This window comes from Parus major, chromosome 14 (assembly GCF_001522545.3).
Source record: "Parus major isolate Abel chromosome 14, Parus_major1.1, whole genome shotgun sequence".
Classification (NCBI taxonomy): Eukaryota; Metazoa; Chordata; class Aves; order Passeriformes; family Paridae; genus Parus; species Parus major.
The window spans coordinates 13,327,586-13,456,895 of NC_031783.1; the positions used below are offsets into that span (position 1 = coordinate 13,327,586).

General features: G+C 43.0%; 3 protein-coding genes and 1 long non-coding RNA gene across 11 annotated transcripts in view; 2 read left to right on the plus strand and 2 right to left on the minus strand.

Moving 5' to 3' along the window:
* The window catches only part of DHRS7B (dehydrogenase/reductase 7B), a 13,591-nt gene extending 9,900 nt beyond the window's left edge, over window positions 1–3,691 (minus strand). Inside the window, exons 1-2 of one of the 5 annotated variants that reach the window (XM_015642802.3) lie at window positions 3,620–3,691; window positions 2,908–3,014 (exon numbers count right to left, since the gene is read on the minus strand). Coding sequence is in view for 1 of the 5 variants with exons in the window: in XM_015642801.2 (XP_015498287.1) it covers window positions 3,620–3,639 (20 nt within the window). In the remaining 4 variants the exon portion in view is untranslated. Of the gene's footprint in view, window positions 2,524–2,554; window positions 2,859–2,907; window positions 3,521–3,619 lie in introns of those variants that run through there. The other 4 variants (XM_015642801.2, XM_015642803.3, XM_015642804.3 and 1 more) reach the window with 4 other exon arrangements.
* On the plus strand, window positions 126–4,585 carry LOC117245145. Its single transcript, XR_004499448.1, has 2 exons — window positions 126–1,288; window positions 1,406–4,585. It is a non-coding gene; the product is annotated as an uncharacterized LOC117245145 (long non-coding RNA).
* A 14,215-nt stretch (window positions 4,586–18,800) lies between these two features.
* USP22 (ubiquitin specific peptidase 22) lies at window positions 18,801–110,832 on the plus strand. Of its 4 annotated transcripts, none has more exons than XM_015642754.3 (14): window positions 18,801–19,420; window positions 50,849–50,981; window positions 62,246–62,359; window positions 62,910–62,954; window positions 67,587–67,688; window positions 86,147–86,316; window positions 92,926–93,073; window positions 99,006–99,111; window positions 100,884–101,042; window positions 103,106–103,232; window positions 104,312–104,403; window positions 105,849–105,911; window positions 107,758–107,907; window positions 109,827–110,832. In XM_015642754.3, the coding sequence occupies exons 1-14, from the start codon at window positions 19,295–19,297 to the stop codon at window positions 109,867–109,869; spliced, it is 1,578 nt and encodes a 525-aa protein (XP_015498240.1). In that variant the 5' UTR covers window positions 18,801–19,294; the 3' UTR covers window positions 109,870–110,832. The 4 variants fall into 4 exon arrangements, with proteins under 4 accessions (XP_015498240.1, XP_015498241.1, XP_015498242.1 ...); XM_015642756.3 differs by lacking the exon at window positions 18,801–19,420 and adding an exon at window positions 23,980–24,197; XM_015642757.3 differs by lacking the exon at window positions 18,801–19,420 and adding an exon at window positions 54,559–54,650 and having other exon boundaries at window positions 50,894–50,981.
* A 4,685-nt stretch (window positions 110,833–115,517) lies between these two features.
* Window positions 115,518–121,305, minus strand: TNFRSF13B (TNF receptor superfamily member 13B). Its single transcript, XM_015642415.2, has 5 exons — window positions 121,201–121,305; window positions 119,034–119,174; window positions 118,028–118,144; window positions 117,345–117,554; window positions 115,518–116,527 (listed from the first exon to the last, which is right to left on the minus strand). Exons 2-5 carry the CDS (start codon window positions 119,170–119,172, stop codon window positions 116,253–116,255), a joined length of 741 nt encoding a protein of 246 aa, XP_015497901.1. The 5' UTR covers window positions 119,173–119,174; window positions 121,201–121,305; the 3' UTR covers window positions 115,518–116,252.
* Between the last annotated feature and the right edge of the window lie 8,005 nt (window positions 121,306–129,310).

The window sequence follows — 129,310 nt, forward strand, 5'->3', positions numbered from 1 at the left end:
CTTCTGTGAAAAGGCCACCGATTTTCCCTCTGTATATCCCTTAGCTTTTATCATAGCTTGGTGTAAGAGCAAAGTTAATTACAACCCCTTCCTGAAATCTTCTGTGTCACACATGAAGTCAAAAACAAACATCAGGGAAATATTTTCCCTTCCCTTCTTCTTTCTCATGCAGGCAGAGTTTGAACTCTTACAGTCTGAACTGCAAGACAGGCAATCTTCTATCTGGAAAGATACTGGGACATTCTGGGCACACAACTTGTGCTCCTTCAAACAAAAGGACAGCACAAGAAGCAGAAAATAAGAGGTCACTACAATGCCAAGGCAGAATTCAGTGTCATTGAGTAGGACTGAGCTTGTGTGGAACTGAGGGGATGGCAGAGGTTCTGCATGCCATGGAACAGAGCTAATGTGGAAAATGTCAGGCTCTTCCAGATATCCATCAGGGGCTTGGAGAGAATTCCTCAAATAGCTGCTCAGTGAACAGCTTGCTGAAATAGTAGTGAACTGATTAAAATAAGTATTTCTGGGGGTACAGCTGGAACACAATAAAATAATACATAAAGACAGCTCTAAATAAACTTGGCAGGGTCTAGAAACAAAGCCATCAAGTCAGAACACAAATCTTCTTGTACTCCTTTGGAGCTTCCCATTCCCAAACTGACTCATGTGTGTCTGCAGTCCTTCCTGGTGTGGTCTCCTGTGGATAATGCAGGGAGACATGGGAACAGCAGCTCCCCTGGGCACAGGGAGTGTGCCCAGAGTGGGAAAGCAGAAACTCAAAAGGAGGATTCAGCTCAGGCCACTGCAAAGCATCTTATTCCTCCAGCCCTGAGCTGAGGGAGTGCACACAGTGTATTTTGTACTGGTTTGCAGCCAGGGACTGCTACAGTTCATTTGACATAAGAGAATGGATCTTCCCTAAAATAATTTCTGGGAAAGAGATGTTTTGACATAAAGCCACTGGATTTTCAGACTGCATGAGAAGGTTCTCCTGACTGGTTCATGCTCAGCTGGTCATTGAAAGCAGCTGCCTTCTTTATGATTCCCCTTTTTTTGTTCTCTCAAAGATCTCTCAAGATTCACAACACGAGGTGTGGGCAGGGACAGCAGGTGCTGTGCTGACATTGGGCTTACAGAACATTCTGGAATTAAAAAAAAACCCTTCAGCCCACGTTTAGGCTCTTTCATTATTTCCAAAGTGGGAGCTGGCAGGTGCAGTGGCACTTCCTTCATGAGGCACTGGAAAAATCTGGCCCTGCTCTGGTACCAGTGAAATGCAAGTGAAAAGGTAACTGGGAAGAGGGGGCTTTCCTGACACCTCTCCTAACTAAAGCATAGTAAGATGTGAAAAATATTTCCAAGTCTTTTATTGTTTTTCTTTCCTTTTTCTCCATGTTATACACAGGAACTGGGCAGATTGTCCATCTCTGCCTGAGGGCTGCAGCAAACCAAGAACCCAGGCAGGAGCAACAACCTGCTCTGGCAGATTCCTGGCTGGAGTCTGAACCAACAGGTAACAGCTCTGGGGAGGGGAAGCAGGGGATGGGGAAGAGAAGGGAGAGGAGCAAGAGAGAATGATTTGCCAATCAGAGATGTAAATCCCTTTATACTGGGGAATGCAGATGCAGTGCCTTCTTCCAAGGTGCTCAAATGGCCTCTTAAAAAAAAACCCAAAACAAAATATCGGTTCAGTCAGATTTGAAAGAGAGAACAACCCAGCTGAATAAATTATTTGGGACAGAAGAACTTCTGTAGTACTTCAGACCTACAGCAATAAAATTTGCTTTGATTTTGACTTCCTTCTATCACAAACTTTAGGTAACACTGAAGTAGCCAAAGACATTAAAAACGGGGGTGAGGAACACGTGGGTTCCACACATAATTGGAGATAAACTGACTATCTCAGGCCTCCTGCTCAAAGGTCTGAGACCCCACTATCACCTCTGTTCAATAATTTGGGCATTCACACTGAAAAAAATTCCCTGTTATTAGCAGGTAATGTTTATAACACCAGGGTTTCAGAATGGGAGAAGCCACTGCTCATTAAGTGGTGCAAACCAAGTCCTGTAATTCCCAATTCTCCATCCCAAAAGGCAGGATTGGAACATGCAGGTTATTAGAGAGCAGAAATAAGAACACTGATAATGTGAGGAAATAGGAAACTTTTAGAATAAATCACATTTATCCAATTAAAAATAAACCCAGAACTTTCCCCTTAAAACAAAACTGGATGTTCTCCTATGAAAGCCAGGACAGTGGTTTCTGAAGGAACATGGATATTGATTAATAAGGTCAAGGGTGCATTAGAGACAGCAAAGATGAGACCAAACCCCTGGAAGCTTCCCCAAACAACACTGATTCTGCAGCTGCAGGCTCCCAGAATCACATTGTCCTTTCCATGACGAGTAGCAGCAACTGGGAGGCTGCATTCCCAAATCCAAAGGTTTGGAGGGATAAAAGAAAGGGGAAAAAAATCTGGTTTTCCTAAGGAAAAAAGCACAGCCCCTCTAGGTTTGAGTGAGGACTTTAGTCTGAAGAAAGCACAATGTCCTACCTGAGAAAGGGGCTCACTTGCAGTGACTCTGAGCTGGAGCTCCCTCGGTCCTGGAGCAGGACAGCCCCGACTTAAATTTGGAAATGGCAGCGATTCAAGCAAGTGTCCAATGCCAGCTCAGCCAGGGCTGCCTCTAAAAACAAACCTTGGGAATACAGGCTCTGACCTTTCCAGTGGAGGGGGGGAATTTAACCCCCAGAATGAGAAGATAGAAGTGAATTCAAACTTCTGAAAGCAGTAAAAACTCCTAGGGAGGATTGCAGCAATTGAGACAGAGCTCCTCATTCCAAACAGGAGAAGGAGAACAACAACTCAACTGGAATTCTCAGAAGTTGCCAACACGCAGGCATTACCTGAAGCATCACCCAAGGAAACCCTCTGTTGTATCCCAGCAGTCATTCAGTGCATCCTGCCCAAGTTCTTCCGTAATTGTTATGCAAAACAACAACCTCAATCCATGCTGCAGCAAGAAGGGGAAAAATACGTTTCCATCACCCAAAAACCACCCTGGAATTGAGGAATTATCTGCTCCTCCACCTGGTGTAGTGGAAGGTGTCGCTGTCCTTGGCAGGGGTAGAATGAGATGGGATTTAAGGTCCTTTCAACCCAAACCAGCCTAGGATTCTATTAAATCGTCTTCTCATTAATCTTCCTGCCACTTTTACTCAGTTACAAATTGCAATTCCACCCTCCCACGCGGAATTCCTCTATTGGTGTTTGGGACAGAAACAAAGGTGGCCCGATTAGAAAACTGAAGCATTTATTGTTCCAAAGAAAGTATTTTGCATGTATTTACCAAATCAGGTACCACCTAAACCTCCGTGAGAACATGACCGCCGGCTGTCTCTCTGATTTATCTATAATTAGGTATTTAATGTCAGTACCAGCGGTGAACTCTGTCCCGGAGAGCGCAGCGTGTCCCTGCGCGCACCAGCGCCGCGTTCTCCCGACCTCTCCCGCATTTCCCAGCCCCCCGGCCCTCTCAGGGCCGAACCCGCAGCTCCCCGGCCCCTCCCGGGTGTCCCCCGGCCCCTCCTGTCCCTCCCTGTCCCCTCCTGTCCCCACCTGGCCGCCGCCGTCACCATGGCCACCGCCGGAAGTGGCGCCCGGGGCACTTCCGCCCGGACTCCGCTCCGCCGTGACACAACCGGAAGTTGTTCAGGAGAGCTGCTGCCCTCACCTGTCCGCCCGCCTATGCAGCCCGGCCGGGCAGCAGCGCTGCCAAACAGGGGTTCCGCCCTCTCGGGGTTCCTCTCCGGGTGGGCATTGCCCTCAGTCCCAGAATCCCAAAATCCCGAAGGGGTCAGGCTGGAAGGGACTGTGGGGGATGTGGTTCAGCCTCCCTGCTCAGCAGGGCCATCCCAGAGCACGGCACAGGATTGCACCCAGGCAGCTCTGGAATCTCCCCCGTGAGGGAGGCTCCACATCCTCTCTGCTCTCTGCTCAGAGCTCGGGCACCGCACGGGGAAATTTCTTCTCATCCAGGTGGAACCTCCTGGCCATCAGATTGTGTCCATTCCTCCTGTGCCATTGCTGGGCCCCACGGAGCAGATCCTGGTCCATCTCTGACCCCTCCCTGCACATCCTGAATTCCCAGCTGCAATGATCCCTGTTTTACGTGCTCATTGCTGATTGCGCCAACTTAAATTTCTGTTTTCTTTGATATCTCCACATGAAAACTGAAGATGAGAAAAAGCTCGGCTGGAAGGGAACCCCATGGGTCACCAACTCCTGGCCCTACACAGGACTTCCCCAAAATCCCACCCTGTGCCTGAGAGTGACATTGGCACAGGACAGGGCTGTGCAAGGCGTGACTGTGAGGATCAGTAAATTCCTGTAGGAGAAAAGTGGCATTTCTGCAGAGCCTCTTTCAAATCCATGATGGGGAAAACCACGATTTCTCTGCTCTTCCACAAGCTCTGTACAGAAATGGGGCCTGAATGTTCTGCAGTTGTGCAGCTGTAAATCCCCTGATATCCCTGGACAAATAATAAAGGACAGCAGTTCTTTGAAAGATGGTTTTATCATCAATTTTTATGGTAACTTTTTTCTGCTTCTCTCTTCTAATAGGGAAAACAATGAAATTAATTCAAAGCTTCAGTGCCGGTTCATCATTTGTAAGGGATCAATATTTCAGGGAAAACATGAGAAAATAATTCAAAATCTTCCTAAAAATTACAGTCTGAAAGGAAGGATGATAATGCACTTTTTTTGACTTCAGGGACAATATGTAATGAAATGGAAGAATCAATAATTTTATTTACACAAATGAAATAGAAAAATAAAGCCCAGTAAAAGATTTATGTCATGGCAGCCTTACTGAGAGCTGTAGTTGGTTCAGTCTTCTGAAAATCAGAGCTGGAAAAAGCCATTTCAGTCCTTCTTTCCCACCCAAGCAGGGCAGCAAGAGCTGAAGCTTAAAGCACAGGACAGCAGTTACCTGAGAGCCCTGCCCAAGCTGCTCTGGTCATTTACCTGGTGTTTATTTTAACAGGAATGATCTGTCCCCAGACAGGCAGGTGCTGGCAGAGTTGATTGAAACCAAGTGCCCAGCAAGTCACACAGCACAGTGTCAGACTGGAGCTGCAACTGGAGAGGGAAAGTCAGTGAATTAAAGCTTGACTTTGTTGCTTTGACCGGGATTCTATTTCCTTAGGTTAATCTAATGTAATTAACAACAAATTCACCTCTGATTTAAACCTGCTCATTGACACATCACACACTGGATGGGGATTAGATAATTTACTTATGTCAACATGTCTTTGTTCTCAGAATCGTTAGTGAAGGCTCTACCCCAAATCTAGGACTGGTTTGCAGACTGTGCAAGTCCCAACTGGTAAATGTTGGCATAATCCAAAACTATGCTTGTTTTTATTAGCACTCAAATCTCTCCTCTTTTCTTTCTCATTTTGTCAGGCCACAACTGCAAAGGGCTGGAATCCTTTTAGCATGTTAACACTTCCTTGACAAACATCCTGCTGTTCTATCGCTGCCCTCTTGTAGTGCAGGAACTCTTTTTTGAGGGGGAGAAAAGAAAAAGTCTCCAAACTCAAGGGTTTGAGTTTTCATTTGTGTTCTGCTTTACTGCAATCACTGAGTGCAGATCTGCAGCCTTTTAACCCTAATCTCTAGGGCAGCAATTTTGTGTCCTAGCTCCTCTGGGCTCTTATTTATCACTTTTTTTTTTCCCAAGGAGTATAAGATGTAGCTTCTTTCTGTAAGAAAAGCTTTGGTTGCTTATCCTAAGAGCAAAGATCTAGGCAGAAATCCCCACAGGGTAACAAAACCCTTCCCCAGGGAAAACATCCTTGAACTAGTTTGAACTGAGAGCTCCCAGTTTCACAGCCCCTGTGGCTGGAAGATGTAAATGTTCAAAAGGCTGTGGTAGAATTAAAGATTTCCTTGTCTCAGCCTCTCATACAAGGGTGCAGACTCTCATCCTCCTCTCCCTGCTCCCATAATTGGGTTTATAGGAGTCAAGGAAAACATTCTAGAGGGGTAGTGGAAACAAACAGACCTAGGATGGAAAACAGAAAAATAAGGGTTTCTCAGAGCTTTTCCAATTCTTTGCCCCTGCAGCTGTTTGCAGATTTGTCTGTGTCCCTTCGAGACAGTGACACAAGAAGATGGTTTTAACTTTTGTCTCAGTTATAGTTCTGGTTTGGAACTGGGCTCTGACTCAAGGACACCCAACTCCTTTCAGAGAACTCTGCCTGGATACTTGGTCACTATTTCTCTCAGCTCTTGTCTCTGGAAGAATTTTGCTGCAGGTTCAGTTCATTGCAGTTCAGTTTTTTTCCACCACCTGAGTATTATTTTTCTTTTCCAGCTATTTTCTATAAGGTTTGTTTGTAATTACTGTCTCCTCCAGAGCCTGCACTGCAGCATTTCCAAGCTCAGTGTGAGAACAGTGTAGACTTAGTGAAACTGCATTTTTGATGTGTGATCGTGCTGCAAATCCCCAATCCTTGCGGATAACCCAAAATCTGGGCAAGAGGGAGAGGCAGCAATATCCTCTCCTCCTGCAGCTCAAGATCCCCACACTCCACAATCATTTTAATGGAGCTGAATGCTTCCTGGGGAGAGAGTGATGTTTTGTCACTCACAGAAATGGCAAAGCTGAGGTACCATTTAAAGATAAGTAACCATAAAAAAAGATAAGACCATAAAAAGATGCTAATTGTGGTTGTTTTAACTGATGAGGGGACAGCTCAGGCCAACTGTACAGAAGTATTTCCTACCTGCAGCTTCACTGCTCTCAGGATATCCAACCCTATCCTTCCCTACTTCTTGGTTTGGAGGGGGAAAAGCAGGTACAGGCTGAGGGCTGGGCCCCCAAGAGCTGAAAAGCCGCAGGCACATCTGCAGAGGAGTGGAGAGCCCACCCCTCTCTGGGTTTTGGTGGGTCAGGAAGGAGTTAAATGACAACACAGGGAGAGGCTGTGCTATTGTTCAGGCATCCCTGGGTCCAGGGTGGCTGATCTCTATTCCCGGATCTGCCTCCGGCTTCCTGCACGACCTTGGACCGCTCACTTACCTTTTCTTTTCCTTAGCTCCCAAACTACAACATGGAAATCCTTCTCTTCCTGTGGTGCCTCGTTCCCTGCAGGTTTCAGGGGGGCTAAGGTTCTCTGGTGGGAGATGAGGAGAGGAATGCGTTTCCACTCACAAAGATTTAAGGAGAGGGCAGCAGTTTTGGGGCCATGTCCCTGTTCGTTCAGGTCCAGCACGGGCTGTGCATATTTGGGTGATATTTGGGGGTTTTTAGCAGCAAACCTTTGGTGAAAGGCAAATGTTGGTGCAGCTGCCCCGAGCGCTGCCAGCTGCAAGGAGCCTGTTCTTCACTAGATGGTGCTTTGATCAAAGATTTGGATAACCGCAGTTCTTTCTACACAGAATTTCCTAATTTTTCTTCCCCAGTCTCCATTCCTGCCCCTTTTTCTGAGCTTTAACACCACGGGGGACACTTAATGATGCTGGATATCGAACAAGGCTAATCTGCGGTACTGCAGGCTCCAAGCACCCACCAGCCCGCCGTGCTCCCGGGCTTTGGGGTTTGAAGTGCGGATCAGCGCTGCTGGGCTGTGGCAGAGAATTGAATTCTTTCCGTGTTTTCTATTCCCATAAGGAAAAGGCTTCAAAGAGCAGGTCCCCTCCCCCTCTCTGCTGGTGAAGGGCATTTAGGAAAGCTGGGAAAGAAATCCAGCCCTGACAGACGCATTTATTTAACAAACCACAGCCTTTCCCTACCTTAGCAGAAGACTGGCTGTTTTTTAAAAAGGGGATTGCTGCTTTTATATCCATTTTTGTATTCAGGAGATGGTTGCCTAGCCAAGGTCATTGCTGCTGCATGCCTGGATCCGAGCAGCGAGCCATCCTCTTCTTGAATGAGGACTGCTTTCAGTCCTAAGGAAAAAATAGGAATTAGGCTTGGATCTGGCCAGCGCAAGGTCCCGAGCTGCTGCCGGGCAGAGAGAGCCACAGGAACAGCGTCCCCTTTTCCAACAGCAGCAGAGGAGATGAATGAAGCTGTAATCAAACATTTCCTGTGCAGACATGCACGGGGCTGGGCCGGGCTGTGACAGCCTGTTCCCGGCACTCCAATCCGCCACGCACAGGGAGAACCAGGGGCTGGGCCCCCGCCACGTCTCCCTGAGGCTGTCGCCTCCCTGGGCATGGTCCCTGCAGCCTGGTGTTCCCGGTGCCTCGGGGCCAGGCTGCCGTGCCAGTGCCCGCCGGGTTCCACCGCGCACAGCTCCCTCCCGGTGAGGTTTGGGGAGCATCACTGAACGGGCTGGGGGCTGCTGTGACCCCGCAGCCACGCTCAGAGTGACAATCCGACACCTCGCTCCTGTCCCCGGCACCGCACCGGCCGCTGCTGCCAACGCCAGGCTGGGCCATTCACGCCTGAGTTGGGCTCGGTGATCCTTGTGGGTGTCTCCCAGTTCAGAATATCCTGGGATTTTGTGGCTGCACGTGTGTGCTGGCGAGGCCGGTGCCCGCAGCATGCCGCTCCTCACATGCAGGGTGGTGTGCTCGTGGCAGCGATGTCCCCAGAGCAGGGACACAGCGATGCCGGACTGCAGTGTGACACAAAACTCCTCTCGGGACCGGGAGCTGACACGGATTTCTGTCATTCCCCTGTTGTCAGCGTCCCGCTGCATATGCATTTGTTCATCATTATTAAGATACTGATTCCGACTAAACCCTGACCCTGCATCACACAGATGAGAGTGAGAAGTGGGGATAGGGCATTTCCTCACATCTATTCCATCTGGAGAGCAAACCCCTCTCCCAGTCCTTCCTGGCTGACAGGGAATTGCATCACTTGCGCGTGCAAAATTTTTTTTTTGTTTTCCCCCTGAAATGTGCTTGTTTTATTGTTTTCCTCCGATGGAATTTGCCAGCGTGTCCCAAATTTCGTGGTTCTGAAATTAAAAAGCAACATACCTGTGGGGGGGGAGAGAATGAGTGGCTTTCACTGTGCAAGCTGGCTCTTCCTTCCCTCCTCCCTTCTCCCCACATCCCCATGTGCTATGGAGCCAGCTGCTCCCGGAATAGTTTGGGAATGAAATGTCACCATTTGAAACTGGTGAGTCACACTTTTGGGAGGAGGGGAGGAGAGAATCTGAAATCTTGCCGTGTGGCAGAGCGTCTCCTGGTGAGTACAGAGAGATTTTTAAAACCACAGACTCCCTGATGATGGAGTTGAGGGGCTTTGAACAGAGGCTGTTGGGTGTGTCCACGCTGCTTCTTTTTGCAGGAGGATCTCAAAATCCTGCAAACTTGAATTTTCTTCCCCAACATGCCCACTGCAGCTGGATGCTGGTGCCTCCTCCAGCAGCACTGGGTTGTATCCGTCTGACAACACACCTACAGTGACTCTCTTAATTAAGTCTCCCGCACTGCTGCGAGGTGTGTAATTACAGCGAGACCTGACTTAAGCATCCACTCGAGGGACTAACAAAAGGAATTCTTTACCAGAGCAGGGAGGAACAGAACTTTACTGAATAAATTTTTTAAAATATATTTCAGGGGAAGTTTATTAAACAAAGGAGGGTAATTCCGGTTTTCCTTTCTCCCAAAATTACGATGATGCCTTTAATATACTGAGCATTAACATAATCAGCTATTTTTTTTCCTACCAAGAGGATACTTGAGAAATTCTGTCTTTTAACAGAGATAACTATAAAAAAGTGTCAATTAGTGCAAATGGTGGCAATGATCTTGCAAATTGAATTACCGTTTATCAGAAGCTCAGCAGTTTTCCTTCCCTGCCCAAGCCCATGACAGTTTTTTTAGTGAACGGGCAGCACTCAGGATTGCAGTTTTAGGGTGCTATAACCACGCATTTTCAGCACTCTACCTGGCAGCTTGGCCTGGCAGGTACCAAGAACGGTGTGTCTGGAGGTGATGGTGCCTCCCAAAGAGCTGCAGCAGTTCCAAGAGGATAGATTTTGGCTCTTGCTGCCCCAGCTCGCTGTCAGAGGTCTCAGTCCTTCCCCCGAGGTGGCAGCTGGTCTGTGCATCCCCACAGCCCAGGGTATTTATCCAACCCAGCAAATTATTTCAAGTTCCTTTGCTATTCCAAGCACTGCAGTGACAGAGAGGAGATGTGCCACCCATCCTGCAGCCCCAGTGATCTCCAGCTGAAGGACAGGGAGAAGCTGCAAATAGTAATATCAGAAATAACCCTCAGAGGGGCTGTCAACCCTCAAGTCCCACCTTCAGTGGTCCTCTGAGTTCATGCTGTGAGTAAAACTTCCAAATTGCTCACCAAGCTTGCAGCAAACTTGGTGGGGATTTTGCAAGCATAAGGCCCTGGAGGGTTTGATGCCATCTCTGTTTTATTTGGAAGACCGAGCTCAGAACAAGATTTTATGAAGTGTGCATTTCTATCTCAAATTCTAGATAGTTAACTAGAAACCCACATCCTCCATTGTCACTGGATTTGACAGAAATCATCCCTGGCTGCAGAAATTTGCTGCAGAGCCTCAGATTTTCTTTAATACAAAATAAAACAACCTCAGAGACAACCTTGAAAAGTCAAATCCGGGTGCTAGTCCACGTGCATTTTCTCAGCAGAAAAGCCTGTTTATTCTCTTAAGTGTATCACTGTTGCCCTTTTTTCTTAAGTCAGACTGTCACAGTGATTTTGCACCGTGGGGCTCCACAGAGTCCAACCAGCAACGCTGCAGGAGCTGAAAGTTGCAGCAGCAACGCAGGAGTGAGCCAAGGAGCCAGGTCAGAAAAGAGAATCCCCTCTGGGTACTGCTGCACCCTCAGGTGTGAACTTGGAGCTATTCCAAACCAGTAACTCCTAAGAGAAGGGAATGTCAGTGGATCATCAGTTCTGAGGCCTAATGACAGCATTTTAGTGCTTGATGTTGTCTTACCTCTGTTCTAGCATAGGTGTCTGCCTGGTAGCTTTAGCTCCCCAGATTCCTGATGGGATTCCTTTTAGCCTACAGCTTCCTGCAGATAACTCCCATGATAATGCTGGGAATAATCAGTGTAAATACTCCCTATGGAAAAGCAGCTTATTTCTCAGAATGAGGTTATTGTCCTTTCAAATAGAGTAACAAAAGACAAATTTACTGAGTATACAACTCACTGAAGTACTGCGTGTTTCAAAGATATGTGATGATTTCTTTAAAACTTGGTGGATTTTTGCCCAAATCAAAGGATTTTGTCTCATCACCTACAGTGGGATTTCCCAGAGGACCTGAGACAACACATCCTCAGTCTCTTGGACCTTGGCTAAACTGATACATAATGTGTAGACGTGCTCCCAGCAGGAACAAGCAACCCTGGCAGGCCAAGATTACCACTGATCTGGTTTTGGGGAGGGGGAAAAAAAAGAAAAATACAACTGAAATGACGTTGGACATTCATTAGCAAAGCATTGTCAGAACACAATAGAAGAACAGACAAAGCCAATCCAGATTCTGTGGTATTTCCTAAAGGGCTCCCTCTGGCACATGGCTATTCCCTGCCAATCCTTCTGTATTGTTTTTGATAATGAATAGAAGCTGAACAGATGATTGTTGTATTGTCCACTAAGTGATTCATTTACATTAAATAGTGCTCCAAAAGTAGGCTTTGGGTAGACTTTTTAGTCACTTCAGTTATTTATTTATACAGTTTAATTACTGTCTTTTAACTCTCCACTGTAATAATTATTTCCTTATTGCTTCAGCTAAATTACTCCTCTCAAGTCAGTGGCCCAACAAGCCCTGACATGAGAAGCAGCATCCACGCATTTTCAAAGGTGCTTAATTTTGAATGATCACCCCTAGGGAAGTGCTCCTGATTTGGGAAGGTGCTGAGATTCCTGAGCACCTGCAGGTCCCTGGTGTCCCTGGTGTCCCTGGTGTCCCTGGTGTCCCTGGTGTCCCTGGTGCCTGGCACTGAATGGAGCAGAAACTTTGCTGCATAAACCACCACAGTTCCATGAACTCAATTCCTGCTATATCTTCATTGAGGTTCTTGATTAACCCAAGGCTTCCATTGCAATTTCAGACTTTTCTTACAGAGGTCAAAAGTTTTGGTTTGGTTTGGTTTGCAGATGTGACAGATGTCATGTGTTCAAGGGCATATTGTTGGAGGAGAACTCCAGGACGAGAAGATATTTAGCCCCAAATCCACATCCAGCACTGCAAGACTGCTAATTTGGATGTACAAATGGGTGGAGGAGAATGACATGTACTGAAGGGCTCTTTGATGGCTGAAAAATTTTTGGAAATCAACTCTCCAGGCCTTTTCATCTCCAGTTCCCCAAGAAGCTGCATGACTTTGTTGAGTGGCTGAAGTTACATCTCAAATTCCCTGATTTTGTAATTATCCTCTCCTCCCTATTCCATGCACAAGGCAGGGAAGCAGTGATGCAGAGAGAAGAAGGGAACAGTCCCAAGAGTGTTGAGTTGTCCATGTAATGTGGCCTCAGTTTAAACCTCCCAGGGCAGAGCAAGGCAGCCTTTGCAGGCTGACATTTCCTCAGTCCCCTCTCCTTCCATTTGGGAAAAACAAACTTGCCAGCCCCGTGCCAAGATCCAAAAGAAAGAACAGAGGTTTGTTTTGAAGAGTTTAGATGCCTGTACCTGCCAAAATGAGGCAAGATTGACTTTTTGCAACCAGTTCCTACCAACTCCTCAGCCAATGAACACAGAGAACAGGAACATTCTGGTTCCAGCTCCTTGCCGTTCTCTACTGCTCTGGCTACAGGAACTGGGCAGAAGCTGCTGTGTGACTACCTAAGCTTTAGGTTTCTGTTGGTGTCACATTTTTATTACCCTGCTTCAGAAACTGCCTTTATGTCGACTGTGATTAAAGCAAACTACCCAGGATCTCCCTGAGCTTCAGCCTTCTGAATCTGGGTTATGTGGCATCATCATCAACCCAGATGAGACTCAGCAGACACAGAAATAAAACCATCCCTCCCTCTGCATAAACCCACAAAGCACTGCCAGGGTTTCCCCTGCTGGCTTCCACTTTAACCCTGCAGCGTTGCTCTCCCTGTGTTCCTGCTCTCCCAGGGGCCTGGATCGCTCTCTGCTCAGTGGCAGCATGGAATCAAACACTGCATTAGCAGCCCCATAATAGCTGTGCTCAGTGGAACCCAGCTCCCTTCATTAATCCAGAAAATGAGAGTTGTTTTCGTACATTTGAGAAGCTAATTATTTAAGTGCTGGGAATTAAGGCTCATCAGATGCTGGTGACTGAGTTTGGTTTTGCATCCCAAGGGATGGAAGGAAACCAAGGGAAGCTGGTTTTGCACAGGTGAGCAGTAATACAACTCACCAGTACAGAGCTGGTGACCTGGCTACCTGATGAATAAAAGCCCCTCTATTTGTACATCTCTGTTCTTCCAGACATATCCAATGACCCAGAGAAGTTGTGGATGCCCAGAGAAGTTTTGAATGCCCCATTTCTGGAAGTGTTCAGGGCCAGGTTGGATGGGCTTGAAGCAACCTGGTCTAGTGAAAAGTGCTCCTGCCCAAAGCCTGGGGCTGGAACTGGATAAACTTCAATATCTGTTCCAACCAAAACCATTCTATGATCCTGTGATTCTTCCTATTCAAATAGATTTTTTAATCACAACTAATCAAATATTTCTATATATAGGGTTTTATTTTTTCCTACCAGGAAAACATGTGCCCCACTTGAGGTTGACCTAACCTTTATATTTTGAAATAAATCAATATTGCCTTGTCTCAGATGGGTTTTTAGGCAGGGAAATGAGCTCACACCATTTGTTCTCCTATAATCAGTCATCCTTTAGCCTTACCTTTGACCACCATACTCAGAGAAGGGTTTAGATAGAAATGCTGCTCCCTGACCTAACAAGGGACCTTCCAGTGCCTTGGGAAACAGAAGATGAACTGGGTGAAAACCCCCCTCATCTGTGTGAGAAACCACAGATGAGGCCAGATCTGCTGTTCTAAACAAAGTTTTTACAACAGAATGACTTGCAACAGTAGATGGGTGCTTTTGACATCCTTCCCAAAAAGTGACAGAAAATCTGTTGGTGCTATTGCCAATAACTACAGGCTAAGGATCAGGGACTTAGTTCCTGGATGTCACTGGATGGATCCCCTCTTCATTACAAGCAGCTTGTCAAGAACAGATGTTTCATTTTTTTATGGAGATAGCCAATGTCCTGTGTTGTCTTCAGAGACTGAGGGAGTGAACTGCTCTGTGTGTTCACTTAAAGCCAGATGTTAAAGTATTGTCTGGATGTAATTGGCCTGACAAATAGCAGGAGTGACATTTTAGCTCCATTCAAGTCAGTGTCAAAATTCCTGTTGAGTTCAGCTGGAGCCAAGATTTCACCCTCTGACAGTGCTGACGGGAAATCTAACTAGTGATCTTCAGAAAAATAAGCACAGGCATTATGCTTTTCTAGGACTATTTTCAATCCATGGGCCATGAATCCTTAGAGTCTTGTGCACTGCTTTGAAGAGGTCTGCAAAAGATCTCAAAGACAACAAATTTTTGTGTCAGTACCTTTAAACTTGCTATACAGTGGGCCATGATTCCAAAGGAGAATGTCAAGAGTTGATTACCAAGTTCAAAGTCAGCTTGATCCACTGAAATCCACCTATCTGTGCAGTCCTTGGGCTGACACATCTTTCTGGCAGGATCCCCTCAGCTGAACCAATCCTTTGTCACAGAATGTTGTGAATTCAATAAACCACTTGTGTCCTATGCTAAAACTGAGCCACATGGAAACCTCTGCTCTGGAACCAACCAGGTGCCATTGCCAATGGACTGGGATGAAAACAAGGCTTTTTAGAGAAGCTGGTGTAGCTGGGAATTTACAACCCATTTGGTTTTGTAGCAAGGTCAGTACTCCATGCCCAAGATAAATAACAGGTACCTATGTTTCCCTACAGACCTTCAGGTGTCTGGGGTAACTCAGCTGAACTTGAAAAAAGGCTTGAGCTCAGGGGAAGAAAAAATTCCTGAAGATTAAAAATAAGGTCATTTTTAAGAGGTAAAAGTGTTCTTTTTAGGCTTTAAAATATTTTTCTCTGTGTGTTTTGGTAAGCAGAATTCTTTTGTAAGTTCTTTCCTTTCAGAATGTGGGAGAACTTGTATTTTTTAGAGTTCCTTAAAAAATGCAGGAGAGGTACTGAGGTATCTTCACATATTCTATATTGGTTATTAGCATGGAAAGCCCTTTTTTCTTGCAAGAGCAAAGCTCCTGAACATCCCCCTTCAAATCCACTTGTGGAGCCAGGGGCTTCTTGCAGGTCCAAACTGAAGCCACTCCACTTGTAATGCAGGGTTACAGGGGGAATCCTACCCAAATCCTCAATGCTGCTCACACAGCTGATTGAAGGGAAAGGTTCCTGCTTACCTGAGAACTAAACTGGACATTTTAACACATATCATGGTAAAGCATACCCAAGTCATGAGGTAACAGTTGATTTATGGCTATCCAGAGGAGCCTAGAAGTGCACCCTGGGATGGCATGGATAGAAGAGGCAGTTACTTTGCTTTCTCATGTGAAGAACGCTGCTCCTCCCCAGCTGAGCTATCATGGAACGCAGATGACTCTCTGGAGGAAGACTTTGCTGCACATTTGCAGTGTGTTTTAGCTACTATCAACATTTATATTCCACTGGCATTTGAGGGTAAGCACTAATTAGCATAATCATCAATGCTTTAAAATTAAAAAATTCTTCCAAGAGACACAGGAGGGATTGAAACTGTTTCATTCCCCCAGAGGCAAATCCTTTCCCAAGCTATCTGCTGCACCAAAAGGTTTTATTCTAGAAACATTCCCAAGCTATGCCCAAGAGTAAATGAAACTACAGCAAACTTGTAAACTTGTGTGTGTATGCAGCAAGCAGGCCCTGATTTGACAATTACTACCTGACAAAATGTTGTCACTATTTTCCACTCCTATTTTGTTTTGGCTGCTGCTCTGTGCTGTTGTGTCGCCTTTAGTGTGTGGGCTGCAACAATCAAGAAGTGTCTGTAGAGTTGGAATTTTTATACTTCATAGGAAAGATTCTTCTGTCTTCACAGGACAGAAAGCAAAGTGTTAATAACACATGCAGAGTTTTGCCTCAGCCCCCCCCAAATCAGGAGCTGGCCTCAAAAAATCTCAAAAGCCACTGTTTTCTACAGGGTTCCAAAGTGGATTTTTACTCTGGTTCCAACTTACCACCAGAACCCCAAGTTGAATTTCTAGTGTAAATAAACCCCTTTTATGGAGAATAAGGTGCCAAGGAAAGCTTGGGGGAACTTTAAGTTTGAAGGGTAACATCTATACTTTGGAAATGTCCCCTCAGAGTTGATTTTTAAATTTCTACATTGCTGCCTTTGGGAAATGATAGTGGGTCTTACCAGGTGTGGTCCAGGATGGGTATCCTCCATGTGGGTTCTTTGTGGCTCAGAGGATGCTCCTCAGAAGGGCCAGAAATCTCCAGGACAGTAATTAACTGTAATGATTGTTCTGGAAGTGGCCAGAGAGACAGATCGGTACTTTTTCCAAAGTACTCTTTGAGAGGGAACCGCTAAAAAATGTAGGTGTTTCTTAAAACAATTGCGTTTAAACTCACAATTCTTGTTATTTCTGCAAAAGACACCACACCCTACAGGGAGCAAGCACAGGGACTTTGCAAGGCACAGAAATCTCCATGAAAATTTCAGAGTCTGCAGGACATTGAACATATGTATTGTCTCTTTGGTATCCTGTTTTTTCAACAAGATGGACTTAAATTTCATTGGCAGAAATTCTCTCTTTTATCTTTATCTCCTGTTTTGATGTGGTAGCCATGGAGAAAAGCCTCAGATTAGTAACAGTAGGTTGGTGCAGAATAAGAATAACTTTCTGCTTGTATTTAGACTGTAGCAATATCGGGGGCTTTGTTTAATTGGAAATATTGACAGAATAATTATTAGATGCTGCTAGGACACTAATCACCCATCCCATTCCCTTCTATGCACCTTGAGCTGGCAATCCTTAACTTCCCTCTTTTCTGAGGGATGTTTAGGTGGTTTTTACAGGGGAGGGGCTGTCTCTCTCTGACTCCTCCTTTTGAAAACTGGTTAATTCTCCTGGAAGTTGGATTAACACGGGAAGGATGTGCAGCACCAATTCCTGTTCCCTTCCCAAGAGGTGTAGGCTGCACTGTGATGACTTAATAGGTCTAATAATTACATAGGGTCAAAGAGAGGGTACAGCCTCCCTCTAGACTCCACTCATAATCTTCTGAAACATTCAGTGCAATTTGTGTACACAGCAGGATAATCAGGCCCTCATGGCTCTTGGCATCTTTTTTTTCCACCTGTGGGGCAGTTCCAGGTTTATCATTTATCGCTGGAACATAATCCCCAGACTGCATGGAAGAGGGATTTTTGGGAGAGGCTAATAAGCAGTGTGAGCCAGGAGATGCAACAATTACAGGTGTCTCACACAGAAGGACAGCGTGTCCTGCTGCTGCCTCAGCCTGAGGGCACAAACCCAGCTCTTTTCTTAACCCTATTTTGCCACCAAACCCAGCTATACACAAATCATAAGCTAAGTTTCCTACTACCTACTTTGATTTCTTTTTTTGAACAGCAGCATCTCTGGAGGAAATGGAAAGCCCTCAGATGTTTGTCACAAATTTTTTTATTTATTTCTTGCAAGCTGCAGCAGCAGGTCAGGAAACTGTACACTGTATGAAAATCTGCAAGGTGAAGATTTCAAGGTTAAAGCTTCTGAGGAATGTGATTAGCACGGACTGAAAAATGGGATTGGTGAAATAATGTGGTAGCAATTCACCACTTATTACCTTGTTGCATAGTGCTTGCAGTGCTTGTCTGAGAAGCCTCTGCAAAGCCTCAGGTCTCTCTCTTCAGAAACCATTCCCTAATTCCCACACTTTGCATTTTGCCTCACTTCATTATGTAACCCTATAGTGTGTGTAGCATACAAGCTGAAAAACTATGCACAGATTCCAACATTTTTCACTGTCTTCCCATTTCCTTGTATAGGAAAAAGCTGAAATAACACCAGTGCTGGTTTTACACCGCTTTTGTTTCTTCCCTTATGGAAACAGCAGGATGCAGGCTGACGATATAGAGGGACCATATATGGTCCTGGGAGCCCATCGGAGCGTGGAGCGGAGCTTCTCCCGGGAGCCCGGCGATCCCTCTCCCCTCAGGAGATCTCTCTCCCCTCAGGAAACCACTGAGGGAACAGCGAGAGCGGCACCAGCGGATGTGACAGCAGCGCAGGCTGCTCGGGGGGGACCGCCCCCTCCCGGCCACCGCCAATCCGCTCTCCGCTTGCAACGTGACTGACGTCGATTCCAACCAGTCATATTGCCGCTCCCACCACATGGACCCCACCTCTTATCTCAGTTGGTCAGATAACTTGTCAATCGTCAGCGAAGTCCCGCCTCTTTCCGGCGGGGGAAATGCTAGGTAGGAAGGGTGGAGGGGGAGAGAAGAAAGGGAAAAGAACCAATGAGACATTAGAGACGGGTAGATTGACAGATGGACGGACCAATCATCGCGCTCCTTCCCCCCCGCCGCTCCTTCCCTCCCTCGCGGGCGGCGGGGCAGAGGGGGCGCTCCTCCCGCACCTTCCCCGTTGGTCTATCCCACTCCGGGCCGGGCGGGCTGGGTTGAGTGAGCGGCTCGGACCATTGCTCGCGGCGGGCGGGGGGGGCGCGGGCGAGGCGGAGGAGGAAGGAGCCGGCGAAGGAGGCGGGGGGGCGGTTTAAAGGGACAAGAGCCGTGCGGGCGCCGGCGGGGGAAGCCGGAGCGGCGGCGGGCGGGGACTCGCCTCCTTCCCCACACACGCCTGCTCGCACCGCGGCCGGGGTCGCCGCCGCCAGCGCCCCCATCCCCTCCCTTCCCCTCCGCCCGCCGCTTCCACAGCGGCCTCTATGAGGTAGAAGGGAGCGGCGGCCACTCCGGGGGCGGCAGCGGCCGCTACAGCCGCCGCCTCCTCCTCCTTCTCCTCGCCTCAGAGCGCCCCATCTTTGTGTGTGCGGGAGAAGGGCGGGAGGGAGTGCGCGCTGCCCGCCCGCCGCGCTTTGTTCGGAGCCGGGGGGCCGTGGCGGAGCCCCGGCTCTATGTGCCAGCGGCTCCCCGGCGGCGGCGGCGTGAGGGGCCGGAGCCCCTGAGGGCGGGGGGGCCCCGGCCCGTGTCGGTGCTGCGGGGCGGGGGAAGGGGCCGGCTCGCTGCCCGCCGGCCCGGCCCGTGTGCGGGCGGATTGATGTGGGGGGGTCTGACATGAGTCCGCCGGCGGCCGGGTGCTGCCATGTGACCGGCTTCAAGGTGGAGAACTGGAAGCAGAACCTGCGGGCGATTTACCAGTGCTTCGTGTGGAGCGGCTCGGCCGAGACCAGGAAGCGCAAGGTACCGGGGGCGGCTCGCATCCACCCCCCTTCCCTTCCCTCCCTCCTTCCCTCCCTCCCCGACCCACCCGCCGCCGCCTCGGGGAGGGGACGGGTCCGGTCCCCCTCTAGCCCTCCCTCCTTCCCTCCCCACGGGGCAGGTGGGCCCGAGCTCCCGCACGCGGTTCTTGGGGGAGGGAGGAGGAAGCGCTCGGTGCCTCCGGGATGGCGACGGGGGGCACCGGGGATGGAAGAGGGAACCAGCCCCGGCGGGGCCTCCCTCGCTTGCCACCTGCCCCGGCGGCTTTTCCGCAGCGGGGCTGTTCCGCAGCGCCGCCGCTTCCTCCTCCTCCTCCTTCTCCTCCTCCTCCCGGAGGTTTCCCGGAATACCGGGGGGAGGGGAGGCCCGGGACACCGGGCACGTCCGGCCTGTGGCGGAGCTTTGTGGAGCCCCGCGGGGCCGCGCCCGAGCTCGGGGGGCTGCGCGGAGCACAATGGCTGGGAGCGGGTCCCGACGCCGGGGGCTGCGGCTGGCTCGGTTCTATGCGTGTTTTTCCTTAAGGGAAAAAAAAAAAAAAAAAGCTGCTCGTGCTGATAATCCACTTGGAAAAGGGGATTCCTGCTCTGGTGGGGCGGGGGGAAGGAACTGGCTCAGCCTGGAGTACAGGGAAAGGCAGGAGGGGTTTGTTCAGGGAGCTGTTGGCGCCTGGGAAAAATCCCTGTAAACCAGGCAAAAAGCAGGAAGAGTGCTTTTCCCTACCTATCTCCTATAATAACATCCTTATACACATGCATGTTTCTAGGGGGCTTCTCTCTGCACTGTGCAACTAATTACTGTTTTTCCCTAGAATCAACCAGTTTTTACTTCAAAGTGACTTGGCAGATTTCTGTCAGTCGTCGCATTGGTGACTGAGAGGGGAAGGCAGCAGCTACACGGAGCAAAACTTGGGGTTTGGGACAGCATGGATTGTGTTTTTGTTGGAGCAACCCATTGAAAACTTTCTGATCCCCATGCTTAATGCTACTCAGCTTATTATTCGTAATAGAACTAGAGCATGAAGGATGGACTTAAAGGGTGAGGTGCCAAACCATTTTTCTGTGTTCAGTTCATATTCTCAAGATAATCCAATTTCCCAAATTTTACCTAAAGAGGAAAAAATGGAATCTGAGAAGAAATACGTTGTAAATTAATTTAATTATTTGATAGCCCTGCAAAATATGGCCAGACTTGTTCTTAAATATCTTATAATTCCCTACAGGTCAGTATTATTAAGTATATATTAGTCAAAATCTGGGTTTATTTAGCCTATAGCATGTTAAAATGCAAATTTGGATATAGTAGATGGTGCTTTCAACTTAAATGGAGAAAAAAATTGTATATGTGCTGCTGAAGTAAAAAATGGCAAGTGAGGTATGGAGGCGTCTCAGACAAATATAAAGCAAGTGCTGTGTGGAAGAATGAAAATAAAATTTCATTAGCAAAATTACCTTTTTCTAAATGTGGAGCATCCCGTGTAACCTGCATACCTCTTTTGTGCTGCAACAGCTTTTTCCTTCCGAAATCTAATGTAGGGATGTGTTCATCATTGCTTGAGAAAACAGCTGGAAATACAGAATATTCTATTGTAATCAATCTGTTCTCACTTCCTCTTTGCACAACCAGGCTCATAAAGCAGAACAGGATTATTTCAAATTGTATTGTCAGCCCAGGGAAAACATCAGTTTTCCTAATACACACTAAAAATGTTTTCCACCCACCCCCAATTTTTTTTTTAAGCAGGTTCCCAGTATGAAAACAGTTGGGTTTCTGAATCCAGTCTACCTGAATTATGTGGGTGTACATGATCAATATAGGGGAACATTTTGGATAGTTAAAATGGGATTCAATACCCTGTCTATGTTCGTAAGGATTGAAGAAAGTCTGTAAATTACAGTTATGGTACTTTATTCATCCCTCATGTATGTGCTCTTGAGACCTTCTTCCATGGAATTTTAATTCACTGAAATTCTCTGTTCATATGTATGCCTTACAGTTTTACATGAAAAATTAGAAAAATGGTGTTTTCTGTTTGGTGGCATATTTATAGTCTAATAACCAGAAATAAAATTACCTAGATAGTCCATATAACTGGAAAACAATCCTTTGTCCTTTAATAGTTTATATACACATATATCATGTATATGTGTGTGTGTATATATATATTCTAGGAGCAAGCTGCGACTCCTTAAGAATATCTATTTATTGGTGAAGATTCTTCTTAATCCTAATCATCAAAATTATGAGGCTAAATTAAAGGTTTATTAACAGGTGATATTCTTTTTATTGCATTATCAAGGACTGTCACATTATACGTTTATCACAGGAAACATTCCATACATATAATTGATCTTCATGGAAGGCACTGGGTAATTTAGCTGTTGTTCAGATGAAGGTAGGTGTAAAAATGCCTTGGCTGTTGGTGAGAGCCAGATGTAAATGGTTCTGGTTATAGAATTGTAACTACTATCCCTCCTAAGCCTGTCTTAAAAATCCAGGGAGCAGTGGGAACTGCAGGGGGCAGAAAGGGTCCATTCTCCTGCTGTACCTACACTGCGTTCTGCCTTGGCAGACCATTTTAGTGCTGTGCTATTTGGTTTTAATACGCACCTTTTCTGTGAATAAGCTTTTACGAGCTCCAGCTCGCGGTTCAGTTTGCTTTACAGCCAGTGCTTCGAGCAGAATGGCTCTAAAGCCTGGTTTATAGTGGGAAAGCTGTCTCCTGAATGTGTATTTCAATCTTCAGTCAGAAGCAAGAGGTAATTATGTATGTCTTTGTAGGCACTGGGATTCTGGTGAAGATTTTCGGAATGTGTTTGCTCCTGAAGCGTTGGCTATGCCAGGATTTGAGCTGTCATCACGGTGCATTGTTGTATCCACATGGAGGAGTGAGGCTGTGACTTGCCTCATCTCACTGCATCTTGGCCAAACTCAAGTGCAGCTCTCGTACAAGCTGTTCTAGGCACAGGGCTTGCTGTGGTGTAATTGTGTTGCTGGTGGTGAAGCCTAAGCAAGGACAAAACTGTCACGCTGGAGAGTGGAACAGGAGAAGAGGGAGAAATCCGAAGACTGACTCTTGAAATTGTGGTTATTGTGATTAAAAGTTGGAGCTAGGTTTTAGGCCTCCAGTTGTCTGCAAAGTGACCCAGAATTAGGGTGGACTGTCTCATTGTTGGGACTTTGACTTGTAACTCTTGATTTTTAATTTGCTGTAGTTAGAATCTGTTGAATAACCTGATGGCAAAGCTTGTGTTTCTGTAGGTCATGGACTTTACCTTGAATATTTTGATGGGAAAATTACCTCTCACTTAATTAAGTAGCACTCTAGAAGAGGTCCTTAAATTTGTCACCACTACTCCCCATTCAGGAATTACGGAGATGATGCTGAAAAGTCTTGTGCCAGACCTTTGTGTCAGCTTTTTTCATTTTTTCTGTAGGGTCACACTTGAAACACTTGGCTTATTCCTTTAGAATTACAGATGAGAAAAATCTGTTTTGCACTGCTGAATGTAGCTTTTGTCCCCATCAGAGAGCAATTACACATGTAGATGCATCTTTGTGTTCAGTTCTTGGTAAGTAATGGTTTCATTGCTGGAAGGGCAAATGAATTTATGATTAAATTCCCTCTTCCTGGACTATACACCTTGGAGGAGAACTGTCTCATTCTGAATGGTTCTTACTATCGCTGCTCTGAAAAGGCTGTTGATGATAAAAGTAAACTGGTCATTGTGACCATAGTTGTGATATGCACAAGGTTCTGTGTGGAATTTCAGAATGTTTGTTCAGTGTTTCAGCCAATAGATCAAAGAATAATTGCCTGTCAGGGGCTGTGCACTCTCACTGACAGCAGCTGCATTCTGGCATATTTCTGCCTGTTTGAGAGCTTCTCTTGTTTTTCCCATTGTTCTCTCTTTACATGGGTCCTGCAGACCAATTGATATCCTTTCAGATATGAAGAAACATTTGCTTTTATAGGTGATGACTTTTTGTCAGGTATCATTCTCCCCATGAACTTGTGAGTTCAGTGTGTGGCTCCTTGTAATATTTTGACAGATAATCAATTCTTAGACTTAAAAATGAAATGACTGGTTCATTTCCTAACTTTCAAAGTAGAAAAAGCTTAAAATAACTGCCGAGTCATGTTTTCAGTAGTAAGTATTGTGGTTCACAGTCTAAATCAGTGTGTCGTGTTCTTGCTAAAGTGACCTTGCAGTCTTCAGGGTAAGCTGTTGGTGGAACTTCTCATCTCGTGCCTGTTGAGGCAAGTTTTCTCCCCAAGGGCCTTGCCCCATGTACCTGTCCAGGAACAGGGAGGTGTTGCTTAGGTGATTTGCTTTGTACTGTAACAGATGGGTCAGGAACCTCACCAGGCTGTGCCACCTTCACAGGCTCGCTGTTTGGATTGCTTAAATGAATGAGGAAATCTTAGCTTGTTTTTCTTTAACGTTTTTAGCGTGTGCATCAAACTTCTGGATTGCAAATCCTGTGGAGCATTTGAAAGAGGAGTCCAGGATTCAAGAAGCATGTCTCTTTTTCAGCTGCATACTCTGCTTTGGCTGCCTCAGTGAACTGTCTGATTGACTCAGGAAGGATGTTCTTCTTTGCCATGTGCTGTGGGAACTGCCTTCTCCCTGAAAGCCCATGAGAAGTGTCAAAGTCAACTGCAAGCTTCATTGTTCAGGAGGTCTCCAGTTTCATACCTGAACAATCTTCCTTAGTTCTTAACCACTAAGGATTAAAAAGATCCTTAGACCTGCTGAAGGTAATGTTTTCTTTCCTCTCAGTGTGAAGACACAACCTTTGGTGTGAGAGACACCCAGAGATGAGATTTTAGCTCTGTACCCAGCGGCACATTGTGTACGTGGGACATGCCAGATTGAGAATGCTCCACTGAGTTAATGTCTCTGGTGTTGAAGAACATAATACGAGACCTTCCTCTTCCTAGTGGTGCTAATCCCTATTTTGTATCCTGTACTATGTTTTTTTAAAATTATTTATTTGTTTCTGGGCCAAGAATTAGGAATTAGTTTTGCACTGTGAACTTGAAGGTAGCAATTCTTAAGCTGTGGGATCTGAACCATCAGGACTTCTGTTTTTTAACGTGGATGGGAGAGATAGTAAATGGAGTTTTCTCCCTACTTGTGTTAGTTCCCTGTTTTAGGAAAGAAGATGGACTGCACAAGCTGATGAAGGCAAAAATAGGGATATATTGGGCAAGAGGGCTTATTTCTTTTCTTATGTAGTTTTATCAGCAGTCAAAGGTTTGCTCACAACCAACCAGTTTGTCAGAGTAGCTCTAGCATCTCTTTAATTTTGTGTGCAGTCAATGATTTTATTCGCTTAATGCTGAAAGCTTTTAAACTGAAATGACAGCAAGTAGTGTGAAGGTGAGCAGGGTGGAATGGCATTGTATGATTTGCTGGACTATCTGTTGAGCTTTATTTTAAGCCATCAAAGCTTTAAACCCCAAACAAATGGTAGGTGATAGCCTCATTTTTGTTTCAAGCCTTAATCTGTGTTCAGGTGAAACCAGAGCTGCAAATTGCTTGCAAACTCTCCTTTCATTTGAGGATTTTCAGTTTCAGTAACTAGTGAAACAAATTTAGAGGCAAATGTTACTTACAGACTGGTAGTGTAAGTTTTCTGCTCGTGAATTGCTGACTTCCCTTCTCCTGAATTACTGCTCTTTGAATTGAGAAAAAAAAAAGTTTTCCTTTGGGATGGGCTCTGGGGATCCTTCTTCCTAACAAATGCTCTTGCAGCTGTTAGTTTGATTCCCAGTGGTGGCTGATTTGTTTAAACCAGAGAAAGATTAACTCGGTTTAAAACCTTGTGTTTCTTGCATTAAGCCAAGCACATACAATTTTTCCTGTTCTTGTGCAGATCTATGAATTCTTATGAAGAAATTTGTTTCTTATTGTCTTTTTCCTGGTAGAAATAGGGCTTTTTTAATTTTTCCTTTTATCAGCCACACCTTTCTGTTTCACTTGACTGACAACTACTTTAAAACAATGGGTTTGGGTTTTTTATTACTCATATTTCCACGATTCTCCAAGTATTTGTAATGGGTCTGTAGCCCACAGCAGCATCCAAGGTGAGGAGATACATCTGTCTTCTTATTATACATCAGGTAGAGTGGCATCAGGAGAAAGGTAGTTGGAAGGTGACCCACATGCATTTCACTGTCCTGTTCAACACATAATTACATTTTTTCCCCCACCATGCAAAGAGCCACTGTTAGAACCTTTCTAGACTTGGACAGAAAGAGCTGCCTAGAGCCACTGTCTCCAGTCTCTTGTTAACCTATGGACAATGGAGCAAGTGAGTGAAATGTTATAATGACATTACAGTTTATTCTCTTATCCTGGACTGTGTTGTCAGCAAGCAGTGTTGGAGCGTAGGGAGAGCCATATGTTACCCGAGAGGCCTGAATTGGGAACCTTTCCTTAGCAGAAACAGTTCTAGAAGCTGATAGATCTGTTCTGACTGGATGAAAGCTCTGTCTTGGTAGTTGTATTCTCTTACATATTGATTTGGCAGTCCTTTATGTACACTCGGCTTAATTCAAGCTAAGAACTTTGCTGCATTAGCTGGTAATAGAATCAATGTTGTAATGAGTTACTCTTTGCAAAATTAACCTGCATTCTGTTTGTTTCAAACCACGTTTTTTTCCAAGGAGTGGGATCATATAATGCAACTGGCACAGCAGCTCAAGAACGATCTGTGGTTTCCTTTAGTGCTGGAGCAGCTGCCATGGTGCTGATCTTTCTTACTGAAGAGAAAGAATCATTTTATCTGTCTCGAGACCTATTTGAGGATCTGTAAAGTGAACTGTTACCAGACACCAGTTGACTCAAAGTAACCTGAGATTCACTTTATCAGTTGATAACTGATTAGCAGAAAGCACTCTGTCCTGTCACATTCTTTTGTGTGTGGGATACAGCAAATACCCTACTTTAGATTTTCCATTTCTCTACTTAACTAGAATGTTCTTTAGGGTTTGGTTTTATTTTTTCTAAAATCTTTCAGTGATACGTAACACTAATATAAAACCCATTATTTTTTTTTGCTTGTCTCTGCTACTTTTAAAGTTGGTAAAGAGAACTTTTTCCCCTCCTCTTATTCTTCCTTTCCTGTGTTTAATGGAGCTTGAAATTAACGTGGTTCTTCTTGTCTACCTCTTGCATAGTATCACTGGTGATGTCAGCATATCCTTGGTGGGAAGTATATCCGTGAAGATCTACAATGCACTAAATTTGTCATTGAATAAAAAAAATGGGTATTAGACAAGGTGAAACTCAAAAAAAAGAGGAAAAAAAGGGGATAGTGGTAACAATAGTTGATTTCAACACTACTTAAAATGTAGTGTCTTCTTAAGGTAACTATTGAGGCTAGTGCAAGTTTTCATATCCTGTCACGAATTCTGACATTAAACATGACAAATCCATTAAATATCCTCATATTCAAGGTAGTGGTGAGAGGCAGCTCAATAACTGACGCTGCTTAGTAGGAAGTCTGAAGACAGAACTGGGATTTGACTGAGCTTAAATGGTTTTGTCCTTGTACCATGCTGGTTTTGCCATGGTTGGTTTGAACACACAGCTGAGCTCTTCTGCACATACACATAAGATGTGAAAATATAACTATTCATACATTCAGTGAGTTGTGTTTATGTAGAATTAAGATGCAGATATTCTTAATCTGCATTTCATTCAAGAGAACATTGGAATATCTCCTCTTTGTCATTAGTGCCTTCATCTGGAGTTCTGTGTTGCAGCTCTTCCCTAGTATATTAAACCAAGCTTTCATCCATGTATTAATACATAGTTTAAAAAGTAGTATATTCAAAAATCACCTAGTTATTAGTCCCTTTCTTTTTCTTAAACACATAAAAAAGCCTGCAGTGTTTGAATGTAGTTTAGTGATGGAGATGATGGAGTATCAAACACCCATGTGGCACTGAGTTCCATTTGCCTCGCTTGTCACTCAGAAGTTCATGCATCCAAGTAGCCTCTTTTAAATAGGGTTTGGCTTTGGATTCATCTCACTGAATTGACTGCCAGGGCTTTTATATGTATGTTTTGCTTCTGTTTTTAAAGGGCTTTTGTTTTTGCATCAAGTACAGACTTGAATTACTTCAGTGTTTATCAGCACAAGAAGAGAAAGCAGCAATTTATAAGCTTTATTTTTGCCTACCTCCCCCTTGCCAACTTCTATTTAGAAAGTATCTTTCCCTCCTTGTGTCTTTGCACAACCTGATGTTATTTCACAAAGTTTGTCTAATTACAGTTTGTGCTTGTGTCCTCTGCAATCAGCCTCGTTATTGCATTGCAAGTCAGATTTGAAGGGACCTTGTCTACAATATACTTGGTAAATAAAGGTGAGATTTATTGCACAGCAGATGTATGACAGCTCAGTAAGTGCAGACAGCTGAGATAGCTGACTGATTTCAGTACCTCGTTTGTGTTAGGTGAGCCTTTGTGACCCTCTGCCCTCCAGGGACAAATGCAAAATTTGTCTTGAGCTTTTATGTTTTTCTTTGCTGTGCTTCGTTATTTTCATTTTACTGCTCAGTTTTGCTCTTAAATGGATCTCTGTCCTGTTGGCAGCTGGTGACCAGGGTAAAGCTCTATTCACATTGACTTCTGTGCATTGCTGACTTCTGCCATGCTCTCTCAGTGAGCATCCCCTCCTGACAGCTTATCATTGGATGTGTTTATCTGCATGATGAACACTCGGTTCTTTGGTCACTCATGACTACATTTTGTGTTCTTGGTTGTGGGATGATCTTGATGTGGAGAACAGGATGAGAAATGCCATGAAAATAGTTTCAAGAGTTCCTGGAGTTCTGTGCATAAAGAGGAACAAGACTCCACTGTCATGATGAGCCTGTTCCCTAAGGAAATTTATCTTATACCGTGTTCAGCATAATTTTATCTCACTGTCCTTCGTGATGTATTTCCTTGTTGCATAGTAGTTCTGCTACTTAGAACTTTCCTTGCTATGCAAATTCCTGAGTTACCCCAATAAATTAAATTTCTCTTCTGCATCTCTTTGTAATATTTAGGTCCTTAATGAGAAGTTTTGGGGAGTAGGAGATGTTTTCTTTGTCAGTCTTAGGCTGTGTACTGCAAAAATCTGACTGCAGAAAAACAGAATTCCAATTTTGCAGCAACCTGAAGAATTACTTTATTACAGTTCTTTGTAAATCAAGCAGTTCAACTCTAAGCACATTGTACCTGTACATTGAAACTGTCAGACAAGTTGTTTTATGCAGTGGTGAAAAGGATGTTAAGGAGACGTTAGCAAATCTGACAAGTTTTGAAATCTTGAATTGAAATTTGAAAACTAGTTAAAGATACGGGTTCCAGTGAGACACAAATACATGATGGTATTGGTAGACGGTTTGGGTGAGAAGAATGGTAGATTAAATATTGCCTGTCCTTTACCTCAGTGGCAGAGAAAAGCAAGAGATGTGAAATTTGGACCTTTCTGTGCATTATCATGGAGACTGTTGAGTGAGGAACATGAAATCCAGCTCTTCAGCTGTGGGTGAGCAAGTGTCTTTTCTTAACAGTGTAAGGAAATTCCAGCTCTGAGCTGCACGTTCCTGCTATTTTACCATTGCCATGTCATGTTTGTGTGGTTGTGCCATGAACCAGAAGAAGTGGGTAAAGATGAAAATTATTTTTTTCCTCCTCTTACTGATATTTCACCAACCTGAGTAGTGACACTGAGAGGCTGCATGTGACAGCCTGAATAATAACTGCTGCTGTGCTCTGGACTGTGCCAATGACAGACCATGTGTGCTGTGACCACCTAATGGTGGCTTCTTCTGTAAAGGTTTTCTAATTACTGACTCCATCCAAAGGAACCTCTGTTAGTGCTGCCAGTGGTGTGTTTGTACCTGCTGTTCTCACAGGTGATGCACTGGCGTGTGCTGAGCCTGATACATGAAACTTGTCTTATGTCTGCAATTGTCGGAACTTACTCCTGTATGCAAATGTTACCCCAGTTTCCTTGTGAAAAATAAATGAATCAGGGAGTGTAGAATGCCTGTAATCTGTGATCAGCTATTACAGCAAATCCACTTTTCATATTATGTTTAATTTAAGGAAATGAATAGTGTTTTTGTCACTCTTTAAATAGGCCCATCTCTAAGTTAACGTTTCTGTCTTTTATAATCAAACTCTAGTAAGCTAACCTAACTTTTTTTTTGTTGGTTTAAAGCATGTGGTCATGGAGCATGTGCCTAGATCATGCTCCCGTTGCATGTAGTTGAGGATGATGGGATAATGGGACTGTAAATTATCTCTTTATGGCGCTGGTTTTCCTCTGGCCTCCTCCCTTGTGCAGTGTAGAGCAGCCCCAAGGCTGTTCCGAGCGGTGCCAGCTGGCTGGAGCCCTGGGGGCCGCTGTGCCAGATGGAGACAGCAGCACTCCAGTGAAAGCCAAATGTGCTTCCCGGGGTCGTGGAGAGGTGCAGCCTCTGCAACCCCGCCAGGGATCCCTGGGCAAGAGCTGCCCTGGGACTCAGTTACTCCTGTACTGGTGCAGCCACAGAAAGGACTGGGCTGGGGCATATGTCAGGCCTTTTTTTTTTAGAGTAGATTCATAATACAATATTCAGCTATTAAACATTTTCATTGTGTTAGCATCTCCTTTTTCCTGGTTCATGCTTCTGTACTGTATCTGTGAAATGTTCAATTCTGTAGCATGTACAGATGCTCAGTACTGAGACAGATTTTTTCAATTTGGTTAAGTGTGGTGGTTCCTGATGGATTCTCCTGTTTTTTTCCAGACTAACGAAAAATGCAGTTATCCATAAGATACTCAGAGTAAAAAAAAGCTTATTAATGCTTTAGCTTTAGTTTTTATTTTTGTTTCATTTTTATTTTTTCATTAAAATGAAACAAAACCCCAATCCCTCCATTCCACTGTCTAAAATGACAACTTCAGATATGCTCAAAAATAAAAACAGAAGTTTTAATCCCTTCATTTGCCTAATGTTTGCTTTATAGTTTTTACTGAAAAAAATCTATTTCTTAGAGTACCGTTGAAATTGGTTATTGATGTTACTGCATTGTATTCAGCCCTGTTGCTTTTTGTGTAGTCCAGAACAACCTCAGTGTAGCATAACCTCATCTGTACAAGATGTACCCCACAAAACCCGTATGTTTGAATATTCCCATTTTGTGGAGATGAGGACAATAAATGGGTGAAACCCTTCGAAGAATCCAATTCCCTGGTGGCTGCTCAAACAGATTTGTTTTGTAGAGGAGCTGAGATAGACCAACCTACCCAGTGTTTCTTCACTCTCTTGACCCAGAGGGCTTTGTTCTTATTGACCCATTAATGCAGCTCACACTTCTAATCCAGCAGCCCAAAATAGCTGCCAAGCCTGGATTTTACTGTGGTGGCATTTGCTGCACAGGTAGTTTGTATAACCCACCATGCAGAATTGCAGCTGAAAACTCCCCTGAGCTGAGGCACATGAGACTATTTTGGGCAGATATTTCAACTGTCTGATTTAAATAAGGTAATAAACTCAACTTGGATTATTGGAAGAACAATATATTTTGAGTCAATTCTCCCTGGCAGTCTCCAGAACTGTTGGATATGAGTGGGAATAGGGAAGGAAGGATGTGCCTTGTAACTCCCTTGCCCTGATGATTCTAGAGGAGTGAACTACAAGGAGAATGGATCACAGAAAGTGGTAGTTACCATATTCCAGCCTAAATAGTATTTATCTCTGCTCTTGAAGACAGAACGATGGTGTTTCTGTTATCTCTTACACGGTTTGGGAGTGATTGTTCAGGCTGGTATTTGCAAGGCAAGTGATTTAAGGCTGAGTCTATCCTGAAGGACGCACCAGCTTGAAGTAATGAAGCAGTGGGAGGAAATGTATGGTGAGAAATAATTTAAAGGCTTTAGATGCATTTCCCTGATTTCTTTACAAAGTAGATTTTTTCAAAGTGACCTTCAGTTGCAGGAACTGTTTCTACTCAGTGTGTGCTCTTCATTGCTACACAATATTTTTGTTACCATTTTACTTGGTGAAACTTCAAATCAAGGGGATTTGGAGGTAATTTCCAAGCAAGGTTGTAAAGGACTTGTAATAGATAGCTTCCTTACAAAATTCTCAACATATACTGTTCTCTTAATTCTTTCTTTTGCAGGTGTGTTATATCTACCTAGAGGTATCTGAAATAAAGCTTTTCAAGAAAAATTGTGAAATTTTCCATTTCTCAAGCAGAAAGCTGTGTTCTATGTAAATCCTTGCCAAGTGTGATGCCTGCAAGACTGTTCCTATCAATTTAAATACTTTTATATACAGCTACTACTAATAGTGAATTAGTTTTCTTTCAAGACATTAAATCCTTTTGTCCTGCTTTTCCTCAGTGCTGAATCCCTTAACCTCACCAATTCATATGTTTCAACTTGCACTGCTTAACTTCTTAAAGTATTTCCTTCAAGTTAAGGTCTTGAAAGTAGAACACATAATATGTGAAATCAACCCTTAACAGCATTAATGTACTTTTCTTCTGGTTCATGAAGCAAAGTTCCATTAGAACTGAAATCAATGATGGTGGAATCTCCAAACTGTTTACTGAAAAAAATATAGCAAACCAAATCAAAGAGCAGAAGTCATGCTTTATAGTCCTATCAATTCTACAGAGCAGAAGGTCTGAGTGTGGTTAGTATTCAAGTAGGAAAGAGATTCCACTATGTTTTCTTCAGCTTTGTGTCCTTCATTACTTTTGCAGTTTCTGGTTTAAGAACTTGTGGTAAGGAGCTTTGGTCCCAGGTTTCTTCTCTCTGTGATCAGTTAGCTGGAAAAGTGGAGTGGATGACCAGGAGTTGTCTTCTTTGCAGAGATGGTTTTTGATGTAATTTCTTCTCCAACCTTCCAGTGAGGCCAAAGCTGGTTTTGAACCTGCCCTTAACTCACAAGTTACGGTGAGTTCTGCTGCAGAGCACACAAGACTGACCAACTTTGTAATGTCCTGAGTTTGACTCAGTCATCACACCAAGCTTTCAGAGCCACTTATTTCATATCAAATTGGTTTGATTGGATGTTTCAGTGGTTTTGTGTTAAGCAGGAGGAATCTGGTGCATTGTTTCCCAATTTTTATTCTGTGTCTCTTCTTTGGAGCACATCCTCTGTGACTGACAGTACCTTGTTTTCAATGGCTACTTTTTTCTTTTTTCTTCCATACCATGACTTTTCCTTCGTGTTCCTACTTCTCTGCCTTTTTCCCTAGAAATTATCTGTTTGTTTACAGTTTAGACAAATACCTACATTTCTGTGCTCCTAATTTTTTAACGTGAGCCCACCCTTTCAAGCCTAAGCATGGAGCACTACTCCTGACACAGAGTCTGAGCAGACTGTTCCTCATGCCAAGGTTGTAAGTGTTAATCTTGCTGCAGACTGGGGTGATAATTCATTGCTGTCACAGCAACACATGCTGAAAGTTGCTTCTTGCCAGATTTGTTGGCTATATGCTACACTAGAGAAAATTATTTCAAGAGTCTTATTGCATAGCCAGATGCTGCAGAACTCGTGCAATCAACCTCCCCTCCCCCCTTTTTATGGCTGTTCTGACTTCAGGGAGGAAAAACTATTATATACTGAAACACATTCCTGTGTAACACTAGTGAAGATGTGGATGAACTTCTGATTGTGGCTAATTTTTCTGTTTTTTCTTGTAGTGAAGTTCTGGTTTGTGTTCAGGATAAAAAGGATGGAAAGCTTTTAAGGTAGGATGAGGGGAATTTAAAAAGGAAATTATCAGTGTCTCCCTTGCTGTTTCAGTTGTGTTCTCTGCCGTAGTTGGCTGCTGTGGAAATTCTGTGTTTTCTTTAAGAGCTAGTGACTAGGTTGGCTCAATTCTGAAGAGCTGAAGCCTCTGCCATCTGTATCCTTAGGATCTTCCAAAAGGAGGAGAACCTTTGTGAACTCTGCATATCATTGTATATTGGCACTGGCCTAAAGATGATGTTTGGTTTAGTTATATCTGAGATGCAGAGCCCTGAAGAGGAAAATAAGTGGGTTTTTGGTACAGCATCTGAATTCCCCATAACAACTTAACATTTGTTCTTACATACATGCTGTAGAAAAATGCAAGTTGCATAGATTTTTTTTACAAGGTATCCATTACATTTTGGGCATGGTGGGGTCTGATTACTAGGGAGGTGAGATTTATGACTGTTTAGTTAGACAGAAATACACTTTTCCCAGTGTATTTCCAGCATAAATCTTATCCAGTGGCTGGGCATTATGTCACCAATAATTTTATCCTCTCTTGTATTTTAAGAGAAAGTGCCATAGAAGTTACATTATCATCAACACATTCCCATAGGACAAAATTCAGGTAAAAATGCAGTGTTAGAGTTTATTATTATCCACACATTGTGTGTCATGCAGCGCTCCCCTGCTTTTCATTCCTTGTGCCTCAATTCTTTGCACTTCCAGATCACAGGAAACACTGCCCTGAAAATCAGAACTAGGAAGGGTTTCTTTTAGACCTGAACAAATCACCTCTTTGCTTAGCAGGGAGAGCTTTTCAGCAATTTAAGGTACTCTAAGAAGGCCTGAGGCCTCAATGCTCTCAAATGCTTTTTTTAATCCTGCAGTAAAGCAAAAGGCCATGTATTTGTCCCCAAAACACCAACCATGTTTATAACTATGGAGACAAAGCAAGAGATCAGGACTAGAAATCTGTACTGGCTCTCATGGAATATTTTTGCTCTAATCTATGTGAGATTACTGGTGATTTGCAATTGTAATACTCTCCTGAAGAATCCCTTGGTTTTGCTTCAAGCTCTTTACTGGTTTTTCAAGTGCAATATACCAAGGAAGTTCTGGCTTTTGTTCAGATAAAAGACTTTATAATTCACTTTCTCCCTTATTCCCGTGTTTCCCCTTACCCCACCCTATCCCCAGTGTTGTGGTTTGTGTTTCAGCCTTTCATTTTGCCACGTACAGGGGCTTTAAGAGCCCTGACAGTTCCTGTTGCTGGGGTTGCCTGTGCAGCTCTGGGGAGCTGAGGGGAGAAGGGTTGAGTTCCCTGTTCTGTGGCTGGCCTCCACTGCCACATCCAAATGATGGATTGAGGCTCAATCTGTGCATTATGGATGTTGAATTTTTTCCTGGTACCATTTCCGTGCAGGAACAGGAATTTGTTTAGAACAAATTGACAGATGAATTCTCTGTTCTTACCAACATTCAGATTGCACTGTGGTTATTTTTAATAGCAAATACATTGTCTTCTTTTTTTTTTTTTTTTTTCTTTTTAGCAATGCCAAGCACACACAAATGTCTGCTGCTCTGTTATCTTTGGTGAGGGATTTGGAGCTTTGATGAGCTGCTGTGTATCAGCTAATGTTTTCCCTAAGTGTTGGTGAGTCTGTCTGAGTTTTGGAAGCTGGGATAGGCTAGATCCATGGAAGAATGTGCAAAAATGTGTCTAATCTGCCAAAGATGATTTGTTAGTATGATCAGGGCAATAAATAATTAAAAGTTTCTGAAAACTGTTAAGGTTTGTGTGATATGGAGAACGAGGAAAACAAATGATAAATACATTACTTCCCTCTTTCCCTGTGAGACTGCAGTATGAGATCTTCAAGTCCAGCTGTTCCCTCCTCTCAAATTCAGTTACTCAGTTGGGAGACAAGAAGTGCTAAGTTGATCTGTTTGCTTGAACTGATTGATTTCAGACTTCAGTCATTTACAGCTTTGGGGCAGAGCTTGTGGAGTCCTACCTTGTGATGATGTTTTCCTGTTGGAATGCAATGTGGTAACTCGTGAGATTGCATCAGATGGATTCCCTGTTTAGGGGGAAGCTGTGGATTCCAGCTGAGCGTTTCCACGTTCATTTGGGGAGAAAACTGAAATTGAGGAGGGAAGGCAGGACCCACAGAACCTTTGCTGCTGTCAGAACATTGGCTTATTTGGCTGCTCTGTAATTCTGTCTTCAGCTTGATAGAAATAATTACCTTCTAACAACAAAAAAGCTTTCAGTTTCTGTATAGAAAGTAACTACATGGGAAATAATGAGAGATGGAAACCTTGTACATCTCATACAAAGTGAGGGAAAGTGGAAGAGTTGGAGGCAAAGCCTCTTTGGTTTGGGTGGGGAGATGATGAGGGAAGAGTTTCTTTAATATGTTAAGTTATTGGGGAAACCCCTGAAAAGTGAGAACATAGCAGGGAATTCCCTAATAACTGCCTACTTGAGTGAGGTAGAACAACCCAGAGTTCTGTTCAAGTGTAATGATCCCTCCAGACCTTAAGGAAGAAATGGGATTTCAGGCTGATTCTGTCAAGGTGGTGTTTGGTGGTACAGCTGATTCTGCCCATCCCAGCAATGTGTTCTGAACACAATTGTTAACATGAGGACTTGGCACAGACACTGTTGGCCAAGTTTGATTTCCCTGAAGGACATTGTGAAGTCAGCAGAGATTACAGTGTAGACTCAGCTCAGAGGGAAGTTACAGCTCTTTCCTGTGGATGGACCTTCTTGCTTTTTTGTCCCTTCTTTTAATGCATATATTGAAATTCAAATTTAAAACCGCATAACAAAGAAACTTTCTATCAGTCTGAAACCCAAAACCCTTTCACTTGGTGCTGTAGCAGCATGTAAGATTTCTTGATTGTACCAATACTCCTTTTTCTTGGAGAGTCTTGAAGTAGCATATTGGCTGATGGGAAGCCAGTTGGAAATGAGAACTCTTTTCTTCAACTGAAGAACCAAATGAGTATATCTTTAAGTCCCTCAAAAGCACTGCTCATGGTATCTAATGTCTGTTAATCATATCTTAGGAGAAATTATGGAAATTTTACTCAATGCACTAATTCTCTACAGTGTTTCTAATTACTCTATTGATTTTTTTGAAGCGTAGATTTGTGTAAAGGAACACTGGGGTATATTTGAACAAATACAGAGCAATAAAACTGTAATTGTAATTCATGTATGTTCAACAAACAAAGCATTAATTTTATTAGTTTTTCCAGCAGTCTGTGTTTGAAGTCCGTGGTTTGTTCTTTCTTAAGCCTGTGGTTCATTAAACTTTCTGCACTGTTTTGTCTCACCTATCAGGCAGTCTCACATTGATTTGGTGTTTTATATGTAGGTATTTTGTAGGTAATTATTTTAAAAAGTCAAAAAATGCATGCAAAGGCTGGATTAGTAGTTACTTGTGGTAAAGTTTTCCCCTTCTCCATGGTATTGTCTTAATCATAAAAGAAGAAAAATGTTCCTCAGGTTGTTCCAATCAGTCTGCATTCAGTGACTGAGTTCTGGTGCACTGAACAGTCACTGCTCTGTTATATCAGAGTTAATAATACTATGACTTCATCTATTGTTTTACTAAAAAGGCAAATAATTTTTGTAAGTGGTTATAAAATTTTTCTTTCAATCCCTGTGTCTTATGACAGGCTTCTATTAAACTTCATCTCATATCATGAGAGACTAGAATGTATGATGAGAAAATGTGTTTTGGTATTTAGAATCTTGTAAGAGCACTCTACTTATTTCTTTTTTGTGATGTTGTTGTTGGGTGGAGCTCAGGGTTTGGTTTTGTTTTGTTTTTTTTTTCCTATATAAATGCATTTCCAGATGTTAACTTTTGAAAATCTCAGTTTGAATTTTGAGGTTTTGATCCTTCATCTCAATGCATGAAACCATTGCAGGGGATTTTTCCTTAAAAGTTTAATTAGGGTTTTTTGGTGTGTTTATATATGTTAAAAACCCACATGAATATAGTCACTGGTAATTTGCTTAACCTTGGGCAGGAAAAGTGGAGAATGGTAATAGGAGATGCTTCAAGGTGTGTGGTATCCATATAGAGCAGAATCTGTTCTTTCTCTGCAGTTTCAAGCCTTGGGGTCACTAATTTAACGATCAATTAAAGAGGCTTCAAGGTCTGCTGTGTTTTGTCAGAACAGCAGAGCTAGACCATATGCATGATGTTTTTTGCCTTTATCCTTTTTTGTAATTTCTTTGGATATGTTTGGCTGTTGGTGTTTGTTGTCTTATTCTCTGATTAGAAGATGAATTCAGTTTGTGATAGGAGTTAAAGAGCAATTTGTTTCACCTATGTGTGTTCCAGTTTTCATTAGTGTCTTTTTTTCTAGTTGGGACTCTTCAGATACATGATTTTTGTTTTCCAGAGAAGTTATTTAAATCACATGATTATTATATTTATACAACTGAAGTTTTCTGTGCTCTGCTTTGCACAAAAGTGCATGTGTGCCAAGTACCCTCATACTCTTCTGATAAAATAAGCTCTAAATGATATCTGAGTAATTCTTTTTCTGAAGCTGTCTGCAGCTTTGCTGTACAGATGCCCTTTTGCTAAATGAAACACTACTTATCTTAATTATTAGTGTTAATGGACGTGCTGTGGGCTCATTATTTGCTATAGTCAGGTAGAATCTAAGTTATGTCTTTTTTCTGCTTGACAAATGTGACAGAACTGTAGTTCTGACTGTCGTGTCTGAATGAATCAGTGCCACGTGCGTGAGGAGTTGCTGGCAATCACCTGGAATGCATAAACAGACTGAATTCTTTTAAGCATCTTTTGCAGGCACTGTTATTCCTGAAATGCCACGTGCTCCTAATTTGTCAGGTGCATGTGTTCCAATGATGGCTTACAATTTCTCCTTCTGCATTTTTCTCTTCTTAAAGGTCTCTTGTCTCTTACAGAATCTGCTTCTGTCCAAGGATGCAATCTGAACTATTGAATATCCATGGCATTAATATAAGTAGATGTAAATAGATGAAAGCTTCTACAAAAAACCCATGTATTTTCCCATTATACAGACAATTCTTGTGTTAAAAGTATTATTTTTAATTGAAATTGAAGTGTGTTCCTGGTGCTTGGAGTTTGCTGAATGTTAAGAGTATATAAATTGCATTCTGAAACCATTTTTGCAGGAAATTAAGACTCAAATTCTCTTTTCTTTCTTCCAAGTAGAATGGTTACACTTTTTAACGCATCATACGTACGTGTGTGTATATATGTACATAAATTGTATTTTCATTTGAGAAGGAAGATTAATTCTTTCCAAAATGCAGTTTCCCAAGAGCCAGTGAAGAAAAGGGAACTAAGTAGGCTGAAACAATTTTGATATAAGTTGTCACATTGACTGGAGTTCTATTTTCCCTCTTTCTTTATAGTATTCCTGACATGTCCACTATGTGGATTTTTTTCTCCTTGTTGGTTTTTAGTGTTGTCAGTTGACTTGTCTCTAGCAGAACTGCGGTGATGAATTTGCTGTGCAAACACTTGTTCAGAGGGTCATGTGGAATATTAATAGATCTGATAAGTCCTTTCTCCATGAGTTTTACCTGGGAATGGTGAACTGGAAAGTCCTAATGCAGATTTTGGGTTAAACGTGTAGATATCACTGTCCCCCTGTTTCCCCCATTAGTAACCATCACTTCATTATCTGAAATTGGATGTCAGGAAACCCTGCTCTCATTAAGTCTTTTGGCACGTTAATTTCAATTATTTCATTACTAAGGAAGAAATGCCAGGGAATGGATTTGCAGGACTGATGGAAACCACTTGAACTTGCCTGTAAAGTTTCTGAAAAATCTCCCCTCTCTTAGAGAATCTTTTCTCTGCATCTTTAATTTGTGTGATTAATGAAAGAATAACTGGTTTAATTTATCAACTTTGACAGGCAAATTGTCTTTTGCATCCAAGTACTGTTCTAGTTCTCTGGCAGTGGACAAAATTAAGTCTCTAACAGAAACCTTAATGTCCTCACAAAAAAAGAAGTGGGAAATGTTCTGTATTATGTAGCATGTTACTTTTTCTTGCTTACAGGACACAGACATAGGGGCTTGTAGAGCACCTGGAAGGTGAAAGGTTTGTACTTGAACACTTCATTGACCTGGCTCGTGTAAGGACAGGAGTTAAACCTGCTGAAGGTGAACCCATTCGTGTTTCTTTTTAAAATCCGGTCTTTGTCGCTAAGCTTTATAAGCATTTTTGGTTTGGATGTAGTTTCAAGATATTCTTTGACATCTTTAAACATTTTGCTTTGCTGTATTGTAACTTGAGTTTTCGTATTCTGGTTTAAAGAGCATTTTGTGAATGTGAGGCAATGTGCGTATTATGAGTTCTGAAGTACTGTCAGAAAAATGCACTGTGGAATGAAGAGGTGGCATCATGTCTAAAGTGTTCTGTCTTGACGGTTCCTGTTCTGCAGAACTCTGAACAGTTTCAGGAGCTCAAATAATTTTACAATTTTTTTAAAGTTCAGATTTTCAATTATTTAGGGTTAAAGCTGTGTCCCTTTTGAAAGATCACTAACAACTGCTTGGAGCTGGCTATCAGACACAGTTCTTGGAACTCCCCAGTTGCTCAGTAAGATGAGTCTTTTATGGGGTACAGCATTAAGGAGTTGTTCTAGTTTCTGGTTTATTTGGTTTGGGTTTTTTGGGTTTTTTTTTGTACTTTTCACATACTCCTGACTACACAGGATTTGATATATTTGGTAGCATAAAGGCAGATGGATTTTTATCTCACCAGGACTGGGTAGCACTTCAACTGAAATATCTTCCATTTCCATCTTTCATATTTTAATAGAAGCTTTAGAATTTCATGCAACCTAAAAGAAACTGGTATTTACACAGACAAGTTGTCTAATGCCCACATTGTTTTCATGCTTTACATCAAGGAAGGAAGGCTTGGTTTAGTTCCTGTACTTTTTAATTGTGTTTTGACCCTTTCTTCTGCAGCTCTTCCAACCCCTTCCTTCAGAGCAGCAGAGGGTAGGTGAGACAGGCTTCTTTGTAAAACATGGCAAGTCAAATGGCAAAAAGTAGAGGTACCTTGGGTTTGATTTATTCCATCCTTTAAAGAGAAAGGAAAATAGGGAGAAAGCTCTGCTGTTGATATTATGAAATAGACTTTCACTGTAATTAACAGCCTGGGAGTTTTTCTGCATGCTTTTCTTATCCTGGTGTTGCGAAAGCTTTCTGTCCTGCTGGGATTTCTTTTTGGAATGCAGAGGTGTGTTCTAGTTAAAAGCATGTGCTTTGCCTAATAAGCTTTCCTAGCCACTGAGCCCAGCTGGCTGCTGCAGTCTGCATTTGTTTTGTCTTAACTAATTTTTAAAGCCATGCTTTAAATGAAACTAACACTTTTTACATTAAATGACAAACCAAGCACAATGTCCATAAATGAAACTCAACACTATAATCTACTAATTTTTGCTTTCAATCGGCAGCATTATGTAACCAAGCAGCCTACTAAAAAGGAAGATGTGGAAATAATACTGGTGGGATGTGAATGGGGCTAAGCTGAAAGGGATCAGCCTTTGTTGGAGGGAATGTCTATGTTGAGTTAAGGGTTTAGCACTTCCTCTCATAAATACAGAAGATGAGTGAAGAGAGTGGGGCCTGGCTGGTCAGCACAAAATGTTCTTGTCAAATCTTGGTTTCTTTTGCTGTAGGTGATGATGAGTGTCATCAACATGTAGCACTTTGCTGGAGTCTCCTGATGGGTTAACTTTCAGGGTTGCTGCAGTCTTGCAGCTACCTTGAGTTGATAAAAAGTGTTCAAACACTCTGAAATTCAGCCAAATCTTTCCAATTTGATCCAAATTATGAATGAACAGAAGAAATGCTGGAAGGTGAAACATGAAATAGAAAGTCTGTTTCAAAATACTCGTGAATCATTGTTTACAAGTCTACAACAGTGACACTGGAATTGTTGTGCAAGTTTGTTCTTCATGAATTTGTGGAAAATAATGTTTTTGTTCTGACTTTGTGCTGAATATGAACATTTTTCATATAGTGCTAGTCAAATATACAAAGCTCTGGCCAATTCCTGCTTGGCTGTTAGTTTCAGTGGAGCTTTTTTAATATGATGCAGCAGCTGCTTGGAAATTAAATGAAAGAAAAACCAAACCCATAACAACAATAATAAAACCACCACCAACAAAATATCTCTGTAACCCCATTTGGATATTTATTCACAGAAATAAGGGCAGATTTTTTTCTTCTAGTGAATTCACATTGCTCAGAGCTGCTATGAGCAGGAACTTCTGTTGCTGTGAGGGTGAGTGGCATCTGACCTGCACACAAATATTCTCTTGGTCCTTGCAGGCAGCTGTGTGAGCTGGGTCCAAGGAAGGTTTGAATCTCTTTGCTGGTTCTTTTTGCTGCTTTTTGAAGAATTGCATCGCAGTGAAGCTCTAGACCTCTTTTTTTTTTCTTTACACAAATGTCAGTGGACAGATTTAGGGCCTGGATGTCAACTCCATTCACTTACAAGTTTGCCTCATGTTTATTAAACTGTGACTGATCAGAATCATAGTAAGTTTCTTGGAGTCAGATTTACTGAGGATGACACCTCAAAAAGACACAGGTAATTGCATTTGCACTATTAAAAAAAAGTAGAGTTTTTCATGTGATTTAAGAGAAAAACACACTTTTTTTTTTCCTTAGTAGCACTCCTTTTGGTAATTTACTGAAGAGACTAATCAAACTATCAGGATGAATTTCTGACTGCTCCATTTTAAAAATCTCAATTCAGAAATTTGTCAGTTTAGGTCGCCTGAACTAAGCAGTGGCACTAATGTATAACTAATCTATTAATGGCCTACAGGCAGCTGTGAGAAGAAAATATATGGATTTTTACTTAATACTCATGATTGGTACATTAAGAAAACAAACAAACAAAGTGTTGTTGAGTGTGTGGATATTGGTAGCTAAAAAAATCAGAGAAGATCTCTTCAGATGTAGTCAACAAACTGCAGTGAGGAAAGAACCCAGAACTTGCTTCTGTGAGGTTGTCATCCTACACTCTTCCTATAACTGAAACCTTGTTAAAATACATAATAACCAAGTGGTGTCTTAACAGTCCTGATACCAATGGGGCACACTGGATGACATTTTTGTTGCTTCTTGGTTCCATATATGTGATTCTGAACTTCCCTGTGTAGGAAGCACCCCTTCCCCAAGCCCTCCTTAACCACAGGATGTAGAATTCCCTGTGCCCTGATCTCGAGAGGCAGTCACAGTTTATCAGCACCTTCCTCCCAATGAATTCCTTTGGGAGGAGGGTAAAATGCACATATTTTGCAAAACAAGTTAATGTTCTAAATACATCACAAAGTGTTAGAACATAGTTGGCTGTACACTCTGTGGAAAAAGACAGAAGATCTTTGCTAAGAATCTATCGCCCACCTTCCTACATACCTTGTGATTAATGTTTATTATATTATTGTGGGACTGCAGCAATTTGCTAACTCTTTAAATGAATAAAGGAGTAAATCCCTGTCATGAGAATGCTGCTTTCCCAGCTGTTTTTTTCTGAAGATACTTTCATTCATCTTACCAGTTTTAATGTGAGAAATCTAAGCTCCTTTTCTCTTCCAGAACATATTTTATGCTCATATTGCTTTAATAATGTTTTTTCTATGCTGACCTGCTTGTCTGTAGAGTTCAGAATATCCATCTGTCTAAATCTTGTCTGCTAAAGGGTGAATTGCAATTCTGACTACCTCTGTCTTATCTCTGTAACTTTAGGCTTGCAAATTTGCATAAAAGTTTAGTAGTGAATGAAAGACCTCTTATTTAGCTCTAGTAACATGAATTATTGATTTGTTTTGTATTGAGGCGTGAGGAAACAGTAAGCTTCAGCTTACTGGATATCAAACATATTCTGTGCAAGCACATTGAGAATTTGCTTTCATTCTTTGGCTGTTCCTCAGCAGTAATGTGCAGATTGGTTTGAAGTATTCCTGAACATAAATACTCAGATGCTGACTGCTTTAAAATCATAAGTGGAACTAGACAAGCAGAATTTCTAATTTCATATATATGTCATATATTAGAACTCAAGTCTTGACAAATCAACAATGGATGTGCGCCATTCAGTGTGGCATTGGGGATTTTAAAATCAGAGCTGTTTGGGTTGGAAGGGATCTTTAAGGTCAGTCAGTCACTAATAAATGCTGTCTGTCATTCTACTGCTGCTCATTTTCTACTGTTCATTTTTTTTTTTTTGCTGTATTTGTCCCACAAATAAGTCACACCATGGAGAATCTGTGCTTTAGCATCATCCCATCCATCTTTCCTACCAGCAGAATTGCTTTGACTTTGATCTGGACTAATTAAGTGCCTATATTTTTATGGCAGTTTTATAATAGATAAAGAAAAGATAGCTAGAATATGTGTACTTTTCCAAATGAGCCTGTAGGAGTTTTTAAGGCTCTGATCCTATGTATCCTCAAGTTTCTTTTTTCTTTCCTTACTGAAAGGATGCTATCTAGAGTATTTCCATCCAAGTACTGTAGCAAACTTCCCAAGAGCCTTCCTGTTTTCACAGGAAGTATCCCATTTCTTAGTTTTACACAGGGCAAAATGTAATCTCTGCAGCCTGGGCAGGCTTTAATAAGACTCTGCATAGCATCAGGCAGGTTTGGCTGTTGAGCTTATTCCTTGAATTGCTTCCCCAGTCACGTGCCCACAGAAGAGATCGATACATTACCTAATAGGACATTTAAAAACATTTCCACGATTTGCTGACGTGGGGGAATGGTGAGGGAGAGGAATAGATTTTGCACTCCATCTGAGCACACACTGCTGCGGTCTTGGCGAGCCCCTTGTTCTCATGTGGAATTTGCTGCTGCAGTGGTGCATTGCAGGAAATAGATAAAAATCAACACACAGAATGTATCCATGCAATGTGTATTTCCAGGGAAAGAACCATGCATTTGAACCTGAAGAAGCTTATGTGTTTTCACAAGGCAAATAGATTTCCCACTGCTAAAAGAATCTTACTACAGAAGGACATGTGTTTTAATTTGAATAAGGTCCATTATTTAAATGGTTTAAAAACACAATAGGCTCTTAACTGCATCTTTTATGGAGTACTTGAGAAATCATTTAGGTTTGTAAATGCTGGTGGAGTGGATGAGCACCTACCAAAGGAGAAGCAAAGAAGCAATTTCAGCATAGTCATTTGAATTCCAGAGAATTGCTTTGTTCTTGTTGAAATAGAACTTTTTACTACTGTGACTATGTACAGGAAAAGCAGGATTACATTTTTAGAGCATCCTCCTATTTTTTTGTCTAGCTCATGCTGTCTTTTAAATCGCACAACTCCTCCCTTCCTCCCAAGTTTCATTTCAGCCTTGAACCTGTTGCAGAATTTTGTGTAAAATAAAAAATGGGAAAAGTTAAAAAAACTACAGAGATATTCAATATCCATCTCTTGAAACGACACATCATCCAGAATAAGGACAGCAGGAGAAAAATCTGTATGTAGAATTAATGATACCTACTCAGTTCTCTGTTGTGCCCCCAGACATAATTATTAATTTCATCTGAGTTACGTAGTTGTAGGTTGATTTGCAGTGTTCTCTTCATGAGAGCCTTTGAACCAAAGTCATGTTTTTGTAACTTGGATAGACTTTGGCTACAACATGGTTCTCTTTTAACAATGTGTCTTCATTTCAGGGTGAATTCGGAAATATGTCTTGTATTTTGAGTATTGTCCATGCATGTAATCCCTATCAGATGAAAGGGTAGAAAGTTTCTTCAAGTTACTTTCTAGCATGTTCAGTGCTTTCCTTTTTCTCTTCCACAGTTTTTTCAGTTACAGGCAGAAGTAGGACTCACTGGAATCAGCAGCAAGCTGCTCACATGGTCATAATGGTATATTTTTATTTACACTCCATTTGAGAACTGTGATGTTATTTAACAGCTTAGGCTATTTCATCTTTAATTATAAATTGTGATACTGTTGTCTTCAAACTTCAAGCAGATGGTCAGAGCCAAGTGTCCTGTTCAGTCTGGGAGAGCTGTGTAGACATCTCCTCTCTGCCTTTTTTTTTTTTTTTTTTGGTTCTGCTGCTATCTAAACAAATGTTTAGAATAACCTAATTTATGAAGTTACCTGTGATTTTCTGAGCACTTACAAAACTCAAAAATTCTGTAACTAGTACACAGTTTTACTTGTACAAATAAAACATTTATGGGTACCCCTCACCTCAGTGGGTTTGAAAATAAAATTTACAATATTGGTGGGATGTTCTTTTAAAGACAAAATTGACATTTCTAATTGGACAATATCATAATTAAGACTTGGTTGCAGGAAGTGAGTGAACAATACTTGGGTTTTTAATTATTTAAAGCTGATGTGTCAGAGCAGTGCACTGACTCAGAGTAACTGAATCATCCTATCAGCATGTGGAGGAGTGATTTATATGCCATATCATGGAGAACTGTAGAATCAATTCCCTCTTTTTGTCTCTTCAACTCTAAGAACATGGCTTTGAAGTTTTAATTACTTAAATTTCTGACATGTCCCAGCCCCTGTACTGGCGGCTGATGGATTTGTGACAGACTGGTGTCAGGAACACAGCACAGGGAGTCTGGGAGTAAATAAAGACTAAGGAGTGACAGAATTGTTGTAAGACAGATTTGACCCATTTTTGTTACTCTTGAGGTGCAGAGTACTCGAGAGTAATAAATGCTCTGGGCTGTGTTTTAATACTGGCTCTGTCCTCCCACAGGGCAGAAGAAACACCACTCTTGGAATAGCCATAGGGTCTCCATCTTCAGCAAGGAGAGAAGCAGTGGTTGGTTTCATGGCCTTTTGTTATTATCTGTCCTTATTTCCTTTCAAAAAATAGGCCAAGGGAAGCACACTGTTCATCACTCAACATGAGCTGCTGTGGTTGCTTTAGATCTGGAAGAGAATTGGTTGCAAGATGAATGAATAAGAATAAAAATAAAACTCTTGTGTCTAGGCTGTGATCTAAACATAGCGAGGGGAATAGAATAGGCAAAAATTCCCGGAGAGGATTGACTGTTCCTAAAATGTGAATATTAAGGCCTGGAACACTGAATATGTGAGGAAATGTTTAAATTTTGCTTCAGTGTCTTGATATGTGGCCCAGTGATGGTATTTGCACTTCATATAAAAAAAAAATGTAGTCTAAGGTCTCTGACTTTTTTGGTTTGGGTTTGTTTTTTCTTCTTTCCCCTGTTCTGCTGTTAAGGTAATGAACACTGCAAACCTTTAATCAGTCTCTTCACTTTTGTTCATATGTCTGCAAAGGATTAAGAATTCAAAAAAGCAGAGTTTTTTTGCAGGAACTGTCACAGATTCCTAAGGCTCTGCACAAGTGCTGCTTTCACCTTTTTTCAAATTCTCTGAAGCACAACCTTGTAAGGAATAGTTTGGCAGAGCTGAGGTAACACTTCTGGAGCACAAACACTGCTTCTGGGGAACAAAGCAGGTTATGGTGGTAAACTTAGGCATGGAGAATTTCCCACATGTATTCTCTAGGTAGGCATATGTAGACCTGCCCAGCAACTTAATCTGAGACTGTTCTCAGCAGACTGAGAATAAAGTTGTTTCTGAAGAAGGTTTGGACTGGAAAATTAAGTGTACCCACAAAAAACTTCCAGTAATGATCATAACATGTTAGAAATTTAAATACTTTCTCTTCCTTTCTGATGTGTCCAAACACTATATGTGTTTTACACAAAAGACTTACTTTAAAAGATGGGGAAATATATTTGGTTTGGGAAGCTTTTACTTTCCTAACGCTACAAATTTGTACCTGATCCAGCATTGCAGGCATCCATAAATGGTGTTTGCTTTAAGTTTGCCTTAAGAATATCCTTCTTTGAGTTACTTGTGTGTGACAACACCTTCCTTGTGATCTTTTAACCTCCCAAGCCTCCCACTGTCTTGTTAGTATTACCTCAATCATCTTTTCCCCTGTACCTTTGTGGTGGATATGTTTTGCAGACTGTGAAAGGTAGGAGGTCTTTGGCTTATAAGCTTCTAGTGAAAAACCTCTCTGTTCTGAAAGTGCTTTGATATATTTAGTGTGAGCATAAGAGGCAAGACTCCTAAGTACCTCAGTGGAAAACTTATAAAAAGATGTTTTCCTCTTATCAAATACAGTTAAATAGAAGTTGTACTTCTAAAGCTATTTCTGAAATAGCTGCAAATACAGAAGGAGAGTTTGTGATAGCTCTTGGATCCTTCTTGATTTTCCTGCACTATTGGCTTTGTAGGGATAGTTTATTTCCATTTCCATTGCCATGGGTTGATTTGAGGAGCCAGTATCACATGAAGTTGAAACAGGTTTGTGGGTCACACAGGGACTGATGCTCCTGCCCTGTGTGACCTTCTTGCTTTAGGTGGAGCCTGAGCTGGCCCAGGACAGCAGAGCCAGGAGCGGGAGCTGTCGGACTGAGAAGTGCAAGGGCAGAACCTCAGTGGATGTGTTCACTTTCTCCACTGCTGTTCTGATGGTTTGATGGTAAACTAGTAATAAGCTGTTCTGACAATTTGGGAAGATTTGGAGTGTCAGCACTCTAGGTTTTGACTTAGTGATGCCTGCTTCTTTCTTTTTAAACTCATTTTGTATCATGAGCATTGAGAGCAGTGTTTTAGAGGTGCACTCTTGACTTGTCTTACAGGTGATCACAGCCAGTTCTCCTGTGCGTGTGTCATGTACTGATGTTTGCACCTTCTTTTGCTGGCCTAAACCTCCTCTATAGAGGGTACAAAACCATCCTGGGGTCTGGACCTGTGAGTTACCCCAGCCCTGGCAGCAATACAGGACATCAGTAGAGGGTGAAACACTGCAGAGGGATTTGAGATGCTGTCAGAACTATCAGTAACTCTCTGTATGTGCATACACACATATTTATATTGTGCAGGACCATTCTTTTCTATCATTTAAAAAACTGATTATAATCTTCCAGAAGGAGATTCAAGGTCTCTTCTGGTTTCTTTGTGTGGTTTGTTGGAATATCTGAGCAAAAGGGGGACACACAGAGGTTTGGTATGGATTGAAGGAAGATTGGCTGTGGATGTGAGGACAAGGGATTTTGTATGGGGGTGAAAGAGAGTGGGGAACTTGAGGGTGAGGATAATACAGGAGAGAAGCAGGAAGGGAGCAGAATAAAATGAGGAGGGAGCAGCATAATACTGGGAGAGGGTGTGAAGGAAGGGGAAAACCCTTTGTCATTGATAAGGAAGGGATGTTCCTGTATTTTGGAGGAGAAGTAACAGGTTGGTTGATAGCTGAAATCCTTGTTGAGTTCTCTGAAGTATCCAGATCATAAGCAAGACCTAACTTGCTTTTTTAAAAAGTTGAATCCAGTTTTAAAACAAGCTGAAGACTGTATGGATCCAACTGATTCTCATTACTCATTTGCAGTATTCTGTTTCATCTTAGACTGTAGCCTCAAGAGATATGAGCAGGGGTGGGAGTATTATGAAACAAAGTAATTTGATTATTTGGGGTGGGGTAGGAGGGTGGCAGCTTTGTTTTAACTTAGCAAATTGTTTAAAAGCACAGACAGATGAAAAGGAGACAGCTAATCTGGTTTAGAATAGCCACTATGGTTTTTGATATTGATTTCTTTCCACATTCTGTCTCTTAACCTTGTTTTCTTACAACTTTTGAAAACCCATCTTGAGCTATACTGAGCAAATAGGAGGATGTGGATAAAATAGCTTCCATTCAAGGCATGATTGAACTTTTCTTTCAACTTACCACTAAATTTCTTATACATTCTTCATCTCTTAATCTCCACTGCAATAAAAACTCTTTAAGGTACGAATTTTCTCCCTTTCAGCCTAAAATGACCAGCTTTTACATGCTTGTTATGTCATGTGTTTACAATACATTTAATGCTAAAAGATTTATTTTTAGCTGGCTCAGTAAAATAGCTGGTTGCTGGAGTTGTTGTCATAGCAGCAATCTTAACAGATAGGCTGATCCTATTTAGCTTTTGCAGCCAACAAGCGGCCGTTAGGCAACAGTTTGACAGTTCTGCAGCATTTTTCTAAAGATGGAAATTGTGCTGGTGGTGGTGAATTTTTTTTGGCCCAACTTTAAAATATTTCTTTCTGTAGGTGTGTGGAGTTCGATTCAACATTTTCCCCTAACAACTTATGATAACTTTGAATACACAACATGTGAGATTCAGAATTTAAGTCTTAATTTGTAGGAGCTTGAAAATAAATTACATGGTGCAACATATTGCAAGCTGTTTTGATGATTTTTTTAAAAAGCCAAAAGTATTCTGAGAGAAAAATGCCAGACTAGAGAACAAGATTGTGCATCATTTATTCAACAGTAATTTTAAGTCATGGCAGACTGGGTAAATATTACTGAAGAATTTTGTGGGTTGTTTTTGATGAAATGCACTGCCTGGGTTAGATGGTATCTTACAATTTTAGTAATCCAAATTTTTATTTTTTTTTAGTATGAAGAGAAAAGGATCCTTCTACGTTGACAAGCAAAGAAATAGTATTTTCAGATTAGGCTGTAAAACCAGACATACCTCTAAGTGTTCTTTGTAGCTCTCAGCTGTTACAGAAATTCAGTTGCCCTTAGACATAGGTCTGAACACAGTTCTGAGATGAAAAGTGAATTTAATGCAAGGAATTTCTCCTGTCTGTAACTTCCAGTCAGAAGTCAAATTCCAAATTACTTTCGATGTGGTTGGGCAAAAGACTTACTCTCAAAACTCTCTTAAGTCTCTTATTAGACAGAGTAAATTAAAAAAAATTATTGAAGTTGTTTAGTTTAACACTAAGACGTGGGTTTGGATGCTGTTGGCTTAGGGTGCTTCAAATATGATTGAGTCAAAAAGTCTGTTTAACCTTCCAATGACTTTTTTTGGTCCTTAAGCCTCACTCATTAAAACGTATTGCTATCATAGACTGTCATATCAGGGGTGTGTATTTATTAATTTCCAATGAATTAAGGCAACTTTCCTCAGACCTGCCCATTCTGGGTAGTTTTAGGGAATAGTTCAGCCCATTGCTTTCAGCTCCTGGTTCAAAGCCAGTCTCAGGATTGCAAAGGCAACTTCTGTAACTCTGGCTGGTATGGATTTGATATTGCGCCACGGTTTTGTGGACTAATGTAGAAAAACCTAATGAGGGAATCTGGCAGAATCTTCCAGCAGAAAAATGAAATATCATACCCTCACACACTTTAATGTTCAAGTTATGTTACAGCATTTGAGTGCATCAATGAAGTTGGTGCTGTGAAAAAGCAGAGTTCTTGCTGTGGTCCCACCACCAAAACTCCTGCCTCTTCACCACTTAACCTCCCTGCTGGGCAGCTGCTTTCCCTGGGTTCTGGTGTTCATCTGAATCATGAGACCTGCTTCCTGATAGGACATGGAAATCTGTTGGACAAATGGAAAAGTTTTCTGTGTTGTGTCCAGCTGGTGTTTTTTTCACATGAGGACAGAACATTTTCCCTGCTGTTCTGTGCTGCAGAGCACCAGAGGCACCCAGAGAAAGGGAAGGGCGGCCGTGAGAGCTGCACCCGGTTATCTGGGCTTGGGGATGTGTTTCTGTCACTCACAATCTCTGTCTGTTTTGCTGTTTCAGGCAAAGTCGTGCATTTGTCATATGTGTGGTGCCCACCTGAACAGACTCCACTCTTGCCTCTACTGTGTCTTCTTTGGCTGTTTTACAAAGAAACATATTCACGAGCACGCGAAGACAAAGCGACACAATTTAGGTGAGTTCTCATCCCAATGGTCCTCATCATCCTCTGTGTTATCCCTGTTCATTCCAGGCCAGTAAAGTGATATTTTCTTGTAGTTACCTCATTGGGCAGAGAGATAATTTTATTTGTGGTTTGGGTTAGTTTAGTGGCATTATTCTAAACTTGGTGCTTAAACTTCCGTTGCATCACTGTTAAGTTTATCTTCACAACTTAAAATTTCCTTAGTATCTTGGTATTTATGAATTAATGTCATATATAAAAATGTGAGGAGGCAGAGTTTTGGGTTTTTTTTTCCAAAGTGTTAAAAATGGTGGGTTTGATGCCTGGAACTAGAACATTTATTTCAGTAAACATTTTTTTCAGGAGGTCATGTTCACTTCTTTTCTTGCTGAGGAAAACATGCATCATTTCTATCACAAAGAAGGCTAATCAAGTAGCAATCAGAATTATTTAAACTGCTGAAGTTTGGGGGTGGGAGAGGTTTCTTCATTTTTCTCTGTTGGCTTCTTGTTTCTATTGGGGTCAGTAACCTAAGTTATAAGAAAACAGTTTAATTATTTATATTATATTAATTAATATGGAGTACCTTTCCCTCAACGGTCTCAAATAATGCTGGTTTCAAGGCCAACAAATTCTTCTGTTCTGTCAGCTTTGGTGCTATTTCATGTTCAAAACCAAAAGCCTTTGGTTTTGTTTCAAATTACCTATTGCTCATAGTTCAGAACATATTTGAGTTATAATGCAAAATCCTGATCTATAGTCTATGTTAAAATTGTTTTAAAATGGACCAGTATAATTTTTCTCCAAATCAAAATACATTCTTCATGGAGTGATACAAGAAACAGGAAAAAAGGCATTTTTTCATCCCATAAATTTCCTCTTGGCCAACGTGGCCACCATTCCTAATTTTATTTATCCTAAGTGCTTATGAAACAAACTGTCTTTATTTTCCATGAAGACAGAGAAGCTCCAGAAGGCCAACAGTGCTGTGTACTCCTGTGCTTAAGAAACGGGTGTGTAAGCTGACTATTTATGGAAAAGATGATTTAAACCAGCAGATCGTTATAGTTTCTTCCTCCATATGTGTCAAAAAAGAAAAAGATGAGGCTCAGTAGTGGTATAGTTTAAGTTTGTAAATGTCTTGAAAAATAGAATACTGGAAAATAGTACTGAAAATTCCATCATGGTATGACTGAGAGCCCTGGGACTGCTTAGCTCACAGAAGAGGCTCAGGGAACCTCATGAGTGGGTACAAATATCTGAAAGAGGGGTTAAAAAACATGTCTTGGGCTCTTTCCAGTGGTGTCCAAGAGGCAGGGAGGACAAAGTGAAATACAGGAGGTTCTGTCTGATTATTACCTGACTGTGAGGGTCACTGAAGACTGGAGCAAGTTGTCCTGAGAGGTTGTGGAGGGTCTGTCTGTCCCCAGATATATTCACAATCTCTGTGGGCATGGGCCTGGGGAGCCTGGATGTTCTGGATGGCTCCTGCTGGAACAGGAGCTGGACAAGGTGATCTCAGAGGTCCCTGCCAACCTCAGCTGTTCTTTGAAAACTGAAAATACCAAACCAACCCTGTGTAACCTCTTTTAATTGCTTTTTGAAGAGTGTGATCTCAAAGAGCTTTTAAAGTCAGTTCATTAGCTGAAATTGTTTTGGAATATTTATCAACACAGAAGTGCAAATTATTTGAGGTAAAGTTGAAGACTTTAAAAAGAGGTGTTTGGGTGTGTATATATATATATGTACAAAAACAACCTTTTGTGCTAATACAAGTTTATGGCCACACTTAAGGTTTAAAAAATACTGTGCTAAATTGAGACTGTCAACATTATTTACCTGTTTATTTGTGGATGCTTTGTAAACACTGTAATATTTTTACCACTAAACTCACCATATATTTGGAGAACTTTTTAAAAAAGCTTTATAATTGCACTCATTCTCAGCTACTGTTTGTGTGTTTGGGAAACTTAAATTCAAGTTTCTTTTTGTGCAAGATAGAATTTGCTGTTGTCTGCTGTAGTGAATTACCTTCTGTTTCCTTAAAGGAAAACCGAAAGTGGATGGAGGAGGGAGATTCTTAAAGATGCTGTAGCTTAAGGACTGTTGTAGTTATTGTCCTGACACTAGACAATTAAGGCTGTGTCAGAAAAGGTACTTCCCAAAAAGAATAGCCTTCAGATAAAAAGGGCAAGAGTTAATTAAGCCAAAGCACAAAATACTTTACTGAATCATCCCCAAGAGGATTCTTCTGCAGCTAAATATAAGTTACTTGGTGCACAAATACACATAATGTGAAGACTGTGCAAGTGACAGCTCGATTTCTAGTTTTGGAGATTCCTTTCTCTTTTTTTTAATGTATGTTTTGGTGTTTAATTTCCAGCTGCATGTGAAATGAGCTTTAAAAATATTTTTGTAGTTTTACTAGTGCTTTTGGTTGCTTTTCCTGCTGCAGTTTTAGTTGGGAAAATAACATCTGATAGGCAAAAACAAGTTAAGTGCTTTGAAATTTCAAAACGAAGAGGAATTATTTTAAAGCACTTGGTGACTTTTTGCTGAGCCAACATCAGTCTCCATGGAGACAGGCAGGAGCTGCACATTTAATCACAGTTGTAAGAAATACCATGGATTTCAGCTGTAACAGCTGTCTGAGCATGGCAGGGATGTGTTTGCAGCTCTCTGCTGTGTCTTTCAGGAAGCTCCAGCATCATATTCCAGAGCGGTGTTAAATACATCCCTTGCTATCTCTGCTTCCCTGAACCATCTAAATTAGGCACTCACAATCTGACCTTACAGTGATACCTGTGCTCTTGAATCTGCCTCCCTGTTCTCAATGTATATTAATAACGCTGTACTTAACTTAATGTATTCCTTGAATTGTGGATGTGGGTGACGGGTAGGTGAGGTAAGATCCAGCTATAGGAGCTGCTTTTTTAAATCTCTGTACTGCTCAGTCTCTCTCAGTCAATTTCCAGGACAGTCTGATATTCCCACTGGGCTCTGTGTGTCTTTTGTGAGGAGTTGTGAAATGGTGAGAGCAAAGTCCTTACTGATTTCTTCTGTGATTTTTTTGTATTTTTGATCCTGTCAGATGTTTTCTTTTCCCCACCTCTGAACTTTCTTTAGCTTTTCTTATTGAAACTCTTGTATGATTCTCAGTATCATTATTGAACTTCACTTTTCCACTCCTGCTGTGTTCACTTCTGGTGCCAGCCCTTTGGTGCTAATGACTCTGATTCTTAGTTAATATACTTTCATGGTTGCTATTTTGTATTTCTTAATCTGCTGTTCAACACAAAGTTGATGTTCTTTCTTGGGAGTTAAAGGGACTCCAAAACTTCTTTTCTGATTGGTGGTATTTGTCTGCCTCTTTCATGGCTGGAGTTTCACTCATGATGCTATTGCCTATTTGCTAAGTAACTTGAAATCATTCTGGAGCCATTTTGATTATCCTAAATGAATGTGTGCCATCAACATACTTTGTCATCTTCCTAAATAATCCTTCCAAATCAGGTTCAGCACCTGGGGAATCGGCTGGTGGATTCTATCCTTGTAAAAATTGATGATCTCTTCCTTATCTTTTCTACAGCTGCTCAGTGAAGGAAAATACACAGTAACTTAGTCCCAGAGTAGCAGAAGCAGCAAGATGTCTGTGAACAGTAGCTCTAAAAGAGAAGAGAGGTTGGTACTATAAAGTTCATCTCAAAACCATAGCAGTGATTAATTTATCAGTTTCTTGATCAGGACTGAAAAATCCTGGGGAGACACCAAATGAAGTTTTAGTATTCTTTCTGAGTGAATTTTTCTATTACATAATGTTGTTTTCTTAATACACACACACTCTTAGCTGCAGAAAACCCCACTGGTATTAGGCTTAGGACACTGTTACAAATGGCCATTCTGAGTTAGACTAGTTCATTTATGGTATCAAAGCTCTGTGTAGAACTATTTATTTAAACTCCCTGCTGAGGAGCCAACTCGTGCATGTCCATGCTATGCCTCTCTCTATTAGAGATGCAATTTTAACACCTGAGCAGTCTCTGAAACAGCACCTCTGATGCAGGTTTTGGATGAAGTCTTGGTCTGCTCTGAGGCCTCATGCTGTCGTTCAGGAATTGACAGAGGTGCATTAGCAGGAGTGAGGTTCAGTGGCTTCAAGACTAAGCAAGAAATAGTTGGAAGACTGAACTATTACTCCATTTCTAGAGATGTTGGCAAACAGTTCATTATGGAGTTGGTCCTGTTCGAGTACATTCATTATTTATTAGATCACAAACTGTTACTTGAGGAACTGTTTTCTTTAAGTATATGCTGATGTGAAATTCAGTCCAATAAATACATTTGTGGTGAGAGGAACTGGGTGGGTAAGCCTGATGATAATGCTCATAGATTAAGTTGAGGATTTTTGGTACAATTGAAAAAGCTTCTACTTCCTGTAGAAAACAAATAAATTATTTTTTTCATCTGATTCAGAGGAAACATGATAGAAAGTTCTAAAAAAAAAAAAAAAAAGGGAAAAATCTAGTTATTGGTGTTAGTGCATACCTGTCTGAAATTTAATGTATAGAAACAGAACACTTCTGTAAAGGGATGACAGTAAAAGCTGTTTAATTTTCATATGAGTTGGAAGATATTGACTGTAGTGTTGATTCTGCCAGTTCTTTTTTAAACAGCAAAGATTTTCATTACCCCCAATGTGAAAAGGGCAATTAAAGCTGTTCCCAGCACAGTTTACTGCAGTGCTGGAGTAACAGTTTGGTTTTTCTATTCACATCCAGGCTCAGAAAGTTGTAGAAAACATCATCTGGGAATTTTACCAGCCTCTTGATTTTGAGTTCTAATGCTTTACTTGGTGATGGTGTGGAGAGGTCTGTTGAGGAGATGAAGGTGAATAGAAAGCAGCACACAAACAGTGTTCTGTTCTGTCAGAGATGGATTGTGTCACATGAATGTCTTTTTTGATAATATAAGTGATTTTCATAGAAAAAAGGAAATGCATTGAACCTGACTTGTCTGGAGCAAGTAAAGGATTTGACATTTTGCTCCTTGGAAATTATTACTTGAGATAGAAGTGGCAAGGATCAATATGAGAATCATGGTGCATAGCAGGCAGAAAAAAGGGAAATTGATGATGAATGAACTGAAAGCAGAGTGTGTAGGACACAGACTTAACTAGCAGAACCAGTCCTGGTTTACTGCTATTTTCTAGTAATTGAGGAGAAGGAATTTTTTGTCTGTGTATGAAATTCCTGGTGGTCACAAAGTTCAGAGGTGTTACTTGTACTGAGGAGGGCTGGGTAGCCCTGTGAATTAAATAACCTCAGTGACTCCAGCAGAAAAAAATGAGGTGAAATTTGATAGCAGAAGGTACAAAATACTGTACTGACATTATTCAACATAATATCCTTGTGATGCCAACTGGAGGACCATTGATTGGAAGAGGAGGAAAAGGAGGAAAGCATTTTGGATGCATAGGTCAGTTGCAGGATCTGGCATGAACTTCCAATATTCCTGATTGCCATTAACAATATTTGCTGCTCTGGGATGTACTGTGCAAAGTATTGCAGGGAAATCCTCGTTTGCTTCTGTGAGGCACATTCCAGCATGACATTCCTGGGCTTTAGCTGAAGCTTGGAGCCAGACTGGGCTCGCAAGGAGGCAGCAGGAAAGTTAATTGGAACTGTCTTCTGTTGGGAGCTGCTCTGGAAGGTGCAGGTAGTGATAAGCTCCTGCCAGCCATTCCTCAAAAGCTCCTTTTAGTATCAGAAAGGACTCCTGAAGAATTCTGTCTATACCTGGAATATTCTTACCCCTCAGAAAGCCAACTTGATGATTTACCTGTGTATTACCAGCTCTGGATGTATCTGCTTGCCTCAGACCCAGCCACAAACTTCTGTCCAGTTCTGGATCTTGCTACTGCTTCTACTGAAAACAGTGTTTTAAAAAAGGCTCCACTGTTGTTCAGATGAGAATATGCAGATGAGTAGAAACAGTTTGTATTACATCATGTGCAGCAGCTCAAAACATGATGACTGTGATTTGGGAATTCTTCCCCCATATTTCTGAAAAAAAAAAGCAAGTTGAAGTAAGGGAGTGTTTAACGTTTTTTCTCCTTTAAACCTGAATAATATTTTGTGGGATCAAGAAGAGGTGCTGTAGCAGGAGGATTTAATTCTTCTCAGTTTTCAAAGGTTTGCTGCAGAGAGGGGAACTGTGGAAAGTTGTAGGGTCAGAGGAGGGAAGGGAGAAGACTGACAAAAGGTAGAATATATTTTATAATCGGACAGCTTAAATACAGGAATGCTGCAGCCTCCAGTGCAGCATATTGGGGCATGCACATACATGTAGGTACTGTGTGTGTACAATCCATATATTTCTGAATGAGGTCAAGGAGCTAGAATTAATATTCCACTCATAACAACATAAAATGGTTTGACACACTGTGGTTCCTCTATATTAACAGTTAAAAGCATATTTGCTATCTAGATTCCAGAGGGATACCAGGACATTTTTTCTTCATCTTATCATTCCTGGCTTGGATTCATATGGAGTTGTAGGATGATATTCTAAACCATCACAGAGTGTACAGCACAGAGGGCTGCCCATTTGGCTCCTGGTGTTAAGTGGTTTGCAGGGTAGTATTGGGTGCTTGCCATGTTTGGATTGCAGGCAAATCAAATTTAAACATTAAAATTCTAGATCCATATGGGTCCAATAAGTATCTTGGAGAGTTCAGAGCCACAAAAACACTTCTCACCTGTTGGCTCCTGGTGTGAAAACAGAAGAAAAAGCAGCACTTAATGGAATAGTTTTATTTTTAATATTAAGAGAAGATACTCAGTGTGAGAGGGAAGGATAATGCTTGACTATGACTGTTGTTTTTAATGGGGATGAAAAGATTTTGGCAGCAGAAGGAAGTTTGGGGGTTGTTTTTGGTTTGGTTTTTGGGTTTTTTTTCCCTAACTCTAAATACCTGCAGTTCTCAATGGCTGGATCATAATTTAGCAAAAGTAGTCCCTTTTCCACTTCTTTCCATCCCTTCTTATCAGTTTGGGAATTCTGACCTGTGGTGCAGATTCCAGGTGCCAGGAAATTGGGAGGAGGAAAATCAGATGCCCGCTTTGTGCTGATAGATCAGAGACAAGATCCAGTGGAGAACTGGCTGAAGTTTAACAAATCACTTCTTGGGAACCTGAGCCAATTACCTGGAATGGGTTTAATGATTAACATTCAAAGTGAAAAATCAGGGAACATGACTTAGCTTTGGATATTGACTTAAAGTGGTCCAAAGGAATTGCCAATTTAGCCTCCTTTGTTACAGAAGTTGAAGAAAATGCAGGTTTCTTGCATAGAACTCAGAGTGTGTTGATTTGAGGTTGATAATACACCAAGACTGAGTCACAGAAACTCACAATGGAATTAATTTCAGTACAGGTAAAAACTGACCTGAATTCTGAGTTGCTGTGGGACTCTACTTGAGTGCACCCAGTGATCCAAGAGATGATACCAAAACATGATTCACAAATATCTCCTATCTGATGAATGGTATTGAATATTAGGGTGAATTGTCCCATTCCCAGCTGTGCAAAGTCAGTTCTTTTCAACTGGATGTTTCAAAAACTGAACACCCAAGGTTTTTCACCTAGATGAGATGTGCACACTCTGGATGTGGCACACTTCCCTGCTTTTGTTGTGTTCCCATCCTCTCTGGTCTCTTAAACATTTTCACAAGGACATCCGTGGATGTAGGTGGAAAAGTAAAGCACTTAGGCTTAAGTAAAACACTTTACTTGGCTCCCAGATGCAGTTTGAAAACTTTTTGCTGCCAGATTTAAACTTTCACCTCAGAGCTGTTGTTTTTTAAAACTTTGTGTTCCTTGCACCAGTAGATAAAATTGTTGTTGTTCCTGCATGATCTTCTGTGCTGCCTCCTTGTTTTTCCAGGCTGATAGTTTTATTTTTAAATGAAAAATAAAATGTATTTTCATTCCTCTCTTGGGTTGCAGATTCTTATAATTTTGTATGTAAAGGGGTACGAGGAGGGGAAACTAGTTGTAATCACAGAAGGTATAAAAGCAAAGAAAAATGTTATATTCCAAGAGGTCTTTTCATTCTTAAATTGCTCTGCCTGTGATAGTAGGTATTTTGAATTCCTAAACCAGGAATCTAGATTGATCAAATTTAATAAAATGACATTGTGATTTTTTTAAATTGCTTTTGGTTCTTCCTTGTGAAAGAAAAAGGTAGATTTCTACATAATGTATATTTTATTTTCCCAGGACAGTAAATTCTGTGTGTATTAAGCTAAAACTGAAGTTCACTGATTTCATCCCTCTGTACTTTCCTGAGAGAAGGTTTGGAGTAGTTTTAGGAAAAGCAGATCCTGGAAGTTGGGAGTAGCTGCCATTCCTAAAAGAGATGTTCATGGTGAGGAATGTGAGGTATCCTGGCAGACTTGGCAGTGGGTTAATCCAAAACACCTGGGCATTATTCCTAGGTTGGTAGTTCCCAAACTTTTTATGAATTTGAGGCCTTTTTGTTAGTTTTTTGATCCAAAATATCAATGCAAATACCAGTGGTGAAATTTGCTGCATGTGCATTCTCATGCTTTACTGTTGTGTTTTTTACAGAATTTTCTGGCCAGGTGTTGCAGTTTAGGATAGAGCTTCATGGCACGTTAGTTTAAAACAAAAAAAGTTTAGTCTAACAATGAGATGAAATTTGTTTCATTCCCCCAGTCCTTTGAGGAGAAAGTTTTGTGTGGACTTTGTCCTTTGGGTGTGGTGTAACTTCAGTCAGTGCTAAGGAATTGCTCGCTTGGGAAGTTTGTCATTAAAACTGTCCCTTCAGTGGTTCCTCTGTTCTTCTTCACCTCAAGACAACCAGCATAAGAAAGTCTAAGTGTATTTCAAAGGAAAAAATCAAATTACATTAACCTGAAACAATTAACTTCCAAGCTTTCTTAATGGACTCTGTGCCTGAGCAGCTGTGTTCTGGCTCCATGAGAAACTCCTGCCTTTCCTCCATGCTGTGGCCAGGCCTGTGTGGCCACCTTGTCACTGGTGCTTGAGATAATTTGTCCAAAACCCCTTGCAGTCATTAAAAAGACATTGGAAGTGTTGGCAAATGTACAACTGCATTGTTCCCATAAGTGTGCTGGAGAGAGGGTATTTCCTCAAGAGTCCTTAATCAGGTACTGAACAATTACAGCTTTAACTCCACCAGTGTTTCTGTGAAACTTTCTGATCCTTTACACCAGAAATTCCTCCTGCTCTGAACAAGTGGTTTGTGGAAGGTGGTCTCTTGTTAGTTTAGATCTTGACAACTCTGTTTCATTGCTCAGGCATGTAAATCCAGGAAGAAAGGAAAAGTAAGGAATCCTCTGAGCACAGCTATGCCTACACATTCTGATGGTAAATTGTTACTATTAGTGCTCACAAAATCCTATTTATTCAGTATTCTGCCAGCCCTGTTCTATTCTTTGGGGGTCTGTTGTTGGGATGTTGAAAGTACGTGGAGAACAATATTTGGGTTTGTGTTTTAAGATGAATACTTTGGATTTTCAACAGCTGTTTTGTAGAAAACTGTGCAGAACTGGTAATGCAGTAAGTAATGGAGTAAATATTGTAGAACTCCAATGCTCTGTAAGTTATGATGTACCAGCCCCTCAGCTGCATAGTGTTTTATTACTAATACTCCACCAGAGCTCAGTCTTGTCTCCTTTTGTGATATTCTGCTAAAGGAGTTAATTCAGTCCTCTGGGCATCATGGTGAAATATTCTGGTGTTGGGACATTACACAAGGTAATGAAAATCCTGAGTTTGTGACTTTACATGAGGTAACACAGTCCTTGTCCTCTTCCACAAACTGAGTGTCTCCAAATAGGCAGGACAGAAGAATGGAGCACATCAGCAAGATAAAAAGACTTTTTAAAAGTAATTGGGGTTTATTGAATGGTCGAAGTAACAAGCAATTGAAGTCATCATTGAGAAAGTGATTTTTAAAACAGAGGAAGGAGAGAATAAACTATCTTGCAAGGGTCTAAAGGAGAGGGACAGCAGGTTGTGAGGGGGTAGAGGCTGTAAAGGATGGAGGAGACGGGGTTAGAAAGGAACTTTACCAAAGAACCTCTCCACAAGCACTGCCCCACTAACAGTGCAGCACAGAAACTTCACCTGTGTTTGCCTGCTGAGATCCATGGCAGAATTCCTGCTGCATGGCATGTGGTTTGGCTTATTGAGCACTTTAGAGTAATGCAGTGCTGTTCCTCACAGACCACCTAATGTGGTAATGGTTTCCTGTGTTTAAAACAAGTTTCCATTGCAGTAAGACTATTCTAATAATGCTAGTTATCTGGAAATAAAAGGAATTAAAAAATTAAATAGATGGAAGCTCTGCATTTGAGGGAGAAAGGTGACGTGTTTCTTTGGTGTTTGCTGGTGCAGATTGTGTTTAAGATTTGTTAGTGCCCACTGATTTTTAACTTTCCAGTGATGGTGGCTTTTTTTCATATCTATGTACTGAAAATCAGCAGTTTACCATGATTACTTTGCACTTTTTTTGTGGTATATGTTGGAGTAAACTGACATTTCTCAGCCAGGTATTCATTTTGTTTCTTGGCTTTCTTTTGCTTAAGGTTGTGCAAGAAAGATATTTTTAACATTGGTCAGTGTTCATTTGCTTGTTCTGAAAGGGTGTGTGAAATGAAAAATTGAGACAGAAGTAACCTGTGGAATAAACTACCCTGGAAAACCTTTCCCCTGGAGAAATAGTTTTGAATTTGCAGTGCTGTCTTCGTTTGAGCCTTCATTTGGATTTTAACTAGGTGCTGTCTGATTATTTTAATGGCCTCAAAGAGAAACTGCTGAAGTCTTAGGAAAAGACAGTTCAAACTCATCACCTCTTACAGGGCTGGTTCTGTGTGCATTGTAGTCAGTCACTGTCCTGATGCTCTTGGTAACTCAGGTGTTTTAAAGTTAAATTATGGATTACAAACAGCTTGAAGGCAGCTGATGCTTTGTTGTCCTGCACAGTTTTCTTGCTGTACCAGAAACAACTGAATAACTCGCACTGAAACTGGAAAAACGTCTGGGTCTTTTGGATTTTTCTCTTTTCTTTCTTTTTCCCCTTCCAGATTCTAAGGTACAGATTTTTCTTCTTTTGTGGACTGCTTGGAAGAAAGAATTGCCTGACTTGGAAGCCTGCTTTAAAATGCCTTCTGGTTTATGAACTCACATCTTTTTTTCCTCCTCCCCAACTTCCCTTCTGTTTTGCAGCCATAGACCTTTTGTATGGGGGTATATACTGCTTTATGTGTCAAGATTACATATACGACAAAGACATGGAACAAATTGCCAAAGAAGAACAACGAAAAGCTTGGAAATTACAAGGTTTGGTTTTCCTGCCTGAATTTCTTGTTTCTGTTTTTAATCATACCTGTCCCTCCCATTTGTTCAGTGGCAAAAAGACACTAAGGGGAAGAGTGAGCTCTTTAGAGAGAGTAGTGCAGGCCATGTTAGTTAGAGATGTTAGTTCTTGCTTTCCAGGAGTCAGACTGGGTTTAACACGTGCACCACACCTAATTGTAGCAAAAATATTTTATTTTTAATTGCAGTAAAAAATATAGAAATATGTAACATTATTCCTGCAAAATTTGCATAATATCAAAAGTTAGATCTGTATTAGGTAGAGAATGTAACAGTCTCCTCCTTTAGGCTTATTTACATGGTACAGGGCAATAAATCTGTTCCCCTCACATGAAATGCCACCCTTGTGTGTGATTTTTTTTAAACTTTTTTTTTAAATAGAACATGCCAGCTTACTTACACACCTGTGCTTTCATGGTACACACACAGTATCTGTGTAGAAATATTTACACACAAATATATGTACACACATTTGTTTTATTCAGTTTGCTTTCCCTAATTTTTTCTTTTTTAGCCTTCACCCCAACAGTGGTTTCTCACTACCAGTGTACAATGACAGGTAAGAGGCGTGGGCTGGCGACGCACCTCACTAACAAGCGTCCCTTTGCTGATTATCCTGCCATTTTAGACATAAATCACAGTTAAGAATGCCAGTTTTATCGTGCAAATCGTTTTCCTCTTGTTAGGATATGTTCCACTGATTGAATTATTGCAGCAGACTTGATTTCATATGCCCTTTCCTTGATAGAATTCCTCCAAAACTTTACTCTTTTTTTGTTTTTGTTTGGAAAGGAAATATCATTTATTCTAAGCTGAGTAGTTTGTAAGCATCAGTTTTAAAAGCTTGTCATCTTCCATTTCCAGTGGCCTCTGGGGGGTATGTTTTCTTAAAGTGGGAAAGTCTGTATTTGAAGACAGATGACTTCTGTCTAGTAATGTCTCTTCCAGAATCCATGGCATCCTGTTTCAATGTGACAGCCTTAGTCAGGGCTGATATGACTTCAAACCATTCTTAACCTCATTTCCAATTTTAAAAATAGCAGCTAACATCGTATTAACGAGAGCTTTTCTGCTGGCTCAAAAGATAGCTGCATTCACTTAGTTCCTACTACAGATCCCAGTCTGCTTCCTGCTTGTTCCCTGTTTGAGGGAACAGAGTCAGAGGAAAGAAGGATTGTGAGTCCTGCAACAATAAATACATCTTAAAATGCTTTAGCACAAAGCACTGGTTTTCAAAGCAAGACAAAATGGTAATATGTTTAAAAACCTTTCATTCAAGCTCTGTACCTTTTTTGGAAGCTCCTTCAGTCTGTGTTTGGAGCACCAAATTAATCATCTGCAACTGCATAACAGATCTACATTATGCTACAGTAGAGGAAACCTCCCCCAGTTCCTTGCTTTTAAATATGCAGGTTTAAAGAGTAATTTCTCAGTAATGCTGTTCTTATCAATTGATAGATTTGTGCCTTGTGGACTGAGATGCAGCCACTTTGTCCTTCCTTGGACATCAGCCTGCTGTAGTTCATATTGCAGGGAGTTACAGCTACAAGATTGTTCCTCTGGTCATCATGGACCACAGAGTTGTGCAGAGAAGGTTGAAGATTCACCCAGAGGAGCTGCCAGGCAGGAAGCTTCTGTGCTGATTAACTGACTAATGAATGGCACATTAAATATGTATACACAAATGCATATTTGTATGAATATGCACATTGCATCTTCTGTCCCTGGAGAACTAATCTGTAGTGACCAGTGAAGACAGAAAATCAAGGAATAGACAACAACATTTTAAATTACTGGAGTCTGCAATGTAGACTTTTTTTTTTTCTTTAAAGTCATGGCATAGGTTCTTTTTTATGTCTTATTATGAATCCATGTGTTTCCTCAAAAATTTATGTAAGGAAAGGGAAATGTACATGGAAGGAATAATGGAGAATTATGCCAGGTTTTTTCCTTCTCTCTCCATTGTTCCAATCCATGTGCTCCCTCCCTCTTGTTATCTGAAAGATCCCTTCTTGCTCCAAACTGAATGTCAAGACTCGGTGTCTTGGGTTTATATTGCTACCACAGAGTTAATTTACCTCAGATCTTGTTGCCAACTCAAAGAACTTCAGAAGTGAATCCAGTCTGCAGAAACTGATTGGCTTAAAAACTGAAGGGTAAATGCAGTATATTTTCAAATTACTCTCCACAGTGCTTGAAGTATGTTAGTTTATACTTTAATAGATGCTCACATAACAACATGATGCCTGGAGAAAAAAAAAACCAAACCAACTTTAAGAAAACCCCCAAATCATGAGATTCATTTCATACTCCTGTAGTGTTAACTCCCAGTGTGCTGAGTTCCCCAGTCCAGCTGTAGTTCAGGGTTATCTGATGTAACTCTGAACAAGTTGCAACTTGGCCAGTAATTTTTCCTTGGGTATTGAATATTAATAACAGGGGAGGTGAGAATACACAGAGCCCTTTGTTTTAATTAATGTTTGAAGTTTTGGGAGGGGAAAAATTGGAATTTGCTGAAGTTTAGCAAAGTAAACAATGACTGAAAAATTGTGACTATTATAAACTAGAGCCTTCAATGCCTTTCCCTTCACTCACCCCTGTGCCCCTGATGAATTCTCTGAGAAATGCCAATTTGAGTATTTCACCCAATAAAATAATTTCTTAGATGGAGATTTCACATGCTGACTTGAATGTCTGACTATTTTAATGCAGCATTTTAAAAATGACTAATTTTCACTTCTCTAACACTAATTTCTTTTAATTGTAAATGGTGACCTATGCATGGTTTGCAAATCTTTGTTTAAGGTAGTTTATATTGGAGTTTTTGGCATGCTTGTGAGTGTTACTAGACCTCTTTATTAAACCTCTTTCCTTCTTTGTCTCTTGGTTGTTTTTTTTGTTGTTTTGAATTTTTAAACATCCAACCATTCCTAATAAATGGCTCTGCCTTTTCCAAATTTTCAAGAGTAATATAACCTCAACACTCCTGCTAAGTTATATAGCTGGAACAGAACACATTTTAATTTCTGTGTCTGACTTAACTTGTGCTCCTTCTAATGAAAGGCTTCTGCAAGAATGTTTTCTGTCTGGTTTGCTCTGTTTGTGGCATTAATTGCACATGGTTTTTTGTTTTCTTTCATTTCTTTTTAATTGAACAAATATTTGATTCATCCAGAATCCTTGAAAATAATCCAGTCTAACTGTTTAACCTTACTTAGAGTTGCTCTTGTGACATGCTTTGGTCCCCATCCTCTCCAGCATTTAAACTATATAATTATATATAGATATATATAAATATATATGAATAGTGCTGCTGATATACATGGAGCTATTGCATGCCTAAAGTGCACATGTGTTTCCAGGTATGAATTTTGTTGTATTTAACTTAAACCAGGATTTAAACATATCCAAGGGGGTATTTTTAAATTATTATCAGGGTTCATCACACTGATTTGACTGACTGTGTTTGGCCATGTTTTAACTGCAGTGAACCCAAACACAGGAATTTACAGCTGCACAATGCAATTGCTGGTACTAACACTGTGTTACCAGTGAATTCATATAAATTCCTAAGGGAGCATTACAAACATGACCAGGGTTGCTGGAGACATCTAATGCCAAACCTGTTGGAAGCCAATGTTCCATCCTCTGTGAAGTGTCCATCTGTGCGTCTCCAAAGGGTCTCTGCAGACGTGCAGTGTGTCCAAAGCATTGCAGCTGTGTTATCTCATCAGTCTCAGTCATTCCCTGCCTTTTCTGTTTTCCTGGGTGTGTAGCTTGATGCTGAACCTTGGATAAAGGAAAGGGATTCTGGTATTGTTCCTTAAGCTCCTTCCATAATCTGTTGTTGAATCAAATAAAGTGAGAGATGGGTGTATTTGTGTAAATAAGAATTCTCTAGTCCTTGAGAATCAAAACAACAGACCTTCTATTACTAGAACCTGGAGGGTCAGTACTAACTATAAATTGAACATTTTTGGGAGGGTAGCTTCTGACAAGCATAGCTATTTCTGAAAATGAAGATCAAAGAGCTATTAAAATTTAATGTATATTATGCAGAATGTGTAAGCCTCCAGCTATATTTTTCTACTATCCTTTTCATATGTATGATTTATAATTTATTTTCTGTAGCAAAGTGTTGCTTCTGCTCCATGCATTCTGTGAAAAATAACTCTTAATTGACTTTAATTCTCAGTTTTAGAATAGACTGCTTGCCATCTTATAATTCTTTATTTTTAATGCTGAGATGCCTTTGTGATTCACAATAATTGACCTTGCACAGCAATTTCTGTGCTACACAGAAAGCTGCAGCAGTATTGAGCTGGTCAGCACGTGAGTCTTCACTGTTGTATTTTTCTCATATCAGTTTTACACTGAACACAGCTCTGTGCTGATTTCAAATCTGGTGTCCATACTACTGACCTGACTCATTTCTACTGCACTTTCCTTTGAGCAAAAGAAATCTACTGGAAATGCAATGTTAGTGTTCAAAGAGAATAATGACAGATTTTAGCTCATGAGGAAGGGTAGTTTAATGTTTGGAGAGTTTTGGCTGGTTGGTGGAGGGAGGGTGGTGTTTAAACCTACTACTAATTTAATTTTTAGATAACATTAGATATGTCAGCAAAGTGAATGTCAAAAATTAAAACTGTCTAATGGTACAAGGAGAGGTCATTCTATGTAATGGCATATCCTAAGACATGTAGCAACTATTTAGTACATTGAATTATTAAATTCTGCTGTTCTCTAAAGATTATCTGTCCATTAGGTTGGGTCAGTTTAGATTTATTTAATAACTTGTCAAGCTCATTGATGCTGGTTCTGTCATTTAACCTCCTCTGAGCACAAAGAAATGTTTTTTTGTGTATTAGCAAGTTTATTCTTGTGCTGGAATTTATTTTTTTTAACGTAAAGGAGGATTATAATCCAATAATGGAAAGTTTATTGGCCTATCTGTTCTTTATAAGTAAAGAAGTATCTTTCTTTTCTTACGTTTGTTCTTTGTTGGAAAATTTGGTGATACCTTTCTAAACCCTATTTTTTGAGAAGGGGTAAAAAAGCAGTCAGTGCCCTGAAGTTGTGCACAAATTGAATCTAACCTAATGGACAGCAAGTTGAAAGTTTTGACATGAACAGAATTTTTAATCCTTTTACTAAAGAACTTCCTGAAACTTTGTTTTCATCTGCTTAGGCATTGGAGAGAAGTATTCAACATGGGAGCCGACCAAGAGAGAGTTAGAATTGCTACGACACAACCCCAAGCGAAGAAAAATAACCACAAACTGCACCATAGGTGAGTTCCAGAAATCTTTTCTGGAGTTAAATTGTCACTGATTTGTATGTTCAAAATTCTGTGTTGTTTTTTCATTGGTAATTGTAGTGGATTTTTGTAAGGTTTAGAACAACAAAATCAGTTTATTTTACACTACCTTTTTCTCTCTGTGGAAGGATCTGCGCTCTGTGACTGCAGGTGCTGCTGATGATTGAGCTGTGTACAAATGTGTAACAAAACACAGTCCTTTTTGTGACAGTATGTTTGTAATGAGAAGTCACTGAATGATCTGAACTCAGCCTTCATCAGAGATCCTGTGCAGTGATGTGAAGGGAAATCCTGTAGTTGGTGCATCCTTAACCAAAGCAGTCTTTGGTAAATCTGGTTTTAGCAGAAGCAGCACGTTCCTACTTCGTGTTTTACTCTCTAAATGGGATATCTTCAATTTCATATGAGCTCTGAAAAGTGATTTTGTTTCTCCAGTGGTGTCAAATAGCAGGTTTGAAATGCATCTCAAAGGTTTAATGCTTAAGAGTTCAGTGGTCTGGAGCAAAGAATTCTCTGAAATGTATGCATCTGCTTCTGGCTGGACAGTATTTGGGTAAAGGTGATAAAAATTAATAGTTCTTTCAATTTTTTCCCTGCTGTTTTTAGATTGGGGTAGCAGGGGGTTAAAATTAGCTCCCTGACAAGCTCTAATTAAAATTATCAGGCATTTTCCTATGCTGTTAAATGCACAGTAACATTTTAAAGGTGAAGGTTGGAAATAATGGTTAATGGTACAAGATTGTTAATCGTAAAAGGTTGGAGGCATAGCCATAGACCTTGCAAGTAGGAAGCTGTTTGAATTTTTTCCACAATTTTAAAGCTCTGTACTGTTTCATGGAACATGTCACGCTTTCAGCACGTTTGTATTTGTCAAAATATACTGAACATACTTTCTAAAGGTTTCTAATGTCATGTTTCTAATACAGTAAGTCATTTAATCCAAAGTTTGTGTATGTTTATTTGGAAAAAATAGACTGAGAAGCACTGAGTAAGTTGAAAATGTATATAAAATGGTAATTCTAAAGAAAGGACCTATGTTTTTGCAGTCGTGGGACAGGGAAGACAGTTGGAAAAACATCTGGACTTTGGAAACTTCAAGCAGCCTAGGAAAAACGAACTAAGCAAAGATTGCTTGCATCATGTTCACACTGGGATTTGTGTTCTGACAAGCTCCAGTATATTTTGTAAAGAACGTTACAAATTACTAAAGATAATAGAGCTGGAGAGGGGAGAAGTTTGATAGAATTTTGAAGGTTACCGTGACCTTTGTGAAGAATTGAAACACGTTTCAGTGTTTCCCTTTCCAGTCAGAAGGAATGCTCTGCTTGCTCTTGGAGGATTTGAAATCTTTCAGGCTGTTTAAAAAGACCATGTCTGGTTGTGTGAAATCTCATCCGTGGCTGCCTGGGTGGGGGAGCTCCAGGAACGCGGGGACAAGGGAATGACTGATCTCTTCACTTCTGCAGGCCTGCTTTTAAGAGTTCTCCTACTGAGCCCTGGAGCTGCCTGTGTGCTGAGATTTAGAAAGAAAAGAAAAAAAATCAAAGCACCCAGGAACCATAATGCAGTTTTGAGCTGCAGTTAAAAGCAGAAGACTTGCTTTCTTTCACAAAAATGCATTGGGGGTTTAGCTCAAGGAAGAAAAGACCTGCCATTGTCCTTGAGCCTTTTCTCTCCACCTAACCTGGTGCTAAATATAAATCTGCTTCAGAGTCTTTTTGCCTTCCCTCCCCTCACTTTGACTTGTCTATTTGCAGTTTCAGATCAGTGGAGAGCCTATTTGCAGACTGAAATGCTGCTGTAGCTGGACCTTCTCATTTCTCTCTTTTTCTAATACTCAATTCTTTTTACATCAGGTTTTTATCAATCCCATAGCAGATATTAGTGAATCCAGTTTATCTTCTGAGGTAGGTAAATGGCTCAGAGAATAGGCATGATGTCCAGTTTTATTGGTTCTGGAAATGAAAATAATGCTGATAACCATCTCTGATAGGCACTGCACATCTGTTGAGCACTTCTGTTTACACAAGAGTCTGTTAAAACATAACCAGCTGCCTTTTATGCATAAAATGCTCTTTTCAAAGCTGTTTTAAGAGGAAGGCCAGGGGGAGGTTTGTGGCTTTCTATCCTACCCCCAGAAATCCATGGACATCACTTGGGAGTGGAACATTTCACTGTTCTGTCATAACCTGGTATGGTGGTTATGCCAGCACTTGTTTCAGCATTTGTGTAAGACAAGTGTATCAGTGTTATATCTAAAATCCATGGGACAACACTGAAATCTGGGCAGGCGTGGCCTTGAAAGGATGTACAGAACTTGTATGTGAAGGTTTTGCATATGATTTTGAGCCCTGACAATAAAATACATTAAATTTGATGTTCTTTGTATCTAAAACACACTGAGGTGGTACAATAAGTTTGTTGCAGTTGCCAGTCACATCTGTATTATGTGCATGACACTCATTTAGGTGGATGTTTACTCTATGGCTGAACATCCTGGGAACATGAAGGGAATTTTTTTATCCCAGATTTGTAGCAATCTCGTGGTGCTTCTCAGAACAGCTGGATGTGTCTGCTGCTTTTTGAGCTGTTTGAACTTTTGTACAGCTGCAGGATCTTTTGTCTTTGATCAGCACCATGAATTAAAACTGAAGAATATTCAGACATGAGATGAATATCTTATAATGGAGACTTGAACTGGTAGTTCACTAGAGGAAATAATGTAGAAAACTCACAGCTTTTCATTTTTCTACTTGATTGACAATTTGAAACCCATTGAAGAAGGAACTTCTTGTTCACATCTTCAGAAAAATGAGGAAAAAAACTTAACAGAAATCCATACATTTTCTTTGATTTCCTTTAAAATGCTGTGTGTTTCCATCTCATAGATAATTTTTCCAGCTAGCAAGTAGTGCAGGTAACTTGACTTGAATCTCTGTTTTGCCATTGAGCAAATTGCTTCTGAAATGAGAACTCAAACTGGGCACTGCTACAGGCTTTGGGAACTGTGCTGATTCCTCTTTTGGGATGTACAGGGTTGTTCCCAATGTTGCACATAAGCACCTTCAAAGTGAGTTGGAACACACTGTTAACGAAGTGGAAACTTTAAGTTTTCTTACAGGCAAAAAGCCATGATGAGAAATACTTGCAGTGTGGATTTTATGTGGGACATTGCATGTTCTGGTGTCCTGAGTTGACATTTTGATGGAGATTCTGTATTTCAGGAGATTCAGGAGGAATGTCACGTCCACTCAGACCATAAATGTGCTCTGTGGAAGCACTGTCAGCCCAAGACATTCTCAGACCTTGTTCTACTCCAGACACTTGCATGATGATTTTTTTCACAGATCAGGCTGAAGGGATGGTGTATTGTGGGGAACATAGAAATTTCCCAAGTTATTTAACATTGCTCTCAGCAGCAGGACTGAGTAGTGTCCTGGACTATTCAATAGTTGTAGAAATGTTTGTCTTGATTTTGGGTTGAAACTGATGTTTCAGGCAACCCATAAACACAAAAACTTTTACATGGAAAAATTAGATAAGACTTAACAGCTAATTAATTACATTCCAACATTGTCAAAGAAAAAATTAATTTTTTCAGTCTCCTCTTGTCTGTAAAGTGGTCTCCCTCTGCAAGGGAGGGAAGGGACAAAGCTCCACGTTCACAAGCAAATTATTTGTTAGGGGGTTGAACTAGAAGTGATACAATATCTTTTGGGAACTATTTTCCAAGCTCATCTTGCTCTGCTGTCATTAATACCCCCAGCAGATCCATTCTCCTGGGCATATGAAATATTAACTTGGGATCAGCTGCTCTCTGATTAGCATATGAAGTGACTTTGTGGCTAAAGATGGGTGTATTAACAATAGGAAGAATTAGAGTCCCAATGCACATGGGTAATTAGCAGGAGCCACCCGGGATTCCCATTTGCAGTGTTGCAAAAAGGCAGAGGGGAGACAAACCTTTCCAGGAGACTGAGCAAATCCTCTTCACCAGAAGTGATGGGATGGAGAAGTGGCAAAACCAAAACTGCCTGGGAGTAGCAGGTGGGTTCTGCAGCTGCAGTGCTGAGCAGCCTGATGGGCCAGAGAGCAGCATGAGAGAAATAAATATTGCAGCAGAACTCCGGTGTGAAGGTTGCAAGGAAAGAGGAACAGTGACCTGGAAAATATTTCTGGTTCTCTACACAAGCTACCAGAAGCATTTTTGCCTCTCTAACTTGGATGTGTTGAAGGCTGCATTAGTAGTTGGATGTTTTTTGTGTATATACCAGCACTTCAGTGTGATTTTCTCGTTGGATGGTACTTAAGGTAGCTGAAGTGGAAAAGTGGAATGAAAAATACGGTTTGGTATAGCACCACATTTTTAGCTGTGGCTTTAAATTACTGATTTGTAAGCAGTAATACTTTGATATTTGAAGTTATGACTGCACAAAGTGCATCCTGAATAGCAATCTCTGATTCTTAAATTCTTTTAGATTTGCTGCGTGATGAAGGAAAGGAAAACCATATTTAAGACTACTCAGGTGAATGTTTCCTCTTTGGCTTTATTTGTATTAACTTCATTAATAAAATTATTTTCTTTAAGAAAAATTGTTTCTTAAAATTGGTAAAATAAAAAAATGATACCTTCATATCAATAGGGAGAGCTTTCTGTTCCTGTTTGACTTTGTCACGAGTTTAGCATGTCTGACCATTGGACCCAGTTGTGTAATACATTTCTTAAGTCTAAAATTGATAAAGCTGATCCTAAAAATAAATTTAAAAAGCCCTTTCTTCTCAAAGCTCACAGGAAATTCTAAAAAACTTGGAGGCTTGTGAATATTTCAAGAATTCTAAAACCCAAGTAGTGATTTACTCTCTGAGGTTTGTAGAGCAGTACTTTCAGAAAGTCTCATTAGACTTCCTAAACTTAGCTCTTTATCAATATAAAATAAAAGCTTTCCTCTGCAAAAGGCTTTGTGAGGAGAAATTCCAGATTGGATGCTTCAGTTGCATTTTTGTGTATGGTCTGGGAACTTGTCACCTGTTTCTGGCACAGGTTTTCCAAAGCCTGGTGCCAGAAAGCATTTGCATCACTGCAGTAATGTCACTGTGTATGGTTTATCTGCACAGCTGTTGATTGAGTTATCTGTGATTTAATTGTTCCTGGGTAAGATTAGGAACAACTGAATTATCAGTGAAATCCCCTCAGTATTTTCCTGCTTGGAGTGAGCAAACTTTTGTTGTAACTTTTGTTAGACAAAAATCAGTCAGCATCTGAAGAGTTGACTGATGAACAGCACTTCCCTGTTGCTACCAGGCCAGCTCCAATGAAGAATGAGGAGTGTTCTGATCTTGTTACCTCAAGATTTGTTTGAATTTTAGACCCTCTTTCAGGAAGATCAGGAGCTGATGTCACTCAGTGTATGAGCTGTCCTGTTGATGTTTTCATTTCATGTCAGCTAAAACCCCTGCAGACTTTACAAAGTTAAAACTACTTGTATGTGAAATCAGCAGATTGCAGTTGGGGTTGAATTTTTCTGTTATCCTGTCTTGGAAAATTGCCATTCCTATTACTTGCATAGAAAATACTTTAATTTTGTAACTCTAGGTGGCTCTTTGAGATTGGAGGCAAAGGAAGAAACTCTATATATGTTTGCACAGTGGGAAGTTCCTTAGAAGAAAAGGTTCTTGATCCAGGGCTTGGATCATGTTCCAAACTTCTAACACAAACCTGATTTTCCTGCTCTGGACTTTTTAGAAGTAGATCCATGGTTGTTACTGATCCAGACACGTTATTTTTAGTTTAAAGACAGTATTTCAATTTGATTTTCTTAAACTGTGCTCTGCACTTCTTCAGGTGAAACTTCATCACTTAAATCCAACTGGATAAAAGTACCAAAAAAAGTCCTTTTTTTCCTCCCACATACCCACATATATGCTGATTTCAAGTGTAAAATGCTTGCTGACTCAATTATTTGTCTTACCTCTTTCTTTAATGGTAGTTAATTTTTTTCTTGTGCTGTGTTTTCTTCACTAAGTCACTCTATATCTTTATTATGCAGTAAAAACAACGGCCTTTCAATGAAAAATGCAGTCGGTGTCAGTGACTTGGTCATCTGTTTGAATGGGATTTTATAGAAATCTGGATTTTCTTACCAAGGCAAACCCAACAGCTGTACTTAGCCAGAATCTAATTATGGCCTTCTGAACAAGATACCTTATTTAGGTGAGGTATTTGTTGTTACAAATAAGGAAGTTGAGAATTAGCCCATGGAGCTGCAGAGGTTATAGACAAGTGCCTGTTGTCTTGGCATGGGCAGAGATGTGTCCTTAGCATGAGAAGGTTCTTTTTCTTATGTTTAAAAAATCATAGAATCACAGAATGGGTTGGGTTGGAAGGGACCTTAAACCTCATCCAGTTTTACTTCCTGCCATGGAATTTTGGACCTTCCACTCTCCCAGGTTGCTCCAAACCCCATCCAGCCTGTTCTTGGATGCTTCCAGGGATGGGACATCCGTAGATCTCTCTGGCCAACAATCTGAAATAAACCTTGATTTACCACTGTATTTTCACCTGATTAACTTGGTGTCAGCACAGCAAGAGCGGCGTTTTCAACAAGGCCAGTCATCCCCATCTCAGTTTTGTTCTTTTGTGGATTGCTTTTGGATTATATTTACTCTGACCTTCCATTCTGCTCTTTCCTATCTGCTTCCAGACTTGGCTTTGTGTGGCCAGAAGGTAGATACAGTATATACTGAAAGCAGGAATATGCATAAACAGCATGTGGCATGGTTTGTGTGTTGTGGATTGTTGGATGAGCTCTGTGCCAGTTCATCAACAATAATTTGTGCATATTAATATATTTGGATGCATTTAATTTCACTGGCGCTTATCCTGCTCCTTAAGTTATTAATTTGTGAAATCTGTTTGGAAGAAGGGTAAAAACTTGTAGGCAGCATATGGTGTGATATTGGGGGGAAAGGACGGCTGCGGGTGTGAATTTTATTTTGTCAGTTTGGTGGGAGTACCTCTTGTTCTTTACGGGTGCCATCTGCACAGGGCTCTCTCTGCAAGGCTTGTGCTCTGTGCAGAGCACACAAGAGCTTGCTGAGCTTTTAACTTTGGCTGCTTTGGGGGAGGGCAAAGAGAATATTTTATTCTGTGCCACCTTTTGAAGTGTTTTGTTTTGTATAAAGGCTTTCTTTTTCCAGAGGAAAACACTTGAAGGGTCTACAGCTTAACTGGCTGTTAAAGGACGGTGTCATAAAGCTCTGGATTCATCATTCAGGCGTTTTCACAAACATATTTCCTGTTCTTTGCCTGCTACTGTTACTTTTTTAATGCTAGATGTCTTCTGTCTATTCTCCTTGACCTTCCAGCAATTATGAAAATAATCATTATTTTCATGCGCTTGTTCTTAGGAAGTTCAATGTCTTGAACTTTATGTAAAGTCTGTGAGACAGGGCAGCTCCTGATTACTTTGAGAGCTCCTCCATAGCTTTGTTCAACTTTAAATTTGTTGAGCTTTGTATATCTGAGTATACAGTGAGCACCACAGTTGAGAAGTCTCTTGGCTTGTGTAGTAAACTAAGGCATTTTGTGCAGTGCATATACTTAAATGTGACATTTTGTGTTGTACTTTCTGTTTTTCTGGAATAGGTGCCTTTTTGTTTCTGAAGCTCTTGTTGTGACATGCTTCCACATCTCTAGTGGAATGTGTCCCTGCTCATGGCAGGGGGCTGCAATTAGGAGATCTTCAGGCTCTCTTCCAACCCAAACCATTCCAAGATTCTATGATTCTGTCTTTTCCCTCCAGCCAATTGATATTCATATTTTACAGGGATCAGCTGATGCTTTGATATTTAGTAATAGGTTTGATTATGTGGTTATTCCCAGTGACATGCATGAAAGATGTTTTCTTCTCTTGTGTGTACATTCCCCAATGTTTGCTCAGTGCTCAGAGATCCTGACAGAGATTGGATCAGGTTGAAGCACAACAGGCAAAATTTGTTCAGTGGGTCTTGATATGCCAGGACAGGAATTCAGAGAAGTTTGGTTCAAGTTCTGCTGCAGAACTTGATGTCTTTTTCAACTTTCTTTATTTCAGTTGAGAGAATCAAACAGAGAAATGGTTGCTGTGGATGATTCCATGCTGTGTAGGTTTCTGGGTTTGAGAACATGCTGCGTTGGTTTCTTCCTTACACCTGAGAGAGAAAAACAGTTTCACAATGCAGATGGTCAATAAAAATGCTGAAATACAAAATTACAGATACAAAACTGACATTTCCCATGGCTTTGAAAGGAAAAAAAAAAAAGGCCTTTATTTGCAGAGTGCTCCTAGGTTCTCATCTTGTGAGAGGACTTACCAAAAGGTTCCAAACCACTCTTGCACAAGGCAGAGATCCCTTCCTTTAACTCCCCCTTTCCTCTCTCCCACATTTACTTTAAACTTAAGCTTGCTGTGGGAGACAGTAAATTCATACAGATAGAGAAAATCAGTGATAACCCAGTATCATGGACAAATTGTCTCCTCCCTCATTTTAGGAGCTTTTGTAAAGCTATTGCTGTTTGCAGCTTTATTCTAACTCAGAAACCCTAGCACTAGGGGAGCTTATCTGTAGGTTTTATTGCATGTGTATCTTCCATATTAATGTTGTTGCAGTTCTTAGACTCTGACTTACTTTGTTTACAGAGATGAGACAGGAACACTTCAGAATACACGAGGCATTAGGGAATATGGCAGAGTCTCATCATTGAAGAGATTTAAGAACAATTCAGAGAAACATTTGTCAGGAATACTACAGGTACTGTTAATTCTGCATTGAGGTATAGGGACAGATCAGGTGACAGCTCAAGAACTTCTGCAGCTGTTTCCTGTGATTTTAGTGGAAGATTCAATGTACTTTTCAGTGGTTTGGTCAAAAGCCCTCGCTTTATATTGTTTTGGAAACACGTTTCTTAATTTAAATTCAGAGGGAAGAGATACTTGCAGTCCCTTGTCTTGCTTGAAACAGCTTCTCTATTTACACAGGCCATATGAAAAATTAACCTTAAGGGGTTTGTTTGTTTGTATTGCCAGATATTTTAGGAATGCTGACTCATTTTTCCACGCTGAGGGTGTGCACACAGGAGCCAATTGCCACCAAATCAGAAGGAGGAGAATGTAAAGGACATTAAGTGCTCCTGCCCTCTCTGTGTGCTTGGTCTTAATCTGGGCATGCAGCCACTGCAAAGTAGTGACAGGCTGTAACCTCACAGCCCACACCATTCAAGGAGATCACTTGCCTTGTGTGCTGTGCTGTAAGCCTGGAGAAACAGGAATAAAAACAATCTTAACTGATCAGTACCCCTCCAGAGGATCAGGAACACCGTGCTAGCACACTGCTGAATGCACACAGCAACCCCAGGAAATGAAATCACAGGGAGTGTGCCCTAAGGCAGGGAACAGGAACTTGTCTGGGCAATGGAAAGGCTCCTGTTTTGGCATCACCAGTTTGGGAATTGGCTCAAAGATATACATGTTGGAAGCAGAGTATAGAGAGTACTTTGTGTGTCTGGCACACTGTGCATGCTCAGGAGTCATTTCTGGCTCGCAGGTTTCATCTATGCCATAGTAATATAAAATGATACACTTTGTGTTGGGTCATGCTCTTGATAACTTGTTTGATGTGTTTGCTCCAACAATGTCACTTGACCTTAGATTCTTCCAACAATATGTGTCAGAGTAGGATGTGTGGAAAGGCCAAGCTGTTGCTCTGGGGAAGGATCTGTAGTAAAGCCATCTTTGGTAGTCACTGCTTAGAGATGTCATTTTCCTCCTAAATCTTGCAAGGGGCAACCTTTCTTGAATCTCATCTCCATTTGTTGCTGGTTATTTCTATGTCAGTGCTAGAAATTCTTTGTTTAAATAAGCAACAAACACGTATCTCATCTGCTGAACCCTGGGTGCAGTCTTGTGTCAATGTTATGCAATTGATTTTAATTGAAGGTGTAGCAGGATACAGTGACTCCATTGAGCTCCCCAGAATTGATTTTAAACCTTCTTGATAGCTGCAAACTTAAATTTTCCTTGACACACAGTAGCATGTGTGACACAAAGGTAATGAACCGAAATACCAGACCCAGGTGATCTCTTTGCATTATCCTGTGACTTTTTTTGCATTACTAAATGGAGAGAATGATGCACCGAGCCACAAATGCCAAAGCTCATGCACAGAATACCTATGTAGTCTAAAAATAACATTGAGGAGAGTTAGCAGCCCTCATTCCAGCAGCAGCTGTTACCTGTTCTCCATCCTTGCCTGAGTGGCAGCAGGGCAGGTAATTTTGGTTTCCAGAGCTGTGAGGTCGAGTAGGGATCCATGGATGAGAGCTGTTCACTGCTCAGCCTGTAGCTTTTAGACACCTGCCTTCCCTGGGAGTTTGTTACAGGAGAGGGGGTGAGGGCTGGCTGGTTTTGGGAGGCACTGACAGTTCCTGCATCCCTCTCTTGTTCTGGCACTGTCTGTGTGTCCTGGCCTGCTGTGAGCTGGGTGAAGCTGCTCCGAGGTCAGAGACTCATCGCTGTGTGCAGGGGGTGAGTTCATCCTTTCTGTGACTTTGCAGTTGGCATCAGGTGGGCTGAGCTGTCATGTGGAAATGCCCTCACCTTCCCCTTCCTGCCAGAGCTGGTCTGTGTGCTTTATACCAGGCTGTAATATCATTCTGAATGGTTGAGCCAGCATGAGAAACAGGGAAGGGCATCAAACACCTCTCCTGAGTCAGGTACACTGGGCTGACAGAGCTGTCTTTGGAACCACTCCAACAACTCGGAGTCCCAAACTCCCTCATTGCAATGTTTTCTAACTGAGACAATTATTTTTAATATCTAATTAAATTTTACTTCTTGTGAGCTCAGTCTTTTTTTTTTTATTATTATAGCTTTGGTAGGTCACAGGAGTTAATTACAGTCCTCATTGTAGTGGCCTGTAACATGCTTGAAAATTGTCAGCCTGGCTGTTCCTCCACCAACACTATCTGGTTTTAATTAATTAACTCAACCAGTGAATTCTTCAGTTGTTTCTCCAGTCTCAAATACTAATTCCATACAAATTTTTACTCATGCTCTTGACTTTGCATAATTTCTTTTTAAAATGGGTGCTCAATTCCAGACATCATGCAGCTCTGGTTTACCTGTCACCAGAGCAGAATGACCTCCAGGCCTTCTCATATTCCTGTGAAGTTCCAAAATGCTGTTTGTAGAAGACCTACAGCTCAAGACTAAGTTGTTGAGGCTGAGTTACTGTAGCCATTGCTCCTTATTTTGTGTTTGTCCACTTAATTTTTCCTTGTTTCCTACTTCACAATTGTTTTTATTGAATTTAATTGATTTCAGATAGTTTCTCCCCTTTAACAAGTTGCTCTTGAGTTATTGTTTTGTCTTCCAATTACATTTGCACTGTCCTGATGTGGTTTGTCCCTTCTCTAAGTGTATATTATGTGATGTCACTGAAGCTACTGAATAAAAATAGTGAATGCAATCAATCCCCTGATAACTAAGAAGGGTGGGGGCAGACTAAATGCTGGAAAAGCATTATTGGTGTCTTGTTAAGTGCTGTTGTTTCCATGTGGTGTGGATGAATTAGGTGCTCTTCACAGATGTACTAGAGAATATGTTAATCTCTGCTGCTGGACTGCTGCAGATCTCACTGTGCTTCTATCCTGGCAATATAATGTAGGTGGGTTATTGCCATTTGGTAACTTTTCATGGGTTCATGTATATTTTAATGGAGAAAAAGAATAAAAACATTGACTTTTGAATAGCAATTCTAACACAACATAAAGAATAAATCTGGAAAGTCTCCTAGGAATGCTGAGGTCACTCCAGAACTGCCCAGTTGCACACAAATATGCTAGAAATTATCCAAAAAAAGACTTGAAGTTGCCCTGTGAGCCTGAATAAAGTACTTGAACATACTTTTAAATGTTGGATTTAAGTCAAAACACATAAGGTGAGATTTTTCTTACAGACTGGGAAATATGAGCGGCCGTGTTGTTTTATTTATTTTGAACCACTTAAAATCTGGAAGGTGGGAAATGAACTCTCTTTCAGAACAACAAAACCACCCTTGGTCAGGAATGAGCACCTTAGGAGAAGTAAGTACATGACAGAGCACCTGGCTGAGGTGCCAGCCTGCATTCAGTGCATGGGACACATTCCCCTTTTGGGTCTGGCTTGTCACTTGCTCAGGTAGAGAGTGAATTGTGTCTGGATCACTCCTTTACATGCACTAAGCCGGTTTTGCCTGGGGGTAGAGCTGTGTTAACAGAGAAAAAGGTCAGTAATGAGGATGAATTCCACCAACTCTGTGCAGCAGTGACACACCAAGACTGAGAACTTTGGGGTTTGATGATTCAGCCTTATAAATAGTCCTTGTCTTCTGGTGCTGCTGATACATCCAAGGAGGAATAATGACTATATTGTTTTCTTTCTGCAGTTAATGATTTTGCAATACATGTGCTGCTCATGGCATATTCTTCTTCTCTCTGGTGTAGAAGCTTCTGCAGTTGGACTCCAGGGTTCTCAACTGGAAACAAACTCATGGACAGTTTCCTTTTGTACACATAAGCAAATTTTTTGCTATTGAGAAATCTGCTACTTCAATAGCAATGGAAAAAAATGCAGTGATCCAGAATCCTTTAGCTAGAAATGGGAAAGTTAAAGATGGGGTTTCATTTAAAATTCAAATATTTCTTTTTCCAATGATGACTTTTTTCTTTCCAGAAGACCTTTTCTGATTTATTTGCCTTTCTGCTGTGTAGGGGTGGCTAAACTTGTAGGTTTTGGTGCAGTGCACAAGGCAGTGTATCTAAAAGAGTCCTATAATTTATTTTCTCTCTTCTTACAGGAGTTATTTTTCATAATCTTATGCTGACTGCTTCTGGACTCAGTGTCTTCTGTATTATCAGGGCTTTTAGATGAAGGGGCTAGTTTTTATTAGTTTCCTGTCAGTGACAAATGAAAATACTTACTTAGAGTTAAAACACAAAAAAGAAATCCAGATTTTTATAACAATGTTATCCAAATACTGTCATCCTCTCAGCCTCCCAAAACTGTAGGATTCAACATGGTCTATGGATCTTGATGTGTACAAACATATATTTGATATTCAAGAGATGTTTTTAGATAATGGAGTGATACAGTGAGATATACTCATGTATAGACTATAACATATATAGAAAAAAATTGAAAAAATGTATTGCAGTTCTCATTTTCCAAATTATTGCTCTAGAACTCTATTCTGATTTGTGATTTAAAAGACTTAGCTTAAAGGTTGGATAGAGCAGAAGAGTGAAGCTCTCCAGGTTGTGCCTGTTGGTGATGGAATAGCTCAGGGGAGGAGGTGGTGGGTGGTGCTGGTGATGCAGCTCAGGGAAGGTGGTTTGTTTCCAAAGGGATTTACAGTGATTCAAACTGAGCAGTGACTGACCTGGCAGCCCTGAATAGCTGGAGAAGAGGAGTCAAATCAGAAAAAATAAAAAAGAGGGAGCCATGAGCATGTTTTCACCTGGTTCAGCAGTAACCCAGCAAGTGAAGATTATTTTATTGCCCTGAGGGCTCATCTTCACTTCTTTGATCTGTGCTGTAATCCCTTGCTTGGTGTTGCTGTCAAAACTACTCTATTGAAAAAAGATCTACTGATGAACCAATGTGAACCAATGAATCACAAATCTTCTTCCTCTTTTCCCTCCCAAGATGATTTTTTTTCTTTCAGGGTCGATTGCATGTTCTGTGTTTGCTGGAGGTATTTGAATTTAAGATCATGTGGTTGAAATTCCTTCATTTAATGTGACTGTGGCAAAAGTTTCTGTGGCTTTTTCTTAAATAGTTGTCAGAACAATTTAATACCCAAATGTGTTATTGGTAAGTTTGTAAAAAATGTTCTGTTAAAATCTCTGAAGAAAAAGTTTGAATTCATTTGACTCAGTGTTCCTGCTTCTGTAGTTAATGTGGGCTTCAGTCCCTGAGAAAGGATGCTTAGCTGAAGTGCTGGGGAGTAAATTCACCAAAACTGCATGGTTGGGGTTTTTCTGATCATTGGTGTCACAGAATGTGATGAGTTTTCCTGTGTAGACTTGTAATTTCACATATCTGTATACTGCTGCTTTCTGAAATGAGTTTTTTTTATATTAACATTTCAAAAGGGATTAGCTTTGGAGAATAATTGCTGTCACAAACCCCATTAGCCAAACTTCTGCTCCTGGCACACAGGTGGAACAGCAGCTCTGGGTCTGACTGGGCCAGTGTTTGTGGCAGCTCCATTCAGGTCATGTGTGATATATTCTACACCTGAAACTTGAGAGCTGAGAGAGAATTTGGGTGTAGTTTTAGGTACTAGGGCAGTCCTCTCTTGAAATATTTTCAGAATGTTGTTGCCAGTTCCTGTTTGATGAACATAGGACGAAGACGCAAAATTATTCTAGAAATCTTCACTGCTGTGCTACACTGTTTGTGTGATGTTGAACTGTCTTTAAATATTTCAGTGAGCTCTTCCTCAGCTTGCACTGGCTTGTGACACCGTCTGATGGAGCTGCAGGGAAGCATCAGCACCAGATGGGGGACTGGGGGTGGGGGACAAAGATTGCTCTGAGGTGTCATCAGCTTGTGCTTTGTGTAGAAAGGATCTCAGGCTGGCTGTGCTTTGGTGCATCTGAATGATCTCCTGACTGTCTCACCAAGGTACATTGTCCAGTGACTGCTGCTCTTCCTTCCAGAACCTTCATTTCACTAAATCCCAGGTTTCTGCATGGGAACATTTGTTCAGACTAGTTTGTTTGCTGTCTTTCCAGTCCCAGCCCAAAGCCTGGGTTTAGAGGCAAACAGAACCTCCTCCATGAGGGCAAGATTGGGTTTTCTGTATTTTCTATTCATGTGTGGTCCTCTCATTTCCCTGCTTCCCCACCTCTAATAGCTGTAGAGTTGCATTTCATGGAGAAGTGGAATTTCCTTATCTTGTCTTGGAGTTTTCATCTCCCCTGCGTGGGTGGACTGGCAGAACTAGTGTTCTGGATCTCCCTGCATCCCAACAATCCTTGTTGCCCAGTGTTGCAGATCTGTTGCTTTGAGCATTAGAAAAACAGACCCCATTCCTGGAAGAAGATGGAAGAACTGAAGCTGACAAAGGTAAGCCAGCCAGAACTCAGTCTTGAGACCAAATGTACAAAGAATTTCCCGGATGAGTTTCCCTGTGTGCTCAAGGCATTGCAAAAGTAGATTTCTTGCCTTTGCTTATGCCCTGCCTGCCCAGCTTGTGGCAGAATGAGAGCAGTGATGGTATTCCATGCATGATGATTAAAGGATATTTGTTTCTGTTATGATTATACCATACATGACAATTTTGTCTTGACAGCAACATTAATTTATTCCAATATTTACAATTGTATCAGCAAGGTTCAGAGCTAAAATTGCTTTCCTGTGAAGTACATTTACCACAACAGCACACATCCATGTGTGGAAAATATTAAGTATCTCACAGGTTGTCCTTGCTTATTTCAGAAGCAATTCATAAGAAACAAAAATAAAGACAATGTTATGAAGCACAGCAGAAGTTTGCAAAGTACCAGAGCTTTATTATTAGTCGAGGTTGGAGCCTGCTGGCAATCCTTAGACTCTGACACTGTGCTCTGATTAGAGCCTGGTGGAGATCACTGTTGGTGCTCTAGCACAAATGGACTGCTGCATGTGAGGTTTTGGCACATTATTTTTCTATTAATTTATGACCCACATGTTGCAATGTTTGACTGTTCCAGCAAAACCTTGCCAGGCTTTATTAAAGGGGAGGGAATAGGTGTGGCAGGCACAAAGCTTTTACATTCTCAATATGTTATTGACCAGAGTGCTGTATAGGCTCTAATTTTTTTTCTGTGTTTCTTTCCAACAAAACTCATTATTCCCCATAAAAGTTAAGCACAGAAGGATGTGTTGTTCTGAGTTCTGTCAGCTCTTTAGTTTACCTACATCCAATTCTGATGTTTTTCAGTGTGCTGCAATTACTTATGCAGTACCTGAGCTATAGTTCCTCATACCTGTTTCATTTCAAACACCAGTTTAAGAGTCTCTACAGCAGCTGCAGTCATTGCTCCCACAAGGATAAGATTGCTGTGTGCTCCTTTGCTTTTTCCCTTTTCAACTGATTTAGTTCTCAGGTTTTGATACAAATCACCAATTTCTGATTTTTATTGGGGTTTGGAGTATTCACGTTTCAGACTTGTCTGTTTTGCAGGTTGCTTTGTCTTGGTTCAGTCAAGTGAAGACCCAGCACATGAATTGCTCCATTTAGGGCCATGAAAAACTGACACCAAAGACCAAGCAAGCAGAGAAAACCAAGAGCCTTCTGAGTCTGATGCCTGTAACTGTCTCCTGGTGGCAGCTTTGAGGAAGATTTGATTCTTGTGGTCACAGGGAAAGACGGTCCAGCCACAGGCATGTAATAAATGATGCTTAATAAATGATTCCAAAAAGCTGCCTTTATGTGTTTGCTTTTGTGACTGCTCTATTAGACACCAAAAAGTGCTAGGGGGAATCTCTAGATTTACTACTGGTTTTCCTCTAGTTTTCTGTGCTGAACAGACTGACTTTGAAATCTGGTGCTAACCAGGGGGAGAAATAGGGAGAGACTCTTCTGCTTCTCAAAATACCCTGCATGTCAGGGAGCCTTCCAGCCTCCTGTGAGCACAGCCTGTGATTTAAATAAACCCAGTCAATTTTAAATGGCAGAAAATGAGGGGAGAGGTAAGCAAGAGGTACCAAAACATTTCTCTACTTGCACAGCACGAACTCCCTCCTGTTGTGACATTGTTTGCAGAGACACAGACTGGGAATTGAAATAGGTTTTGTGGACCAAGCTGAAGCATCACACAGTATTTCAAGCTGCTCCAACAAATTAACTATTTAACACTCTGCTAATGTTGTGCACACACTTTATTGCCTCCCAGCATGAAAATCGAGCAAATAATTGCAACAAGCTTCTGCCCAGTAGAAGTCACTGTAATATAATGAGAAATTTTGTCCTGTGAGTAAACAGAAGGAACAGGAAGCTGTTGGAAGCAGGTCGATGTTGCTTTAGATACAGGAAAAAAAATTTAGGAGTGCTCTGTGTCTGTGCCTTCAGCTCCAGGTGCAGTTCAAGCTGGTGTGGTGCTGGTTCTCCTCGGTAATGTAGCAACTGGACCACACCCCGTCCTGCTGCAGGATGCTAAAGAGCCCTTGGAGCACTATCTGCTGTACTGCACGGGAACTGCACCACTTCCAATTACCACACCACTGCCAGCTGAGAGGGTTTTTATCATCCCATTGATTGACAAGGAAATTGTTCTTTCTCTGTCCAGTAATCTTATGTGTTCTTTCAATGTTTCTGTAGTAATCCTATTTTTATTGCAGAAGAGGACTATGTTAATTTTAAATCAATACCAGAATTGTATCTTACCGGTGCATTTTATCTTGATTCAAAGTAAGTTGTTGATTAAAAATAAGCATTCTTGGCCACTTGATGCTCTTCTTGTTTACTGCTCCTGTATGGTGGTATTATGTTAACATTTTGGAAGAATACTCAAGGATTTGAGCATGTTTTTCTTCTCACTTAGACTTTGCAAATGACTGAAAAGCTTTCCCCACTCCTAACCTCTCTTCTGTTGTGCAACAAAAGAGCTTTCCTTTAAGCATCTTGGTTTCCAAGCACAAGGAATCGTCTCTGGGCATTACTGAACGTTTGACTTAAGGTGTGATGAATCCTCTTATGCCAAGTTGAATATTTTGATGTATGCTGTAGATTAATGTTTAATTTACCTAAAACGAGTGTGGAATTAGTGTTTTTCAGAGTTTGTTTTTTAAAGTTATTCTGTTCAGATCTTGGGTTTTATACAAAATCTCCTGAGTCTGCATTGGATGTCACAGCCTGACTTGGTTTGTCAGGGCTGTTTCCTTTGCTGCCTGTCTTAGAAAGATGATGATTATAATAGTACAAAAACCTTTTTCTGGCTTCATGACCTGCATGGGGGAAAGCTTTTTAAATAATCTGAAAATTTACTCACCAATTTCTTTAAATGTGTTGGTTTCATATTGTACTGACTTAGCAGTTGTTGTCATTGCACTTTGGTATCAGTCTTGGGAGGGATGTGTTTTGGTGACATGTGGCACTACAGCCATTACAAAATAATGGTATTGGTGTTGCTGAACTTCTAGGTTTTCTTAGAATTTAAGAAATTCTAGTGTAGTTCAGAAAGCTTCTTGTGACATGAGTACAAAAATACCAATAGCCTCCCTAAACCAGTGTAAAACTGTATTTGGAGCTGTGCATGTAATAGAGTAAATCCATGGCAATAATATGAAAAATATGTAAAAATGCAAATCTACCATTTTTTTAGCTTGATAATGCTTATGATCCCCTCCCCCTTTCTGTCTTTATAGGTCTACGAGGGCTAATCAATCTTGGGAACACATGTTTTATGAACTGTATTGTCCAGGCACTTACCCACACTCCACTGCTGCGAGATTTCTTCCTCTCCGACAGGCACAAATGTGAAATGCAAAGCCCCAGCTCATGTCTGGTCTGTGAAATGTCTACTCTCTTTCAGGAGGTGAGTGCTGTTTGCTACAAAGCATCACCTTGCCACAGACGCTGTTTCTTACCCTGGAAGGAATTGCATTCTGTTTGCAAAGGGAATGCAAGTCATGTTTCCCCTCAAAGTGCAGTAAAACAAAGCAGCAAAGATTGAGATCTCACTGTCAAAAATACCCAGCTGCTGAAAAGAAAACTAATGGCTTTTAAGTCCTATTGTGAAGTCACCCTTGTTTAGGTAAAGCTGGTATTGGAAATAATTACAGTGCTGCCTGTTCTGAGACTGATCTGGGAGTCCTTAGTCTGAAAGCTGAATGTGTGCTTTAATTAAAGGTGCAAGTTGTAACTAGAAAATATGTCATGAGCTCTTTGGGTGATCATGGGAGTGAGAATAAAGCAGTAGTATACATCCTTGTGGTTTAAGGTACTGGATTATGTAGGTCTGTATGAATATTTTAAAGATCTCCATTCAGTGCTTGTTCACCAGCAGAAACATCTTTTCTGTCATCACTTACGTGCAAACCCAGTAAAGGCCAGGAAGGAGAATAAAGAGAACTAAATGTGTTGCTACAGTTTGTGTCTTCCCTGTGCAAGCCACAGTTCTTTCCCACTCAGGAATCTGCTTTGCAGTGTGTCTTTACTGTAGGTCTGGTCCGTGCTGTGTGGACAGGCACAGGCTTTTCCTTAATAAATAGTTAAAGAGCTTTATTAACTATCTTAATTCCACATCAGTAATGTAAGGACTGTGGGTAGACATGGGCTCCTAGTTTTAAGATGTCTTTTAAAAAACAAACCCAGTTCTGTGCCTTTCCCTCACTGGTGGATCTCCTTTCTTGGTGAGTAAAATAAAACCAGCCAAAGGACCAAAAAGAGCTGTAGTGTATGTGCTGTCATGGAGCATTTAAAAATGCTGGAGATGTCTGTACACAGAGCAGGTTTTCTGTGCATGTCCTGTCATGAAAGTTCATTCTGACAGGGACTAATCTAAAAGAGCTTTACCTTTATCTTGTGGTTTTCAATTTGATTTTACTTCTCTGCCTTTTTCACCAGAGATGATTCTTTTTGCTCACTGCAGGTGAGTTAAGCATACATAGAAGAAGGTAAAGCCCCCTTAGTTGTTCCAGACAAAGTTGTTTTCTGCTCATGCTCAAGACTTCTGAGGATTTGCAACATTTCATGCTGCTTATTAGTCATTAGCTGTATGTTACATTTCTTATTTTTGTTCTATTTTTCAATTGTTCCCAAGTCTGTCAGGAAAGGAGGGAAAAACAAAAGGCAGGCAGACCAATAGGTAGCAGCTGTAAGATTATTGAAACCAGATGTGCAGTTAAGTGAGGAAATACCACAATGCCTAGATGAAAAAAGTCAGTCATGGTATAGAAATACCAGATTCTGTACACTGTTAATACAGAAACCTATTTGCTTAATGCTTATTTAAAAATAAGGAACTATTATATCCTTGATTTGCTTTCATCAAATAGTGATATAAGGTCTCATACTGATGAACATCACCACACTCTATTTGCGCATGCATTTTTTTAAAAAAATCCCTTGGGAAAGGGGAAATGAGTGTTACATTACAGATTGAGAGGCTGCAGGAAAGATCAAGACTCTCTAGGTAATGATTTTTGTTTCCATTTTTGTACGTGGAGCCCTGTTGATGGCTCAGGATGCCTTTTGCTCTACTCTAAGCATGGAACAAAGAACAGGCTGTTATCCAAAATGGGGCTTAAATGCAGCATTTGTGTTAGTTTCAATCATAATAAAGTTTCATTTCATACACAATTTTTGGAACTCAGCCTTCATTTTCAAACCAAAATTCATGCCTGCACTTGCATTAGTTCTATTAATTAAATGTTCTGCAACATGAGGGTGTATGGATGAGGGAACATATCTGTGACACCAGACTGTGCAGACAGCAATAGTCCCTGTCCTTATTTCACATTAAATACTGCAGCCATGTGCTGTGGGAGGACACAGAAAGTGACTCAACCTCCTTGAAGTAAAACTGGAGCTTAATCCTCCTAAGCAAAGCTGTTGGGTCTGTAACCAACTTGGTGTATTTTAACTCACAAGCAGTAAATACCTTACTGCTTTTATGGCACCCATTGTACAGTTCTGTTCCCAGTGAGTTTTAATTTCTCTGGATTTGGAATTAAAATGAAAATCTTGCATTTTCTGGAGCAGACTGGATATGTTTCATGTCCCAGCTCTATCCAGTGGTTGCAGTGAAGACACTGTCTCTGCTTTTGCAGAGCTGAGGTCTGAGTGAAGGAAGGCAAACCAGGAGATCTCAGTGCTCTGGTTAAGAATTCCTTTGTAATTGAATTACCAGGGAAACTTAGATTCAGGTTCTGTCTTGTTTCTACATAGCTTTCCCACTGGGATTAACTGGTGTGGTTATCCCAAAGCATCTTACCCAGGGACAAACAATCAGGGCAAGGGTTAATTTCATCTCCCCTCCACCCATCTCTTCTGAAGGTGTGATCTTAGGCAAATGGAATGCCAGGGGATCTGGTGAGTGCCTGAGTGGGAGCTCTCCAGGAGAAAAAGCAAGACTGTTTTGAACATTAAATAAAACTTACTATATATAAATAAGTAAGTTTTGCTCTTTTGCCTCTTAAACAGAAGTTACCCATCCCACTTTATTTCTTTTTTTGTTTAAGATGATGTAGTTATATAGGTTGAGTGATTTCTTTGTGATAAATAGGAAGCTAAAAGTTCTTCCACCTTGAAGTAGGTTGGTGGTGAGTAATGACTATCAGATGGTTCTCAGGACTGAGGTGGTTTTTTCCTGGTAGCTTTTCTGGCAGACACACCAAGCATTGAGCTCTGTTTGTTTTAAAAATATCTGACTGCATCAATTAACATTCTCATTTGTGCTACATGAAACCTATTTCTCAATACAATCATGACATGACTTACTGCTTAAGAAAAGGAATGAAAAGGATTTGGGAGTAACAGATAGTGGTGAAGCTGGATGGAGGGAAGATAGAACACAGAATCCATTCATTGAGCCTTTTGGCTGAAAGGGTTGGTGCACTCTTTTTTACCTACTGGTGTTTGTGTTGTAGTTTTGCTTCACCAATGAAAATGAATTTCAGGATGGTCCACACCCAGAGGTTTATCCAAATCCTTTCCTGAATGACCACTCAGGAAGGTAGGATTAGAAGATCTGTGTCTCATGCTTTCTGTGACTGGAATAGTAAGAATACCTGGGAGCTGAGCAGAATGCAGTGCATCTACTCAGAGATGGAAGGAACAAAACCTTCCTTTTTCCCATCATTACTCATCCTCGTGAGCCTATCACAGTGCACAGCACAAGCACGGGAAGAGTTGAGAAGTGAGGACCAAGAGGGAAAAGGAAGAGATGATTTATGGCTTTGATATTTGAGGATGCTACTGTTGAAGTGACTTAGGTATAAAATAAGTTACAACACAGAGTTGTAACCCCCAAAGGAGGGGGGGGTAATGTATTTAAGGCTCTTTGCATAGACAGAAGCCTTGCCTCTTGTCATGGAAAATACAGACTTTGTGTTGATTTAGTAAAACCTTTTCCTTGAAATAAGTGTAGAACATACAGAGTTCATGCAAGCAAAATATATTTTGTGATTCTTTGAACCATTGTTCTTTGGGAAACCTCTAGAAGGTGTTCTCTTGCATGTGTTCCATGTGTTGCCCACTCCTTTCATGCATTGTAAATTGCCAGAAAATTTAAAGTCTTTACTGAGAACCAATTTCCAAGAGGAGTTTTTGACTTCTCAAATTGGACTTGAACCTGGTGCAAGATTTCTGCCTATAAACTTGTAATTACAAAGCTCAGAGACTGTTTAGTGGATACATGTACAGGATAAATCAAATTTATCTGTTTACTCACATAATTGAGAAACTTCTGTTTTTGGCAGGACGAGGAGAAAGAAGTATGGATGTGTACGGTGGGGTTTTGTTTTGTTTTAAAACCTCACTGGTGTCTGTATACTTTTGGTAACAATGATGCAAATTACAAAGCCTATGGTATTGTAAATGCCCCATAGATTCTTTCTAGAATGCAACAGCAAGTGTTTTAAGTGGAAAAACAAAATTACTTTTGCTTGGGCTGTGTGTGAGAAGGAAAGCTTTAAATCCTGGTTGGTTTGTTCCTTTCTGCCCCCCTTCCCTTTTTTTTTCCTGGAACAGCAATTAAGCAGTGTATTACCCAGCACTTAAAAATTGCTGAAACTAGTTGTCTCCAATATAAACAACTGATACTGCTGAATTGAAAACAAATTTAAACAAAAAAAAAAGTTTAAATCATTTTTGGAACAGTTGTGCCGTTGAAGTGTTTTAAAGGTGACTTGCAAATACATCATTGTTTATATTTGCACACTTCAGTTAGAAGGTTGGAATAAGACTTTACATGGACTCTTTTCCTTTTTGTGGATTGGAACAGCTCTGATAGGCTGCTCTTCCCAGCAGCAAGGAAATGACAGAGATGGGATGAATGTTTTATACATTCCAGTTAAAATATTGTTATTGAATGTGCTCAGATTATTTGTTTTATTTAATATTTATTTGAGCAGTGAAGCTTTTCCCCCACCCCACATTCTTACCAGGCAGGTTGCTCTTTTTTTTGTGTGATAATAGTTAATGATTTGCTAAAGCTTCATATCAGATCCTTCTCATCCTACTGAAGCAGCAGAGAATGTAAAATCTGCTGGCAGGTCTTGTGTCTGCAGTGAAGTAATTACATGGAGTGCTGGTGGTTAAAATGACCGGAGAGCTCTGGGACTAATTGTAAGGAGTGACAGAACAGGGAAGTTTTATTGCTGCAGTTCCCTGAATTATGTTGAGCAGCAGCTGCATCAGCAGATTTCAATTACCACACTCCTGCTCCAGTCCCTCGGTGTCATCCTTGTTGGCATCAGAGTTAACTATTGATCTTTATATTTATAGGAGCATTTTGTGGTGTTTGGCTGCAGAGGTGCAGCTTCTTGTTTGGGAAAAGCAGAGCTTGTGAGGAAGAAATTTCTGTGGGAGGAAATACACTAAAATCATGTAGAAAGCCCTACCAATATGAGGACTAGATGAAGACTGTGCTGCCTTTTGCCAACCTGTTCCTTAAAATGCAGTGTTTTCTCTCAGCAGGTTTGTAGCACAGTGCCTGTGCTTGGACTTCCTTAAAATGCTCAGAGACTGTCCAGGGAGATACTCAGGGCTGGGGAAGGAAGCTCACATTTCCAATAAGGATGAGAGTTATATACTGCTGGGGGTTTAAATCTTGTTTTTGTTCTGTGTATTTGCCACTGTCTGTCTTCTGTTTGGGAAGAGTAACCAGAAAGAAACTGCCATGGATTTGATAGGATCTTGGGAAAACAATTGTGGTGTTGCAGGCAGCATTTACTGGCAGATACATTTGCCAAAGGTGAGGGAAGGCAAAATTACTCATAAATGTTACTCTATCGAGTGAATAAACTCTTCTGGGCCTTTTCTGACTCCTGCAGGAACACCACAAGCATTTCTGCTTTGCTTTTGGATGTGGTATCACTGTGCAGGATAAAGGAAGGGCTAAACCTCAACCCAGGGAAACACAGACCTTTAGCATGGGTGGTTTTTTGGCATGTTTTTTGGGGTGGGTTGGTTGTTTGGGTTTTTTTTTGTTTGTTTGTTTGTTTGGGTTTTTTCAAGTGGGATCTGGCTGGATTTTAATTTTAAGAAGTTTCTGTGGGTAGTGTCCTCCTGCCCTGTGCTGATTTCCCTCCCCAGCTGTGTTACCCCCAGCAGCAGCAGCAGTGTTTCACATCAGGCTGTGCTGACTGAATAATTCATCTGTGCACACTCTAATGTGCTTCTGGCAAAATCACCTGGGGCAGTTTTAGTCACTCCAGAGCCAGCTCATCAGATTTTGACTGAAGCAGATGAAGGAGCAGATGCAAGAGCTGGTCCAGCACCAGATTCCCAGGCAGGGACACCAGGGGCAGCTGGCTTTGGGGATCGCTGCTGAATGGGGACCTTCAGCTCTGCAAAAACAGCTGGCTCAATAAAGTTGTTTTTGAAGCCTTTTACAGTGAAAGGCCAGTACTGGCATGAGGCTGCTGCCCTGCTTCGAAATTTTTTTTTTCATCCATTTGGACTGTGCACAGCATTTGGGTGCAGAGTTGCCATGGGTCAGGGTTGGCTGACAGTCAGCATCTAATATTCTCATCTTCAGTGTTTGTTCTGATATGGAAGGGTGGGGGGGAGGCATTTCATTCACATAATTTGTGAATGAAATTGCTAATCATTTTCAAATGTAGGATTTTTTTCCTTTCTTTCCTCCTCAGGCTATTTTAATAAAAGACAGTGGTATCAGTAAGCAAATTGTGAGTGATGTTTGTGTCTGTCTACCCCACTCCCTGCACCCCCACATGTTTCAGGCTAATCCATCACAAATTGGTGGAATTTCAGGGGAGAAAACTGAGCTACTCAATTCTGAGATCACTTCTCCAGTAGTCTGTGACAAAAGCTGTCTCTCTCCTTTATTATTAAGGCCATCAGAATTAAACGGTTTAAATTGATTTGACTAATTGCACTCATTTAACTTTTTAATAATGAAATGCTCTGAGGCTGTGTAAGCTGTTAACAGTCATGTCCTTCTCTTTGCTTTGAGCAGTTTTACTCTGGGCACCGATCTCCTCACATTCCATATAGGTTATTGCACCTGGTATGGACTCACGCACGGCATTTAGCAGGGTACGAGCAACAAGATGCACACGAGTTCCTCATTGCTGCATTAGATGTGCTACACAGACACTGCAAAGGTAAGGTTTGTCCTGTGGCTTCAATCAACAAGGATTATTGCATCAAAAGGAGGTAGAACCATGTTTTCTTAAACCAAGTCTAGTGCCAGTACAGCACTCTTAGCAAATTCCTTTAAAATTGTTCGGTAGACTTAAAATATGTATAAAAAAATAAACCATTCCCATTGTCAAAAATTACCAAGAATTAGAAGGAGACGAGCCTTTATATTGGTTTCAGTCACTATCATGATGTTCTCTTATTGGTTGTGAGTCATTGTCTTTTCTTTTAAATTGCCATTTTAATTCTATTTATACTTGAAGTAGTTAGAACTCTTACTCAGTGTGTCATGGGACTGATGAAAATAACATAGGGGAGAGGCTATGTCTTAAGACTTAATACTATTATTCTGCTTAAATATGATTCTACTGTATTTCTGATACCAAATTGCTTACAGAAATGTGAATAAGAAAGAGCAATGGGTGGCTGTGGTATCTTGTTTTATTAGTCTGTATAGAACAATACGTAATTGTACAATTCAATAAAAATATTCAGTGCCATGCTTTTTGATTTGAAGTATCTAAGTCTTGATTTTCTAATATCATATGAAATTATGTGCTTTCTGTTTGTTAGCTGAACTAAAGCTGAACTAAAAATTTCCTAATCTGCCAAATGTTTGCTCTAGCTTGATTCACTTACTGCAGCAACAAAATTTTTACTATTCATCCAAGGGAAAAGTAGTAGGGTTGATATTAACAGAACAAATAAAAAGTCTTTGGTTATCAAAAAGAAGATTTAAGCACTCAACTTTGCTCAAATTTTGCTTAGTAAAAGCACTTAGGGTTTAATTTTTTGGTTTATCAGAGGACTATCAAAAGGAAAGCTGCTGCTGCTTCTCTGAACCATTGTGAGCCTTGCTCTTATCTCTGAGGTAGCCCTGCATGGCAGCACATGGGCTTGTTCACATCTGTAATTGGTGCCTCCAAAAGAGTTTTCTCCAAAGAAAGTATTGCTAAGGACAGGAGTACACAGAGCAGTTCCTTTTTAGTTACTATTATCTGTCATTTGACAACCACTAACTGGATTTCAATAATCCAGATTAAACTGGTGTGGAAGTCCAGTAAGGAGCAAAATCTACCCAAATATTGACTTCTCACTTCTTAACACTGAATAAATTCACCTGCAAACAGAAGCACTTCTTTGTTCCTGTTAAATTTCTGAACCATTGATCTAACAAATCTTGAAGCTTTTTTCATCATCTCTGATAAAATGCAATGCTCATATTTCTTCTACACATCCTCATTAATTAATGAAGCAGTATTTGTGTCTCAGAATGGTAAAGAGAAAAACTTGCAACAATAAAAGTCCCTGAGCTCTTCTCAAACTGATAAAGAATCTGAAAAGACTTTAGAAAAAAATGTGGTTTGACTTTAAATGAAGAATCTCTCTGCAGCCAGGTTTTCAAAATTTCTGTTTCTGAGGAAATAGAGAGGCTTTTATTAAATCATAATAAATAATCTATACCACATCAAGGTAATTTAAAAGAAGTGGTTGAGAAGTTGTGTGGGAACCAAACAAGTTAATCTAAACCAGAATTTCAAGTATAGTCATGCAAAACCACATTTGGAACGAACTCGTTTTCAGTGTAATGAGAAAGTTTTCCCACTTGTGAATCCACACAGACACACTTGCATGTGAAGTGTGCAGATGTAAAAATATTATTACTAATAGTGAGAATGTCCTACAGCTACAATAAGCAAATAATGCCTCCCCTGCCAATATTAAATATTTATTTTAATCAACGGAAAAAGCTTTTAAAGCTTCCAGTCAATAGTAATGAAGTTTTGCAATTAACACACAGTGAAATAAAATAAAGTCATGGGGGAAATTTTGCTCTAGTTTTTGGACATTCTTCATGATCAGCAAGGCTTTAGGCACCAAAGTAAATGAAAGTGTTCCTTATGTATAAATATCCAGTGATGTTTGTTTGGCTGTCATTAGTCATTTATCCCTTTTCCATTCCACGTACTCAGTTGTCTAGGAAGTGTCTTAATGCAAGTAAAGACAAAGCTGTGAATATTTGTTGTTGTTCTGTTACTGCCTAAATTAAGAAGAATACGTGGTTTTGATGTCCATGTAAAGATAAGTTTTGTGATCTTATAACTGCCCTGAGATGATTATGTGGCAGGATGGCCCAGGTAATTTTGTTTTGATTTGATTAGTGTTTTAAATACTGGTTGAATCTATACTTTGTTTTAGTGGCATCTGTGGAGTTTTGGAAGTCCAGGATACCTGTCTGATCTCCTTGAAAATCCTGTCTGAGGGGTGATAGATGCACTGGCACTGTTGGGATGAGCTGTGGCATCTGGGCATATTCTGAACCCTCAATAGGGCTTCTCTGTGCTGCTGAAGCAATAGAAAATATTTCTGAATAAAAGGGGTCAAGTGTGTCTTGCCTGTGCATCATTTTCATTTCAACAGCTGGAGGCTGGTGATCTAACTGGAAAGTAGTATTTTGGTGAAAAAAATAGTGTAAAAAATGGGTATTTCTGTCCAAGTTGTAAAGCATTAAGTCAGCTTTTAGTCAACATGGCAGATCTTTATCCCCAATGCTCTGGGATAAATTCAGGGTTCTAATCTGCAAACTTCCACACCAGTGAGGTTCCAAACATACAGACACTTTTTAGTTTCCCACCTTTGTCTCAGACATCTTCAGTTTTGGGAAAAATTAGACCAGAATTACTGTTCTCTTAAAAGGATCAAGACTCCAAGTAAAAAACTATTTTTCTGTCCAGTGACATCACTGGCTGTGGGGGTTTCTGTACTTAGTGCAAGAGCAACAGCACTCAAGTGGCAGAGATGGGCACTGGTATACAAAGGTTCAAAAAGCAAGATGAAAACATAGAAATAATCCAGTGTTTTTATCCCAAACTTTATTCATTAGTCTAAAAAAAAGGAAGAGTAGGACTTTAAAGCTGATTATTCCTGATTTATTTGGATTTCTTGAATCATTTTGCATTCGCCTTTAACAAGGGGTGCTGCAAAACAAATCTGAAGCTAGAAAAATAATGTTGTGCTGAGATTTGGGAGGAAAACACTGCCCTGCTCTGTGAATTCTGTATGATATTCTTAGGAATTGATAGAGCATATGCTTGTGAAACATGTCATCTGCTCTGATCCATATAGATTTGTGTGTACACTGCTTTGTCAGAAATAACAATCACTTGTTCAGAACACCAGGGACCAAAGCAAAGCAGAAATATTAACATTAATGTCTTGTTTTGATAAACACCCCTTTTAAAATCTGACAATTCTTGACTTTGCTTTTCTCATTTAAAATACAGAATGGAAGGTTGAGGAAAAACTTTTATTTTTATATCAAAACTGAAAGCAATCTTAACAAATTGTCTATAGCTCTTCTTACTGTTGCTGTGTATTATTTTCCTTTAGTGGTATATTAAATGTCTAATTTGAACACAGATTAACAAGCTTGGTTATTGCACAGACACAGTAGTAACCTGGGGGGGGTTTTTTGAGAGTTGCATTTAATTTGAATCCAAACTCCTAAACTCAATTTTCAGCCGTTCTCATAACCACATTAATGTGTATATCCATGTATTTTTAAGTTTGCTTTTAGTCTCATTCTGACCATTCTTAAAAGCTGCTGATTTCCCTAGACTGGATTTAAACCCCCAAAAAATGTCTGAAATTAAAACCTCATTTGGGAGATAGAAATGTTGAAGGGAACCTTAACTTAAGCACAACAATCTAGCAGCTTCTAGTTCTCAGCTGCATAATATACCTCCCCTCAGCATCTGTTCCATATTGACAAGTGTGTGTAGGTGGTAATCTTACTCTTTTTTTCCCTCCTCTCCAACCAAATGTCATGGGAAATAATGTTGAGTGGGTAATACCCTTCTGTTTTGCTGGGAACAAGCTTGCAGGATATTCATTTGAGACCCTCTCATCACTGATCCTAATTGACTTGTGTAATTGAAAAGGGAGAGCTCAGTTCTCTCTGTGGGAGGAAATGACTGTCTGCTGAAGGTGTCCAGCTGGGATGGTACCTGTGGTCCAGGGAAAAGCTCTCAGCACTGCTTTTTTCCTTCTGCCCCCTCAAAACAAAGCAGAGACAACATTTGAAATGGGGAGATTACATGGATGTGGTAGTTGCATGTGGATTCTTTAAAAAGGAAAAGTGGAGTTTTAACTAAAACCCAGTTAATTCCATTTTGAATTTTTTTTTCTTTAATGCCTGTGAATATAAGTGAAGCTTTTTCTGTAGGTGAAGGATGCCTTGCACAGTCTCTATCCTGTATGCCCTCCTCATTAGCTTAGCATAATTGAGCCCTTTAAAAGCTCTTACATTCAGTAAGATTTAGCTGAAATTCCTATCAAGAAACGCCTCAGACCGGCTGTGATAACCCCCAGCTTGAACCTCATACACTTGAAATCTAATTTTAGAGCATTTTCTTCAAGAGTCTTTTTAAGGAAACAATGTGCTTTTCTTGGCAATTCAGACAAAAGTTTGTAAAGCCTAAATCCGGCAGCTGAGGGAGAACTTTCCTGAGGCATTTAGAATCTAATTAACTCAAGTGGCCCACTGCAGCTTTGTAGGCATCACCTGTGACTGCTTTTCCCACTTAGATTCCGGTGGAACCTTTGCCAGATTATTATATAATACTTTTCAACATAATTCTAAAGCTTTGTTGGAAAAAAAAAATATAACTCTATCTGTTCCTACTACAAGAAAACTCCAACTAGAGCACCTTAGACACATGAAAATGGTCTATTGCCCTACTTTTAGAAACTTTTTTTTCTTCAGGTGTTTTTTTGAACATTCTTGAGTAGAAAATAATTGGTTTTGAGAAATAGCTGAGATTTGAGGAGTATTTCAGTATTTCAATCTTAGCATTTCAGTTTCAGAAATCAAATACTTTCCAGGAAGTTGAAAACACTGGGAAACCTGTCCAAGCTGTTGTAGAGATTGCTGTTGATGGAGATGGGAAAACATCTTGAGATGCATTTTAAAAAATAATTATCTGTGTAGTAGTTGGTGTGTGCATCTCTGATGGCAAAGCAAGCCCAGCTGCATCTGTCCTACCCAAGGAAAATAAGCAGTGGACAGTCTGAAAATCCAAGGAAAAGGGTATATTTCCTACCTCACCTGTGAGAAATGGAGGGAGAAGGTTTTGAAGCTGAGAACTGTGTGAAGAAGTTTTTTATTATTTAATACTCTGGTTATTGTGAGAAAGTTGAATTGGTCTAATGTCAGCACTCAAGTCCTAAAAATGACACTTTACTCCTGGGACCTGCAGTGACAGTGTATGATGCCTAAAAGATGGGAATGTGTTCACTGTGCATCTGGAGAAGCTGGAGGAGGACACAGCATTACCTCCTCACTTCAGATATCTTTCATTTTCCCACTGATGAAAACCTGCATGGAAGGTGCACATTGATGCTGAAAGGCTGGGATGGAGGCAGTGGGCTGGGGATGAATGGTTCTTAACAAACCCTCTTCCCTCACTCTACTCGCAGAAGTTGACTGGAATAGAAGTAAAAAGTAGCATTTGCTGAAGTTTCTTTCCTCTGTGGAGTTTAAACATTGATTTTCATGAACCACCTTGGCAGCTCCTTTGTCTTAGGAGCTGATCTTTATGCCAGGCAGTGCAAAGCAAACCTCTGTAAAGGGAGATACCCTGAGCAAGGGTTTGGCTAAGAGTTGCTATGGCTTAAAGCTTCACCTCTACATTTAGTCACCTCTTGGTTTTCTTCTATATTTTTCAAGGAATTCTGATCTTGTTTTCTTCAATGCATAACTTTTGCAGGGTTCTGTATTATCCTTGTGAACTTGCAGTATGAATTTGAGTTAGTTACTGGAGACACAGTCCCAAGAAAAACCACTGCTTCTTCAGAGAATTTTTGACTTCTGAGCCTGTGTTTGCATTCCTGCAGGTGATGATAATGGGAAGAAGGCCAACAACCCCAACCACTGTAACTGCATCATAGACCAAATCTTCACAGGCGGACTGCAGTCGGATGTTACCTGTCAAGTCTGCCAGTAAGTCACTTTTCCTGATCCTGGGCTCTGATGGGAATCTGCACCCCCTCCAGTGCAGTGCACTGAACCTTTCCTCTCTTGAATACCAATAAATACTGGCAAAACTCCAGAAAGATTTCCCAGAGAAGCTGTGGCTGCTCCATCCCTGGGAGTGTTCAGTGCCAGGCTGGATGAAGCTCTGAGCAGCATGGTCTGGTGGAAGGTCTCCCTGCCCATGGCAAGGGCTGGAATGAGATGAGGTTTAAGGTCTCTTCCAACCAAACTGTCCTGGGACTCTATAATTCTGTCATCTAAATGAAATCAATTACCAGTTAAGTGTCATATATTAAGACATACCTAAAAAGCTGCCTGGGAATTACTACAGGCTTGTGCACACAAATCTTTTACCAGTCTGGAAAAGGTGGTTGTTTTCCAAGATCATAAGGAAAAGGCTTCCAAGACCTCTTTGAATTTCAAAATACATAATTGCAACTACATTTGAAGAAACTTCTGATACAGAATCACATTTTCCTTCAGTCAGGAACCTTGTGTATCATCAGGAGAGGTTTCAAAGAGGCTGATGCCTAAAGTACCAGAAGTTCTCAGGTACCAGAAAAAAAGCCTTTACAAGAGTAGGGGGAAAAGTATTTATTGTTCTACCCTGTACTGGAACAAGTTGACTTCTCTTTGGAGATATTTGGTGTTGCTGTAGTGCAGAAGTCAGAGTTCTTGTTTTTTGTTCTGCCTTGCATTCTTGCTGTCCTGCACAAGGGCTGGGCTTGTTTGAATCTGCTTTTATTCTCAGTTTCCTGGAGGGATTTGCAAAAGATTTACTGTAAGGAAAACATAGGAAATTTTGTTCTTTGCCTGGTAGAGCCACAGAATCCTTATGTGATAATGCAAAGCTTGATTTGTTATGACACAATATTAACATTGATGAAACTTTGACAAAAGGAGTTTTCTTTTGAAAATTGACAACTTTTGCACAAATGAAGCAGAGGGAAAAGGCAGAATATTGAAGGCTTAATGAGATTGCAGAATGAAAGACACTAGTTTTAGGGGAAGAGAGAACTCAAAAAATAAACATAACAAGGAGCTTAGACCCCTAAAGTTCTCTTAAAAATGTGGATGCTGGAAAAAATATTTGAGTCAATAGAAGTTAAAATTTGAGCAGCTTTTTCCACAGACTGGCTCTTGGCTTGTCTTCAGCTGTCTTTAGAGAACTCTGATGGAGAACTCGAGCTACTCCTTGGTGTAGTTATTCTTTGGCCTCTCAGATCCCAAAGGTTGTAGGACATGGTGAGAGGAACTGCAAAGCTGAATTTATTGCATTGCTGGACAGCAGAAGTATTTAAAAGGCCTTCTCTTTTTTGAGGTAGCCTCAAGCACCATCTTCCATGTTTTGAGCAGACAACACCAGCTTCTGAACTAGTTAGATTGTCACAGATGTTAACTGGTTTATACTGGTCAGAGGTGCCTCTGTCTCAGAGGAGCTCTGCTTTGAGTCTCAGGGCTCCAGTGAGTGGGAGAATGTCCTAAATACTTTTATTTTGCATTTAATATATCCATGTACATTTTTCCCAAACACACAGCTTTTAAATACGCAGGGAAACAATCAATTGTGAGAAAATATCTGGAGCAGCTCTATTTTCTGTCATCTCTGAGTGCCCTCTAGGGGTGATGGAGATCCCAAAGTCCTTAAAATAAAGTACCTGCAGTGCACCCCAAAGCAAGAGAGAAACTGTTCACTTGGCTTCCTTTAAAGGTGTATGGAACCATTCTCTTTCCCACAGTGGCGTTTCCACGACGATAGACCCGTTCTGGGACATCAGTTTGGATCTGCCAGGCTCTTCCACCCCGTTCTGGCCGCTGAGTCCGGGCAGCGATGGCAGCGTCGTGAATGGGGAAAGCCACGTGTCGGGCACCACCACCCTCACAGACTGCTTGCGAAGGTATGGCCTGCCACAAACACAGCTTGGGCTTGGAGAAAGGCAATTTGGCTTCTTCTTGTTCTCTGAGAACTGGCACTGAGTGATGCTTTGTCACAGCTCTGTCCCCAAGCAGCATTTTTACACTTGTTTTTGTGTGAGAAAGTAAGAAGGCTCAGAGCAACACTCAAAGCCTTCTGCAGCCTGATGGAAGAAGAAACTAGATTTTGCATTGGCTACTGCCAGGTAATGGGGTTTTACATGATCAAAATCACTGTCTGTCTCCATGTTCTTGGTTCTGGTGGCTAAGGAGGCACATGAAAAGAGTTAACATTGCATTTAATATTTATCTGAATTCTAACACCAAGTAGGAAATCAGATTTTGCTCTAAGCACAACTGAGAGTCAGCTACTGCCAGCTTAGTTGCAGGGATGCCATTAAGGATTAAAGGAATGGAGCTTTTAAAAAGAAAAGGTAATTCTGAGGCTGACACTTAGGCATCTTGGAAACAGGTACCTGGGGAGAAGGTTATGGCTTTGTGTACAGTTCAGTTGGATCTTTCAGCAGATCTGAAAGTCATTCTCTTGTGGCAAATGCAGATATTTGCCTGAGGAAGAGGTTACCTGGAGCTTGGGGCAAAGCTAATCCTCCTGAAATAAAAATTCACTGTCTCTAAGATCTGATTTCTAATCTGCTTGACACCGTTGAGATCAATAATTTTAAAGAAATGAGGGAATTAATACAAATGAAAAATTGCTGATGCAGGAATACATCAAGAGGCAAAACCAACTGCATTTTGGTGATTTTCTGCAGCATAGAGATTAGTAGAATCAAAGTTGATAATAGGGAAGGAAAAACATCTAGGTTCAAAGATACTTTGAAGAAAGTATGGATTTTGGAAAGAATCTGAACTCTAATGGATAAAGAGGATGGGTCTATGTTTTAATCCAAAAGTTAGCAAGAAGAAAGGTGTGCAACTTCATGTCAGTGTGGCCATGCAGCTGAAGCTGACCTAAAGAAGGAAGGATTGAGCAGGAATGTGAGACAAAAATGGAAAGATAAGGGCATTCCAAACAACTATCAGTGTAAGTTTATAAGCCTTTTTAGAGACTTCAGGGAAAACAAATGCAAAGAAAAAAAAAACAAACTAGAGAATGATGACAAATAAGCCAGGTAAAGGAAATCATGTTAATTAATCAGGAAGCTGTGATGTCATTTAGTGCTAGAGGCTGCTTTGGCCATAGTCAGAATGAGGGTAAGGGACGAACTGACAACATGTTGCCCTCACATTCTTCATGTGCATTAATGAAAAAATTTTAACTGTATTTCAAAATATTTCATCTCAAAAATCCTAGTTACAAGGCAGCCTCTAGGGGAATGGTTGATTTGCCCTTTAGAAATGTAAACCTAGAGGAAAGGACTGAGAAAGGGAAGTCCATAGTCCTGGCCTTTCTGTGCTGAGTTTCTGGAAAAGAGGGATTTTGCTTTAGTTTGTAGCAAGAACGTTGAGGTAGTCCATTTTCTGTGAACACTTCCCTGTTCCCTAATGGTCTCTTCCCATGGCTCCTTTGAGCAGTTGTGTCTGAAAATTTTGAAAGAGATTTTTCTAGTTGTCAACAAAGGGTTTTAGAAGGGTATCTGTATTTTGAAAAGAACTTTGTGTTTACAGGCCCTTCCATCTCAGAGCTTTGATCCCAGCCCTGGAGGGCTACAAGGTAGAATAGTGTGTTGCAGAAGAGTGTCTTCCATATCAATGTTTTTGGGTTTGAAAACAAAAGATCTTTCTTTGCTTCCTTTATGAAAATGAGTTGCTCTGCTGTAGGAGATGAACTAACACTGAGCCCATTTCTCAGCCACTGATTCACTTCAGTGCAAGTTAAAGAAATGATCCATGTCACATTTTGATATCTAAGCCATAGCACTTTACATTTATTATGGTTTTATTGTAGGTTTTTCCAAAATTACTGAGAACTCACTGACTCTTGTCTCTTATGGTGCCAGTGACCCACAAGTAAAAGCATTTTCAGCACATGTCAAAAACAATCTGATTGTTTTGTGCATTCCTTTGCTTTTCAATATTTTTTTAGGTTTACAAGGCCAGAACATCTAGGAAGCAGTGCCAAAATCAAATGTAGTGGTTGCCATAGCTACCAAGAATCTACCAAACAACTCACTATGAAGAAGTTACCCATTGTGGCCTGTTTTCATCTCAAAGTAAGTTCACAGGGGGCCAACAGAGTTGAGGTTTCAGGAGTGCTTGACTTTTGGAGGCAATTTTGGGCTTTTGTTTTTATTGCTATGGAGTTGTTGACAAGATAGACCTTCATGGTTCTGCTCTTTAGGCAAGTCAAAGTCAAGGTGGATGTGCTCCACTCCTTTCCTCTACATAGTTCAGTATTTGTGTCATCCCAAATGGCTGAAGATTTTTTGGAAAATAAATTACTTTTCCTGAGTGATTGTGTTGTCCTGTCTAGGCAAAATGCAAATTTCATTTTGTGTGTTAATGCAAGAGAGAAACACAAAAGATAAGAATTACAGAAGTCTCAGCTTTTCACATCTGGATCTGTTGCTAGGGAATTGTTACAGCATCACAATTGGAAAATAATTAACTTGAAGTGTAAATAGAGCAGAATTTCTGAGAAATTGAGAGGAAAGCTGCCTTTAAATAGAAACTCATTCATCTCTGGTATTTGTTCCTGTTTCCATTTAATGTTCAATGAAGGAGACGAGGAGAGGATGGTGGGTATTGCAGGCCCCTTTTGGCTGAGGGACAAGGCTTTTTTTGTTAGCATATTCCATTTTTTGCCATAATTTGAATGGGTATTCCTGTGTAGGTTTGACTCCTGTCACTTGAGATGATTGGATGGGTGGATTCAGAATATGAATCCAAAGACAAACTCTGTTATCACCGGTTCTGTGAGCCAGGGTAGGCAGCAGCCATGGGTTTGTACAGCCCTAGTGCCAATGAACACTGCTTTGGGTAAAGGCTGTCTGTGCTCTCCCTGTTTAATGTATTTTTTTCTTTGATGTCAGATGAGAATAAGTTTGTATGCATAGATGTTAAGGTAAATAATCTAATTAATAGTGTATCAACACAAATGTTTATTTTCCTGGGAGAAATATGTTGTTATTTACGTGGACATTCACAGAGAGCTGGTGGGAAAAATCTGGGGCTGTCCCTGCAATGTCCTGCTAATGTGCTTTCATGTTATTGTTTCTAAGCTTAGGACATTTATAAAAGACATAAAATTTAACTTCTCTCTAAAGAAAAAACCTCTTGCCTTTGCCTGCAGCGGTTTGAACACTCAGCCAAACTGAGGCGGAAGATCACTACGTATGTCTCGTTTCCACTGGAGCTGGACATGACACCTTTCATGGCTTCCAGGTGGGTTCCAAGTCCAAAACCCTCCACAGACCCGAGCAGAACTGGTTCCCAGTTCATACCTGTGCAGCACAAAACAAGGAGCATACTTGAGGGTACAGAGCAGTGCCTGTGGTGGTACTTCTGCCATGAGCATCTCTGTGGAAGGTGTAGCTTGTCTAAACCCATTTTTAGATAAACTGTTTCGTTTCATGTGCCTGAAAAGGATTTATATTTAAACATTGTGGTGGGATTCTTTAATTAATGTGTGTTATGTTTCTGGTTGCCTGTTAAATTTATAGACCCAGATCCATCCTGCCTTCAGATCCCTGCTTTGGTCTCATCCCCTCAGTGCCCACCCACCTGCCATCCTGTGCAGTTGGCCAGAACAGAGCCAACTTAATCCCTAACAAGTATTCCTGAAGTTCTAAAAATCCTTCCTCTTTATTCCTGCACATACGTGAATCTGGGGGTTTTTGTTTAGTACCTTCAACTTCTGTTTAGAGAATGCTGCAAGAAGCAAAAACATAGTCCAGATTAAAATAGAAACAGCAAGACTTCTTCCACCTCCCAGGTTTGTGGAAGACGTGGCATTTATATAAATGCACCTTTATGAAAGGAATTTAATCAGCTTAATTAAAAAGTCTTTGCCAGGTATTCATGCAAATATGCAAGAGGATATTCAGATTTAATTTATATCTGAAGCAGTGCAGAAAGCCCCAAACCATGGTATCTCTTAACAGAGAGACTCTTTTTGATGCTGAGATTTTACTTACAATTTCAAGCTTTGCCTGCACTCCCCATTTCCCAGGAAAAAAAGTAGATGCATCTACCAAGAGATAAAGGAGAGCCCTGAAGCTCTGTTAAATACTGTTATATTAAGAATATATGGTTTATTCCAATATATTCTGCAGATTTTGAGACTTCCTTGTTCCTCTGTGGTGAATTCTCCCTGGATAGAACAGGCTCTGCTGATGAAAGTATCAAACATAATGGAATAGAGATGGGATAATCAGCAGGCATAACTCAGTAGTCTGAATTTCACCAGCTTGAAAATCAACAGCATAATCCTATTGCTGCTGTCAAAACACAAAATGAATTTACAAGTCAGAGCCAGGATGACTGACCCATCACAAGATAAAGGATTGATGTAATTAGATAATTTCCTGGGTTTCAAATACAAATCTTTTCTTAACCTGTTTTTAAGCTTTTTGGGTAAAACATTTGACATAAACAGACGTGTATTTGCAGCACTGAAGCCTTGACCAGGAGGAGAAATGGTATTTGTGATGTAGCACTGCTGGGAGAGCAAATAAAGCATCTTTAGCATCCTAATCAGCCCTTTGCTGCTCAGCTGGAATAAGGACCTGGATTCAGCACATGGGCTGTGTGTCATATCAGAGCAATTTCCTGGGTTTGGGAAGCCACTGCTTTAAGTGACTGGATTTTTGTGTGTGTGTGTGTTGCAGTAAAGAGAGCAGAATGAACGGGCAGTACCAGCAGCCGACGGATAGTCTAAACAATGATAATAAGTAAGTGGTACATTCCATGACTCCTGTTGTGAAAGGTAGTTGCCTTCCAGAAGGAGATGGTGTTGCTTTATATCCTGCAGTGCATTGCCATATCTGACAGCACAGTAAGTCTGAAATGTTGCAAAATAAAGCTTCACTCACTGCAGTTCCTGCCCTTCCGTGGGGCTGTGGCAGCTGTTCCAGAGCTGAGGGTGATGCCCCCAGCAAATGGTCTGTGGGCAAAATTAAATGCTGTGGTCACCATATTTATTACAAGGGATGGGTGTTTCCTTGAAATATTCCTCTTCCCATTCCAATGGCAAAGGGAGTTCCAGAGGACCAAAGAAAGCTAATAGAACACTGACACTCAAAGTCAGGAGTAAATGATCCCAGTAATCCCGTGGTCTATTGGTCAGGTATTGATTCCAGTTGGAAAAAATGATGGACTGGTGTGGGATTTGCTCAAGAATGTAAAGGGGGTGTAATTGAAACTAGTATCCATTGCTTTATGGGACTAGAAATAGTCACACAAACCTTACCTCTTCAGTTAAATAAAGTTACAAGTTTCATGGCTGCTGCTGTGTATTTAAATTCAAGGCACTTGGTTTGCTACTAAAAGTTTCAGTAAGAAACCAGAATCACACAAAGATGTGAAACCAAACAGTCCAGGTCTTAGTGCAGGTGTTGTGTGGACCTACAGCTTGAATCATGAGATGTGGGGTGTTCACTAGTGTTAGAAAAGGTCTGAAGGTAACACAGCTGATCACTTTGGAGGTTTGCACATGCCTTAACTTGGAGAAATTGTTAAAAATTAAGTAGATTTAGGTAATGAGAGCAAAGACATTTGGATTCCTGAGGGTTCTGGGTGCCAGGGAACAGCTGGGGCAATGTCAGAAGGCTCCAGCTGTGGCTGAAGGGTGCAGTCCTTCCTAGTTGGATTCAAGGACTCCCCTAGAGAGGGTGGCTCTAAATCAGTGGCTCTGTAGGCAGTCAGTGAATAGGTGCCTTGTTGTGGCACTGCTGTGTCAAAAGAGTTCTGTGAATTTTCAGTTTGAGCAGGACAATATCAAGTGAGATTAGGGAGATTGTTTTACCATTGTGTAGCTGTGCTTGTGTCACAAAGTGTGAGAGCAGCATTTTATGAAAGAGTTAAAAGAGAATGGAAAATACTTGAAAAAGAGCCACTAGTGTATTTAAGACTGGAAACAAAATCTTTTCTTAGAACAAAAGAGCCAAAGACTTCAGTCTTGCACTTTTAAAAAAATAAAAGGAAAAAGAAAATGAGAGCAACTTGATTATCAGTATCTTTTTTGGAACAGAGATGGGCCTGCAGGTTTTCAGGCAAATGCACAGCAGCACTTGAGAGCTGGAAGTTGAGGCTGAATATATTCACATTTCAAAATAAGTACAGGCTTTGCAGATTAAGGACAGTTAATCAGTTCAACAGTTTATCATTAGAAATATCTAAGATTACCCCCTTCACCATACCTCAGATACATTTTTTCTGGTTCACTAGAGTAAATCAGGGAAGTAGAAGGTCAGACTGCATAATCAGTGGTCCTGCTCAGGAATGCACCAATATTGATCTATTTTAGAAGTAAATTTGATAGCCAATATTGGTAAAGCTGACAGTGGTCACCAGACTGGAGAGTTGCAAAAACAGCAAGGCAGGAAAACAAAAATGTTTATTTTTTCCCCTGAGCAAGGCCACTCTCTTCCCAGCTAGTTTTAAAGCTGGTATTTTACTGATGGATCAGTTCCTTTACCATTACTATGTGTGTTTATGAACAAAAGCTTCTGCCTGTGTGAAATGTCTGTTGTTTTCCCCCTTTTGATGCACATATTCATGATGTGTTTTCTGTCCCAGGTATTCCTTGTTTGCAGTAGTTAATCACCAGGGAACCTTGGAGAGCGGGCACTATACCAGCTTCATCCGGCAGCACAAGGACCAGTGGTTCAAGTGTGATGATGCCATTATCACCAAGGCAAGCATTAAGGATGTGCTAGACAGTGAAGGGTAAGTGGTCACCTGGGAAGGGGAAAGGAAGGCAAACTTTAACCTTTGTTGTGTTTTCCTTACTTTAAAAAACTCATTTTGATCATAGAGAAGGATAATTTCTCTCTTGAATATCTCTCGTTATGCTCAGCATGGAGACTGGACAATTATATTTATACATAATTGCTTTATAACCCTGGATTTGCTGAAGGAAGGGGAGGGGACATCAGATGACACTGCAATGTCTGGAACTGGAGCTCATGTCCAAACTCCTGCTAATGGAAGGGATTCTGAAAACCAAAGTGATGTGATCACCCAGTGCAGGAGCAGTGCTTAACTCTGGGACACAATCCAGTCTGTGCCTGCAGAACCTTTGGATTATTATGAATGTAAAAGGTTTGAAGAAAAGCCATTAAGGAAGTGCTGTGACCCAGAATAGCAAGGCTCTATGGGAGGCAGGTAGAGAACATGAGCTGTTTGTAAGCTTGTGGCTTTAAATTAATCTCAGATTGACATTATGGCTTCTGATATTTGTATTACACAAGTTTTGGGAGGACAGAACAGTGTTTTTCAGGGGAAGCACTGTGGTGTTCCTCATTTTAGGGAAGCACTGAGGACTGGTGTATGTTCCAAGAAAAAAGCAACTTAAGGTTTTAAGCCTTCATTTTGCATTTTTGTCTGTGGACTTGGTGCTGCAGAGATAAGTCTTTACCATTTTTGTTTTAATTATTCATGACATTTTCAAGGATTGCTGCAGGCACAATGTTCAGGTTGTAATTTTTTTAGTAGATTTTCGTTATTTTCCTTTTTTTAAACTTCAATTGGGAAGTAAAAACAGAAATCTATAATACCTGAATTTTAGTGTTAAATGACTTGACAGGGAACTTCTGCTTTGAGGTGAGCAGAGAAATGAGTTTGTTGTAATTCAGTAACACATACCTGGTGCTCAGATGGGGTTATGCCCATGGAAGAACCTGCCAGAGGCAAGGAGGAGAGGATGTACAACACAACTATTGCCCATAAAGGCTGCTTTGAGCTTTGATGCATTTCCCTGGTTCAGATGAAGGCTGACATGGTAGCTCTGTGTCATGTGAGGGAATCCATAGGACTTGGATGGAATTAAAACAATTGGAACATCTCAAAAGTTCTCTGAGGACTCAGCAGTGGCTGTGTCAGTGTGGGAACAGGGTTGTGTGGGGATCAGTCCCCTTCTTCTGTGTGACTGCTCAGGGGCTGGGCTCCCTTCTGTACCAGTACACACCCAGTAATTAGGGACAGGAAGGATTTCATCCTTTAAAACACCAGATTTGAGTGCACATTGACACATCAGATATTTGACTGGGACATGAGTGTTCACACACGTGGCTGCTGCTTCATTTTGCTTCTGTTCTACTAAATGGGAGGCAGTTTGCAGTAATCCTGGTCTGAGCTCTGGTAGTGTGACTCTAAAGCCACAGTTGCATCTTAAAGCACCTTTATTTTGTGTCACATTAGTGTTAAATGGTTGCTGACTGACTGGGCACCTACAGAATCCAATCTTCCAGAGTTTTCAGTTCCTGAGTAGATTTTACAAGGTTTGACTCTTTCATAGGATCATAGAATGGCCTGGCTAAGAGAAGACCTTAAATCTCATCTCACTCCAACCCCCTGCCATGGGCAGGAACACCTTTCACTATTCCAGGTTACTCCACATCATGTCCCTGGCCTTGAACACTTCCAGGGATGGGGCATCCATGGGGCTCCTCTTTGATGTACAGCTGTTCAGTTCCCTGAGTTGCTGGTAAAATTATGTCAGCTGTCTTCCCTCCTCTCTCTGTCCCTGGAATCACCTCAAATTGAAAAGAAAACCAGAATTAACAGCTCTCATGTCTTATGGTTGCATCAATGGAAACTCATCTGCTTCAGCACAGAACTGACACTGTCCCTCTGCTTTCTTCCAGATATTTGCTGTTCTATCACAAACAGTTCCTGGAGTATGAATAGCCTTATCCAGCAGCTTGTCAGATGTAAACAAGGAAGAAACAACGCAAGCCTTCTGAATCGACACACAAACCTACCTGAAATGAAAAGACCCATTACAAACCAACTCGCACTGAGCTGTAACAGGACCTACTTGACACTGACTCACAGCCTGGAGAGTGAGAAATGAACAATGTCCGACGTGTGTGCAGTCCCACGAGGACAGAAAGGGGGAAAAGAGGCTGCAGTCAGTCACTTAACAGAGGAAATATTAAATGAAAGGAATGCTCTGGGTGGGGGAAATGGGAGCAGAGGAGTCCGGGCACTGGTACATCTCCTGTGTTCCTCCAAAATGTGTGTGGGAAGGCAAAGGATTCTACCCTCATCTCCATAAAGCATCTTCTCCATTTGGTGCTTCAGCTCCAACGACCAATCATATAACAGTTAAAATTTAAAAATCCAAACCCATTTTTTATGCATATGGGTCTGAAAGCAGTAGAGTGGAGGAGGAGGGGATGAGACAACTAAAGGACTTTGCAAGTATCTTTTTATTTGTGAATTTTAGTTATTAAATAAATACAGTATGAAACTATTAGGCTCTTTTTTTTCCAACAACCATAAAAGAAATCCTGGATTGTGGAACTGAAGCTGCAGTACTCAGACAGGTTTTCAAGCATGCCTGCTTGCACAGGTAATGTTCAATGCCATCGGACTGCTCATCCAAAAGCATCAGCACAGATTCTGTTGTTTGAGCCCTTTTTTGTTTTGTTTTCTATAAATAGCTATTTTCTTAATTTTTTTTCCTTTTATTCCCTTTTTTCACGAGAATGAAATTCATAAATGCAACCATCAGTAAAAATGAATGAATTGGCGTGTTTATACTGTAAGAGTGGTCTTGGTTCTTTTGGATTTTTTTTTTTTGTTTGTTTGTTTGTTTTAATCTTGTGAATAAGTTTGATATTTCTCAAAAGCGCTTGTTTTATTGTTGCTGGTTTTGGTTTGTTTTATTTTTTCCCTTGCTGCCTTCCAAAGGTGGATTTATATATATATATAGATATATATATATAGATATATATATATCTGACACTTGAGAGAACCTCAGTCATGAAAAATGTACCATCTGTTGGGAACGGTCGCTGCCCGGGCAGCTTTGAGCGATGGATCTGCTGCTATTGAGCCCTTCTGCAGTGCTCTAAGTAAACAACACATTTTCCTGGTATGTGCTAGGCTGGTATTGGTTCCTTGTATCCTCCCACATGGATTAACTCTTCACGTGCTCTTCTCCTCTTGCAGTGCCACAGCCTGTGTTGGTGTTCTCTGGGGCCTTTCCTCCCCCTCCATCGCTCTGGGGAGCTGCTCCTGCTGGATCTTGGCTCTCAGGAGCTTGGGCTGGGGGTGGAATCGCAGCCTGGGAGAGGAAGCCTTCAGAACAGAGCTGGAAGAGCAAAAATAGCTTTGTTCTCCCTTGTGGAGAGGGTGAAGTGTCAGTTGGGCACTGGGTAAATTGGTGTCACACCAAAAGTCACAGAGTGGTTTAGATTGGACTTTGAGGATCATCTTGTTCCAGCCCCTGCCACGGGCAGGGACACTCCACTGTCTGAGGCTGCTCCAAGCCCTGTCCAACCTGGCTTTGGGCACTTCCAGGGATTATGGGGCAGCCACAGCTTCTCTGATCTTTAACCTCTGCATAAAACCCCAGCCAGCCATTCCTTGGCTTTGCCAGTGTGGAAAGGCAGGGAGGGATCGAAGCCTTTATTTCTGTGCTCTAGGAATGAGGTACGGCTGTCTAACCCGCCCGAGACACAGCCTGATAAACAGAAAAACTGGAAAATAAGGGAATTGAGTGTGTTTGGTTTTTAAATGACCACCTTACAAGAGCAGCTGAGCAGAAGGACGATGGAATTCTTTCGATTTGCACACAGCCTGGAACAGTACGAGGAGGTTTTGTACGTCTGTGACAGGGCAAGGAGGAGGACAGGATGAGTTGAAGCATCTCGAGTCAGGCGCAGGAGGTTGGGTGTGGTGTGGGTAGTGCTGCCGAGGCCATCGCGTTCCCTGCCTGAGGAACAGCACATCGCGCCGGGTTAATTCCATTTCCATCGGTGCTCGGTGGCGCACGGCTGAACCGGAGCGTTCCTGCGGTGGAGCCCGGCTGGGGAGCGGCAGCCGCGGCCCCTCCTTCCCCCGGCCGGGCACGGGATCGTGCGGATGTTCCGCCGCTCTCGGTAATGCAGCAGCCTTGCGGAGGAAGGCAGGAGCCAGCCCCTCGTCATTCCCGGCTGCTGCATTGGCATTCCGGCCTGGATGAGGACTGCCACCGCCCGGTGAGGATGAGGATGGCTCCGCCGGTGCCTTCGCTTTGTGGCGCCGATGTCTGAGCCTTTGGCTGCCCTTCTAATGAATTCTGTTTTCCACAGCACACGCTCAGCCGGCGGAGCTGCTGCAGCCGGCTTTGTTAAGCCTTTAGGAACAAATTGTTTAGGGACGAGGCAGCCGTATAAATCACCCTTAATTTTTCCTCCCCGCCCATCTGGTGGAGAGGGTTCTGCTCTGTGCGGCTGCACATGGTTCTCGTGGGGAGCTTTCAAGGGTCTCTTTCTGCTTTCAAAAGCGGAATTCTTGGCGTATTAAAAGGTCTATTATTCTTTTCTTTCCCCCCTGTCCCGCCTGCCACCCCACCCCCGTGTCCCTGCCCGAATCACACCAGGTTCTATTTCCAGCAGCAGTAAATCCATGCCGGTTCTGAGAAGAGCGGACAGCATTTTCCCTTTTCCTATAAAAATAGAAAAGCAGCTGCTGCCGTACGAGCAGCGCTACCCCTCCTGCTGCTTTCTCTCAAACACAGCCTTCTCTCCCTCTCCATCCCTCCAGCAGCAGCCAGGCAGCTCCTGCCCTGAATTATTCCCAGCAGAGCCGGAGGTTCCTCCGTGGAGCTCCCTCAGCATCGCTGGGAGGAAAACGCCGGCCACGGAACAGGCGAAGGGAGGGTCCCTGATGTGCTGAGGGTCAGCAGTGACAGCTCCTCGTCCGGGGGAGCAGTTTGGGCTTGACTTGTTTATTTTGAGGTTCATTTTCTATCGGCACAGCTGGATCTGTTGGGAGGAGGCATTTGCAGAAATGACTGGAAACAAAGAGTGGTGCAGCGATGCAGGCTCACGGTGGGGTGTGTTCTGTTACCTGCCAGCAGTGAGCACAGCTCTACAGGGGACACAAAAACAGCCAGAAAAGTGGTTATAGCTACATTTTCATGTCCCTCAGCCACTGGAGTAGAGATAAAGCTTTGCCTGATGGAGAAAGCAGAAATGTGAGAATTGGTTAAACCCTGGGCAGGAGCTCTTGCTCAGAATCAGTGTCCTTAATTCCACTTGGTTTAACTCATCCCATCTGGAATTGCTGCTGTCCTGTACACAGTGTCCCTCTAATATTGGAACTGATGTCTCCCTTTGGAGCTGCTGGCCAGTGGCTGTAGAATGTGATGCCAAACCATTGATTCCTCTTCAGCTAAGGGTGTTTGTTATTTTCCTGCTAATTTGTTCAGGTTGCTCTGTGTTACCTTTTCTCTGCTGATAACTGTAGTTACATTCCCACAAGGAGGGGAGGGTGAGGGATGTTTCTCTCTTGTATCTGGGAAGGACTTGGCTTCTGATGAGTGTTTTCCCCAGTTTTTGAGACACCACATGGTGACAGGAGGAGCAGCCCTGTCCCAACCCTGGGTGTGAGGTGAGTGGCCTCCTGAGGCTGCTGGGGCAGGAGCTGCTGGTGCCACACAGGGTCAGCTCCTGCTCTCACTGGCACAGGCATGGCCCTAAAATCCTTCTCATTTGAATAATTGATGCCTCTTGATCCTCCAGGGATGCTCTAACTGCAGCACTGGTGCCACGTGTTCACTTAATTCTGTCCTGTTTTTAAATAAGGCTCTGAATCTCTTTGTATAAATACCATGACCAGGGGTTCCTGCAGGTGACACTTGAAGGTCTGTAGGGCAGCAGAGCTGGGCTGGATCCACGTGTCCCCAGGAGCTCCCTGCTGGAAAGGGGCAGCCTGGTGAGGCACCGGCTGCTGCTGAGGGTTCTCCTTTCTCCTGAATTCCCTGTCCTTGCTGGGAAGTGCCTGGGCAGAGGGAGCACAGAGCTGGGGACATTCCCAGCCCTGGTGTCAGGGGAGGATGTGCTGGTGCTGCCCCAAGGTAAGTGCAAAACCCTTCATGTGGAGCACTGATTCCAGCTCTGGAGCCCCTGACATAAACAGGATGTGGAACTGTGGAGAGAGTCCAGAGAGCTGCTCTGAGGGCTGGAGCTCCTCTGCCATGGAGCCAGGCTGGGACAGCTGGGGATGCTCACCTGGAGAAGAGAAGGCTCCAGGAGAGCTGAAGAGGGACTGGGGACAAGGGCAAAGGGTAACAGGACAAGGGGGAATGGCTTCCCAGTGCCTGGGGGCAGGGTTAGATGGGAAATTGGGAAAAAATACCTCCCTGTGAGGGTGGGGAAGCCCTGGCAGAGGTTGCCCCAAAAAGCTGTGGCTGCCCCTGGATCCCTGGAAGTGTCCAAGGCCAGGCTGGATGGGGCTTGGAGCCACCTGGGACAGTGGAAGGTGTCCCTGCCCATGGCAGGGGTGGAATGGGATCATCTCTAAGATTCCTTCCAACCCAAACCATCCTGGGATTCTCCCTGCAGAGTCTGGGAAGGGAAACCCAGTGGAGGAAGAGATGTGGGGCTGTCGGTGCTGGGGGGCCCCAGGGAGGGTGGGGAACGTGGTGCTGCAGGAAGGGAGCAGGAGCAAGGGGTGAGGAGAAGACAAGAGGCTTTGGAGGTCTGAGCACAAGCAGGAACCTGAGGAGAACCGAGAGGGAGACACAAGGATGTAGGAGAGAACGGCAGAGCAGGAGATGATGGGAGGGCAAGAAAGAGGCTGAGCTGCAACAGGACCCAAGAGCCTGGGGAGGCTGAGGGAGAGATTAATCCATGCCAGGGTGCAGAATGAGGGAGAGCTGAGGCTGAGCAAGGGTTGGAGGCCAAGGGGACTTCTGGGGCTGAAGATTTTGGAGTCCTAGAGGAATTGGGTTGCTATTGATGCCAGAGGATTTGGGGCCGTGGTGTAGGAGATTGTGGGGCAGGAAAGGACAGGTCTGGGGACCACAGGAACTGACAGCAGGAGAGCTGAGGGCACTGGAACAGATTCCACAGGAGGGAGCTGGGGCTGTGGAGGTGGAGGGGAAGGTGCTGATGAGAGAAGAGAGGCCAAGGGGGTCTCCAGGTTTGCTGGGACGTAGAGAAGGTCTGGAGGTTGGGAGGCCACGGACTGTGGGTGCCAAGAGAGTGGGAGGTGACCAGAGTGAGAGGCTCAACCTCCCAGGCAATGCCTTTTTTGATGATCAGAAAGTCTTTACATTTAAAGGAATGTATAATATAGAAGAGATAGAATCCATTATAACTCTGCTCATGTCTGCTGTCTGCTTTCCCAACACCAATTTGTGCAGATATTGAATTACATTTATTCCTACAAGTTTAAAGCTCTAGTTTGAGACAGTGGAGGGGATAGGCTCCTACCAAGAGGGATTCCTCACCAAACAAGAACTTCCTACAGTCTCCTTCAGTGGAAATGTGAACTTCAAGTTACACATTGAAACCCCTATTTTTCCTTGGTAGCTTTCAAAGCCAGGTTAGATAAAAATATTCTCTCAAAGCAGCTTTATCTCCAGCTGATTCCTCACTTTTACCAGTTCCTCAGAATAACCCAGACCAGATATACATAAATCCAGTTTTGTAGAAAGATCACAGCCTTGGATGAATTTTCATATTTAAACCAAATTCCACTGAAGATTTTGGTGCCTGTCCCAGCTCCTCATGTTCAGCATCGTGTCCTGGTCATGATGCAAAGCCTCACCATCACTCCTGGCTGGAAACTGACAGTGCAGCTTCCCACACTGACTCCTTAGAAATTTCACCAGTAAATCCTTGGATCCAATTCCACATTTGAGACATTTACAGCTGTGTTGAAAATTGTTCTGATACATGAAGGAATCTCCAAGCAGGGAGAGGTGAGCTCTCCATGGGGACCAGTGGGCACCACCTGATCCTTTGCAGGGATGCTGGTGGTGGAACCAGGATGAAAAGCCCCCATGAGATGTCCTCAACGGCCAGGATGCACCCTGGAGGATGAAGTCAGATGCAGCTACATGGGAAGCGACTTCTTTCACTGGGAGTGCTCAGGAATAAAGGGAATTCAGTTTCCTGAGTGGAAGCAAACAGTTCTGTGCAACCTCCAACCCCGTGTGTATCCTACAGCCCTTGGCACAGCCTGCGCTGGGTAGAGGCTGTTCCAGTCACTGGCAACAGAGAAGCAGCTTTGATTTGGGGGCAGAGGGAGCATCCCTCCGTTCTGATCCCGTGCTGGAACATCCACTGTGCTCACACCATGGGTGTCTTCTCTTGGGAAGGAGAACAGATGATTTTGAAGTGGCCGTCGTCAGGGCTGGGAATGGCCCCGGCGCTTCCCGTGCTGCAGATCCCAGAGAAGGAGGGAGCAGCTCTTTCCCCAGGGTGACAGGAGCTGCTGTGACAGGATTTGGTCTCTTGTACAGCAGAGCCATGTCCAGGGAAGCAGAAGCCACAGGTTTCCACTGGCTCTGGGATTCTGATACTGGTGAATCCGTCACCAACGCTGCCAGCTTCCACCAGCCGATCTGCAAATAAACTCTGCATCAGCTGAGGGGGTTTAGAAGCAGCTTTTACCTGAGAATGCTCTGAAGTGCTGCACCGGAGCCTGTGAAAAGCTGGTCCTGGAACTGGAGAGGACACCCAGCTCCCAGCATGGATTCACTGCATCACCTGAAACACCCAGAAAAGCTCTCCAAACCTGCTGGCTTATCTTAAAAATGACCCCTTGATCCCTGTGTCCTTCAGCAAAGCAGACAGGAATGGCTTGAGGGACAGACCCTGGAGTGACTCCAGGTGTCACATTGGCTCATGGGGTCTTCCTCTGTGATTTTTTACATTCATGGCTTTGAGGTGGATTTATGTAAACATGGATGTGTGTGATGTGTGTGCAGAAATAGGTAAGTAGGCAATTTTTCTTTGGAAAGGCAGGAGAGAAGAAAAGAAGGAAGAATAAAAACACTTTCTCCATGTTGAATTGTTCCACATTGTCCTTTGTGCTTTTCTCCCTAACACAAGGACTTTGTGAAGCCCCTCTGGCTGCAGAACTAAACTGGGTTTTTCTGGGACAGGTGTTTGTTTTGGAAGAGGGTTGACTTTTCTCCCCTCAGCCTCTGGATGGAGACTGGAGAGGTCCCTGGAGCTATGGAGCAGCTCCAAGAGGGAAGCTGTGCCTGGGGCTTTGCTGAGTGCCTGAGGGGTTACAGAATCGGGCACAGGGGTCCCCTCTGCTCCTCTTCCAGGCTCACACTCGTTGTCTTTGCGTTTTCTGCCTCCCCAGGCTTTGAGCCTGCCCCCCACAAGCTCCCCAGCCTCTCCCAGTGCCCGCAGAGCTGCAGCACCCACCTTTGGCAGGGTCCTCCCGGCGGTGGCAGGTCCCAGCGCTGGCCTGGCAGGAGACCCCCTCTCCCTTCCTGCGCAGGTGGGTCCAGCCCAGGAGCAGGGAGCAGATGAGGGAGCAGAGGCAGAGCCCCAGCAGCAGGTACAGCACCAGCCACGGCTCCTGCTCCGCACACGCCTTCTGCTCCAGCCCTGCCGCCGGCCCTGCGGGTGTGGCTGTGGGGCAGGAGAGAAGGGGCAGCTCAGACATCCTGGGGTGGCTTTCTGACAGGGAAAGAGCTGAGAGCGCCTGTGCCCTCCGCTGGGAAGGAATTTGAGAGCAGCTCTGTGTCCCCTCTGTTGGCTGGCACCTCCCTGCCATGGTGAGGCAGAGGAGATCCCTTCCCACACCCCATTCACACCCTCCCTCATCTCCAGGGATTGTCTCAGCCCCAGGGCAGGACTTGGAGATGTTGGAGATCTCCCCGAGCCCTCCTGCTCGCCCTCCCCGAGGGCTGGGGCAGCTCAGCCGGGATCCACAGCTGCTGTAAAACACCAGCACACGACAGGGAAAAAACACTGTAGGGTGGAGAAAATGGGAAAGAGATGCCCTGGCTGTTTTTTCCCCAGCCCCAATGAAATGGAAGCCCCCAGAAGTGCAGTCCCCTGGGACAAAGTGGGGGTGTTTTGGTGCCCCTTCCCCAACTCACGGTCGCAGGACAGGGCACATTCCTTGGGGTGCTGCCCGCACACCGAGCTGCACTCGATGCAGTTCTTCACAAGGTCGTCGTAGTAAAATCCAGGTCTCTTGTTGCAGTCCATGGACTCTGGGGGAGGGCAGGGAGATGGTCACGGTGTCCTCAGCCCATCCCCACCACTCCAGTGCCCAGCCTGGTGAGAGGATGAGCCCAGCTCACTGCTGGGGTGAGACCTGCCCAGTGCCCGAAGCACTGACAGCCTCTGCAGGGCTGCCAGGGTGACAGATCCATGGATTTGGGGTGGTGTTGGGCTGGAGAGCCGGGGACAGGGGTCTGCTGGCAGCTGCTCAGGCTGGGGATGGTCTCAGCCAGGCAGAGGCAGCTGCGCTCACCTGGGAGCTCCTGGCTGCTGCTCTCAGAGCTGCTGCTGCCACCCCAGGGCTTGCATGGCTTTTTGGGACACACCAAAACCTGCCTCAGCACTGGCTCAGGATGCCAGGAACAGCATCTCCTGTCCTCAACGAGGAGATTTTCATTTGTGGCTCCTGAATGAGCCCTGGGAGGGGCTGAAGCCACCTCAGCCTGTGACTCAAGGATGGGGGCTGGCGCAGGGTTGGGGTGCAAAGTTTCTCCCTTTTCCTCCTCCCCACCTGTTTTTCAGGACAGCTCAGTGCCTGTCCCAAGTTGGGGGTTTATCACTATCCACTGATCCTGGTGGCTCCCCAGCCCTGCCTTTGGAGGGTGGGGTGGCCCTGATAGGGGACACGAGTGTTGATGCAGCCTTGTGACCCCAGAGGGGAGCAGAGGTGCAGGCACTTGCTCCTGGCCTCGCTCCGGAGCTGTTTCCAGCCCTGGCTCATCCAAAGGAAGCTGTCACACTACCCCAGTGGTTTTGGCTTGAAGCTTTGCAAAGCTGAGCCAGCTCAGAGCCTGCCCTGGGTTCATCCTGGGGTCTGATCCTCCCTCCCAGCTTTGCCCCATCCCTGACTCTTCCATCCAGAGTCATCCCAGCACTCACCACACACAGCATCACACCTCCTGGCCGGGGACTGCCTGCAGGCGAGGCTGCAGGGGATGCACTGGGAAACGAGGGTGTCCCAGTACTCCAGGTCAGTGCAGTTCTTCATGGCATCCTGCCCCACACGTGTCCCATCCATGGCTGCAGAACAGAGACACGGGTGGGTACGGGGTGGCCACCACCAGCCTGCTCTGCAGCCACCTCGTCCCTTTCTAGGGCTGGAATCCCTGGCAGGGAGGTCCTGGTGTCCCTCAGCCCTCTCTGGTCCCAGGTTTGAGCAAGAGCAGCCAAATCTGCTTTTCAAGCTGAGTGTGTGTCCTGTGCCAGCCCTAGGGGACACACAGAGAGCCCACCCTGGCTTAGAGGTGGCCCTGTGCTGTGCCCTGAGGGTCTGGGGACCCCTGCACCTGCCAGTGGAGCACAAGCACTGTGATCATTCCTGTCTTTGCAGGCTTTTCTGAAAATACCCGAAACATGACCTTGTGTGTCATTCCTGCCCTTTCTCTTGGGTGTTCTGGTGTCATAGTGAAACCCAGGCTGATGTGTAAGACATGTCAGAGCAGAAGAAGGAGGGAAATCTCCCCAGGAGACTTTAGGCACTGTTGAACCAGTGCCAGCTGGAGGTGGACGTGCTCTTGTCCCCATCACAGGCTGCTTGTCCCATCCTCCCCGTGGACTCTCTGTGCCCTTGTGCCCTGGATGCCAGAGGCACAGGAGCAGTTCTCAGGAGCATAAAAATCTGCTCAAAACTTTACATTCTGAAGAATGAGCTGGCTGTTAAAAGCTCCTGTATTGTGCCACGTGCGGGGTCTGCAGCCAACACGACAGAGCAGCTGCAGGAAACTCTAACCCAGCACGAGGTGGCCGTGGTGGAAATGTGCCCTTTGCTGCCTGGGAGGGCTCCCAGGAGCCACATCCCTCCCCAGAGCCGTGCCTGGAGCTGCAGCTGTTTCCTGCACGGGTGGGAGATGCTGGTGCTGACGGGGCCCAAAGGTTTAAAACTTCCCCAAAGCCGCAGCATCAGCCTCTGTGTGGACTGGGTGTGAGCCTCTGCTTTGGCAAAGCCAAACCTTTGATTTTTGTACAGAAAATCTTCTGCACTCTGCCAGGATTTCTCCTCTCTCTCCAGGACTCAGGAGTGTGCAGAGATTGGGCATTTTTCATGTCCTGCACCTTCCCTGCAGAGGGGCTGAGGATGGGCTGGGTCCTGCCTGGGGCAGCACATGTGAAACCCTCCCATTCCCAGGGAAAAATCCTCTCTGCACTGGGATGCTGGCCTGACTCTCCCACTTGTTTAATTAATATTGCTATAAAATTAAATAATGACTTTCTGTCAAGCTGACTGGAGACATTGCCAGGGCAGAGCGAGGCTCAGGCCATTGCTGTCCTGGGATGCTCTTGGAAGAATCTTTGTACCCAGAGAAGCCACAGGACTGGGGGTTACTGCAAGCCCTGGGGATGGCAGAGAGTTGAGCCATCCTTGACCTAGGTGGGATTTCCCATGGGACAATTGATGGGAAGCGGATTTGGGGCTGTGTTAAAGCTGAGGGGCTGCAGGCTGGGAACCTCCCCCCACAGATGCTGCGAGGACACGTCCAAGGGGATGTTTGGCCTCATCTTTCCCTCCTTAGAGTCCCAAGGTACATTCTCAGCCATGGGTTTTCCAGCAGAGCCAGGTGAGTCTTTCCCTCTCAACCACCAGGAACCTCTGAATTCTCCCACAGACCCCTCATACCAAGCTTTAAGAAACCACAGGACAAGGAGGGATGGCTTTAAGCTGAAGGAAAATAGATTTAGATAAGTTATCAGGAAAACATTCTTCCCTGTGAGAGTGGGCAGGCCCTGGCACAGGTTACCCAGAAAAGCTGTGACTGCCTCTACATCCCTGGAAGTGTCCAAGGCCAGGTTGGACCGGGCTTGGAGCAAGCTGGGATGGTGGAAGGTGTCCCTGCCCATGGCAGGGGTTGGATGAGAATTAAGCTCCCCACCAGCTCAAAGCATTCTGTGATTCCCTCTCCAGCCCCACAGCACTGACCACGTTCAGCAGGGTGGGAGCTCTGAGCAGACCTCCACTCCCTGCTGGCACTGGCAGCACAATAAAACCCAAGCCCTGGCACAGACAAACCCCTCACCCCATCCCCCTGCAGCCCCCCATGGGGTAACTCACATCTGCCTCTCCAGCCGTGGCTACTCCCCCTCGGCTCCTGCCATGGCCCCACGAGCTGCAGCCCCGAGCCCCTGCATGGCTCAGGGGTTTATTATTAGAGAGATTTGATTAATGCCTGGGCTGTGCATTTCCTGGGGTTTCCCCTTGTCCCTTCCATGCAAATTGGCTGCACACTCAGCGCCTTGCATTGGCTCGTGGGGTCCCTGGGCTGCTGGGGACAGGGTGGGGGGACGCTGCGGGGTGATGTGTCACTGGGACCAGGGACAGGTGTCCTGGGCCAGGTGGCCACATTTCAGAGGGCCTTAGTGGAGTGGGAGCTCTGCAGCACCTGCTCTTGCACCACAGGACCGCAGCAGAATCCCAGAATCATAAAAAGGTTGGAAAAGCCCTCAAAGATCAGTGAGTCCAAGCATCCCCCTAGCACTGCCACATTCACAGATGAGCCACATCCCCAAGTGCCGCACTTAAACACCTCTTAAATCCCTCCAGGGATGGTGATTCCACCACTGTCCTGGGCAGCCTGTGCTGTGGGATGTTTTCTTCAGAGAAAGGTGTTTCACTCTGTACAAGAGGCAATTGCCAGAAGCAGGCAGTGCTCACAGCATCCATCCTTTCCATGTCCTCACGATGCTCAGCCCAAGCCACCATCCTGTCCCCTGCTCACAGCTCTCAGAAAGTCTCTGGAGCCCAGTGAGGTGCCTCAAAATCTGACTTTCTCTGTCAGGCATGTCTGGGAGGCAGGAGAGCTCTGCTATGCCCTGCATGGGCAGCTGAGTCTGGGCTGGGCTCAGGGCACAATGCATTAATAACATATTAATAGCACATTAATAACATGTTAATAGCACATTAATTATATTAATAAGAGCACGGTAATAACACAGCTTGTTTTCACAGGGGGAAAGAGCCACCTCCACACTGCTGGCAGCCTGCAGAGGTTGGTCCCTGCTTCCTGCAGAGATGCTGGGCATGGTTCTGGCAGTGGTGCCAGGAGGAGGCACGAGGTGCTGGGAGCGTGGCAGAACAGTGACTCAGCTCAGCCCAGAGGGACCTTTCTGCAGAAACAGCTGAAGGAGGAAGGAAGCAGCAATACCTGTTACTAAAAACATTAGTGGAGCAGCATCAAAGGTTTTTCTGTCTGGTTCAAAAACTCCTATCCTTGCCATGTGGAGTTGGAATGGAAGGGCCAGAGGATGTTTTGTTACTGTGTCCATTGCAGGGCATTGGAGGCTGATCCTGCTCGTGGGGAGCAGAGCCCAAGGCAGAGGAGCCCAGCATCTTGTGTTTGGATGTGGCTCCATCACATCCCAGATCCTGAAGGAGGGTGGGAAGCAGCACTGGCACCATCCAGTGAACCTCAGGGCTTGGAGCAAGGACCAAGAGAGGAATCACCACAGCCTCGGGGACACTGCAACACTGCCACATGCCACACGTCGTGTACCTGGTGAAAAGGAGGAGATCATTGCTGTGCTTGAGTCTCCCACTGGGAGGGGGATCATGATTCCGGCATTGCCTGAGCTGGCTGAGTGTGGCCGAGCAGGGAGAGACGGCCCCAGGCTCTCGGGGTTCTGCAGGGGAAACTCACCTCTGTAAATAGCACCAGAGACTTGCAGTTTCCACCCCGGTGAGCGCTCAAGAGGGAAGTGAGAAGCACTTGGGGGTGGTTTGTCCCTCCTCGCTGAGCAGGGATCAGGCAGTGTGCTTTCAGCTGTAGAATTCTGGGGCTGTGTGGATGGAGCCCCGTTTCTTCGGCCGTGTGCCCCAAACCTCATCACCCCCGTCCTACAGCCTCTGAGGATGCTCCATGGCTCTGCAACACCTCCAGACATGGTCCCCATGAGCTCCTGTCTCACAGCCAAGGCAGTGGCTGCCACCCTGCCCTGCCTGGGCTGTTCCTGTGGTTTGGGCAGCCATCACCAGCCCTCCGCTCTGGATTTCTGGATTAAACCCTTCCTTTGTTGTGTTCACTGCTTCCCCAGAGCATCAATCAGCTGCTCCCTGTGCATCCTTCAGTGCAATGCACCCCTCTGCATGGCTTTGTATCCGTCTGCATCCCCCCTGCATCCCCCCACGTCGTTTTGCATCCTTCAGTGTCCATCTGTGCCTGCCTCTGGAGGTGCCACGCTCTCTTTGGGGCGACAGAACCCAGTTTTGTCCTGACAACAAAAGCTGTTTTTCTGCTGGGCTCTTGCCCCAGGGGTCGTGCTGCAAGGAGAGCTGCAGGTAACAGCAGACAGGCAGGGTGGATAATGTTTGGCTCTGAAAACTTTTAGGGGGTTGAGCAGCTTTGCTGGGTGATTTTCTCCCTTCATCCCATCTGCTTTCAGCAGTCCCGAGCCCTGGCCAGGATGTTTGCTCACACACGTGCCCCCTTCAGGACCTGAAGAAAAGGAGCTGTGGGGGAAGAAGGGGAAGAGAAAACTGCTTTGGAAGAAGAGACTTTTGGGTCGAAACTGCCAGCTTTGGAGCCGGGCTGAGCGCAGACGGCTCCGAGGGCTCATTTCTGTCATCCCAATTCCCTGTGGAGGCGCTGGGGCCGGGATGTCCCCTGGGCATCCCCCCTGTCCTGCCACTGTCACCTCGTGGCACAGCACAGAGCCACGGCTGCTGCCATCAGCCCGTGGGGACACGGTGGCCGTGCCGAGGGACACTGCCGTGTGCCGGGGCCGGGCTGTCCCCCTCGGGGTGCGGCTCCTGTCGGCGCTGTGCGGATCTGTCCCCAGGAGATGGCACCCTTGGCCAGCCCAGCCCGGCTCCCGCTGGCTCCGGCCGCTCCCAAAATCCTCCGAGCCCCCAGCTCCAGCCAAGGCCAAGGGGAATCGCAATATATGGAATTCGGTTGGGGTTGAAGGGACCTTAAAGCTCATCCAGTTCCCTGACAGGAACACCTTCCACTATCCCAGGTTGCTCTGTCCAGCCTGGCCTTGGACGCTTCCCTGTGGGGATGCAGCCCCCCAGCCCCCAGCTGGCTCCTGCCCCTCCCTGGCACCGCCAGCAGCAGCCCCCAGAGCCCGGGGGCTTCGGGGTCCCCCACGCTGCTCCAACCCTCCCTTTGCTCCTCGTCCTCTCACCACCCCTGGGGCTGCAGTGGGGCATCATCCCGAGGATGCTCAGCACCCACCCTGAACCGAGGGTCTGACCCGGGGCTGTGGGTGCCCCTGTGCCTCAGCACAGCCTCCAAACCAAAACCCAGCACAGATCTGGGAAAGGGAAGCATTTTACCAAAAGCCAGGCTGTGTTCAGGGCTGGCTCCCCAAACCCAGCAGCCAGCTGGAGACCAAGGATGGCCAGATGGGAAAAGACCTGGGTTGGCTGAGGTCTGGCACAGAAAAAGCCCTAAAAATGCGTAGGGAAGGAGCAGGGAAAGGAGGGTTCAGTGCCAGGGTTGTGTGCTGAGGTGTAAAGCGTGGGTGGTGGATAAGGGAGATGACTCAAAGAACAATCTTTGGCCAGAACAGCTGATCTGATTACGTGGAGTTTTGACCTGGTGGGAACAACTCCTTGTCCTCACCACTGAATTCTCTCTGGAGAGGCATTTTCCTGGCAGAACCCTCATGGGAAGGAGTTTGCAGCCTGCCCAGGAGCTCTGCTGTTAATTTTTAACACTAAAACCCTGGGGAAATTCCAGAGGACTGGAGGCTGGCCAGTGGGAGTCAATTTAATATTTAAAAGGGATAAAAGGGCTGATCCCAGGAATTACAGGCCAGGTGAGGCTGATCGCCGTCCCTGCACAAATTATGGGCTGGGTAATTGAGGATACTGTCAGCCAAAAATTAGAAGCTAAAAATATAATTAAGGTCGTTAGCTTGGTTTCATGGATGGCAGCTCCTGTCAAGTGAGTAGGCTTTGGTTTTTGGCATGACTCTGGGCTGGCTGATAAAGCTAATTGTGCTGCTGCATTATAATGGGTTTCTCCAAAGTATTTAATTTAGGGCCATGTGACATTTTCATTTGTAGAACTTGCATTATATGGAGTCAGCAGAGCAGACATCCGACGGCTGCGCTGGCAGCTCCGGAGCGGTGGCCAAGGGGGCGAGCGATGGAGGAGGCTGAGAGCACTGGATTTTGCACAGGGTGATGTTTTTAGCAGGGATGCTGAGGTGAGAGGGGGTTGGCAGGGCAGGCAGCCTCACAGGGGGATCACCCTTGCCCTGCCCAGCAGCCAAAAGGTGAAACACGTGTGGGAACAAAATATATGGATTTTCCTGCTAAAGCACAGCAAGGCCGATGGCAGCAGCAGCTACTGGTAACCCAACTGGGAGTGTAATTAATCAGTTTTAGTAGAAAGGTATGAACTTGCAGAAATTTGGCATCTCTGGACAAAAGGAAAGTTCTGCTTGGTGGGACAGGATTTATTGTGGCTTCTGGGACAAGCTCAAGCCTCTGCATGCTTGTGCAGCTTGCTCTGGACCATCCTCGTGTGCTTGTCCATCCCCATGAAAGCTGCATCCTCCCCTCTGGGCTGCATCAGATGCAGCTGAGTGCTGTGGATTTCCTCCAGTGGATAATTTGGGTCCTTTTATTTTTCCCAGTGGGAAAAATGGGATTGGATGGGGCTTGGAGCAACCTGGTCTAGTGGAAGGTGTCCCTGCCCGTGGCAGGGGATGGAACAAGATGGGCTTTAGGGTCTCTTGCAACTTAAACCATTCTCTGAATCTGACAGCTGGGCACAGAGCAGCCCAGGGGCCATCTCTCCATCCAGGAAGGTGTTCTTCACCCCATATGGATTTCCACCCTGTGGGTCTCCCCCTGTAAGACACGAGGGGCATCCACAAACACTCCTTTGGTCAGTGTTTCCTCTGCCAGATGTTCCACAGGCAGGGCTGTGGGGGCTCTGGATCCCTGCACAGCGAGGGGCTGCACCCAGCATCCCACACTGGGACTCCACTTGGAGCAGGGCAGGAGGAGGGGAGCGCTCTCAGGATCTGTGGATCCCAGGCCTTGCCAACTCCGAGCCGTGACTCCTGCCCTCTCCCCCAGGCATCCATCTGTCTGGCTCCACGGTAATGATGGCGAGCTGGCGGCACAGAAGCATTAAATGACTTGCCCAAGGTCCCGTGGGGAGCGACGGCCACTCGGGAGGAGCACCTGGCTGTCCTGCTCCTGCCTCGGCAGCGCCCGGCCCTGCGGAACAACGTGCCACATCAGAGCCAGAAAAACACGGCACAGCCACACGGACCCTGTCCCCAGGCCGGTGACATCCTGGTGAGCAGAGCCAATGGATGGTGGTGGCAGGAGCAGGTGCTGCTCCACTCTCACCGGTGGGGTTGGTGCTGCCGAAGCCTTTCCTGGAGCTGGAGGGTTTTACCCTTCTCCAGACTGGGGCCAGCACAGCCCGAGCTGGTGACTAACACCTCCTGCTTTGCAGCTTGTTTACCTGGCGCTGGGGCTTCTTTTCAAAAGGCTGACTCACCACAGCACCTTCCCCTCTACCACCGCAGCTCCCTGACAAAAACTTTCCATTTTCCCATTGTTTTAATTACCCTCATTTGAGAAAACTCCTCCAGAAAAAACAGGCTCTGGGTTGAGGAGACATGGCAGCCCCAGCTGGGTATTCCCCCAGCGGTGGCAGTGGGCAGGTGATGGGGTGGGACCCTCATTCCCATGGTGGGGAGCTCAGTGCCACGGCTGTGCCAGGATCTGGGGCACACAGGGGATGTCACGGGCAGTCACTTTCCAGCAGCCACCGAGCGTGGCACACGGGCTCCGCACGGCTGAATGCGGCCTGACAGGTTTGTGGAGAAGCCTGTCCCGTTCAGCTGGATTTTTGGAGAGGCTGGAGCCAGCCCCAGCACCGGTCGCTTCCCGCGAGGTGTTGCCGGCTCCGGCAGAGCCGTGTGCGGCGCCAGGTCACGGCCCTGAGCCCACGGGGCAGGCACAGCCTGCGGGTGGGACACGCCAGGCCTGCTCCCTGCTCCAACACCGTGCCCTTTTCTGGGGGAATTTAACCATGGAAAGAGGGAAAGAGCAGCCCCTTCCCTCCTGGAGTTCCTCCAGTCTGTGGGTAGGTGGAGAAGGGCTGGGGATCATGAGGATAACACATGGAGGTGTCTGTGGAGCTGCAGAGGAGATTTTTGATGAAAAAAATAAAATTCTGGGCATCTGTAGGAACTGTGGGATGCAGGGCACACCAGGTCCTCAGCAAGCAATGTGGCAGGGAATAATCCAACATTGGGGATGGAAGCAGGGAAGGAGGAAAGGGGAATCAGGGAAGGACAAGAGCTGGTTGAGAAAATCATCCACCCCTCTCCAAGGAACAGGATTTCTGCAGTCATGTGCCAGGTGAACCCTGGACCTGCAGCAAGGGTGGCAGGGTCTGTACATTCCAGAGGGGAAAAGCCTCTCTTCCTGGAGTAGGGTTGTCCTGCTTTTATAACATAAGGATCAAGGAAAAGCTGGGAAAATCCACCCAAAACAGTGACGTGTGAGGGTCTGGTGGCCACCCTCAGCCTGGGATCATCAAGTGGGCTCAGGGTCACTGGGGTCACTGGTGCTCTGCTGTCCCATCCCAATCCAAGGTACACGGTGTGTGCTGCGAGTGGCCCGGGCAGGAGGGAGAAAGATGATTAAAGCTGCCTTTGATGAAGCAAAAATTAATAAACGAGCAGACAATTGTGCTGGGCTTTATTTACTCGGGATGACAGCGTGGAGCCGGCGTGGCGAGGCCGCCGAGGCCGAGTCCCACATCAAACACTGGGACAGCGCCGGGCGCGAGGGGACCACGCCATCGCCTCTTCTCCGACGGGTTTTTCCTGGTCCCAAAAATCCAGGAAGATCCCTGTGTCTGCTCCTCACAGCAGGGCCCCATCCCAGGCTGGCAGGGAACCCTGGGATGAGCAGGAGATGCTCTGTACCATGGTGACGTCTGACTGTGGTAGGACGTGCCAGGCTTGGGTACATTTTGGAGGTGCCACTTGGCACCTTTGGCTTGTCCCCCTGGCCCAGGGTCAGCATTCCCACCTCTCCAGACCCAGTGAGGCTCCACAGGCACTGAGGTCCCTTCCCTGCTGCTTCTGTGCAGAACCCAGGGGCAGAGCTGGGAGGCCAAACCTGTGGCCTCACACCAGCTCCTTATCAGCCGGTCAGGAATATTTACCTGCCGGTTTCCACCGGATAAAAATTCACTGGACAAACAGGAGCTCCCAGCTGGCCCCAGGGCGGTGGCACAGCAGGGACGTGGCTGAGGTGGGACATGCACCCCAGTCCCTGCTTCATCCCTGCTCTGTCCCCTGCAGGTCACCGAGGTGCCACAGGAGTGTGAGGGACATTGTCCTCACCAAACCCAGGGGTTGGTGACCCTGGTGTGCCAGGGCTGGGGACAGGGGTCATGGATTGTCACCCTGTGTCACCGCGTGTCCCACTGCTGGGGGGGCTGTTTGGGGAGGTCAATGTGCTCTATGGGGGCCAGGGGTGGGGGGCACCAGACAACTGCTCCTACAAGGGGCTGAACTGAGCCGAGCTGGTCCGGGACTAACTGAACTGAGCAAAGCCCAGCTGAGCTGCACTAGGCTGAGCTGGGCCGTGCTGAGACAGGCTGAAGTGAGCTGAGCTGGGATGAGCAAAGCCAAACCAAGCCATGCCAGGCTAAGCTGAGCTGAGCTTATCCGTGCCAGGCTGAGCCAAGTCAGGTTGAGCTGATTTGGGCTAAAGGAAGCTGAGCAGAGCCGAGTTGAGCTGAGACACATCAAGTTATGGTGAGCACAGCTGAGCCAATCTGTGCAAGGCTGAGCCAAACCGAGCTGGGCCGATCCGATTCGAACCGAGCTGAGCCAAACCGGGCCGAGCCGGACCGAGCTGAACGGAGCCGGGCCGAACGGAGCTGAGCCGGGCCAAAGGAGCCGAGCCGGGCCGAACGGAGCCGAACCGAGCCGAACAGAGCCGAGCCGGGCCGATGGGGTCGATCCCGCCCCAGCTGTCAGCGCACCGCCCCTCCCCCGCGGCCGAGGCGGCTCCGCCGCGCCCGCCCCTTTTCTTGCTTCCCATTGGCCAGCGCGGCCATTCGCTAGGGGTGGGGGCGCGTTTCCATTGGTGGGCGAGCACGTCCGTCCGCATTGCGGCCTCGCCCCCTTTTCCGCCTGGCTCCGCGGCGCTGGAAACTTTGCGGCCGGCGCAG

What these genes read in the sequence shown, in the direction of transcription:
- USP22 (XM_015642754.3), top strand. Translation starts at nt 19,295, where the DNA reads ATGAGTCCGCCGGCGGCCGGGTGCTGCCATGTGACCGGCTTCAAGGTG. An exon ending in TGGCCTGTTTTCATCTCAAA is followed by an intron (nt 103,233 to 104,311) that starts GTAAGTTCACAG and finishes CTTTGCCTGCAG; the next exon opens with CGGTTTGAACACTCAGCCAA. An exon ending in GATGTGCTAGACAGTGAAGG is followed by an intron (nt 107,908 to 109,826) that starts GTAAGTGGTCAC and finishes GCTTTCTTCCAG; the next exon opens with ATATTTGCTGTTCTATCACA.
- TNFRSF13B (XM_015642415.2), bottom strand. Translation starts at nt 119,172, where the DNA reads ATGGATGGGACACGTGTGGGGCAGGATGCCATGAAGAACTGCACTGAC. An exon ending in GAGGTGTGATGCTGTGTGTG is followed by an intron (nt 118,145 to 119,033) that starts GTGAGTGCTGGG and finishes GCCCTCCCCCAG; the next exon opens with AGTCCATGGACTGCAACAAG. An exon ending in ATGTGCCCTGTCCTGCGACC is followed by an intron (nt 117,555 to 118,027) that starts GTGAGTTGGGGA and finishes CCTGCCCCACAG; the next exon opens with CCACACCCGCAGGGCCGGCG.